This window comes from Gopherus evgoodei, chromosome 8 (genome assembly GCF_007399415.2).
Source record: "Gopherus evgoodei ecotype Sinaloan lineage chromosome 8, rGopEvg1_v1.p, whole genome shotgun sequence".
Classification (NCBI taxonomy): Eukaryota; Metazoa; Chordata; order Testudines; family Testudinidae; genus Gopherus; species Gopherus evgoodei.
In genome coordinates, this window is record NC_044329.1 from 22,568,506 (window position 1) to 22,694,386 (window position 125,881).

General features: G+C 44.3%; 2 protein-coding genes across 12 annotated transcripts; both read left to right on the forward strand.

Annotated features, from left to right (window-relative positions):
• The first annotated feature begins 17,093 nt into the window (after nucleotides 1-17,093).
• On the forward strand, nucleotides 17,094-28,772 carry LOC115656244 (tripartite motif-containing 13-like). Of its 3 annotated transcripts, XM_030572695.1 has the most exons (12): nucleotides 17,094-17,111; nucleotides 17,660-17,765; nucleotides 18,269-18,809; nucleotides 19,947-20,042; nucleotides 20,965-21,198; nucleotides 21,298-21,320; nucleotides 23,974-24,110; nucleotides 24,520-24,550; nucleotides 26,313-26,350; nucleotides 27,343-27,387; nucleotides 27,755-27,876; nucleotides 28,330-28,772. In XM_030572695.1, exons 3-11 carry the CDS (start codon nucleotides 18,369-18,371, stop codon nucleotides 27,847-27,849), a joined length of 1,140 nt encoding a protein of 379 aa, XP_030428555.1. In that variant the 5' UTR covers nucleotides 17,094-17,111; nucleotides 17,660-17,765; nucleotides 18,269-18,368; the 3' UTR covers nucleotides 27,850-27,876; nucleotides 28,330-28,772. The 3 variants fall into 3 exon arrangements, with proteins under 3 accessions (XP_030428555.1, XP_030428553.1, XP_030428554.1); XM_030572693.1 differs by lacking the exons at nucleotides 17,094-17,111; nucleotides 17,660-17,765 and having other exon boundaries at nucleotides 17,803-18,809; XM_030572694.1 differs by lacking the exons at nucleotides 17,094-17,111; nucleotides 17,660-17,765; nucleotides 27,343-27,387 and having other exon boundaries at nucleotides 17,806-18,809.
• An 8,024-nt stretch (nucleotides 28,773-36,796) lies between these two features.
• Nucleotides 36,797-87,002, forward strand: SLC26A2 (solute carrier family 26 member 2). 9 transcript variants are annotated; one of them, XM_030573662.1, is made up of 5 exons: nucleotides 36,797-36,885; nucleotides 39,034-39,088; nucleotides 44,794-44,885; nucleotides 66,580-67,236; nucleotides 70,597-73,120. In XM_030573662.1, the coding sequence occupies exons 4-5, from the start codon at nucleotides 66,592-66,594 to the stop codon at nucleotides 72,106-72,108; spliced, it is 2,157 nt and encodes a 718-aa protein (XP_030429522.1). In that variant the 5' UTR covers nucleotides 36,797-36,885; nucleotides 39,034-39,088; nucleotides 44,794-44,885; nucleotides 66,580-66,591; the 3' UTR covers nucleotides 72,109-73,120. The 9 variants fall into 9 exon arrangements, 7 of the variants coding, with proteins under 7 accessions (XP_030429522.1, XP_030429518.1, XP_030429519.1 ...); XR_004001711.1 differs by lacking the exons at nucleotides 36,797-36,885; nucleotides 39,034-39,088; nucleotides 44,794-44,885 and adding exons at nucleotides 50,557-50,752; nucleotides 52,081-52,214; nucleotides 86,220-87,002 and having other exon boundaries at nucleotides 70,597-72,676; XR_004001712.1 differs by lacking the exons at nucleotides 36,797-36,885; nucleotides 39,034-39,088; nucleotides 44,794-44,885 and adding exons at nucleotides 50,557-50,752; nucleotides 52,081-52,214 and having other exon boundaries at nucleotides 70,597-72,160; nucleotides 72,496-73,120.
• Nucleotides 87,003-125,881: the final 38,879 nt, after the last annotated feature.

Genomic DNA, 125,881 nt, shown 5'->3' on the forward strand with positions numbered 1-125,881 from the left:
CCCGCCTTCCAAAGAGGCCTGCTGGCCAGAGGAGAAGCCAGCAGCAACCAAGTCAGGAGGAAAGTATCCCCTGTGATTTCTGCCTGGGGCAGCCTCAGCAAGCAGTAAGGAACTGCCTGAACTGCGATGCATCATTCTGCCAGGCCCACTTGAGGAAACAGAGCATCAAGACTGCCCAGTAAGGCCATGTCCTAGTGCAGTGGTTTTCAAACTATGGGTCGCGACCCAGTGCTGGGTCACAGAATGTAAGGGACTGGATCGCGGCGGCTCTGGTCAGCACTGCCGACAGGGCCGTTTAAAGTCCATTCGGCTGTGCTGCCTGGCTAAGGCAGGCTGGTCCCTACCTGTTCCGACACCGCACTGCGACCCAGAAGTGGCCAGCAGCAGGTCCGGCTCCTAGGCAAGGGGGGCCACTGGGGTCCGCACTCTGCCCCCGCCCCAAGCACTGACTCCACACTCCCATTGGCCAGTTTTTTATGTGCAGCAGTGTTACTTGATTTGGGAGTAACAGCACAGTCATTACATGTGCAGATGATATTGCATCAGGAGACGTCGCAGATACCAGTGAGGACAAGGGAGTGTATGCAAGAGGACACAGAATAGGCATAAGAAAAGGAAATAAAATATTCAACCTGGAAATACTTTAAATCTTTTTTGAGTGGGGGAGGAGGAAGAGATCAGAGGATGAATCATACTACACTGGATTGATGGCTTGTTACCATCTGTAAGAAAATGGATTTGTCTGCTGGATAAAAAAAATTAACTCCATATTCAGGGAGACCCAGAGTCGTTGTCTGGACATAGACTCAGGGCTCTTTATTGACAGAGCCAGTCTCAATTTGCTAAACTCTCAGGACTAGACAAAGGAGTAATCAACTCTCTTCTTCGCAAGTGGATCTCAGACAGCAACACCTTCCATTCTAAGGGTATTGTGGTCTCAACAGGAAACCTCTTTGTGCTGCAATAATACCTAGCTCTTATGACAATATTATTAGGAAACCTTTATATGTAGCACCATAGGTGTGCTGGGCACTTCAAAGAAAGTGTTTACAATCTAACTTCTGTGCTGCATGGAACTATGGAGGAGAAATGATCTCAGGCAAAGGGGAAGGGAAAGAGGGAGTAACACAATTGCAGACAAAGTCAGGGATGATGTTGAGACTTGTAATTAAAACCAAAACAAAACAGTGTAACAAGAAAAGCCAATGGAGTTGTCAGCTCGATAATAGAGCTGGGTGGAAAATTAAAACAAAAAATGTTGGGGGTTGATTTTTTTTGCCAAAAAGCCCAACACTTCCATGAGAAGCAGAAACTTCTCATGAAAAATACAATTTAATGGAAAAAACTCAATCAGCTCTATTCCCTAAGCCAAGGCATCACATCTCTGGCCAGAGCAGTTTTGGTCCCCCTCTCTGCATGGTTCTGGTAAGAACATGACTACAACACTGCTTTCAGTCTGGGGAGCCAGAAACAAACGGACATACTGGATGTTATTCAGAGAGGAGTAACTTCAGTGATGAAGGGGCTGCAGTGCCTGACTTATGACACTAGCGCTGGGTCAGACCTAGCTGGTCACCTAGTGCTCCTTCCTGCCTATATAAGAGTGTTAGTGCAGGGATTCTCAAACTCCATCGCACTGTGACCCCCTCTGACAACAAAAATTACTACATGACCCCAGGAGGGGGGACTGAAGTCTGAACCCACCCAAGCCCCACTGCCCTGCGTGGGGGTTGGGGAGCAAGGCCCAAGCCCCACCGCTGCAGCCAGGGAGGCCGAAGTTGAAGCTCAAAAGGCTTTAGCCCAGGCCAGGAGCCTGCAATCTGAGTCTTGCTGCCCAGAGCTGAAGCCGTCAGGCTTAGGCTTAGGCTTTGGCCCCAGGTACTGGGGCTCAGGCTTCAGCCCCAGGCCCCAGCAAGTGTAAGCCAGCGCTGGCAACCCCATTCAGAGGGGGTCACAACCCACTTTGGGGACCTAACCCACAGTTTGAGAACCAGTACCTTTTTGTATGATTTCTAATTCTTCACCTGACCTATCTTTAAATGTCTCACACACTGGGGCTCCCACCACTTCCCAAGGGAGACTGTTCTAAAGCCTATATCCTGACATTCATCTACATTTTTTGTCTCTTTTTAAATGTAATGCTATTTCTCCTAGTCTTCTGCTCCTGTGTTGCCCTAAATCAATCATCTCCCTGCAGGAGCTTTCCACCTTTCAAATGTTCAGCTGCCATTATGTTTCCTTCCACACACATACACTAATTGCTCAGCCAAGCTACACGTGTTTGGATCATCTCATAGACCTTCCAGTTTATGTTGCTTTTCTCTAGACTCCCTTCACTTGGTTTATGTCTTTCAAGTACTGAGTGCTCAGGACGGCAAGCAAAAGACTCTGACTATACCCCCTTGCTCCATGATGTGGCACCTCTGTACAAGTATCCCAAAACTGCATTGACCCTGTGTTTGTTGATTGCCATCAGCCCTACATCTCCTTTGGCATCACTGCTTGTTTTTTCCCCCCATTTCACAATTGTGGTTTGGATTATGTTCCTCCAGATAAGTTAGGTCACAATTTTTCAAAAATGCATCCTGTTCTCGTCTGGCTGTGTTCCTAATCTCTCTAGATCCCTCTAGTTTTTCTTGTCTTCACTGGTGTTTGCAAATCCCTGCAGTTGAACATCTGCTCATTTCTTTAACATGTCAGTAGAGAAAAAAACAACACTGAGTATACATAAGCTTAGGGAGACTAGTCAGGGAGCCCCAGAAAGAAGGGAATCGCTACAATTTGGGCTTCCTGAACTCCACCTGAGAGCAAAGGCCAAAGACAAAGTACGGATATAAAAATAAAACTCAGCAGAGCCTGTCCCTGAAACAGTTTTTAAAAAAGTCAAACCAAGGAAAAGGGGAACCACTGTTTCCTGTAGTCCCAGTAGAATCTAACAGCTAAACCTGGCAAAAGCTTAGTGGCCTGTAGCACACACCTCTTATAGTTCCCTAGAGGAAGTACCTCATGACCCCCAGCTGGGCTGGTTCACCAGCAATCCCTGCGCTGAGGGCAGGCAGCTGTGGCATCTTGTCCTGCTCAGGAGGAGAATGTTGTTAACCCTTTCCCTGCTTCCATCAGAGCCCCATACAGAGGCCCATTATATCTGTCCAAAGGGTAACTGAAGGGGAGTATCTATTATTGCATGCAATTATTTTGAATTATGTCTGTGTGAAGGAGCCCTAGAAACTTGGACACAATTTCTAAAAACAGCGACAATAACTAGTATTTAGCCTCACAACAGGCAACAAAATTGAGTCATCTGCAGAACTCCTACAAAACTTCGAATTCTCCTGCAGGCCCTCAGAGGCCTCCCTCTGCAGCAGCCTGAGCAAGGAGCTGGACCTTCCAGTTAACCTATGTTCTTTTGGACCAAGATGGCCGGCATTATAGGCACCGAACTATGTGAGTGCTCTGGGACTCAAGCACCCACGGAAAAAAAACTAGGAGTTACTCAGCCCCGAGGGCTAGCTGCCAATCAGCTGTTCGGTGCAGCCCTCGGGCTGGCCCCCGATCAGTACTAAAAACAAAGCTTTTCCATCTCTGGGTGGTTTCTCAGATCTTTTCCGGGTTTTTTCTTAAAGGTGGGTGAAACGGCTTCACTCAGATGTTTAGATACATTTTCAGTTTCCAAAGATCCCCTGCACTTTAGAGCTCATGTTGCATTGACCGTCTGTCACGGAGTCACCGGGCGATGCTCTGGAACTGCTCCCCACCAAGCCAGTCAGGACTTTGGGGGGCCTCCTCTCCCTTGGAGCAGACTTGTTCAGGGCAAGAAGCTCACACGTCTTCACCTCCTGGGCCTCTCCTTGAAGCATTCAGCATCCTCTGCCCCTCTGTGTGCTTCCCACAGTGAGCCTGCCCCAGCGGGGTCCTGGGGAAGCCACAGGGTCCTGCACCCCCACTTTGCAGTCATATGTGACTCAGCCAGCCAGTAAAACAGAGGTTTATTCGATGACAGGAACAGGGTCTAAAACAGAGCTTGTAGATACAGCGAACCGGACCCCTCAGCCGGGTCCATTCTGGGGGGGCAGTGAGCCAGACCCCCCACATCTGCCCTCCACTCCTCAACCCCAGCCAGCTCCAGACTAACAACCCCCCCAGCCCCTCCTCTCTGCTCAGCTCCTTTCCCGGGCCAGGAGGTCACCTGATCTCTTTGTCTCCAACACCTTCAGCTGGCACCTTTGCAGAGAAGAGGCCCAGGCCATCAGTTGCTAGGAGACAGAGTGCCAGGCATTTAGGTGCACTGTCCCTTTGCTCTTCACCAATCACATGCCCTTATCCCACCACCTAGATACTTAAGAACTGCATAGGGGCACTGAGGCACCAACACAGTATTCAGAGGAAACATCAAGAACATTCCCAGTTCGTCACACCATCCTATCGATCTAGTTATTTAAACAATTATCGTACCCCTGTGAGGTATGTAAGTATTGACTTCATTTAATAGTTGGGAAACTGAGGCACAGAAAAGTTAGGAGACTTGTCCCAGGCTGCACAGGAGTCAAATCCTGTAATCCTGAGTCCTGGTCCAGTGCTTTAATCATTAAACTAGTCCTCTAGACAGGGCCGGCTCCAGGCACCAGCTTAGCAAGCAGGTGCTTGGGGCAGCCATGCCAGAGCGAGGCGGCACGTTCAGGTATTCAGCAGCAATTCGGGGAGGGTCCCTCACTCCCGCTCGGAGCAAAGGACCTCCCGCTGAATTGCCGCAGATCGCGATCGTGGCTTTTTTTTTTTTTTTGGCTGCTTGGGGCGGCAAAACTCCTGGAGCCAGCCCTGCCTCTAGGCAAGGAAAGCTGCCTGTAACTTCCCCTGTTGTCCATCAGTGCCCCTCTTAAATTTGCCTTGGGGCTCACTGGAGAAGCAATCGGAGTCACACCCACCCTTCCCCAGGTGAAGAGGCAGAGTGTAGAATTTTTAATTTCCCAGCAGCCATATTTCATATGGAACTATCCAGCTACCATTCAGTATCATGCATCTGATGAACACATTCCTGGATATAATCTGTATCTAACTGCAGTGGGGATGCTGGTGATCATTAAATGTGCATTAGCAGGCCTGCCAGGGGAGATTATAGGGATCCTAGGTCCTAGTCCTTAAAATGTTTACCAAAGTATTAGCCCTATTGCCCCCTCCCTCACCAAGTGGCTCAGAACCAGGATTGCAACCAGCCCTAAATGGTCAAGGTGGAGCTGGACTGTGAAAGAAACTTGGTGTCATTTTATGACATGTCTGACCAGAAGTCCCCTGCAAAGAATCCTACACTTATAATAAATACTTCAAGCATTTGTTTGAAACACCCTGTCCATGCGTTAGTCTATCCAATGGCTCTCGGACACTCCTGTAATGATACTAGTGAGGCCATTACGTATGTTGTTTCATCTTAGTCAAATATGAGTAGGGCCCTACCAAATTCACAGCCATGTAAAATGCGTCACGGACCATGAAATCTGGTCTCCTGCCATGAAATATGGCCTTTTGTGTGCTTTTACTCTATACTATACAGATTTCATGAGGGAGACCAGTTTTTCTCAAACTGGGGTTCTGACCCAAAAGGGAGTTACAGGGGGCTGCAAGGTTATTTTATGGGGATCACAGTATTGCCACCCTTATTTCTGTGCTGCCTTCGGAGCTGAGTGGCTGTTGGCCAGGTGACCAGGTCTGAAGGCAGCGTCCCACCAGCAGCGGTGCAGAAGTAAAGGTGGCAATGTTAGGTAATAAAGCAAGTCCTCACTCACCTCTCCAACACCCAAGGTCGTGCGGAGTTGGAATTTGGGCCCACAATTCTGTCAGAGACCAGACACCAAATGCGTTGATCAACGGGCTCACACTACCCCAAAAGCTTTAGAATAAGTGTGGCGCCTTTATTAGGGGTGAGCATTAATATTTATACACAGAAGTAAACAAAGTGATTAATAAAAGATAATGGTCATGCATAATCAATCAAGATTTTACAGGAAGAGCAAGTTTAACAAGTAAATGCATAGAGATAAAGGCTAATGGCTACTTGAGGAAGGGGGTGTCATGAGTAGTTTGCAGGTCAGTGCTTTGTTCAAAAAAAGGTTCAGAAAGGATTATGCAGAGACGGCCAGTCTGGGTGTTTTTTGGCTCCAAAGTTCACCAAAAGTTTAGACCCAACATTCCTCCATTTGTAGCTTTGAGATAACTATTAATCAAAAAGCTACACCCTATTTCAAGATCTCAAGGGCCGCTTGGCAATTTTAGCCTGGGCCAATTCGAAGAGAGTAAGGCTTTTAGCTGAAGTGGGAAAAGAATAAACTGACTTACATGAGTTTATGAGGGAGGGGACACACTGAATACAGCAACACAGTATTATAAGGACTACCATGGCCCCAACAACACCCACCAAGAGGTTTTTAACCCACCCAAATCCGGGCAGCCAATTCCTTAAGGCTCCCCACCAATCATAAGGTGGCTGGCCAGAGGAGTAGTTTTTAGCCATTTCCCTTAGGTGTTTGGTACGTTGAAAAGTGTCAGAGTAGGTGTTATTTACAAAAACACAGCATTCTTCATTTATGAGGGCACAAGTTTCTCCCTGGGCTGCTAACATCATATCTAAAGCCATTCTGTTTTGCAAAGCCAACTGGCGCAGCTGGGACATTTCCCCGGCCTGGTTCTCAAATAGGGTTGCAGTTTCATTGGTCAAAGATTCTAATAGTCCCTGTAGACGGATGATAGCACCCTTCAAGCTAGTGTGACCAGCCCACCGCTGCCAGGACAAACCATCATGGAGATTAATATTTCTGTCAGTTTCACGGATGTTACGAACGTGGGGAAAATGAGGGGGAGTGAGGGAGATCCGAGAAGGCGGTGCTAGCCATGCCAAATAACATGACCCTGCCCAATCAGGGGAGAGAAAATAATAAGCCTTGGGCCCGCACACCCAGTATGTTCCATATAATGCGTTTTGGGTATTCCATTTCTCGAAGTAGGAGGTAACCCACCACCCGTTGTACCACTGTTCCCCTGGTAACGCAGAGGGGTCGTTGTGTGAACTGCAGAGGCACAATTTGGTAGTGTTGTCCTCAAAGGGCAGTGTAGTACTGCTTGAGCAGTTGTAGAAGGCAATTGTGTATCCTTTAACAATTAGTTGGACACCTTTGAGATCTGAGCAGGGCTTTTTAAAAACTGACTCTGAAAACCTGCCCCTCCATGAAAAAGTTGAAAAGGTTGGATCGGGGTGAGGGATCCACATATGGGATAAGTGGGATGCGCAAGGCTTGAAGCCAAGATTTTTACTAAAGGCGGTGCCATTAAAATATATGTTGCATTTACTTGTTCCCACAAAAGTTGACCCTTTTTCTTTAACAAAACACAGTGATCCTGTTTGATTGGTTACCCTGAGATATTTGTTAATTGGCACTTCTGTTTTGTCCCATGTAAGATTGGGTTGGACTGGATCTTTTATTCTAGTCGGTGGCATCCAAGTCATATTAGCAGTGGTTAGGGGAATGGGTGTGAAGGGGAGTCCCTGTGCTGCATTTACTGGAAATTGAGTACATACCCAGCAATCACTTCTATTTTCTAAAATACGAGTTTTAACCTCGTGGGAATATCTAATAAAAGCATTATCTTCATAAGCAGAAAATAAATTGAAAAAGCATAAAAAACATACAGTTGTCAGAATAAAGGGTCCTCTCATTTTTTTCGAGTTAATTTAAGTCTAATGTCTGAGAGAGGTAAGCTGGTCCACTGGTCGAAGGCAGTGTCCTCAGTGGTGACAAGAGCTGCTGGTCCGTCACTGTGGTCCACTACGGCTGGCTTGACGTGGGAGTGGTGGATCCAAGATTTGCGTCCTTCCAGGAACACTGCAGTCTGGGTTGTCAAAAGAACCTGGTGGGGTCCAGTAAACCTTGGCTGGAGGGTGTCGTCACGAACGAACTTTTTGGCCCAGACGAAGTCCCCTGGTTGGAACGGGTGGATTTGTTCCTCCAGCGGCACGGTCTGGGAAAACTGCGAGGCTTTCCAAAGGGTACGGAGGCGAGCCTGTAGGGAGAGAAACTGACACGCAGTCATATGATCCCCTCCCAATAGTGAAACATCAGCACGTGGTAGCGCCCCGCCTTTGAAAGGGGGGTGTCCATAGAGCAGTTCAAAGGGGGATAATCCCAATGCGCGGGTTGGGCGAGTACGAAGGTGAAACAGGACCAAGGGAAGTACCTGAGGCCACTTTAATCCTGTTTCCTGACAGTATTTAGCCAATGTAAACTTAAGTTCCCTATTTATACGCTCAACTTTCCCGCTAGACTGGGGGTGGTAGGGTGTATGAAAGGAGTGTGAAATGCCCAGTCCTTGTTCTAAATGGCCAAGGACATGACCAGTAAAGTGAGGTCCGCGATCTGAGTCGAGCACAAGAGGGATGCCAAAACGGGGTACAATATCTCTAAGGAGAATCTTCGCCACTGTGGCAGCAGTACAATTAGCAGTAGGAAAAGCTTCGACCCAGGAAGTCAGAGGGCAAACCAAAACAAGGAGGTGCTTTTTCCCAAAAGCCTTTGGCATATCTACAAAATCAATTTGAAGATGTTGAAATGGAGCAGCAGGCGGAGGTCTTCCACCCTTAATTTTGTTAAGAGGTGGAGCAGGTCCATTACGCTGACATGTGCTGCATGCTTTCACTATTGATAGGCAATAGGGTTGAATGCCTGGAGCATACCAAAAGCGAGCGATAGTGTCCACGAGGGCGTGCGTGCCGTAGTGACCCCCTTTATCATGGTGCCAGCGAACTGCCACAGGGTATGTGGAGCGAGGGAGGCAGGCTCGGCCATCTGGCATAAGCCAGGTCCCTTTGACCAGAGTGGCCCCGAGGCTTTTCCATGATTTTAGTTTAGCAGCGGGTACTGGTACGGGGTGCGGTGGAGTAAAGGAGGAGGTTGCAATAGCCAATGTGGGCATGGCTAAAGGTAAGGTGGCAGCCTTCTTGGCGGAGGCGTCAGCCAGGGCATTCCCACGGGTAACGGGGCTGCTATCTTTAGTATGGGCCCGGCAGTGAACTACAGCCAGGACAGAGGGTTTTTGGAGGGCGTCCAAAAGCTTGTGGATGAGGGGGAGGTGCTGAATGGGTTTACCGGCAGCTGTCTGGAAACCTCGAAACTTCCAGAGGTGGATATGACAATGCACAACTGCAAAAGCATATTTGCTATCAGTAAAAATGGTAACGGTCTTACCAGCGGCCAACTGGCAAGCTCGGGCCAGGGCATAGAGTTCAGCGGCTTGGGCTCCCCAGTTGCCTGGCAGTGAGGCGGCCTCTTGAATGTCCCATTCAGAGGTGACAGCATAACCAGTGAAACGCTTGCCATCAACATAGAAGGAGCTTCCGTCCGAGAAGAGGATGCAATCGGGGTTGTCCAGTGGCACGTCAAACAGGTTGTCTCTTATCTGTAAGATGCTGTAAACTACTTCCACACAGTCGTGCTGGTCCTGGGGGACTGGCAGGTCAGGAAGCAAGGTAGCTGGATTAAGGGGTCCACACCTTTCAAAAATTAGGTTAGTGTCTTCTAAGAGTTCGGCCTCTAGCTGTTGCTGATGATGGGCCGAAAAGACTTGGGTTGTGCCCCTACGCAGAAGGGCTGACAAGGCATGAGAGGTCCAAACCGTGGTAAAATGACCCAGGGTTAGGCTCTTTGCCTTTGTGATCAGCAGGGCAGCTGCTGCCAGAGTCCGGGTGCAGGATGGGGTTCCCTGAGCGACAGGGTGGATTTGCTGAGAGTAAAAAGCAAGCGGGAAATGGTGGGGCCCGCTCAGCTGGGTAAGGACACCACTAGCAATTCCGCCCCTCTCGTGGACAAAAAGGTGAAAGGGTTTGCTGTAATTGGGGGGGCGGAGAGACATGGAGGAGGCCACACTGTCCTTGAGTAACTGAAAGGCTTGAATAGTGTCCGGGGACCACTGCAAAGGGTCAGGAGCAAGGTTAGCAGTGAGTCGGTGGAGCGGTTTGCTTAACTCCCCGCAGGACGGCAACCAGGGGCGACAGAAGCCAATTAATCCTAAGAAACCTCGAAGTTGTTTCTTGGTGTTCGGTAGAGGGCAGTTTTGAATAGTCTTTATGCGGGCTGGGTCCATCTGTCTTCCTTCTGGGGTTAACAGGAAGCCCAGATATCGGACCTTCTGTGAGACCCACTGAATCTTTTTAGGGTCTACCTTGTGGCCTCTGGTGTGTAGGTATAATAAAAGTGCCTTACCATCGATGCGGAGGGCAGCTTCTTTGCGATTACCTAATAGGATGTCATCTACGTATAGGACCAATGTGGATCCCTGCGGACTGGTGAAACCTTCCAAGTCGTGGCGGAGGCACTGGCTGAAAATTGTGGGGCTGTCTCTGTAGCCTTGAGGAAGTCGTTGCCAGACATAACTTTGTCCCTCCCAGGTGAAACCAAAGAGATACTGAGAGTCTGGGTGCACAGGAATGCTGAAAAAAGCTGATTTTAAGTCAATAACAGTGAACCACTCAGCATCCCAGGGGATTTGGCTGATGATAGTAGCTGGGTCAGGAACTACTGCATGAAGAGGGACCACATACTGATTAACAACTCGTAGATCCTGTACAAAGCGCCAACGAACAGGGTCTCCGTCCTTTTTAGGAGGCTTTTTGACAGGCAGTATAGGGGTGTTACAGGGAGTGCGCTGAGGGCGGACTAGCTTTTGTGCAATGAATCCCTCAATAATGGGGCGGATGCCCTCCCGGGCTTCCAGCGACAGGGGGTATTGAGGGACTGACGGGGGGGTTAAGGAAGGCTTTACCTGAATCCTTACGGGCTCTGCCGAAAGGAGCAGGCCAACATCAGTGTCAGAAATTCCCCAGAGGGTTGAAGGCAAGTCAGTGAGGTCAGGGGAGAGAGAGAGAGGTGTTTCCCAATTACCCTGAGTAGGGGCCGAATCTCCTAACACTGTCATCAATAATCCTACCCCTTCAGGAGTGCAGGTTAAAGTAGCCTCAAGCTTACAGAGTAAATTCCGGCCCATCAAAGGGATCGGACAAGCTGGGGAAAAAAGAAAACGGTGAGAAAAACATTTATCAGCATAAATAACATTCAAAGGCAAAGTGAGTCCCAGAGACTGTGGGTTGCCCTCCACCCCAGTCGCAGTTTTAACCTCAGAGGATAGCCAGGGAGAGGGGGCATGATTTAAAAGAGAGAAAGTAGCCCAGTATCAATGAGGAAAGAGACAGGCAGTCCCTGGACTGAAAGAGTTAAACGAGGCTCTTTGCTGGGAGGGCAGAAAGTGAGAAAGGAGCCGGCTAAAGACATTAAGGAAATAAGACCATCACATTGTTTGCCTTCGCCCCCGGGGTACCGTCATTGAGGAGGCTGAGTTTGCTGCGGCTGCTGCTGTTTCCCGTAGTTGATCCAGGCCTGGGGGATGGGCTGAGCTGGTGGTGCAGGGGTGTATTCCTCACTTGTATAAGCATCTGCGGATGCAACCAGACCCTCTGGGCGTCCCCAGGGGCATTCACGTTTAAAGTGACCAGGCTGTCCGCACTGAAAACAATTTCCTGATGGCTGGGGTCGCCAGGACCCTCTTCCCCGGGCACCCTGGAATCCCCTGCCACGGCCACGGCCTTTGCCTCGAACACCACCGTGAAAAGCTAAAGCCATCAGCTTATATTTTTCCTTTTTCTCTTTCTTTTTACTACTTTCCCTTTTTTTCTCCCAGGCAAAATCAGCTACTTCCAACACTGAAGTGACTGACTCACCTCCCCAACCAGGGCGAAACTTTAAGAAGTAATCCCTTACAGGGGGCACCGACTGATTCACAAAAAATGAAATAAGAGTAGGGTGGTCTGCTTCTCTCTCAGGATCCATTTGAGTGAGCATTCGGGCCCCCTCCAATAGCCTCGACCAGAACTTTCTGGGCGGCTCATCAGATTCCTGCCGAATCTGCATGAACTTAGCCTGATTAGGCGAGCGGCGAGCCATTTCCTTGAGTCTCTCTAACAATCGCTCTCTATCTGTTCGCAGCTGAGTCAGTCTTAGCTGAGTCCAGTCTAGGGGATTCCAGCCAGCGGCCAGATCCCGCCTATCCATCCAAGTAAAATTAGCTGCATTGCTATCTCCCCATGTCCTTTCTGCCATCCACAATCTACTACGTTCTTCTCCAGTCAAAACTCTACTTAACAACTGATCCACATCCGTATAAGTAGGATTATAACTTAAAAACAATCTTTCTAGAAGTTCTATGATCTTTCGGGGATTTTCCCCAAAAGATCCTGACAACTGTCCCCACTCTTTCAAATCCCATTCTAGCCATCCTTTATATTCCACAATACTAGCATGTTGCAATCGTCCATCATTGCCCATATAAGGTTGATCGTGCACCTGTAAAGGCATCTCTATAACCATACTTTTATTATTCGCAAGAGATTTGACGGAGACATTCTCTGGGCTATCCTCAGGGGGGGGGCATGCACCCTGCTGTACCTGCTTGGACCTAAGCCTAGTAACTACTCCTCCCGAGGTTTGCCCCTCCAATTCCTCCTCATCCTTCTGCACAAATTCCAATCTGGGATCCTGCAGATTCCCCTCTGCTACAAGGAGAGAGTTCCCCTGCGGAGGAATAGGGGCAGGTGCAGAGGGGACCAGCTGACGAGTCAAAACACGCCGTGGTCTACACCCTTCATCGAAATAACCTGGAGGGGGTTCACTCTCGGGAGAGTACCTGACTGCCATAATTTTTAAAGATTTCCACAGCTCTGCTGCTGTGTCCCAACAAAACCAGTAACATAACTGTCCCGGATGGTCTTTTTCGATCTGGCTCTTTACTCCTCTTAAGGCAGCCTGTTCGAAAGAGCCATACGAAGGCCACCTCATCTCCGAGTCGGCCAATACCGCGGTATACCCAGTCCAATTCCTTACACATAGTGTGTACAACTTCTTCCTAGACATTCCTATCTGTACTGGGAGTTTCCCTTCGTTCCATAACTTATTTACAATCCCCAACGGACTCTCAAGAGGCACGCTAGTCCCTTGACCCATGGTGTCTGACAGGAGCCCTCCAACTGGCGTTTACCCTGCTGTCCAATACACGACCCCTCAATATTGAATTGGCTAGGAGAAATCTCCTGTGGCGCCTTGCCAATTCATATATGAGTGGTCTGACCACTGGACAGAGGTACCGCACCAGAAGGAATCCCGGACGAGCCCCCAAATTGTTAGGTAATAAAGCAAGTCCTCACTCACCTCTCCAACACCCAAGGTCGTGCGGAGTTGGAATTTGGGCCCACAATTCTGTCAGAGACCAGACACCAAATGCGTTGATCAACGGGCTCACACTACCCCAAAAGCTTTAGAATAAGTGTGGCGCCTTTATTAGGGGTGAGCATTAATATTTATACACAGAAGTAAACAAAGTGATTAATAAAAGATAATGGTCATGCATAATCAATCAAGATTTTACAGGAAGAGCAAGTTTAACAAGTAAATGCATAGAGATAAAGGCTAATGGCTACTTGGGGAAGGGGGTGTCATGAGTAGTTTGCAGGTCAGTGCTTTGTTCAAAAAAAGGTTCAGAAAGGATTATGCAGAGACGGCCAGTCTGGGTGTTTTTTGGCTCCAAAGTTCACCAAAAGTTTAGACCCAACAGCAATACCATACCATGCCCCCTTACTTCTGCCCTGCTGCCTTCAGAGCTGGGCAGCTGGGGAGTGGCAGCAGCTGCTGGCTGAGGGCTCAGCTCTGCAGCAGCAGCGCAGAAGTAAGGATGGCAATACCATACCCTGCCATCCTTACTTCTGCACTGCTGCTGGTGATGGCTGTGCCTTAAGAGGTGGGATCCCGGCCAGCATCTGCTGCTCTCCATCTGCCCTGCTCTGAAGGCAGTGCTGCCACCAACAGCAGCAGTGCAGAAGTAAGGGTAGCTGTACCACAACCCCACCTACAGTAACCTTGCGACCCTCCCCCCCCGCTCCTTTTTGGGTCAGGACCCCTACACTTACAACACCATGAAATTTCCGATTTAAACAGCTGAAATCATGAAATTTATAATTTTTAAAAATCCTATGACCATGAAATTGACCAAAATGGCCCATGAATTTGGTAGGGCCCTATATATGAGCAAAAGCACTGCTGTGCAAAAGCTCTAAGCTGACCTGAAGTATTTGAAATAGGAGCTTGGGGTCAGAGTGGATTGCAGCCTTCTAAGGCCCTGATATAATACTGTGGCAGATATCTAGCCTGGAGCTATATGGAGGCAACTGATGTTGCAAATGTATCAGACTGAAATGGAGGACAAAAGTGTGTGTGAGGGAGAGAAGATGGGAAAAATGTATTGTGGAAATAGACCGCCAAACATTCTAATGTGCCTGTCTTTTGGTGCACAACTTTAACAGCAATATCATATACTACACAAACATTCACAGTTTTCTATTATTGTAGATCTATTGAAAGTTAAATGGTCGTGGAATATATTATAACACTACACAACTTGCTAAAACCATCCCCTGACACTTTACAGAATTAGGGAGAAGCAAAGATGATTTTAAACCTCCAGCCTCTGACTCCTTGACAGTGCCTCTTGTGAGCATCAGCACAGAGCCCTGGGGTCCAGCGAGTTAGTGACAAAAGCAGGAGCCAGACACTGAGCCAGGACACCTAGGTTTCTTTCCTCGCTCTGACATTAGTTGTCTGTGTGAACCTTTGGGCATGTCACTTCGCCTCCCTTTTTCCTCAGTTTTCATCTCAGGTGTAAAATCAAGGCCGATGATGATCTTATCCAGCCTTATCAAGTGCTCTGGGAGCCTCTGTTGTAGAAACAGGAAGTGTTACGGCTCTGTTTTGTACGCCTTATTGTTGGTGTCACTCTGGCATAACCCTAGGTAACTCGGAAAGGTGATAGACCACAAGTGTCAATGAAGCCCTTCTGCTGTAGGCCTTAATGAACCAATGTCCCTCCATGTTAAACACTTTGTGTAACCTAGTGTAACCTAATGTACTAATAGCTGCAAAAATGTAGTATTAGCAGTTAGCTTTTGATTGTAATAGCCAGTTCTCTGCTGTAACACATTGAAGCTAGGCTAGAGCACGCTCAAGGCCATTTTAAGATATTGTATACATGTCTCAGCAGCGGAGAGGGGGGAGGAGGGCGGAAGACAAAAGATTGAATGAGAAAAGATACTGCAGCTGGATGGGAAAGGAGGGGGATGTGAGAAATCAGCTAGTCAGCAAGAAAGTTTTGTAGTAAACAACTGGGATATAAAAGGAAGAAACTGCTTGTTTTAGGGGTGCAGGATCTGAGATTGTTATTTCTCCCTGGCACCTTATTTGAACTCAAATAAATTTGGTTGTTTGCTTCTCCACCCTGGTGTGTTTATTGGCGCTTAAGCACTCTAGGCAACGAACCACTGTTGCTTGCCTCTGGCACTGCTGTGTCTGCAACATTATGGCCCTTTTGTCTTCGGCCCCACCCTGCAATTTTCTACACAACAGCCAGATGAGGCATTTGTTTTAATTATTTAATTGCTTTTCCCGGTCAAAGCAAAGTTTACACAAAGCATTTAATGCACACTGCAAAAGTGAAGGAGTTCAGATGGTGCCAGGTTCCCAGACTGACTCAGTTTCACACAAGAACATATAGCAATACCCCCTGCAAAGGGAAGGAAAGGAATGCTGGTATCTAAGTACATGGGATGCTGAACCTTCCCTTTGGATTGCTCCCTTCTGCACTACACCTGTGGGGAAGGGCTTAGAAGGAAGAAATCTCGAGGATCCCCTTGCAGAGTTCCTCCTTGCTGATTATTCCATCTGGGGGGCAGGGTTCGCTGCACTGCAGATTGGTCACTGGGATCTATCCCCAATCCCTTTAGGTCCTGAGGGATCAGGAGGCAGGGGCGGCTGTATGTATTTTGCTGCCGCAAGCACGGCAGTCAGGCAGCGTTCGGCGGCATGCCTGCGGGAGGTCCGCTGGTATCGCGGATTCAGCAGCATGCCTGCAAGTGGTCCACAGGTCCCATGCCTTCAGTGTACCTGCCGCCGAAGTCGCAGGACTGGCGGACCTCCTGCCCTCACGGCGACCGGCAGGCTCCCCCCCGCAGCTTGCTGCCCCAGGCACGCGCTTGGAGCGCTGGTGCCTGGAGCTGCCCCTGTCAGGAGGCCAGGGTTATCATGCAGAGGCCCTGCAGCTTCACACCAGCTTTGTGCTGGTCAGGCTTGCTCCCTGCTGGCAGCTTCGAGGATGGCAGGCAGCTTGCCTTTGGCGGCATGCCTGTGGAGTATCCGCTGGTCCTGCAGCTTCGGCGGACCTCCCACAGGCGTGCCGCCAAATCCGCGGGATTGGGGACCTTTTGCAGGCAAGCCGCCGAAGGCAGCCTGCCTGCCGTGCTTGGGGCGGCAAAATGCCTAGAGCCGCCCCTGGGAGCAGCACACGCCTATAGACTTTCCTTGGCCCAGGATTCCTCTTAAAGGGAGATCTCCATGAAGCTGGAGATCTCCACCACAGTCTTCTTTCTTGGCTAAGCTACATGGTGCCAGGGAGGAGAAATTACCTATATGCCCCCATCCCTTATCTGTGAGGATACGTGCACTGTACCTTTAAAACGGAAGTGAGACAGGAGGCAGGAGGGGGCCCGAAAAGGATCTACGTAGAGGCTCCACAGTTAAGCCAAAGGGGAGAGAGAGGGCTGAATAATACCGTTTGCATAGTTCAATAAAGTTCCTTGTTCAGTGTTAGAAAATTGTGGCTGTATTGGGATTTTTGCTCTTTACACAACAAGATTATGAAGAAACCACCTGGGCATAGCTGGGTCCCAAATACCCTTGTTTTCTAACTGTACTGTACACAAACATACCAGACTTTGTCAAATAGGTGCGCAAGCGCACACACACACACACACAAACTGTTGTTGACTAGTTTCAGGCAACTTATACAACAGAACACAGCAAGCACCACTAGAGGGCTCACAAATTGCATAAAGGGATAGGACCCTATTTCTCTACACTCCAACCCTTTGCAGTGATGTTTTACCAATGACACATGACCCCCTCTAGAGCAGGCTGGGTGCAGAAGAAATGCCTTAAATGTCTCCTGTAAGCAGGGATGCAAGTAACTCACAGGACTTACCGGTACAGTCGGAGTCTGGGGGAGGGGAGTGGCCTCCTCCAGAAGAGGTGGGGCCTCAAGATTTAAAGGCCCTGGGCACCAGCTGTGGCTGGGAGTCCCAGGGCCTTTAAATCACCCAGGGGGCTTCCAGCTGCATAGGTGGCTGGTAGCCCCTGAGGCAAACTAAAGGGCCTGAGGCTCCAGCAGCCATGGAGCTCTGGGCCCTTTAAATCCTGGCCCCAGCCCAACCGCTGGAGCTGCAGCCCCGGGCCAGGGCTGGGATTTAAAGGGCTCCCCCGAGTTCCCTGCTGCCCAGCCTGGCTGCTGCGGCGGGCCAGGGCTGGAATTTAAAGGGCTCCTCTGGGCTTCCCACCACAGCGGGGAGCTTGGAGGAGCCCTTTAAATGCCAGCCCTAGTCCGGCTGCCAGAGCTGTGAGCCGGAGCTGGGCCAGGATTTAAAGGGCTCCTCTGAGTTCCCTGCTGCCCGGCCCGGCCGCTGGAGCTGCAGGCCGGGATTTAAAGGGCTTGGGTCTCTTCTTTATCTCCCTCAGCCCTCTCATTTTCCCTGCAGCCCTGCGTTGGGGAAGACGAGGACTTCAGGCCACATGAAGTAAAGGACATTGCTTGCTCAGACCAGCCAGGCCTCGCTCGGGAAAAGACAATTCCCTCAAGTGCAGGTTATTTTAAGCTTGCTTTTCTCTTCTCAGCAGGAAGGATTTTTCAGCACGTGCTTTTAAATGTCTGCTTTGAGTCCTCACATCCTGTCAGCCCTGATAGTCATTTTAAGGAAGTGTCAGCGGGAGAAAGAGGGAGCTGAAAAGTTCCAAAGCTGCAGATACCACCGAAGCAGCCAGCACAAAGAAAATAGCAAATATGTTTGTTTGTGGGAGGAGGATCCAGAGAACAGACAGCTCAGAGGGTGGATGTCTTTGGTTAGCCTATAAGGTGGAGAGAGGAGGTCCTTACAGACTTTGGTATGGTTTTGCTGTTGTCTTTCTGTCTGCCTGACTCTGCAGTTGGCACTAAACCCAGCAGCTTCCTGTTTAGTTTAGTTTCATTTCTCACAGACTGGCTAGGAGGGTGTTGTTTCTGAAGCCATGGCAGAGGCAGAGGAAGAATTCAGAGCAGCTGCTGACCTGGAAGATGAGCTCAGCTGCCCTATCTGTCTGTGCTTCTACAGGAACCCTGTCTCCCTGAGCTGCCATCACAGCTTCTGCAAGGAGTGCATCCAGAAAGCACTGGCTGCCCAGCAGCAAGCCAAGGCCACCTACTCCTGTCCTATGTGCAAGATCCAGCTGGGGCCCTTTCTGGAGCTGCATAAGAACTTCCAGCTCTGCAGCATCGTGGAGAAGTTCCAGACGGCTTCTTCAAAGGGAAAGCAGGGCAAAGAGAAGGCCTCTCCACAAGGGAAGGAGATAATCCCCTGTGATTTCTGCTTGGAGCAGCCTCACACAGCAGTGAAAACCTGTCTGACCTGTGAGGTATCTCTGTGTCAGGCCCACCTGAGCAAACACAATGCCAAGGCTGCACAGAAGGATCATGTCCTGGTGGAACCCAGTGACAACAGCTCCCTGCAGGAGAGGAAGTGTGGCGAGCATGGCAAGCTGCTAGAGTGTTACTGTGAAGATGACCTGATCTTCGTCTGTGTGATGTGCTCTATCGCAGGCTCCCACAAGGGCCACAGGATCATCACCCTGAAGGCGGAGTATGACAAGGAGCTGGTAAGGGGCTTTCTGCATCTCTGCTTGACAGGCACAAACTCCAAAGGGGATCTTTATGTACAGCTCCTTATAGAGCTACGCTCAGTATGATAGTTCAGTTCAGGGTGGAAGTGCTAGGCGGGTAAGGGAAGGATTCCCCAGGTAATTCGGTACAGGGGGTAAAGGGAGGTGACTCATGAGCTGGTCTTAGTGTTCACCCCCAAAGTGAGAAAACTGTAGAAATCAGGAGGAAATTGACCTTGATTGCCCCTTTTTTATGCTGGGTCACACTCAGTTAAAGGCAGGAGGCAGATTTCAGTTCAAGCAATGATGTATGAGGGTCAAAAGTATAAAAGTCCTTTGTGGGCCCACGTGGACACTGCTAGAGTACAGTGATAGTCCCAGATAGCATACGGGGAAAGCCCTGCAGTTCAGCATACTGAGCTTTGAAGCAGTAGTACGGTTAGCCGCACTCCAGGACTTTCAGTGCAGTGTAGCAGTGTCCACCTGGGACGTGCCAAGCTGGTGTGCTGGAGATTCACACCTTGGTTTGCTGTGCCGTAACTTGCCACACAGATAAGTCCTGAGATAGGTTTGGGGTAAATATCCATGATCGCTACCTTATGTTCATGGTATAGTGGTATAATAGGATTATTCACCTGGGTAAAGTTATGTACGTGTGTAAGTGTTTGCAGGATCGCGTATTAAGTGATAAGCTAAACGTATACAACTTCTCTTTTTAACCTACACAGTCAGTGTGTGTCTGGGACTCTCTTTTTGTTCTGTGTTTGCACAGCACCTAGCACAATAGGGTCCTTATCCATCACTGGGGCTCCTGGGTGCTATGATAATGCAAACAGTCAATTTCTATATATAGGAGGTAAAACTAAAATCAGTTCTGACTACAATTCCAAGAATGTTTCCGTTTTCCAACTCATCCATGGTCTTATGTCTTTCGAGGAGGGTTGGGGGAGACGAGAAGCACACAACTTATTATGTGGCTCACTTGAAACAAATGGGTGCACATATTCGATGAGAAGGGATCAATAAAAGGGTCGCTTGTTCATTTCATCAGCTCCATAAAAGTGCCATTTTCTTATGAAACCATCACTGTTACTTTCCCGTTATAATGTTTAATGCTGTTTTTCCTTTAACTAGGTTGTTTTCTCTGACACTATGGAACTGATGCAGAAAAACAAAAGTGCTATGAATAAAACCTTGGGGGAGCTTCAGAAGAGTGAGAATCAGCTCCAGGTTTGTCCCTGGATTATTCAAAGTATCCTTCTTTAATGACTTGCAAGAAAAAAAAAGATAGCATCTCTGATCAGTGTTCTCCAGCAACCCCTTCTGACTGTGAAGATGACATAATAATAAATCTGTATTAATAATACCCCACTATGGGGATCTTCAGGTCATGGGACTGCAACTTGTTTTTAAAAAACAACAACCATAAATGTGAAGAAAAATGACAGAGGCAAAGAATATTTATTTGCATTCTGTGGTGTCTTTCTTCCACGGACCTCAAAGTACTTTGGGGCTAAATGTGAAACCCTAATTCACATTTGTGAGCAGTTACTCACGTAATTAGTCCCACTGAAGAAGTCTAGCCTTTTGCAATCAATAATTAATTTTCACAATGTTCCCAGTGTAAGTTAGCGGATCATTATTATTCTTATCCCCGTTTTTGCTTTATCCCCATTATTCTTATCTCTCATTTACAAATGAGTAAACTGAAGAGCAGAGAGGTTAAGTGTCTTAGGCAAAATCACACAACCACGTCAGAAATAGAACCCAGGATTCTGACTCCCAGCTCCCTTGTCAAATCACTACACACACTTAATCCCATTGCATTGTTCTTAAAGCTCTCTTCCTCTATTAAAAGAGGAGCTGTACGTGAGTATGGGATTTTCAGAGTAAACCAATGCAATTCTCAGACTATAATGACCTAGCTGAACTTTCTCTGCTTTATTCCCTTTCATCACACCCAGATAATTTTCGGATTACACTGATTACTTGGTTGTGCCAAGGAAAACTGAAACGTACTTATTGTCCACTTCATTCTTAACTCTGGTATTGCAAAACATTGGGTATAATAATGATAATTAATAAATAAACACACAAAGCTGTGGTACTGAATTCCTGAGCCAGCACCTTATTTGCTTACCTGTTCTTTTAGCTCAATAAGAAAACTTTGGATGCTCAGCTATCAAACCTCTTCAAAGAGATCAAGGCAGAGGTGGATCAGAAGGAGAAGCAGATCCTGGCTGACATACAATCCAGTGCGAAAAAGCAGCTGTCAGACATTGCCACACTGAAGAAGGAAACAGAAAAGAAGAGAGATGAGGCTGCGAAGGATCTTCAGGACCTGCAGATGCTGAGGGCGCAAACAGACCCTTTCCAGTTCCTCAGAGTAAGCAGCAACATTTAGCTCTGATTTAATAAATGAACATTCAAGCAGTTGCCCTTGCCCGGCATTGCACTAAAACTATTTTTTTTAATATTTTTATAGGAATTTAAACTGGCACAAGACAGGTAAGTTCTCCCCAAAAAGTTTTGTCTTATTCCTTGACACAATAGGGAGCTGGCAACTCTAAAAGCTCAGAAGACCTTCTCTGTATCCCTAGTCTTCGTTCTGTGTCCCAGTGCCCCTCAAATCAGGCTGGTCTTGGGTCAGAATTCACCACTCCCAAAATATGGATGGATAACGATTCACCTGTAACTCCAATCGTGCCCCATTAGTTTTTGATGTCCTGAGCCACCACTTTGATTACTCACCTCTAAGGGAAGCCACTGGAGGTTATTAGCTCATAGTTGTATTTTCCAGAGGTGAGCACAGTGTAGGGTTCAATTGTATTGAGAGTGATGCTTTGTCATGTGTATGCAGCCTTGTATGATGTGCTTGGGCGAAACTACTGCACTTAGAACAAGGTGCAGGGCTCCATTTTTGGGTTAGGGGTTAACTGTCTCATTTGACTCAGTTTGGGGTGTCATCACTCTCCCAGCAGCTGGGCTGCCCTTTCTGCTTGAGGACAGTCATAGTAGTTTTAGTGGTGTTGATGCCTCCTGTTGCAAGTGGCACAGGTGGTTAGTAAGTTTCTTATTGGCACACCTATCTGCTATGGTTATCAGTACAAAAAAATAATAATCATCTGAGCGATATCACTGGCTTGTTGTGGTGCAGGGAGGTGATAAAAAGTCCCCTTGAGGGTCACGTAGCAATTTGACTTTAACATTGATTTGGATTTTAAAATGTCACCTTTGCACCTTGTAAGAATCAGGATTAAACTGTGACTTGGATTTTGTTTTCTGTTTTGTTTTTGGTTTATGCCACTTCCAAAGTGACTTAAGCTACACCAGAAAGGGCACTTTTATATCAGGTGTGACAAAGTTCCTCCTCTACTTTGGTGGGTCCTGCGCTTATTGGCAGATTTGCTCACCTCAGTGATTTTCCCCACAGTCTGGATCAACTCCTCCTGTGTCTGATCAGGAGTTGGGAGCTTTGGGGGGAACCCAGGCCCGCCCTCTACTCTGGGTTCCAGCCCAGTGCCCTGTGGATTGCAGCTGTCTATAGTGCCTCTTGTAACAGCTGCATGACAGCTACAACTCCCTGGGCTACTTCCTCATGGCCTCCTCCAAACACCTTCTTTATCCTCACCACAGGATCTTCTTCCTGGTGTCTGATAATGCTTGTACTCCTTAGTCCTCCAGCAGCACAGCCTCTCACTCTCAGCTCCTTGTGCCTCTTGCTCCCAGCTCCTCACACACACGTCCTCTCCTCTGGCTCCTCCTTCCCTTAATGGAGTGAGCTCCTTTTTAAACCCAGGTGCCCTGATTAGCCTGCCTTGATTGACTGCAGGTGTTCTAATCAGCTTGTCTGCCTGAATTGGTTCTAGCAAGTTCCTGATTACTCTAGTGCAGACCCTGCTCTGGTCACTCAGGGAACAGAAAACTACTCAGCCAGTGACCAGTATATTTGCCCTCTACCAGACTTCTGTACCCCACTGGCCTGGGTCTGTCACACAGGATAAGAGTATCCACATGGAGAATATAACTATAGTGGTACAATTCTACCAGTCTAGTAGTGTCAGTAAATTTCCCCATGTACACAAGCCTTGATAGGGTATGACTTGTAGCACTGAGTCACAATGCCCTCCAGGGCTACCTTTGGGATGGTGCCTCTTACACACCTCAGAACTCACAGCTGTATCTAAAATCAAAATCTAACCTTTAGGGAAATAAGTCATTTCCCGGAAGCTTGCCGCAGTTTAATATGTCTGGCATTTTCCTTACACCACACTGGTGATTACGCAGCAGTGATAATAATATTCAGTAATGTTTAGAAAAAAGGTGGCCCTATTTTTCATCAGACAGTTTCAAAATTTGAATGTTTCCACTCAGTGGTAATCAATAGCAATACTACCCAGCAGATCGAGGGACATGGTCATTCCCTTCTATTCAACATTGGTGAGGCCTCATCTGGAGTACTGTGTCCAGTTTTGGGCCCCCCACTACAAGAAGAATGTGGAAAAATTGGAAAGAATCCAGCGGAGGGCAACAAAAATGATTAGGGACCTGGAACACATGACTTATGAGGCGAGGCTGAGGGAGCTGAGATTGTTTAGTCTGCAGAAGAGAAGAATGAGGGGGAATTCGACAGCTGCTTTCAACTACCTGAAAGGGGGTTCCAAAGAGGATGGATCTAGACTGGTCTCAGCGGTACCAGATGACAGAATGAGAAGTAACGGTCTCAAGTTGCAGTGGGGGAGGTTTAGGTTGGATATTAGGAAAAACTCTCTCACTCGGAAGATGGTGAAGCCCTCGAATGGGTTACCTAGGGAGGTGGTGGAATCGCCTTCCTTAGAGGTTTTTAAGGTTAAGCTTGACAAAGCCCTGGCTGGGATGATTTAGTTGGGGATTGGTTCTGCTTTGAGCAGGGGGTTAGACTAGATGACCTCCTGAGGTCCCTTCCAGCCCTGATATTCTATGATTCTCTAATAATGTTATTAATAACAACTGTAAGAGTAGTTGTAATGCAGAACACTTCTTTAGTACTTTATGTTGCCAAAGTGCTCTCCTCTCTGTATATTTTCTGCTCATTACTAAGTACCTACCTAACTTTAATGATAGTCAACTTTATAATTGTTAATTGGTGATCATTGATTAAATGACTGTCTGGGTATTCTAGGATTAATAATCAGGATTTCAGCACTGACAGCATGGAAGTATTAGCACTGCAGCTGGATCAGGCAACAATTGCAGCTGCTAGAAGCTGGACACAGCAGTATATCTCAAACCTAGATTCACTGATGCAAGCAGTGCACAGTAAGTAAACTACCCAAACTAGTACAGAACATGACTGCTCTGTAGTGGAAAATGGCCACCTTTTATCAAGGACTGTGCAATAGCTCCCTGATTTATTCAACGGAGCATTGCTTGTGTGCTGCAAATTTTGATCCTTCTCCATAGGGGCCAGGGTATGGATGTCTGCCATCTGCCATGGCGCCCTGTCCCCTCAGCCCCTCCCCCCGACCAGTTTCCATCTGCCGCAGCATTCCAAACCTCACCCTCTGTTAGACCTTCAGGGACCACCCCATGTGTTTGCCCAGTGGACCCATATTTTCAAATCTGCCTCTGATAATGGGATCAAGACCCCACAGCAAGACATTCCAAATGACTGTTTATATTGCTAATATACTGCCAGCCTTCTAAGACTTTCTCTCAACCCTTGCAGGTCAATTCATTAACCAAACACGGAGGAACAGGTAAAAATCCCTTTCTTCTCTTCACTTTTGCAACATTCACTGCAAATGCCACTAACCAGCCTTTGTATTTTCCAAAAGTTCACAGCTCTTCATTGGGAGGCCATTATGTATTGGGCTAAAGGGACAGAGATTTCACTGCTTTTGTCCTCCTTCAGAACTGGACCTGCACTGGTGCTGCAAACATTCCTCACAAACATTTGTTCACATTGTTAAACAGATTTGCTTTGAGTGTTTCTGTGCCTCTTTGCTTTCCCTGAATATGCTAGAGAAGGGGTTCGCCAGCAGAAGCGTTCCCCCAAACAGCGCACTTAAATTCATACAGCAGAGTATTTGTGGAAAGTCGAGTGTGAATGCAGAAGGCGAGGATTCACCATGGCCACCTAATTCTAAGACTTACCGCCTGGAGTTGTTCACAGCCAGGAGTGTCAGCCTTAGAGCAGACTGTCATAAAGCAGGGCAGACACCCCAAGCTGGCTGTATGTGCTATAATTAGATTTCACCAACCCAGAAACAAGAGTGAACTCCTGAAGCACTAGAACAATCTTACCATGGAGTCACAGACAGCCCCCTGGGGCACTCCAGTCTATCTTGTCACACAGTCAAGCTGGACATAGTGATAAATGGTCACTTACACCAAAGATTACAAAAGACTTAGATTTCTCCCAGTCCCAAGAGACCAATCACTTACCCCAGGTCAATTTGTACCTCAGATCTCACACCAAAGACAACACTTGTAGCCAATCCTATAGTTAACTAACTAAGAATTTATTAACTAGGAAAAAGAAATAAGAGAGTTATTTACAGGATAAAGCAGGCAACATATACACACATATGAGGTGCAGTCTCCAAAAGGTGGCAGAGCTGTAGTAATCTGTCAGCACTGAAAGTCTTTTAGGGCTAACCCAGGTCTACCCTGGGGATCTCCGCTTTTATTTCTTAGCGCCAGCCCTGCGAGAGTCCAGACAGCAAAGAGATGAGGAATTTTCATGTCAGTTATCTTTATTTCCTGTCTTTGTATTGTGATGGTTCACAATGGCCTACTTCGTATTGATAGTCCTCCTTGATGGGCGGGGGAACCACTCCTCCTGCCTGAGTTCACAAGTTCAGAACAGGCATTTTTACAATTATAAAGCAAAACTTACATATGACCTTATTAGAGAGACCAGGTGGGTGAAGTAATATCTTTTCCTGGACCAACTTCTGTTGATGAGAGAGACAAGCTTTCAAGCTTACAAAGCTTGTCTCTCACCAATAGAAGTTGGTCAAATTAAAGATATTACTTGACCCACCTTGTCTCTCTAGTATCCTGGGACCAACATGGCTACAAGAACCCTGCATACACATTCCATTATAGCATGGGATACAGATATTACAAGTGAGATTAATGCATTCAGCAACTTACAAGCATTTTATAGAGTCTAAACCACATCCTGACAAGTCTAATACCTATCTTGAACAATACTAACATATAAATGAGCTGGTCTGGTTACCAGCAACGAATTTATCCATGCTCAGCTGGCAACCTACAGCCTTGGCAATAACTGTCACTTGGTCCACCAGTGTCACAGTTACATTCCTACAACCAGACTCATCCATTGGCATCCAGGGTAGGAACAGGCCCTAAGAGGTTATTCTTCTTTTCAAAACAATGAGCTTTGCATGTCTGTCTCTTAATGAATTTATTTCATACCCAACTCAATCCCCAAAGTGCAGCTTGTGTTTTAATGGACATTGATATTCAGTGTTGTCTCTTGACATACAGAGCAGCTCCAGACTTCAGAGATCATTTCCATTATCAAGGTGAGTGTTCAAAAATGTTGTTGTTGCTCTTAAAGCCTGTGATCCATATCTCCTCTCTGAAGGGAAGGTATCTCATGTGCATTTTGTATTGTGCAGCTCTGTCAGATCTTCCTGTCAGAGGCGAGGCCAGTGGGAATGCAAAGGACAGGTACAGGGCATGCACCAGGCTGACAACTGCTAGAAAACACACAGGAGACATCCTGGCATTTAGGCCTTAGGGAGGGATTCCTTCTGCGTCAATGCTCCTTAGGGGCCTGATCTAGCTCCCAGGAAAGACTATGCAGACTCCCTCTGACTTTAACAGAAGGTGGATGAAGTCTGTAAGGATCAGGCCTAGTTACTGGGTTGCCACTGTATAGTAATGTGGCATCTGTGCATTTGCATGCCTACTTTATGTGCAAAATTATTACTATAACTGCCTTTTCTCCTTCAGTGTTTTTACTGCAAAGTGAATGAGGCAGGGCTGCTATCTTCCCTCATTCAGTGAGCACCTTAACAGCTTCTCAGTGATTGAGGCATTTCTCCTCTCTCCGCATTACACAGCTAAGTTAGCCATCCACATGGATGTGTGATGCAGCCTTCTTTCCTTTAGCTACTCCCATGAGGTTCTGCTCACTAATGGAGTAAAAGCTTTTTACTATCTTGCCCTTTATGCTTCAGAAAATACAGGAGTAACTTCAGACTGACTCTTGTAAAGGAGATGAGTCTAATCCAATGTTTCATAAATAACAAAAGCTAAGTAGCAAAATGTTAACTCAAGCATATAAAGATCTAGGTGAAATGCTGGTCCCAGTGAAGCCAAGGGGAGTTTACCATTGACTTCAATGAGACCAAAATTTCACCCCCTGATCTTACATCCATGCCACTTTGGGCTGTTATTTTTGTCAGAATTTATAAGCTTACCAGGATTAAGCCGACTAGATAGGAGACGTCCAAGAAAAACCTAAGTGCTGCAGGACATCATGTCGGTGACTCATAGCATTCTCTTTCAGTTGCTACTAATCCAGTGCCCAAACAGTGCAGCTGGTTGGAAAATAGTGAGTTGTTTCTATGAAAATTTTTATGAAAAAAATTATTTTTACGGATGTTTTCCAGGTTTGGGGCAAAAAATAGAAAATGGAAGCCTTTTCAGTTTTCTAACAGTGTTTCATTGAAAACCCAGAATATCTAAAAAAGAAATGAAAAATTTCCTCAAAAATTTTGGTTTTAGGGGAAAAAGGTCATTTTCCATCCAAACCTATTTCTGATGGAAAAATGTCAGCCAGTTCTACTCAACAGGATGGTGGTAACATTTTATTTCAAAGGGGCTACCTGTGTGATAGCTGCTCACCTGTGGGAGGAAGAGTTCACAATCTAGTCCTAAGTATGATTACATTTCCCTGAAATGTTTGGTTGTTTTGCCAGGTAATCCATACCATATTTTCTTCAAACAACAACAACAACAACAACAACCACCACCGATGTTTGGTTTTGGAAATCTCCATTTTTCACGGAAATAGACTGGGAACACAAGGCAATGAATGCAGGTAAGATACTAAGAGAAATTTATTAAATTACAGAGTAATTAAACAGTATCTCTCTCATCTCTTTAGCACCCACCCAGTCCCAGATATGATAGTAAGTGTTTAAAACAGCTTGCTATATTTTTCTAAGGCACTAAATTGTCAAAACCCTAAGTATCAGCTGAGCATTTTAACACAATAGTGTTGTCTAATTAACTGTGTTTAAAGAAAGCTATAGCTCATTACTAGGGCTCTGTGTTTGCAATGTAGGTTTGGTTATGAGACAAGATTTCTGTTACGGTCAAACTAAATGTTCCACGCAGAGCAAGAACCTAACTGAAATGAGAAAGCAGGAGAAAGCACTGGACAAGATGAAATGCTAAATAGCCCTTAAGAAATGTTGCTAATGTGCTCATACAAATATAATTTGTTATTGAGGGTGACAAAGTTAATCTTCTCAATCTTTTATATTTCTAGAACATACAACGAAAGGAAAGGATGTGGTGTCTGAAATAGTGGTTCCCAGCAAGGCCCATGATTCCCAGAAGCAATAAAGAGACATGGAAAAAGATGGGGAAACTGAGACCAAAGAGATTAAGTTCAACATTTTCAAAATTATCTGTTAATTCTGGGTACTTTTCAAGTGTCCCTGCCAAAAAAACTTCCTGCAGCAAATAAAAAAATAGAATACGAATGCAAAGAATTAAACATGAATGCAGTAAAAAAGCCCATGTGGCTTGTCCTTTTCCCTTTCTCACCAACACGTGGAACTGCTTGTTTCAGAGTATTTACCAACCAAGCTATAGTCGTGTCACCAGTGATAAGTCTGACTAAATAGTGGCTGTATGTGTGTAAGCTTTTGACTTCTGTTCAATGTGTTTTGGTGTAATCAAATAAATGATTACAAACATGTAAAGTCAGTGCTATAGTAGTTCATGCCATTAAGCAGATTTCTAGTATTCAAGACATGTCTGCTTACAGTTGACTACAGTAAACAAGGCAGGACTTCGGGAGGCTATACAGTGAAATACCATATAGTAATCCTACAAAGAAAATTTTGTAAAAGGACTCCTCAGTTCACAAGCAGCACACTTCACTTACAGTCCTGCAGGCTGGGAATGTGCTCCTTTATTTAACTGTATACAAAAACAGGATTGTGGGGGGGACCACAGGAAATGAGGGGTGGAGCATGGCCCAACCCATAACACTCTACCCAGTTAACCCCTGGATGACCACTGTACTACATCCCTCTCTTCGTAATTTACACCCCAAATGTAGTTTTTTAAATAACCGGGGGCTCTTCTCTCTCTCATGGGATAGCACCTTTCTGGGGCAGCTCAGGCAGATTCGAAACCTGCTGCTTTATTCAACTATATATAAACAGGGTGCGGAGAAAATACACACTAATTAAACAGGAATTAAGGTAGCAGGGGAGCATGGCTCCAACCTATAATACTTTGAGTAACTCAATTAACCCCTAAATGCCCACTGTATTGGAGAAAATATTTTGAAAACTTGCCATAAAGAGTGATTATTAGCTCATGTTCACTTCAGAGCATCATAATTGTTTTTAAATCAAAGCCTACAGAATGGGAACACACTGGAGCTTAGGCAGCCTCCAAACGAATCTTTAACACGATTGCTACAGACAAGTCAAAGAGCCAGCAGCAAATAAGGGGAATGTATCAAAAAGACCTGCTCTACCAGAGGTTCTCTTCTGGTTTGACATGCTAAAATGCTGCTGGATTTCTTTCACAATCCTGCCCCACCTTGATTCCTGAGGAGCATTCCGCATTTCAGTACAAGTAACTGCTGCATTATTTGTAAGAATGTCTAGACAGAGCCCATTTAGTTCCAGGTAGGAGCCATATGAGTTTCTTATAGACATCAGAACAAAGCATAAAATTATTCCAAGACCCCTATTAAGTCCATGTTTAGTGTCCACATCCCAGTAATGCTGGCTGGAAGAGAAAATGTGAACTGAGAATCCCCTTCAATTTGCCCAAACTGTACCTCTTCCTAGTAACTGTTGTCCGGTGGTTTGAGATGGTGAGTCCTGGCTCTTGTTCCTTACTTCCAAAAGTCAGGTCAGCATCAGCTGTAGAAGGAAAAGTAAATCTATTTTTTACCACTAGCCCACTCAGCTTTATTTGTTTAATTTCAGATCTTACAATTATGAAAAAAGAAGGGAGAAAAATGAACAAACACAAATCTCCCAGCTCAGGTTTGTAAAATAGTCTTTAGGCCTGCTCCTCTGCTCGTATGGAGCAGCCAGCAGGGAAGGAATAGCAGCTGCTCAGAGCACTCCTGGCTCTCGCTGGAGCTGCTCCTGAAATAGGGGCACGGGAGAGGTGATGGGACAGCTAGAGAGGCAACAACCCTTTCCTCTTCCCTGTAGTTGTGGGGCTGATTCAGACTCACTGGTGTAAAAGCCGAACTGCACAGCTCAGGGACATGGTTTCAATTCATAACCAAATACACAATTTCTTCCCACATCATCACCTTTGAGGACCACAGTTCAGAGCCCCAAAGATTCCCCAGGCTACAGGTTGGACACTCTTGATCTTGTAGGAAATTCATCCCAGTGCAGAAGAAGACCTATGCCCCATCTAAATGCCAGTTAAGGCCTATTTTGATTAAATTGATTCCTAGCTTTATTAGTTACATTTGTGTTCATTTTGACTGAAATGGCTCAAGAGTTTATCTGAGTTCCAGAAATAGGCCACATATCGAGAGACATTACCAAATAATCATGTGACCAATCAGGACTCTTGAGCAGGGCTAATGAAGGAACAGATTAAGACGTGTGCTTGCCGGCGGAGATGCCTATAGAGTGCTGCAAGGTGAATCATTATCTTACAAAGCAGGTGGCACAAGCATGTTACAATACGATCAAACGAAGCCATAAGGTGCTTCATGGCCTCAGATCAGACCCTGGCCTCCATGGCTTCTTGACTAGGCTAGTGCCTGGCATGCTACCTGGGAGTACCTGTGAAGGTTGCACTGAAATGAACTAGCCCAGCATGTTGCTGTCTGCTGCCAAAGTGGAATGAGCCAGAGAAAGAACATCACGTGGGTTGCTGTACACTCTGTGCTCCCTATCCAGCCTGAAGCCAATTCAAAGTTTTGTTCTTGATTTTTCAAGGCCATTAATGGATAGGCTCAAGCGATTTTGGCTCACCACCTTTCACTGCATGACATACCATGGCTGCCACAATCAGTTGGGCTGTCCTCCATAGTGACGTTCACAGAGGCTGGGGGCATAATATTCTCAGTCATGTTCTTCTGGCCTGTGGCACTCCCTCCCCAATATGCAATAAAGACCCACCTCTTTGTGCAGTTCTAGTCTCAGTAATGCTATTACAGAATGACTGAGGTGTTGAGGAAGTCAGGTGGGAAAGTTTGCCTTTGGACACAGAATTGATGTGGTTCCTTTTTTTTTTATGGCACTTAATGCAGAGTTAGTGGTGCTAGAAATGAAATGAACACATAGGCGGAGAGACAGCTCATAATTAGTTTACCATTTGTTACATTTTAATTGTTTTAGGACACTAATTAATTATCTCAATCTTCTAATCATTTTTAAATGTAGATAATTATTTAACTATTTGGGACACCAAAGAACTGGCTTAATTCGGTCTACAACTTCCATGAGATATGACAGGCCCAACCACTCACGATCAAGAGACAAGACATTTTCTGCCTTGATATTTTGAACCCTGCTGTGCTCTTTCCTCATGCATCCCTGCCCTGCTTCCACAGGTGAATTCACAGACACTGTCAGCTCTGTTCACATTCTGGTCTGGACTGAATGGGCCATGTTCATTGGAAAGTTGAGAGTTCGCTACCCACTAATGGCGCAGAGTCAACAAGCAGGCTCACAACTGGGCATTGCTTCTTCTCAAAACCTGCCAAGTGAAATGTTGGAAAACAAAAGAAAATGATGAAAACAATATCTCCAAAACAAGACTGTGAAGAAATGTCCCCCAGGATTGTCAACGGAACGTTGTTCAGAATTGAGTTTCTAGGGTTGATGTTTGCAGCCTTTAGGTTAACCTGGTGCCATTCTCATTAAATTAGGGTTTAAAGACTAAACTACCATACAGAAAGCGTATTAACTGAATAATGCCTTACCGAACATGCTCAAAAAGGTAAAAAGCGAGCTATAAAGAGATATTCCAATCATTTTTCACACCCTCTTCATGAAGTCAACTTTGTTTTGTAACCGCTCTGACATGAAATGTATCGAGCAGTTGAGCTGAAAGCCACAGATTTTCCAGCCACCCTGCATCTCTGAATCACTAAAGCAATTTCCTTAATTAAACTGAGATTATAAAACTCAAAGTCTGGAAAGCCCCCACCGTTCATGCAGTAGTTTCCCCATCTATAAATGGAGGGCAGGGATACTGTCCTACCTCCCTCAGGGTTGTGACGATTAACTGGTCAATATTTGTACTGCCCCTTGCACCATGGAAAATGCAATCTCAGTGTTAAGTATGATCATTAGCAGTATTTTTACAAAAGACAAATAAACCTCATAACATCCCTGCGAGGCAAACATTATTCATTACTTGTACTATTGTAGTGTTTAGGGTCCCTAGTCAGAACAAGAACACAGTTTCTGCTACAAGGGGCTTACAGTTAAGTATTAGACGATAGATGGAGGCAGACAGACAGGCAGGCTGGGGATTAAAAGGAAACAATGAGACGATATTGGTCATCAGGATAGGCAATGATAGGGATTATCCCAACTTTACAGAGCAGGCAGGTTAAGCGTTTGCCTGTGGTCACAGAGGGAGTAGCTGATGAGAACTCTGTGGTTCCTGACTCCCTGTCCTATGCTCAGCCACACCTACTGCCTTTCTTCACATGCTTCTCTGTGTGTTTATTGCCCTCTCCTGCCCATTTGTAATAATCCTCCTTGTGCTTGTGTGGCAATAGGCAGGACCTAAATAAATTAAAACGATCACTGCAAATGCTAGAAAATGGACAAATGGCCTCAAATGCAGCCCTGGAAAGTGCAACGATTTCTTTCAGAGCATGTAGCTCAATCAGATTTTGCCAAGGTGCAAATTCATAAAACCTTAGCACACCCTTACTTCCTCTTATTTGTCTCTTGTTTTTTAATTTTTAAAAACAGATAATTTAATGCTGGGGAAAGGTGCAGAACTGGCATTCTTAGGAACAGGTACAGAGCAGCAGCTGCACAGCAAGCTCATACACTAGCCCAACAGGACTCAGACTTGACCTTGAAAAATCACCTCAAAGGGAGATGTATCTCCGGCCTATTCAGTCCTTAGCGTCTCTACTGAGAGGAAACAATTTGTATCAGTGTGATGGTGGATTCTGTGATGTGGAGGCTTGGCCACTGAGAGCAGAAGTGAGACCCCTGACTCATTCTCTGACTATAGGTCATGTCATCACACATTTTCTTTTAGTGGAAGGGAAAAGGGAGGTCCTATGGGATCTCTCTCTCTGCCTAAAAAAGGCTGGGTTTGTCCCTTCCAAAACTCTGCTCAGTCTCTGCAAAAATTGGCCAGAAGGGGTCACTCAAATGCAATTTAAGACCACCTCAGCCCACCTTCTCAGCGCCAGCCATTCCTGGGCCTCTCCCATCCCAGGGTCAATGCACTCTTCTCCACTGTGTGGTTGGGGGGAATAACTGTAGTGAGGTTTAATGTTCAGTTTGATGACCTAAATTAGTCTACTCCTAGCCTGATACCAAGGATCCAGCCTCAGCTGCACCCCCAAAGGTCCACAAAAGCCATCTTCAAACAAACAAAATAAGCAACAAAGAGAAAAACTGAGTGGCAAACTCCCAGCAGAACAGACATGATCTGCCCAGCAAGCTCATAGTGTATGAACTATGTATAATAAAATCCTTTAGGATAAAGAAAATGCAGTTGGGCACATTAGAAATAAAACTCACTCTGCATTGCAGAAGGCCCAGGGGAAAGAAACCAGTAAATGCAGCTGGTCTACTTGGTGAGCTGCTATAACAGACATAGCATTACTGTCTGTGCAAAGCCAAGAGCTTTTCTTTTCATTGGTCCCATTGCTTTGATTTCCTTCCTCCCGGGGATGATCAGTTGGAGAATTGTAACCAGAAAGGAAGCACATCCCTGTCACAATATCAGGGTCCATGTCACACAGCATAGGGAGCCTACAACAGATGCACTTTCATTTTCTAATGTTACCTGTGAAGGTCTGGAGTTCTGGTTCTCTTTTAGTGGGAGTTTTAAACACTCTATATTGGGAGTGTCTTTGGAATGGAGAGATGGTTCAATTCTCTTTTATCACCTGCAGTAATCAATATGCACCTAGAGCGAGGATTCTAACCAGTAACCTCAACAGAACAGTCTCAGATTTCTCCCTTCTCAGCATAAATGGACAAGCCAAAGTCTGATAGATCCCCAGCCTTTGCTCTGCTGCACATATCAGTCTTCAGTGTAACACAAAGTTTGTGGCCAGGCTTGGGAGTTCAGCAGTCGTTCAAGGTGATCTACCTGCTCTCCCTATCACCATGCTAACTTTGGGTCCAAGCCAGCAGGATATGCATAACAGCTGCTTTCAATCGCTCAAAAGACACGAAAGAAACCAGCCTGGCCTTGTTCACTTTTATTACCCAGCGTGTTTTCTGATTGTAAAATAGCTTGTTGTTTTCACCCAAAGCAAAGAAGCTATGGCCAGCAGATGCAACCTGGTGCTGCAGTTGCAGGCAGCAACTTATTGCAAACCAGTTCAGATGGGAAGGTGTTTTCTCAGAGCACTACTTTAAATGCCACCAGTGTTGTTCTAGGTGGAGTGAGGGCAAATCTTTACCATTAATCAGCATCTCTGCATACTCCACTGAAGAGCTAATTTGTCACTTTCTATGGGGACAGCACTTGGTAATTCACAACACATTTCCTTCACCTCCAGCGGCAGGAGGACATCGTAGGAAAATGAGGATCTATTTTCTTCTTTCTCCAGCAGTGGAACATCCCCAGCATCATAAATGGCTGTGCTAATTCTGGGCCCTGGGAAGGGGTGGGCAGCTATGTGGCCACTTGGGGAAGATGTATTGTTGCACCACAGAGCATTGCCCTGTGCTGTGAAAATGCTCAACCTGTCTGTTGCCTAAGGTTTGGTTTCACTGAAAGCTCCCTTGCAAGGGACTCTGAGCCCAAGACAGCAAGGTGCTGAGCTTTATTCTTCTGCATTCACAGGGATTTGGCCCTGATCTGCACGTTGCAGGGGTAGGCCCTGTGTTTGGCAGCTTCTTTTCTTAACATCTGTTGGTGCCACTGCCAGAGAAGTGGCACCAAACTTTTCTTCCTAAAATGAGAGGGTTTGGGATGAGAAATTTAGAGAATTTACCTCTCCCTTTATTGCCAACATGCAATGGCATTTGGCTCCTCCACAGTTCCCCACATCTCTGAACCACTGGTAGAAACTTCTGAAACAGGCTTAGAGAAGATTTCTTCTGACACCACTCAAATAGGTGGCAGTCTGATTCTTATGTGCCTCCTTTAGCCATTTGAAAGGAGTAGGTGGAAGCAATAGAAGGTATATTCACACTTTAAACAGGGGGGTATAGATGTCCCTGCTATGATGGAGACATCTATAGCCCTCACTTAACAGTTCTAAAGCCCTCTCTGCAGTATGACCAAAGACAATACAGCATCCCATTGCACAACTAAAACACTTGACAGCATTGCAAAGAACTGAAACCTGAAATTATTGGGCTATAATGAGCAAAATTGAGAGGATAATTACCTAGGTGGGACCTTCCCATCTTTGCTAGACTATAATTTAGAAGAAAAGCTGAACATTTCTCCACATTGGTACAATCTTCCGTATTCTAGTAGAATTTTTGGGGATGCAATATGTTGCCAAACTCTGTGTGTGTGGGGAGGGGACAGGGGGAGGTGGGGTGCCCACATTGTTGGCTAAATTAGCTGTGATTGAGGGAGATAAGGATTTTGTCATTCCTGCTGTATAGCAAGTGAGCTAGATACATAGATGTCCCAATACTGCCTAAGGTGAAAGAGGCATGTAGGTGAAAATTAATATCTAGGAAGGCGGATTTCTCTGTGGATACTAAGCTGACACTGCAGTTTTATTTCCAGGTCACATTTTGTCTGTTATAGAATGAGAAAATATGAGTTTGATACTACTCCTATTTTTAATGCCCCCTGCTTATGCCTTGGGGGAGGAGGGAAAGGATGAAGACGATATGAGGAAATATACCTGAGCCCAGTGATTATTTAAGAAGAATTCAATCCTATGAGAATTTTAATACCCGAGTAGCTGTTGACTCTAGGATCCCATAGTGCACCATCCTGTACACTCAGAATCTAACCATTTTGGATATAGATCTGTAGACTGAGCTGTCTGTCTGTGAGGCCTGATAGGAACTGATGTGTGAGCGATGCATTCCTGCTGCATGCTCAGTGTTATTTAATGTTGATATTCCATGGCTTTGAGTTACTGGGGCAGTGTTCATTGTCATGCCCTCTTCCCTCCATCCACTTCCTTTCTGTTTGCTGTTTTTCACATCTTTGATTGACATCTCTAGTAGGGTGGAAGGAGGAGAAGACAATTTTGCTGTTTCCACCAGGGGTTGCATCAAGAGTGAGGTGTGGCTGCAGTTACACTTAAAGGCATAAATAAGATGCTTTTAAGAAGCCAGGGAACAGACCCTGTTTGCGTTTACATTCCTGGGCAGCGAAGTAACGGGGCGCAAAGTGACCCCTTTCCCCCGCGCACCTCACAGGTCACACCTGGGAGAGCAGCCTCCGCAGCGCTGCGGCCGCCATGCCTGTGCAGGTGGGCGGCTCCCCGGTTCCCGAGTTACCGCCGCACCCGCCAGACCAGCTGAGCCGGCGCTAAAGGGGAAGGACAGAGTGGAGCAGGAGCCGACTGCTTTCCCACGGAGCAAGGCGGAACTAGAGGAGGATCCCGGCTCCCTCCCTGACCTGCTCCAGGGGCAGCACAGCTACGTGCCTCTGGCTCCGTTTAAAGACCGTCTAAGCCCCCAAGGAGCAAACGGTGAGCAAAGGGGTCCGAATCTGGGCCGTGTGTGCAACTCTGAAGCTCCTGATACTGACAAACTGTCCCCAAGTCTCAATAAAAGCCTGCACGGCGATGGCAGCTGTAGCTTACAGGGGAAAGAAGGAGTGGTAGTGTTCCTGGGGATAGCATCTAACACGGAGGAGGGGCTCAGTCTGCCTGGTCCTGAACGGTGGCAGAGGATGCTCGTTTCAGAGTCAAACACTGGCCCCTCTGGCTTTGACTTCTCAGATCCCCTGACTCAGATCCAAAGAGCCATTTATCTAAAGCACAGACTGGAACCGCCGCTGTATGTTTCAGGATATGGCCACCGGATCCCTGGGTGGGTCCTCTTCTAGTCCAAAACCACAGAGGCATTTAGCAGCTAGATGTGATCAGAGACATCCCTGCTACAAGACAGACTCTTTGCAAAACTGAACTGCTCTTAGATGAGTTTTTCCTTTGCCTTAAATAGCCCAAACAGCACGGGAGCAGCTCAGAGTAACCCACACACCTCCTGGGTGTGGTGTTCTGTCCCATCTAGTGGCACCAAGACCACTTAGAGCAATGGTCCCCAACCTTTTTTGTCTGGTGGGCACCAGATGACAAACCACAGACCATGGCGGCGGAGGAGCATCCACCGAAATTCCGCCGACAAGCAGCAACATCATAGGCGTCACCGCCGAAATGCCAACAAGCATAGTCATCCAGAGGCATCGCCGCTGACATATCGCAAAAAATCGGCAGCATTTCGGCGACGACGCCTCTGGATGACACAGCTTTTCCGTGGCATTTCGGTGGATGCTCGTCCACCGGCCAGTACGGGGCTGCCACGGCGCCTGCGGGTGCCGTGTTGGGGACCCCTGACTTAGAGAGAATTAACTGAGTCTGCTCTACGGTCAGCTAACAGCCAGCTGGCTTTTAGCTCATGCGCTAAGCTCCAGAGGTCCCCAGTTCAATCCGACAACCAGGGTCTGTCAGCATTACATTAGCACAAAATTCTCTTCGACAATCCTATTAATGAACCATCATTTGTCACCTCCCACATCCTTCTTCCCCTCCCCTCTATTTTTTGAGTGAAAAAACCCAAACCAGTTAGCATAGATGAGCATGCTTGGTTGCACCTGCTATAAACACATCCTGTGTACCTGATTCAATGAACAGCAAGCCATGCTTGTGCATGCAATTCTAGCCTCCAGCCCTACATATCAACTGATGCCTGTAGCATTGGCTGATTTACTTCCTGAGATGGGTGACTGACACAAATTGGAACTTCAACCTTTTGAAATGTCTTCCCTCATTTTACTGGAAGGATATCATAGGATATAATTGTGCTCCACCCTCTTGGTATCTAGGGTGAGGAAGCTGCTTCTGATAAAACAAACTGAACCTTCACCCACAATTAAAACTGAATAGAGCTGAAGCCTGCAGTTTTCCTGTGGGTTCAAACAATATTTTCATTCTGTTTTAAAATGCATATGTACCTCTTCACTTTCTGCAGTTGCAGTTACTGCAAATGGAAATACCAAAATACTACAAGAAAGGCTATTCCCAAAGTATCTGGGCCCCAGCCAAAACCAGGAGCTCACATCAGAAAGAGCCAAGATCCAGAGCCAAGAAGTTCCGACACATTAGCTTTGAATAGGCATCCAAAATGAACCTCTGGACCACCTGAAACACCCACCATACCCAGGGTTGGCAAAACAGATGGGAAATAGGCATTTTGAATGCCACACAAAGGTGATCTTGTAAAAGGTGATGATTGTCATGGGGGTCACTGGATGAAACCAAGTACACTACTAATAGCCTTGAAGCTCTGTCCTTTAGGAATATTTTGGTATGGCCTAGCTCATATTTAAGAGGCAATTAATGCATGCTGTTAAATGGGGGTTTTCCTTTCCCACTTTTGCCTCCCCAAAATCCCACCATGGTGTAAATACAATAAGCTCCAATAACTTGGGCATGACGGGTGCTATTTAATATCAGTAACTGTTCCTAAAACAGGGCACAAACAATATTATAGGAGAAGAGCAGGGGGGAGAGAGAGAAAGGACCTGTGTGTTATTAGACACCACTGGTGTGGTGCTCTGTGCTGTTCAGTGTTGATAATAGTTGGCTGCGTGCATGTGTTCCCTCTGTGTGCTGCAGACAGATGACACAGCAGACCTCGAGAGAACTCCCAAAGACCACAGACTCCGATAAGGTACGAAGGCACCCATCCAGGTTTATTATCAAACGAAACACAGTCTTTAGCTCCCTGGATCAGATGTCTAAAGTTCTGTTAGTACATATGTGCTCCTGGAAAATGGACATAGCCCAGTCAGTGGTGGGACACTCCACTGCCCGCTAGGCTGAACAGAGATACCGCCCCAGGGATGTATTCCTATACACAGGTACCAACAAGTTACACATCACTCCTGACGTATTGAGGTGCAACCAGTAGCATAGCTGAGCGGGGACAGTTGGGGGAGCAGCCATTCCCCCACTGAGCACAAGTGGTGCCTTGTCAATTTCCTGGCGCCTTTGTACTCACCCGAAGGAGCGATAAAAAAAAAAAAGGTGCCACCCGCTGCGGGGCTTTTATTTTACTCAACTGGCGGTGCTCTGGGTCTTCAGTGGCGGCACCTTCACTTGCTCCGGGTCTTCGGCAGCATTATGGCAGCAGGACCCTCAGTGCCGCCAAAGACACCCGGAGCAAGTGAAGAGCCCGCCGCCGAAGACCTGGAGTGCTGCTGGGTGAGTAAAAGTGCTGCAATGGGTGACGCCTTTTTTTTTTTACTGCTCCCCCTGTTCCCTCCACCTGGCTATGCCACTGGGTGCAAGGTGCCGCCTCTCACCTTGTACATGTTGGTTCGAACAAAACAACTCTGTCCATCATATTACCCTTTTGCCCCTGTCTTTAGGATGGGTCAGCTTGTTCCTTGTTATGTGTGTGGAATGTGCAAGTATTGGAGTATTCTGATATCTCTAATGTCCAGTACCTTTTAGGTATGTATCTTTTTGCAACATCAGCCCTTTTCTTGCAGCTTCTGTGAGCAGGGCCTGCCTCTGGCTCACAGCTTAACTTTGCTTTATGTTAGCAAAGGCTTGACCTTTACTTTAGTTCAGGCCTTAGGCCTCATACCAGGCCTCTGATAAGGGTTTATGTTTCAGGGCCTCATCTTACTACACTGTGCATCTGTAACAACCACAGACCCTGGTCATTATCAGCAAGGGCGGCTCTAGACATTTCGCCGCCCCAAGCACGGCGGCATGCCACGGGGGGTGCTCTGCCGGTCGCTGGGAGGGCGGCAGGCAGCTCCAGTGGACCTCCCGCAGGCATGCCTGCGGAGGGTCCGCTGGTCCCACAGTCCGCAGGTCCCACGACTTTGGTGGACCTCCCGCAGGCACGCCTGTGGGAGGTCCATCGGAGCCACGGGACCAGCGGACCCTATGCAGGCACGCCTGTGGGAGGTCCATCGGAGCCGCCTGCCGCCCTCCCAGCGACCGGCAGAGCGCCCCCCCGCGGCATGCTGCCCCAAGCTCGCACTTGGCGGGCTGGGGACTGGAGCCACCCCTGATTATCAGGCAGGATTAAATCGGAGACCTCTGCAGCTTAATACATGATCCTCTACCGCATGAGCTAAAGGCCAGCTGGCTGCTAGCTAAGGCTGTAGAGCAGACTCATTTTATCTCTCTCTTTAAGTGGTCTCAATGCCTGGTCTGGATGGGACAGAACACTACACCGAGGAGGTGTGTGGGTTACACATCAACATACCCTAGACCAAATACTGAAGATTACAGCTACATAACACTAAAATGTAAGAAAAGTAACCAGATCTTCCCTGGGACAAAAGTCCTGTTAACACACACGTACATTAACTATAGAACCTGATACCATACGAAGCTGCTGAAGGAAAAACAGATGGAGGCTAATTGCCTAATCTTTAAATATTTACATTGTGATTTTTACCAAATATAAAAACACTGTACAGCAGGAAGAAAAAACAACCAGAATTAAAAACATTCAATCTTGAGAATTTTTTGTTTGTTCGTTTGCTTTGCAATTCCAGCAAGTATTATTTCTGTATTCCTCTTTAGCTGACACAATTCAGTTGATAGGCCAAATTCCTCTATGGGTAACCTCTCTAGGGAGAAGGTGAAAATGCTGTAGAAATTGTTTCTTTGCTTTGTTGTTTCTCATTTGTGTTTTGTAGAGTCACTCCATAAAGATCTGTCTCTTGGTGCTTTTATAATAGCTGCCACTCTTTACTGGAATTGACCAAACAGTATTGGACAGAGCTGGGCAAAATGTTTTGGTTGAAACTTTTTTTGATGAAAAATTTAGATTATGGGTCGACCAACACACCATTTTGTGAATTTAAGTTAGTTTTGCCAAACTGTTTCAGTTGAAAAAAAAAACCCTAACTAAAAAAAAACCCAAAAGTTCTGAAATAACTGAAATGTTTCATTTTTTCCTCTTAGAAATGAAATATTGTGATTTTTCAATTTCAAATGAATTGGTTTGAAATTTCCTTCAGTTTTATTTAAAAATTTAAAAATTCAAAGCAAAACAAAACATAACATTTCATGGAACTGAAAACATTTTTTAATATTTTGATTTGCTGAGTATTCAAAATAAATTGTTTGGCGTTGATCTAAAATGAACTTTTTTTCTAAATTTTCAGACCTGCTGCCAAATCAAAAAATCAGTTGTTCTCACAGCTCTAGTCTTGGAGTTCTCATACATTTCATGCTCAGTTAAAACCCATATGAAAAGCACCAGCAGGATTAGTCTCCAGGAGGAACCAGCAATAGGTGCTGCTGCTGCTGATGCCATTAAATGAGAATGAAAAAATGCAACATTACAGCTTTTAAATGCACTGAAGTCTGGAAATTCAAAGCTAGTTTTCCCCTATAGATCTGATGTAAGAGTTTGTATTACTATACGCAGGGTTGATTATTCATTCTTATTGCAACGTGGCCAAATGATAGTCATGGCAGGTGTTTTCCTGATTTTTGTGAATTTAAGGGCTCAGCCATAACATTGCATTAGTACGTGTACAAAACAGGTGTGTCCAACTCATTGTAGCAGGTCTTTCTGGCATCATTTCTAGTCTCTATAGCCACATCATTTCCCATAGCTGTATTTCCAATAGGTAGCATTTCCCCAAATCTATTTTAATCCCCTCATTTTCCAGTTCATTATCCCTTTTATTGGCTTTTTCAGCATTAAGGTCTAGTACAGTGCTTCATTTGTGCCAGGCTTTCCCAAGGCCGAGCCCGAGCCCCAGCACCTCTAGGCTTGGTAATTCATAGCCTTGGCACCTCTGGGCCTGCCGTGTCAGTTATGAAAGTAAAAAAATTGCTTGAGCCCCCAGCATCTAATTGCTTGAGCCCCAGCACCTCTTTCAACACAATTAAGCATTGGTTTAATGTAATGACAGCCACTAACTCAGTGCTTGGCTTTCCTCCATTGCAAGTGGACTTTGGCTCTCACCTTTTCATGTGAAAGCTGTGTTTAGAGGGCTCTTCAATGAACTGCCCTTTATTACCTAATCATAGAAGTGTAGGGCTGAAAGGAATCTCAATAGATCATCTAATCCAGTCTCCTTCACTCGAAGCAGGACTAAGTAATAACTAGTGCAGGAGTAGGCAACCTATGGCACGGGTGCCAAAAGCAGCACATGAGCTGATTTTCAGTACCACTCACACTGCTTGGGTCCTGGTCACCGGTCCAGGGGCTCTGAACTTTAATTTAATTTTACATGAAGCTTCTTAAACATTTAAAAACCCTTATTTATTTCACATACAACGATAGTTTAATTACATATTATAGACTTATAGAAAGAGACCTACTAAAAACGTCAAAATGTATGACTGGCACGTGAAACCTTAAATTAGAGTGAATAAATGAAGACTCGGCACACCATTTCTGAAAGGTTGCTGACCCCTGAACTAGTTCATTCCTGACACTATTTTCTAGCCTGGTCTTAAAAACTCTCAGTGACGGGGATTCCAAAACGTCCCCAGGCAATTTATTCCAATGCTTAACTACCCTGATAGGAAGTTTTCCCTAATGTCCAACCTAAACCGCCCTTTCTACATTTACTCCCTTGCTGCTTGTCCTATCTTCAGAGGTTAATGAGAACAATTTTTCACCCTCTTGCTTGTAACAACCTTTTATGTACTTGAAAACTCAGTCTTGTCTTCTTTTCTCCAGACTAAACAAACCCAATTTTTTCAATTTTTCCTCATAGGTCATGTTTTCTAGACCTTTAATCATTTTTGTTGCTCTTCTCTAGACTTTCTCCAAATTGTCCAAATCAGGGATTGGCAACCTTTGGCACGTGGCCTGTCAGGGAAACCCACCGGCAGGCCGGGACAGTTTGCTTACCTGCAGCATCTGCAGGTTTGGCCGATCGCAGCTCCCACTGGCAGCGGTTCACCATTCCAGGCCAATAGGGGCTGTGGGAAGTGGAGCAGGGCGAGGGATGTGCTGGCCACCGCTTCCCACAGCCCCTATTGGCCTGGAACGGCAAACAGTGGCCAGTGGGAGCTGCGATCAGCCGAACCTGCAGATGCTGCAGGTAAACAAACCATCCCAGCCCGCCAGTGGAATTCCTTGACAGGTCACGTGCCAAAGGTTTCCGAACCCTGGTCTACATCTTTCCTGAAATGTGGCACCCAGAACTGGACACAGTACTCCAGCTGAGACCTTATCAGCATGGTACCATAAACAATCAAGGCAGTACATTAAACATCTACCACTCAAAGAAATAATCAGCACATTTCATCTGTATTTATTTTTGGTCAAGAGTGAAAAAACTGGTCAGACACCTTTTTCTCTGCCACTGTGACACAACTATCAATTACCATTGTGCATGTTTAGAGCCTTAGGAAAGGATAATATTAAATGTGTCATTTTAAATTATACAGTTAAGCAAAAGTAGATCTTTCAGCCCTTGCATAATATCACAAGACAAGACATGGATGGGGAGTCAGTAGACCTAGAATTGTTGGCACCTTCCTTATTCTTGCACATTGAATGCAACTGATCTTTGGCAGTTCAAGGCTGCATCTGAAAAACAAATATTAGGCAACATTCAGTTTCAGGGACTGCATTCCTGCTTTTCCATGAAAACCCAGGTAAGTGGGGCTGGATTCAACCCAAACATTCCAAAGCAAGAAACACAGAATACTAGAATACTAGTGTTTTTGAATGTGTAAAATATCAAAGTTTCGCTGTGTTTTGGCTTGGAAGGATTTGATTTTTGTTGGTAAATGTCCATTTCACACAAACTGATGAAAAAATATTTCCATCTTATAATAATAGAAAATTTATAGACAGGCAAAGTAAGAAAAATGCTGCTTGAGAACTTATCAGTTTGATTTAAAAATATTTAGTTTTTATATGTGATGTTGATAGTTTGTGTTAGCAGTTATAAAATTTTAACTTTTTAATTTCAGTGTCTACCATTATTAAATAATTATTGTTGGACCCCACCCCCGTCTATAATTTTGTGCAACTGTGAACATTTAAAGTGTTAAAAATAAAAAGAATGCTTCAAAACTAACATCGATATTACCTATCAAAATTATAAAAAAAAAACATTGAATTATGCCATGCCTATCTCTGGTTCATGGTTATGAGGGACAAGGAGAAAACATACTTCAATGACACTGAGGCAAATAGCTTTGTAAGATTTCAAAAGGCATTTGACATTTCCGTGAATATTTGTGGTATCCTAGTGCAAGATTTTCTCTTTAAGGAATTACTGAAGTATCTTTAAATGTGAGAGATATGGGAAAATTTTAGATTCCTTTGTCTGTTTGTTAGCAACAAATGATTAATCTTGTAAATTAAAAGGATTAGGACGATTTAATTGGTTCTCAAACTTGAATTAATCAGTTGGTCTTTTTCTTCAGAAAGATTAGTGCCAATGCATCACTCTTTGTATGAGAATTCTTCAGCCCTCGTGGGAGTCCAGGACATGCTAGGAAGTAATCATATTTGAAAGGTAAAGCTGAAAGTATTATTATTACTTCTGCAGTGGGCCAAATCCTGAGCACTCTCATCTCTTTTTGATATCAGTGAGGGATGCAAGTGCTTTGCAGATACTCACTTGTTTTCAGGATTTGTCCCAGACTTATGAAATATTGTGATCAGCTCCATGTGCCAATTTTTCTTGAATACCATGGCTGGTTTATTGGAAGCTGAGAAGTTTTCTGTCTGCCTCATGTCTCACCTAAGAAGTAGTGTGTTACTCTGCAGCGTTGGTTTTCAGTTTTTTGCCTACTCCTTCTTCTGCAAACCTAGTAATTGTTTCCTTTTGTCGGGGACTTGAACCCAGACAGCAAAGTTTGTTGTTTGCGAGAGAGACAGGCAACACCAGCAAGGTTCGATTAAAAGCTCTTTATTGACAAGTGCACGCATCAATAGAGAGCAGCTCGTCTCCAGAGAGAACCAGCCTGCTTTTTACATTTTAGAATAAGCCTATATAGACAGTTCTGTTGCATTATAAATTATTTACTTGAGCAACCCACCCTCTTCTTCTAACAACTAGAAACTAGACACCTTTACTATACATACATGCCTAAAGTTAGAAATGTAGGGGAGTTAAAAACAAAGAACAAAACCAGGGAATGAAAAGAAGGAGGCTGGGAAGCTAGGGCTTTTATCAGTTCTTCGAAGGAGCTGCTCCTAACACAGCACATCTGGTACTATGCCAGGAATGCTGCCTCTTTCTTATCTCACTTTTTCCCAGCACTTTGTGAGACATGCTGCTTTTTTCAGCATTTTCCACTCGGGGATTACCCAAAAACCTCTGTTAGCCTGATTTTGGTCAGGTTGACATACCTGGTTTTGTCTGCTATATTTTTATTCAGGCCTAACAATCCCCCCTTTGTCCCTAGAGGACCATAATGGGACTCTTGGGACACATATTTATTTATATATATTAGGGGCTTACTACCTGCCGGGCCTTTTAACCCTGGGGGCTTCTTTACATAGTTGAGCTTTCACACAGCATTCACACCTTATGATTACATAAAGCAACAAAAATTTACAAATAATAACAGCAGCACTTTTAAGCAGATTATGTAGCCATCCACCTACATCAGGCAACCAGCTAAATAAATCACTCCACCAGGAGTTCCAGCTGGGTTGCTTTCCTTCATGATCCCTTGCAATTTTCTTAAGATGTTTTGCTTTTTTCCATATAATGTTATAAACATTAGGAATATATACACAACATTTTTGTCCTATTAAGGCACCTGTCCCTTATTGTGAGGCTAACAAAATGTTCAAAGCCATTTTATTTTGAAGAACCATTTGCGTAAGCTGTTTTTGCTTGGTGGCCAGATTAATGAGAGTTTCACCAGAGTTATTAGCCATTGTTTTTAACACTTTTTGTAATTTTATTATACCTTCCCCTGTACGGTAAGTAGCACCTTCACATGTAAAAAAAGGGCTGCACAGGTTTCTGTTCAATCATTAAGTGCTTTCCAGGTAAGGGGTTGAGACTTGTTAACATCTTCCCTGGCACCTCGCACATTTCTTAAACGTCCAGAAGGAAGGTGATTTTGATATAGGACAGGGGGTTTTAACCAGGCCAAATAGCATGACCCCTTCCAGGAGACAGGCAAGCTTAAATAAGCCTTTGCTTTACAAACCCAATAGACTCCAAACAAGGGATTAGATATAACAAATGCAGTATACTGAAATTTGTAATACCATTCAGTCCAGGTAGAGAGACCATGAAAACTATTAGTAGCATTACTAATACACTGACACACAAGAGTACTTAGTACCCAAAGAATTAAAAGAATGCCTTTTTATGCAGTGTATGCGAATTATTTTTGAATGCTTTAGCACTGCGGTGCAATCAGTGTGTGATAAATTTGGTGCTATAAAGCAACCTATTTTGGTAAACACATGAGGTTTATTCAATACCAACCAATTAAACAAGCTGCAAAAGTTAGCAGGGAAACTATACCAGGACTTTCCAGGCTGGGGTAACCCTTGTACAAGAGTACAATCAGGGCCACGGCTACCACCAAAATGGGTTCCATTAAAATAGGCTTCACAATTGCTAATTCCTACAGGCACATTTCCTGTGCCCAGGAAGCACCACTCACTAGGTCGCATTCACACCGTAAGGTATCTATTAATCTGGATTTCTAAATCTGCCCAGGTTAGGTTCTGCAAGCCTGAGGAGTCCTTCTGTGAAGGAGTTCATGTTATATTTATATAAGAGGTATGGGGTTCATGGGAAGAACATGAAATATTATTCAGTGCTGGCATACGGGCTTTCATTTCATGAGCAAAGTAAATAAAGACATTATATTTATATTCCCTAGTTAATTTAACCACCACAAATAAAAACAACAAACAACACACAAATGAGTTCACCAATTCCCCAAGCAACTATTCGTTGCCATTCCTTGGAGAATGGGCACCAGTATACTTCTTGTTGAACTTCAGCCTCAGGTTGCCCAAAAGGGTAGCAGTCCATGTGTCCTGGGCACGGTGGTCGTCTGCTTCTGGCTCACCCGGTTTGCTGTGGGGTGAACGTGCATGGCTCCCTCGAAGTTCGACGTTGTCTGCTTCTGGGGAACCCTTTACCAGGTTAGGTTTTCGAGCGCTGCTTCTTTTGATCCTGGTATGATGAATCTAAGTGGGAAGTTCCTTGACCCAAACAGCAGTAGAGCTCACCAGGATAGTCTTGAAAGGTTCTAGCCACTGGAGTTGAAGTGGAGTTTTTTAATAAGCTTTGCTTCACATTGGGTCACCTGGCGAAATAGAATAAATAGTTTCCCACAATGGTAAAGATTGAGACTGTGCTGAGTACTGTTGTAATGAAGTTGAATGCTGCTGCAAAGCGTTTACATAAGTTTTTGTTTTACAAGTCAAATCAGTGTCATTAGGTATTGAAACCAGAGAAGTAAAAGAAGGTGGTACATATCCAAAAAGTATTTTAAAGGGTGCTAGCTTTGTCCTAGTATTCGGAGAAGTCCGGACAATATACAAAGCCAAAGGAAAAACTTTCGTTCATTTTATCTTAAGTTTTTTATACAACTTGATTAGGGTGGTCTTTAGAGTTTTATTTATATGCTCCACGTGGCCTGAGCTCTGAGGATGCCAGGGAGCATGAAAAACCCATTTTGTCCCAACTGCTCCAGTAAGTTTCTTGCAAATTTTTGCTGTAAAATGCATTTCCTGGTCAGAATTAATTTTTCAGGAGGGCCAAATCTTGGCATGATCTCATTAAGAAGCACCTTGCAAACTGATTTGGAGTGGCTTTCTTCTGATGGGGGTAATTCAGTAAAATTAATTTGAATGTGCTGCCTGGGCCTATGAGCTCATCTGCACCCCCCAGGCGGTGCTTGTTTATTTACAGCCTTTGGATTACATTGCTGACACAAAGCACATTTTTCTACTGTTCTCCTAGCTACCGCATAAAGTCCTGGAGAAACAAACTGTTTTAGGATAATTTGGGCCATTTTGTTTGCCCCCAAGTGTGTATTATTGTGAATCTGTTGCACCACCTTACTCTGATAACTTTTAGGCAACACATAGCAACCATCGCATTTCCAAAGTCCTGTCGAGTTGGGCTTAGCTTCCCACTTTTACCAGACTGTTTTTTTTACCATCCGGGGCTTGGTGTTGCCAAGTCAAAAGAGGGGAACCAACAGTTAATTGTGTATTTTGTAGTGCAGCTGCCTTAGCAGCTTTATCTGCAAAACCATTTCCTACTGACACAGCATCAGTCTGTTTGGTATGAGCCCTGCAATGAATAACTGCAATTTTTTTAGGGGCTTGAATAGCTTGCAATAACTCAGCTATCTCTTTTCCATGAGTAATCTGAGATCCTGAGGAAGTAATGAATCCTCTCTCCTTTCAAATGGCTCCAGTAGCATGACACACCCCAAAAAACATATTTAGAGTCAGCATAAATATTAAACCTTTTCCCTTTAGCATGAAGGCAGGCTGTGGTTAGGGCTTTTAACTCTGCAGGTTGGGCACTCACCCCGGGAGAAAGAGCTTCCCCTATTAATACAGTCTGCCTATCAGTAACTGCATATCCAGAGTGTCTGATTTCTTCACGAACAAATGCAGATCCATTCACAAACAACTTTTTTTTCCAGTGTCCTTTTGCACCACAATAATGACACCCATTACTTTTAACTTCTTCTTTACATCCTCTGCCTTCCACTGCTTTTTCTTTTATTCATTTATTTCATCCACCTCTGTTCCATTTGTGACTTCTTTCCCTTCCCCCGGTCATTGCTGCTGCCAACAGTGATACTTGCTTCTTTATATCCTTTTGCCTTTCCTTTTTTTTGTCTTTTTCTTTTTTCTTCTCTTTCCCATTAAACATTCTAGTAGCAATGCTAACTACTTTAGACAAACTTTTGCATACCATCTGGATGCTCTTTAAATCTTTTTGCAATATCCTTTGCACATTGTGACATGAAAACCATTTTAACCATCTCCTTTCCATGATTAGTTTTAGGATTTAAATTACCATGCTTTCTAACTTTACAAATCAGTTGAGCACAAAAGTCAGAGAAGTGCTTGTGTGGACGCTGAACACAAGCAGTCACCTTGCTCAAATTTGGAGTAGCCTCCCCTGCATCTCTAATACCATTTAAAACAGCTTTCAAAAATCCATCCAACTTTGTCTTTTGAGCTGGATTATTGGGATTTTAATTAGGGTCAGTAATTAGCCAAGGTGCATTCAAATGACCTACCGATTTTTCTTTTACTTTTTGTCTTTTATCTTCTGTTATGAGAGTATCTAATAACTGATTTACATTTGCCCAAGTGGGCACATGAGTGAAAAAGATTGTGCAGAACATTTTTTCCACTGCCTCAGGATTGTCTCATAAGTGAGGCATAGTGCACTGCCAGTTAAACAAATCTGAAGTTGCAAACAGGGTATGGGTAAAAACCATCTCATGTCCCCAGCAACCAGTGGAACCGGATAAGTTCTCAACGAGGCTTGTAATATTAGGAGTGTCTCAGAAACATTCTCCCTCATGGAGTTAAGTTACCTAGTAGAGGTCTACAAGGGTGAGGATGAGGGCTGCTGTAATATTGGGAGTGTTTGAGAAGCAGTTCCTGGCCAAGTTTGCAAAAGGCTGGCTGGAGGCTGCACAGAGGGGGTGAGGCTGCCTGATTTCTCTGAAGATGAGGGAACATCACTCTGAGCTTCCCCTTGATATTTCTCTGTCCCTGAACTGTCCCTAGCCTGCTTTTGAATCCTCGCACTTCACCAGACAGGGAAGAACAGGAACAAAATTGTTCTCCTTCCGGTGCGGCTCTGGGCCATATGGTGGGGGATTTTTTTTTACAAGAGAACTCCATACAAACAGCTTTAGAAGCTACCCGTCCCCTCATGGGTTTATAATTATACCATACAAATAAATAATCTATTTGTCCTGGCCTAAGATCAACCAAATTATCCCTTAAGGAGTTCACCTATCTGTGGAAAAGGTTCCACCCTCCGGCCAGTCTCTAGTCGGGGACAAATGAAAGGTAAATGACAGCCATTGGATCCAACACAAATTTCTCATTTTAGAATTAACCAAACCGGTTGTCCTATCAATTTCATTCCAATCTCTAAGTATTAGAGACAACGGGGCGTCTCCCGGGCACTTACTGCCAACTTGTCTCATTTGGTGAAGGGACTTGAACCCCACCTCCCCGCGTCGAGCGCTCGCTTATCTCTCCAGGGACTTGAACATCTGGACTGGGACTCAAACCCAGACTGGAACTCAAACCCAGACAACCCGGATCCTGCACAAACTCTGGACTGGGACTTAAACCCAGACCTAAGTTGTCAGAGACTCGAACCCTGACAACCTGGACCCTACTCAACAGGTAGGTGGACGTTGCTGTATTTTTACGAGCTTCAGCTGGTTCACAGAACACGCCTTATCGCCGACGCAGGGATCAGATCACCAGGCAAAGCTCCTCTAAACTGGAGGATGCGCGCTGCATTGCCTTAGGGTCTGATCCCACGCCGGAGAGTCAGACAAGTCCCGGTGGAGTCGCCAAAGATGTTGGGGACTTGAACCCAGACGGCAAAGTTTGTTGTTTGACCGCGAGAGAGACAAGCAAGGTCCGATCAAAAGCTCTTTATTGACAAGGGCACGCGATAGAGAGCAGCTCGTCTCCAGAGAGAACCAGCCTGCTCTTTACATCTTAGTATAGGCTTATATAGACAGTTCCGTCGCATCATAAATTATTTACTTGAGCAACCCACCCCCTTCTTCTAACAACTAGAAACTAGACACCTTTACTATACATGCATGCCTAAAGTTAGAAATGTAGGGGAGTTAAAAACAAACAAAGAACAAAACCAGGGAGTGAAAACAAGGAGGCTGGGAAGCTAGGGCTTTTATCAGTTCTTTGAAGGAGCTGCTCCTAACACAGCGCATCTGGTACTATGCCAGGAATGCAGCCTCTCTCTTATATCCCAGCGCTTTGTGAGACATGCTGCTTTTTTCAGCATTTTCCACTCAGGGATTACCAAAAAACCTCTGTTAGCCTGATTTTGGTCAGGTTGACATACCTGGTTTTGTCTGCTATATTTTTATTCAGGTCTAACACTTTGTAATCCTCCATTCCCTTGTGTTCCTCTTTTATTCTGGTCCACTGGTCATTCTTCTGCAATATCTGTTGGCAGTTAAGAAACCATCTGCATGAGGCAGAATTTTGTCATAAATTCTGATACACTCGGCCCTGGTCCTATACCTAAAACTTATGTCAAACTAGCTATGTTGCTCACACCTCTAAGAAATGTAGTTAAACCAAGCGCTAGATTGATGGAAGAATTCTTCGGTTGACCCAGCTACTGCCTCTTAATGAGGCGGATTTATTATAGCAATGGAAAAAAACCCTTCTGTCCATGTAGCAAGTGTCTACACTACAGCAGTTGCATAGCTGCAGTAGTGCTTTGTAATATAGACACAGGCATGTGATCTCAGAGTCCCAACCATTCTGCAGAAGTTCTCTCATTTAACAAGATTTGGGGTCAGTTACCATTACAATCTGTATTTTTCTACTTTAGCATCCCATGAATTGTTACTTTTTCGAGGTGAACAAGGTTTCTTCCTGTCCATATTGCATTTGGGACAAGGGAGATAGTTAGAGTGATGTGATGTTGTTCACAAGACCTTGTGATGATGTAGTTTTTCTACACACAGGGCATAAAGCGTACCAGGAAGCAAGACAGCAATGGTCTAATCTAATACAACACATCTCTCATGTGCCAAAGGGTTTGTGTCTGCTGGGACTAAAGAATCAACGTTAGCCCAAACACTGAATTTGCTGGCAAGAGGTATTGGTTTGTATCTAACCCTTAGGCTTGGTCTACACTAGAAATTTTTGCCAGTTTAGGGGTGTGATTTTTTTAAACAACATTTCTATACTAACAGTTACAGTAGCATACAAGTTCTTTTGCTGGCACAGATTATTTGTGTGGGGAACAGGTTGCAGAAGCACTCTTTTGCCGGTATAAGATGTGTTTCCACTAGGAGGGTTTGCCGGTATGGCTATACCAGTATGGCTAAGCTGACAATATGTTTCTGCTGTAGCCCTGGCCTTAGTGTTATGTACAGGACAGAACTCCCTCGTGTAAAGACGGACAGGCCTATCTCTCCCCCTCCCCACCACTCCTTCTGTTATGAGCGACAAAGTGGCACAGGAGGAGTGTCACTCAGGTCAATCCAGGAGGTGAAAGCCAGGCCTGGGGCTGGGATTGTGACGGGGGCTCTCATCATGAGCACTCTTGGCACCCCTGCCTGTGGCACTGTGTGGTCCCATCCCTTCTCCCAAGCTGCCACTTCCTTGCCTGTTTGTCATGGGGGAGGAAGGGATGTGGGCTTTGGCTGTTCCCGGGAGAAATTGCTCTCCCAGCCCCCTCTGGCCAGGGAGGGATCCCTAAAGAGAATGATTCTTTCTCCTCCCTCTGCTCTGCTCTGCCCTGCCCCCCACCTTCTTCCTCCTGCCTTGCCCCGCCCTGGCTCCGCCCCTTCTCCTTCTCCTCTGCTCCCTCCCCTCCCTTCTCCCTCTCGCCCTGCCCCCCCCCCCCGGCCTTCTTCCTCCTGCCTTGCCCCGCCCTGGCTCCGCCCCCTTCTCTTTCTCCTCCTCCTCTGCTCCCTACCCTCCCTTCTCCCTCTCCCTCCTGCCCTGCCCCGCCCCCTCCTCCTCCGTCTCCCCCCCCGCCCTGGCTCCGCCCCCTTATCCTCCCCCCTGCTCCTCCCCGTCTTCCCCCCTCCCTCAGAGCGCTACGCCAGGCGGGCAGGAGGAGGCGGGTCTTGCGGCCGGGTCCGCCCCCCCCTCCCCTCCGGAGCTGTAGCTGAGCTCGGCGCGGGCGGGATCTGAGTTTATCCCCCGGCGCTGGGAGTGGGGCGGCCGCGTGAGTGACCCCTGCTGGGAGCGGGGTGCGCGGGCGCCTTAGCGAGGGGGCTCCGGTGGGGGGACGCCCCAGGGAGAGCGGAGAGTCCCGGTGCAGGGATCCTGGTGGGGTGCGTGAGCCCCAGGGAGAGCAGCGGGAGGGGGGTCTTGGGGAGTGGGAAGGGGCGACACCCCGGGGGGAATGCGGGGCCAGGTATCCCCCTGGTAATGAGGGAAACACCCCGAGAAGGGGGCTGCTAGGGAGGAGGGTGCGGTGTGCACCCCGAGAGGCGGCTGGGAGTCCTGTTGGGGATGTAGGTTAAGAGTTGGTCTCACTCTGAATTGGTTTTAAACTTCTCAATTAACTTTGTCAGGGCTTCTATAACTAAGCCTCCAAATCTGTTCTGTCCAAAAATCCTTGTTCTCCTTCAGCCCCGCAATGCCTTATACATAGAGCCTCCATTGCCAGAACTGCTTGCTGTCCCAGCTCGTCGCATCCCTGCTCTGTCTAACCCACTTATAAACTTCTGCCAGGTGTCTTACTCTGCCTATATCACATTAAATAACCGATGATAATCCCGAATGGTGGTTCCCCCTCAGCACCATTTTGATTGGTCCAGCCGGGGTGAAATTAGGAGGGGCAGTAGTATTTAAAGATTATCTATTACAGATTTAAACTCACATGAGTAAACCAAACAGACCAGTTTTTCACAGAGATATGAAATCTGGAGTTTAAGGTTGTTGAAATGTACGATATTGTTGCAAACTCATCACTGGTTTTGAATAGAACTTGACTCATCTGATTACTGCATCTTTATTAAAGACTTTATCCCAAAACACCTTCCAGGGCTAAATAAGAAGTAATAGCAGAAAGATCTCAGTTTGAGAGAGACAAAGGCAAAAGAGAATAAGTGTATAGGTGAGACTTGAAAATAGATGAGCGTATCACAGCGGCAGATCGAGTGCCTGGAGCTGTAGTGGGGCTGATAAGTGCTAGATTTGGAGAGAAGGGAAGATGGAGAAGGTTCTGGTCCCATTTTATTTTAGACCCTGGTTGGTTAAATTCTGATAGTTTAAGTGGGAAAAGATCAAAGTGATGATTTAAAAAGAAATAATTTCACTGATGGTAGGAACTGCAATGTCAAACCTGACAAGGGTAGGGCTGAGGGTCTTGATAAAATTGTCCAACCCTGTAAATAAACATGGAATTTCTGTTTTTTTTCTGCTGTACATGCATTATAAAAACATTCCTTTTTTAAAAAAGCAGCATTTAACTGAATCCTGCAGATATATTCTGTACGAGGCAATGTGGCCTGAGTCGTCTGAGACCTGGGTTTTATTCCCAGTTCTGCCACAGCTTGCTGGGCCTGGGTCACTTCCCTTTCTGCCAGAGTTTTCCCCATCTATAAAGTGGGGATAATGATACTGACTTCCTTGATAAAATGCTTTGAGAGAAAAGCGCTTTATAAGAGCTAAGTATTATTATAACCTCATTGTAATTTACTGTCATCTGGAAAAACTTAAATAATCTAGTAATAAATTTGTGTTGGCTTCTAAAATGAGAAAAATAGGCCTCCACAGCCCTAGTATATCAGGATGGGACACTGTTTCAAAGAGAGAGTGACTGTGACCGTGGGTAGAAGACTTTCAAGCTCAAGAAAAAAAAAGTGTTTGGATTTTTTGTTTGATCTATTTCACTTCTCACCTTGTTTATTCCCCCCTGCCCTCACTTATCCTTTATCCAAGGTAAATGTTGGCTTTCTGTGTGCTACTCTGTTCAGTTCAGTCTCTGGCAGGATTCATTTACAGATGTCTCCTGTTCATGTGAAAACCAAACAGTTTCTCTTCTTCTGGTGGAGCTGGGAAGTTCCCGTCATTCAGAAAGAGAGGGCCATGTGATGTGAGCTGGCCTTGAACATGCTAGGAAATTTCTTTGGGGAGAACTTCCCCTGCTGGTATTTTATGCAGAATTTGTACATGACTGTAGCACTGTGTATCTGTTTAACTTGCCTGACTAACAGTGGGCCAGAGAGAGATTGTATTTAATGCATGAATTGCTGCTTTTCCTTCCCTGGTCAACCCGAAAACTTTCGTTTTAATTGGAAATGTTTCTTTTAGATAATAGATTAAAATTCAAAATGATCTGGAGAAATGATCTGAAGTAAATAGGATGAAATTCAATAAGAACACATGTAAAGTACTTCACTTAGGAAGGAACAATCAGTTGCACACATACAAAATGGGAAATGATTGCCTAGGTAGGAGTATTGCGGAAAGGGATCTGGGGGTCATAGTGGATCACAAGCTAAATACGAGTCAACAGTGTAACACTGTTGCAAAAAAAGTAAACATTCTGGGGTGTATTATCAGGAGTGTTGTAAACTAGACATGAGAAGTAATTCATCTGCTCTACTCCGTGCTGATTGAGCCTAAACTGGAGTATTGTGTCAAATTCTAGGTGCCACGTTTCAGGAAGGATGTGGACACATTTGAAAAAGTTCAGAGAAGAGCAACAAAAATGCTTAAAGGTCGAGAAAACATGACCTGTGAGGGAAGATTTAAAAAAAAATGGGTTTGTTTAGGCTGGAAAAGAGAAGACTGAAAGTGGACATGATAACAGTTTTCAAATACATAAGAAGTTGTTACAAGGGAGGAAGGAGAAACATTGTTTTCCTTAACCTCTGAGGATAGGACAAGAAGCAATGGGCTAAAATTGAAGCCACACGGTCCAGCTCTGTGCCCATGTGGATACTTCACGCTGGGCTCGGGGGCCCATTGACTGTTCTGCCTTGGGGCCCAGAATTGCTGTTGGCGGGCCTGGATGGACTGCTTAGTACAGGGTAGTTTTTTGCCTCCAATAACCACAGGTGAAAAGGCATGTTTTCCAAAGTATTGCTTTTACATTTAGACATTTTGGCTGGATTTTCCAGGGAGCCTAAAATTGTTAGGCCACAACTCCTAATTAATTTCAGTAGGACTTGGGTGCCTTTGAAAATCCAAACGTCTCTTTAGGAAGTTTGCTTGTGCACTCTTATTTTGGAATAAGTGTGTCTACAAACTGAGCTATACAGTAATAGCTATTGAACTTTAAATTCACACCATGCATTAATCAGAAAGAACTTTCAAGTATAAATTAGCTTTTAGTGTTTAAAAGTGGCTATGTGAAACTGCACAACTGTTGGTGCACAAAACTGGGTATTTGCACATTTAAGTGGGTGTTTGTGTACATATAGTGTAGGTAGCCAATCTTGACATCTGGAGTCGGTATTTTGGAAAGCAAGCAGGATTTTCTTTCTGCTTGTAAGCACAAACTTGACTTGAGTTTAAGGTTGTAATGAATTGTTTGAGCATATAAGTGAGTTAAAATTCCCATTACTGTTCTCTCACTGTCAAAGTGAGAATGTTCTGGGGTGGTTACATGGAAATCCATGCCAGCAGAGACTGCTTGCTGCAGTTCCTGGTTCCAGGAGGCTAGACTACTAGCTAGATTGCAGCTAACTGTTTAGTAAAAGGGAGAAATGAATCCCTTGTCTTTTTATACTGACTTATATGTAATCTGGATATTGTATAAATTTTAAGCTTGCATAACTAGAAAACGTCCCCTTATCTGATTTTTAAGACCGGTACTTGTGGTAAGTCTCTCATGACAGAGGGATATCTGTGACCGTTTCTCCTACTTCACAGCATTTGTGATGGATCTGAAGCAATTAAGCACTCCTCAAAGACTGTATTCAAGCTGAAAGGAACTGGTAAGACTGAATTCTGTGCATGGAAATTGGTCATATAAAATAACATCATCTCAAAGTAAACAGACTTTGGAAACTCCTTTTCTGAAATGAAATGCTGTGCTCGCTGTACTTAACTGAGGTTGTCTTGTCCTCTAGCCCTGAATGGAAAGAATTCAAGTTTTGTGCTAGTTGGCTTGGGCTGTCTGGTTACAGAAATAATACAGAGCAGCATTTTTGGTCAGAAATGAGTGTAACTGGATGAAGATTCTGCCACTGCACAGTGTCCTTTCACTCTTATAGGCAATGCCTATCTTTCTGATGAAAGACCCTTTTCACACCACATAAGGAAGGCTGTTATACAGATACACAAAGTCTTTGTATGTAAGTCAGTCCACTAGTATGACCACAACTTACTAGCAAAATCATTTTCCCTTAGACCATGATTCTGCCGTCTAGACATTATATAGTGGTCAAAAGATGTACAAACAGATGTCACTTGGGATGTCTGAATCCAAGAATACCGAACAGGAATAAATAATATAGCTGGCTGTCATTTCAGAGTTTTCTGACAGAAATCAGGAATAACTCAAAGGTTGTTGCGAGCCCTCTGTGATTTTTTGGAGAAGAGGGGATCAGAGAGATTTAGATTACTGTAATGTAGGAAAATAGTGAGCCTGTTTAAGAAGTGTGTAACCGTTATAAGTAGCTTGGAGATTAAATTGAAAAACAAAATTTTAGCATTTTATTGTACTCATTCATAAAAGGGTTTTGGCAGAATGATTCTTGGTTCATAATTATGGACAGATAAATTGGGAATAAAAGGCTTCAGTCACAAATACAGTGTATGCTTAGAGTGCCTACTGTAGACTCATACATTGTTTATCCTTGCTGACTTGAAGTATTTGTTTTATATGCACATGCTATAAATAACAGTCAACCAGAATTTTGCAATACCTTGTAGGAGGGCATGTTATCAAGTGGGTGCTGGATGAGGCAAGGGTCATGAATTCTAAGGTCTCTTTTGGAACTGACTTGCTGTGTGACCTTGGGTAACTTACTCTGTGTAAATTTCCCTGTTGAAAAATAGGGATCAGAATACATTCTTCACAGAGCTGTTAGGAGGCTTAATTAATCAATGTTTATAAAGCATTTTAAAGATATGTGAATGGAAGGCGTTATCAAATAACAGTGTGCAGTTACAGTTCTATATGATGATCTTAGTGTTATCCTGCCAAATATGAGACTAGCATAAGGGAGAAGTTCAGAATCATTAGGGATTTATTATATCAGAACCATAGTGATACTATAGTTTAGATGGAGATTTAATAGACTCTGGTTTGTGGATTTACACTTCTAGAGCAATTAAGAGGGGACACCCTCATGTTAAATGTAAGATGGATGTATATGTGGGTCTAAAATGAAGCACACCCCAGCCAGTTAATGTGGGCAGGGCTGCTGGACCAATTTGTATAGTGGGGGTGCTGACAGCCATTGAACCAAAGTATAAACTCTCTATAAGATGGAAACCACTTCAAGCCACGGAGTGTGGCAGCACCACCAGCACCTCTAGTTCCAACACCTATGAATGTGGAACCTAAATTTGGATTCCCCGTGTTAGAGCATATAGTGCTGTCACTGGACACTGTGTGGGGCAGGTGTTTGTTTTTACAACAGCTAATTGAAAAGAAGGCTTTTGTAACAAACGTTAAAAGGTTGCACTGTAGTCTTCTTCAGAAATGGACTTGTATTGGGTTTCATTTAGTCATAAATAAGCTATTGTTTTCCTCTTTGTCTCATTACTTGGAACATTTTAAAACTAGACTGGGCAAAATGTTGATAAATAGAGAACAATCCTGAAATGTTAGAGATGTGACGTAGACAGGGCACTGTGTCTCAGTGGGTCACAGGACCTAATAGGTATTTCTTATTTCTGGATTCAATGATTGTTCACAGAAGATCAGGTTGTTTTGTAAACTGCACTTTCATGAATCAATTCATTTCTGATTGACCGAAATTAATCTACTAATTTAACTGGTTGACACAGATTTCATTGAATATAATACTACTACTATTTGTGGTGAATTGGCTGTGTCTTCCTAGGCATTTTTCTTAAAATTACCCACCATTGCTCTAGCACTGGTAAGCTCTGCTGGTGGTAGAATTATGGCTGGCTAGTATAAACTAGCTATTGGTGTTTTCACCATTATTTCTAACCTCCTCAGTGCTGCATCAGTGCTAAGTGGAAGATTTGAAGAAAAATATAATTGGAGACAGTTTCCCCCAATTCTGTTGCCAAAGAAAGGGTCGTGTGCTTTTGGATGCACAAAAACCTCTATTCTGTTTGATTTAGCGGTTAGCAAGCCAGCTTTGCAATTCATGTAATTTGCAAGAGGCCAAGAGTTATTTAATTTGTCATCTCATGTGACTAATGCTTAAATCTACAATAATAGTCACATGGTTACCATATTACATTAACTTCTAATTATCATGTTGATCTTCAGTGGTATTGTTCGGAGGATGTAAAAAAATATAGGTATTGTATATAGCTGTGAACATTATATTAAAGGCTGCTGTTCAGCTTCCACAGTGATCCTCTCTTCACTCTCAGCTTTCTCATATACCTTTTTGGGTTGAAACTTTCCATTCTTGGCTTCACTCCAAAGGTGAGAGTCTCTTGAAAGCTTGAATTAAAATCCATTCAGCCATTTGAGTATGTGTACAAATGAGAGAAAACATATTTCCACTATTGTCTTTTTGTGGCTGCCCAAAAAGCTAGTGATGTATCCCTCCTGCTGATAGGTGGAGATAGGAAAACAAGTCTCACAGCGTTGCCTTTGCTGCTACATAAAGGGTTTGTTGATTGACATGCTCCTGTGTGGGAGAAGCTCCAGCTAGTGGCTCTGAGGCTCACAACATAAGAATGGCCTTACTGGGTCAGACCAGTGGTCCAGCTATCCCAGTATCCTGTCTTCCGACAGTGGCTGGTGCCAGATGCTTTCAAAAGGAATGAACGGAACAGGGCAATTTATCGAGTGATCCATGACCTATCTTCCAGTCCCAGTTTCTGGCAGTCAGAGATTTAGAGACACCCAGAGCATGGGGTTGTGTTCCTGGCCATCTTGACTAATAGATATTTATGGACCTATCCTCCAGGAATTTATCTAATTCTGTTTTTGATGCAGTTAAATTTTGGCCTTCAGAACATCCCCTGGCAATGAGGTCCACAGGTTGATTGTGCATTGTGTGAAATATTTACTTATGTTTGTTTTAAACTTGCTGTCTACTAATTTCATTGGGTTCTTGTGTTATGTGAAGGGGTAAATAACACTTCCTTATTCACTTTCTCCACACTATTCATGATTTTATAAAGCTCTATCATATCCCCTGTTTAGTTGTCTCTCTTCTAAGCTGAACAGTCCCAGTCTTTTTAATCTGTCCTCATAGGGAAATTGTTCCATACTCTTAATCATTTTTATTGCCCTTGCCTGTACTTTTTCCAATTCTAATATATCTTTTTTGAAATGGGGTGACCAGAACTGCATGCCATTCAAGGTGCGGGTATAGCATGGATTTATATAGTGGTGTAATGGGGTTGGCACCCACCTCTTGCAAGTGCCCCCTTCTGGTTAGGCATGTCTCTGTTCTTTAGTTCTGGTGATCCCCTTTGGTGGTTCTCAGGTGGGTTTGTCGGTGACAGTGCTCTGACTCAGTCACACTGTCTGCCTGTTAACCAACACAACCCCCTTCCAGGATATATAGTCTACCGGGGCCTATCTCAGTGCCCCTCTGGTGGTGTCTCTCTCTAGCCCCCCCCAGGCTTTGACCTTTAAGTAGTCCAGCCTTGATATGGGGCTGTATTCCCAGGGATTCCTCCCTAGCGACGCTATCTTCCTGCAGCCTTCCCCAGACTCAGTCCCTACTCAGTCCTAGCAACCAGCCAGGAGCTCCCTCAATGCTCCCCCAGTCCCTGCTAGCAAACCATCCATGGCCCTGCTGCTCTTTCAGGCCTGCAGTCCTTTCTTCTCCTGCTCCTAGCAGCAACTAACTACTGCTCTGCACTGCAACTCCTTTTATATGGCCCTTCTGAGCCCTGACTGGCTGCTTCCCCTGCAGCCACTCTAGCCTACTTGGAGGACCTCTCTACTGCTTCTTCCCTGGGATGGAACCCTGAGGCCTCCAGCAGGGGGCCTTTGGGCCTTTGGGCCTAGTCCACCCCATCACAAGTGGCATTATGATATTTTCTGTTTTATTATCGGTCCCTCCCTAATAGTTCCTAACATCCTATTAGCTTTTTTGACTGCTGCTGCACATTGAACAGATATTTTCAAAGAACTATCCCCAATGACTCTAAGATCTTTTTCTTGGGTGGAAACAGCTAATTTAGACCCCTTTATTTTGTATATATAGTTGGGATTATGTTTTCCAGTATACCTTATTTCCCAATTATCAACATTCAGTTTCCTCTGATATTTTGTTGCCCAGTCACCCAGATCCCTGTGTAACTCTTTGCAGTCAGCTTTGGATTTACCTTGAGTAATTTTGTATCATCTGCAAACTTTGCCACCTCTCTGTTTACCTTTTTTCTAGATCATTATTGAAATACATTGAACAGCACTAGTCCCAGTACAGATCCTTGGGGGACCCCACTATTTACCTCTCCACTGTGAAAACTGACCATTTATTCCTACCCTTTGTTTCCTATCTTTTAACCAGTTACTGATCCATTAGAGGATCTTCCCTCTTATCCTATGACTGTCTATTTTGCTTAAGAGTCTTTGGTGAGGGACCTTGTCAAAAACTTTGACAAAGTCCAAGTATACTTTATCCCAGAGGTCAGCAACCTTTGGCACGTGGCTTGCCAGGGTAAGCACCCTGGCAGGTTGGGCCGGTTTGTTTACCTGCTGTGTCTGCAAGTTCGGCTGATCGTGGCTCCCACTGGCCGCGGTTCGCTGTCCCAGGCCAAGGAGGGCTCCGGGAAGCGGCGCGGGCTGAGGGATGTGCTGGCCGCTGCTTCCCGCCGCCCCCATTGGCCTGGGACAGCAAATTGCGGCCAGTGGGAGCTGCGATTGGCCGAACCTGCGGACACGGCAGGTAAACAAACCAGCCCGGCCCGCCAGGGTGCTTACCCTGGCAAGCCACGTGCCAAAGGTTGCTGACCTCTGCTCCATCCACTGGATCACCCATGTCCACATGTTTGATCCCTTCAAAGAATTTTAATATATTGATGAGGCATGATCTCCCTTTATAAAAACTGTGTTGACTCTTCCGCAACATATTGTGTTCACCTGTCTGTCTGATAATTGTGCTCTTTGCTCTTTCAGTCAATTTGCCTGTTACTGAAGTTAGGTTTACTGGCCTGTAATTGCCAGGATTGCCTCTGGAGCCTTTTTAAAAAATCAGCATTACATTAGCTATCTACCAGTCATCTGATACTTTCTATTTCTTGAAGTTGTTGTTCTCCCCTTTCCCTTTTTTAAAAAAAGAAAAAACAAAACTGAAACCAACTAAATCAATATTAATGAATCATTAAGAGTGCATGTTTAAACACAGTCAAGAAATGCAAAAATTAGCATTTTCACAGCAACATTAACACACCCACGTTGCACAGAAGCACTTTGGGATAATTACACCGTTCAGTGTGTACCTTAAAATACAGCATGTGCAATGCAGATAAATTAATGTTGCTCCCAGAACCATATTTTTTCATTTCTATACATTTTGGTGTTTGAAATTGCAAACTTAACATTGCTTTAGCTAAGGGTTGTTGGGTTTTTTTGTGTGGGTTCCCCCCACCCAGTTTTATTATAATAGATGTAAAATGAAATCACTAGTGATGGACATTATTTAGGCCTGTTTGACTTTTGCAGGCAGTTAGTTCCATGTAATAATGTCTTTGTTCACTGGGGTCAAGTATCAGAGGGGTAGCCGTGTTAGTTTGGATCTGTAAAAGCAGCAAAGAATCCTGTGGCACCTTATAGACTAACAGACGTTTTGGAGCATGAGCTTTCGTGGGTGAATACCCTCTTGGTCGGATGCACGTATTCACCCACGAAAGCTCGTACTCCAAAACGTCTGTTAGTCTATAAGGTGCCACAGGATTCTTTGCTGCTTGTTCACTGGGGTGTATCAGCAAGTACTAGACGTTCAGCTAGCTGACACAAGGAAGTGCTTGGATAGATGACTATGTAAAATGGTCATGAAATAATTTTTTTAACCAGTTGCAGTAATGACCACACTGATGTCTTTCTATTCCTAATATTTACGCTATTCTCACTATAATCTATTCTGTCCTTCTTGTCTGTCTGTTATATTTCTCATGCACCTAGCACTGCAGGAAACACCAGTTAAGTTTGTAGGCTTTTGACTGTGGAGTTTGTGAAATCTTTTCAGTTTAACTTTACAGTCGGACTAATTGGAGTAAGGAGCTCGCGATGGGCTGAGCTGCAGGCTGAATGAATACCTTGTGGTATTCACTGTCATAAACGTGTGTGAAATGTTCCCTTCAAAATGTGACTAGCCCAGTCTGTCAGTGACTTGGGTTTCTTCTTTCAACGAAATATTTGTGGTTTTTCTCTCTGTGTGTTTCTCCTTTGTCTCCCCACCCCCTCCACTCCTTCCTTCTGCCCAAACCACCATACAGACACTTTATGCAGAAACCCAACCAGTCCTCTTTATATGCAGAGAGAGGAAATTTACCAAATAACTAGTTCAGTTCCTCAATAATTCCAAATCTCTCTTTGAGGATTTAGCTGACTGAGGCTGAGGCCTTTCCCTCATGTCCTTTTTATTATGGCCATGGCTTTTATGCGTCCTTTTGTCTTTGTTTTTATTTACAGAAAAAAAAATCAGGTACTTTGAAAATATACCCCTGAAATTAGAATTGCATTGGATCTATGAGTGGATTAGTTCATTGGTTTCAATGGGCAGCTAAAATTTAAGAACTTGAATGTATACTTGAACTGACCCAGTTCAGTATAATCAAAATATTATAACCTTCCATTGCCATTGAACAATGGAATAGTTCAAGTTTGGTGCAATCGCTGGAGGTTAATACAAAACAGAGGTTCGAAAGTGAAATACATTGCAGTGTAATATGGAGTAACTGAACTAATAAGAATATATTGATTCCTAATTGGAACTTCATTATAGATGTGCATTGAATATTGCTAGTTGGAAATGGAGGCCACTTTGAAGATTAAATGCTATCACAGCTTCTAGTGTGATGGGCAGGTCTGAGTAGTTCAAGAAAGCAGATACTTCACCATTTAAATTTTTTTGCATTGTCAAAATTATCACCCAAATCCTGCTTGAAGGTCCTAGAGACAATTAGTCTGAGTTATATCTGCATTAACAGATTGTTAAACACAACTATGGGCATGGACCATGGCATTAGAGGCCAGTGGAGTGCACTTTGGCCACCCCTGCTTAAGAGCCTTCAAACACAGAATGAAGAAGTGTAGATAATGCATCCTGTAAACTGAAATTAGTTCCACAGCTGAACCATTTCCACAACTTCAAAGAGCAGTGTCTTGTAACAGATCGCAGGAGAAGCAATCTGTCTAAACTCCAAAGTCTGACTCCTGCTTCACCCATGTGTACACAGTTTCTAAGAGATTCGTCCTGAAGTAGTAGTAGTAATGAACATTTTATAGCTCTTTGCAAAGTGTTATTTAGGTGAAAGAATTCCCAGTGAGAATCCTGTAATATATTCTCAGCAAGCCTAGCTCAAATACGCTTCTGCTAATTAATTCAGAAGTTGACATTATGTAGAATATGAGTTCTGCATTCATTAATGTCTGAACTACACATTGAAGGTGCAAATTGCTATATAAATGATAAATATTTTTGTTAGTAGTAGAGCTGAACTGGTAAAGAGGTGTGATCTGGTTTTGAAGGTCGAGGACTGGGAGCTAGAAACTCTGGAGTTCTAATACCACCTCTGACTTTGACTCCTTTGTGGCATTGAGCAAGTCAGTCTCTGGCAGAGTTTCACCTTATGTAAAATATGAACGATAATGTTTAATTCATCCTTACTAGCCATCTGCAAAGGAAGTAATGTTTTAGAAGTCTCTGAAGTAGAAGAATGCTGGGTAAGCGCCCAATTGCATACATGTGTTAGAGATGTCTTTTTCAGGTTGTTTTTGATTTGCTTGTCTGCTCAGATATTTTGCTTTCACAAATTGAGGAAGTAAGTTCTTATTATAAGAATGTTCTTTATTACGATCACTTTGCTCATATATCATCTGCAGTTCAACCTACAGTAGGAGAAACCTGTTGTTGGGGGCATGTCATCTAGTACCCGTATTTCCAGTTAAGATGCTTGTTTCTGTTCCTTTGATTGGATATAATTTGCTTGAAATCCAAACTTTCTTTTTCTTAAAAAAAAAAAAAAATGGAGAAGTGCATGCAAAGTGTTCCTGTGCTATATCACAGGCTGAAACAAAACCATTTGGATGAAGATTGCTGCCTTTTAGATAACAAGTAAAGCTCCAGTATAACTGGCTGGCATCCTAACTGCACTGGAAAGAAAACACTAGTGAAAGACTTAGACCTCAACTGCTATACCAGAAATTGAGTTGCAAGGGGTGTGGTTCACAAACTGAATTGTAATGAATGTTCAGCTAGTGCAGCCTACTGTTTCTAATTTTGCTTAATAGAATAGACCAGAAACAGTGAGTGGACTCATCAGGGAAGCAAGGGCAGCTCCAGGCACCAGCACACCAAGCGCGTGCCTGGGGTGGCAAGCCACGGGGGGCGGCCTGCCGGTTGCTGTGAGGGTGGCAACCAGGTAGCCTTCGGTGGCATGCCTGTGGGAGGTCCGCCGGTCCCGCGGTTTCAGTGGCAATTCGGCGGCAGGTACACCGAAGGCATGGGACCGGCGGACCTCCCACAGGCATGCAGCTGAATCTGTGTTACCAGCAGACCTCCTGCAGGCAAGCTGCCAAAAGCCACCTGACTGCCGTGCTTGGGGCGGCAAAATACATAGAGCCACCCCTGCAGGGAAGGTGCTCCAAGAAAAAGTGCCTCTGTAGTGGTGTGCATATATCACAGTTGGGCTGATTACACAAAAAGAAGACTGTTCTTTTCTTGCAGTATGTGCATAGCTATGTTTTAGTCACAGTCATATTCATGGAGGGGCTCTGTCTGATCATAAAGTTTATTTTAGTGACAACAAAAGGAATCAGATTAGGTTTATGAAGCCACCTATGCTTGGCTGAGGAGGGAATAACAGCTGATGCTAGAGTGACCAGACAGCAAATGTGAAAAATCGGGACGGAGTGAGAGGTAATAGGAGTCTATATAAGAAAAAAAAAACCCCAAATTGGGACTGTCCCTCTAAAATTGGGACATCTGGTCACCCTAGCTGATGCTGCTGGGCAAGATTGAGTTGTATCACAACAGGTTGTGTGAAAAATTTGCAGAGACCTTGCTTGTGCAGTTGTTGGCTTAAGCTAGTACTATTAGTCCTTGTATTTCATGAGAATTAAATTCACTGCCATTTAAAAAGAAAAAAGTCTGGAATAATCTATAAATTAGTTTAAGGTTAACTGATTTACCGGATTATGTTTGTGTTGGTAGGGAGCTTTCAGGATGGCAGCAGAAGTGGAACTCAACCACTTCCAATCAGCATCTGAAATGGCAGAAGGAGAGGATGACGAACACGTTTTTCAACCCATGATGTTCCTGGAGCCTCAAGAGATGAACATTGCTATGAAGGCACTTCTGGTCAAGAAAGTGAAGAAAACTTGCAGCTGCACCCCAACCAAAGTTAAAGACCTGATTTTCAGTTTTCTCCCTGTCTTGCAGTGGCTCCCCAAATATAAACTGAGGGAGTACGTCCTGGGAGATATAATGTCTGGGGTGATAGTGGGCATCCTGCTGGTCCCCCAGTCCATTGCCTATTCCCTGTTGGCTGGCCAGGAACCTATATATGGTCTTTACACATCCTTTTTTGCCAGCATTATTTATTTCCTATTTGGTACCTCTCGTCATATATCAGTTGGTATTTTTGGTGTGCTTTGCCTGATGGTGGGACAGGTGGTGGATCGTGAGGTACAGAGAGCTGGGTATGACATAGAGCCCAGTGTTCATAGTGGCCTTCAGAGAGAGATGGTCATTTATGTAAATACCACCACTTTGGCTGTGAACCAGACATCACAATTGCTGTTATGTGATAGAAGTTGCTATGCAATTACTGTGGGAGCCACGGTGACCTTCATAGCTGGAGTTTATCAGGTAAGAAGGAGCAGGGTAAATGGGTATTCTGTGGAAATGCTTCTAATTCTCTTCCTCTCCTCTCTTAGGCCACGTCCAGACTAGGTATTAAAATCGATTTTAGATACGCAACTTCAGCTACGGGAATAACGTAGCTGAAGTCGAATTTCTAAAATTGAGGTACTCACCAGTCTGGACGGCGCGGCATCGATGTCCACGGCTCTCCGTGTCGATTCCGGAACTCCGTTCGGATTGATGGAGTTCCGGAATCGATGTAAGCGCGCTCGGGGATCGATACATCGCATCCAGACTAGACGCGATATATCGATCCCCGAGCAATCGATTTTAACCCGCCGATGCCGCGGGTTAGTCTGGACGAGGGCTTAGCTATAGTTCAGCTCTTTACTGAAGCCTTCTGAGACCAGCCTAGAGACAGTGGCAGTGTTGTTTATAGCAGTAGTCCCACATTGCTCTTCTGGTTAAGGTCCACCAACATTTCCCTTTATAAGGACCTGATTCTAAACATTGCCAAAGACTCAATTTCCATTGATTTCACATTATCAGGTACTCACCACTTCTTACAGTCTGGCCCTAAACACTTCTTTTCATTGATTTGTATTTGGGCTTTAATTTTCACTGGGCCAAAATTTGCAGCATAAGCTTTCAAATCAGACCACTTTTCATTTATTTTACACGTGATCAGCTGGCTTTTTTCTCCACTGAAAGTTAATACAAATTGTAAAATAAATTCCATGATATTGGATGCTTTTATTTGGTGCTTGTAAAACTTGACGACTCTTTGGTCAAAGCCAGAACCTTACCATTATTTTAAAGAGATGCTACAAAGATGAAAAATACTAGATTTTAAAATGTTTCCATTTTAATAAATTAAGGTATTAACAGATTTTTTTTCAGTTATGATTTTTAACAGTTATGCTTTGTTTACCACTTGTATTTCACTGTTTAGCTACTGAAATTAGATCAGCAAGCTTAATTTCTGGATTAGCAAAATGCCATTTTGTTTGGCTTTCATAGCATTGTAGAGGAAAATATACATCCAAAATCATGCACCGTCATTTCTGGAGTGCCCACAACTGTCTCGGCTCTATGAGCTAAGAGGTGAAAACGGTATCTAAAAGTTGTATCTAACACATTGTGGGGTAGAGAAAAAGAAAACATTTTTATGACATTCTAGATAATCCTCTTGATATAAAACCTGTGACGCTCTCTTAAGCAATCTGGAAGTGTTGAGTAATTGAGGTAGAGTGGTGGTAGTGGGTTGGGTTTCTGTGAGGCAGTGGAGATGTGAATTGCTGTTTGGTATTTGGCAGAGAACACTCTCTCTCTTTAGCCTCTTTACATAGACAGGTCAAATTACTTTGCCTGATTTAGATGTTATACATAGAACAGCAATTAGCTGTGTTTTGCCTGGGGTGTCTCTGCCTACCAGCCAACAGAACTAAAATATTACTTATGTTACATTAGCTCTTCAAAGCCCCAACCAAGAACAGGGTCCCTTTTTGCTAGGAACTACAGTAGAACCTCAGAGTTACAAATGCCTCGGGAATGGAGGTTGTTCGTAACTCTGAAATGTTCGTAACTCTGATCAAAACATTATAGTTGTTCTTTCAAAAGTTTATAACTGCACATTGACTTAATACAGCTTTGAAATTGTACTATGCAGAAGAAAATTCTGCATTTAACCATCTTAATGTAAATGAAACAAGCACAGAAACAGTTTCCTTCCTTTAAAGAAAAGATTTAACAAACTTTCCCTTTTTTTTTTAGTAGTTTGTTTAAACTCAGTACTGTACTGTATTTTCTTTTTGGGAGGGGTCTCTGCTGCTGGATTGTGTAATTCCAGTTCCAAATGAGGGGTGTGGTTGACTGATCAGTTTGTAACTCTGGGGTTCTATTGTATACAGACACATAGTAAAAGACAAGCTCTGCTCCAAGGTTGCTTGCAGTCTAAGTAGACAAGAGAGGGAAAGGGTAAGGGAGAGGAAGTATTATCCTCATTTTATAGACAAAAAACTATGGAAGAGAGAAGTCAAGTGAGTTTCCAAGGTTACACAGGGAGTCGGTGGTAGAGTCAGGAACTGAACTCAGCAGTGTCAAACCTCAAGACCATCCTTCTTCTCCGTAAATTTATGCAGTTCTTAGGCAGTTAGGCCAGTTTCCAGCCTATATTTTCTTTGTGTTGCCTCTTCTACCTGATGATACGTGTGACTTTGTTTGAGCCAAGTGGTGTAAAAGTACCATAGCTGGCAGCTTGTGGGATCCTGGCATGGCAGTTTCTAAGATAACAGCAGGGAAAAGCCCAGTTTGGCCAATGAAAAGCATTAAAGGGCTTTTAGTTGAGGGTTCAAAGGGAAAAATAACTGAACTTGGTTGTAAGGGAGGCCTGTATTTAACTTACAGAAAGTTAAATGGGGAAAGAGGGACACTTAGCCACCACCACTGTAGCTGTGTAAATACAGGGGACTGCAGGAATCTGTATATCTATACATCATGAGCTTACTATAGACAGCACCAAAGATTTAATTGGAACCAGAATTCATAAATATGAATAAAAAGATACCTTTGAAAATTTGCTTTTACTTGTGTAACCTGGGCATTGTGGGAGATTCTGTACTCTTTTGCTGAATTAGACATGCTACGGGTTAGTCGTTAGTGAAAAGGCAAGCTGGTATTTGATTGGGGTGATAACTTATTGCAGGCTACAAGGAGACATGCAAGAGAGACTCTAACATCAGTGTTGGGCTTCTGTAAGGCCTAAAGCCAAGGGGCTTTCAAAAATTTGAGGGAGAAGCAACATAAGTTACCGAAAATGTAAAAAAGCTTTTTCCCTGTGCTTCCCCTCTTATCCTTTAAGGATGCTGTATGATATTACTGAGAGTTGAAAGAAACCATGATATAAAAATGAGTTCAAAAAATGAAAACCATGTCTGAAAGCCAATGTCTGATTAGCAATTATGCATCTCATTTAAAGCTGATGCATAAATGAGTGTCTTGGGATTCTGGCTTGCATTTCATTTTGCTCATCAGGTAGTACAATATCCTGCAAAGTCACATATTGTGCCGTATTACCTACATCAGGGGTTCTAAGACTTTTGAACTGGTGACCCCTTTCACATAGCAAGCATACATTAAAAACACTTTTTTGTATATATTTAACACCATTATAAATGCTGGAGGCAAAGTGGGGTTTGGGGTGGAGGTTGACAGCTCAAGACCCCCCATGTAATAACCTTGCAACCCCCTGAGGGGTCCCAACCCCCAGTTTGAGAACCCCTGACCTACATTATCTAACTTTCCTGCTAATTTCCATAATGCTAAGATTTGTACTCTAATCTATTGTGTGTGGTTGATTCCTTTCAGGTTGCTATGGGCTTCTTTCAGGTGGGCTTTGTCTCAGTGTACCTCTCTGATTCCTTACTCAGCGGATTCGTCACAGGTGCCTCCTTTACTATCCTAACTTCCCAAGTGAAGTATCTCCTGGGCCTGGACATTCCACGCAGCAATGGCATTGGCTCCCTCATAACCACTTGGATAAACATCTTCAAAAACATCCACAAGACCAACATCTGCGACCTCATCACCAGCTTCTTGTGTCTTCTTGTCCTCATCCCAACCAAAGAGCTGAATGAGCATTTTAAATCCAGGCTCAAGGCCCCCATACCTATTGAACTGGTCGTGGTTGTGGCAGCTACGCTGGCATCTCACTTTGGGAAGCTGAAGGAGAATTATGGCTCCAGTGTTGCTGGACACATTCCAACTGGGTTCCTGCCACCCCAGCCACCCAAATGGGATCTGATTCCTAGTGTGGCGATGGATGCTCTTGCCATAGCCATTATTGGCTTCGCTATTACTGTGTCCCTCTCAGAGATGTTCGCCAAGAAGCATGGTTACACAGTTAAGGCCAATCAGGAAATGTACGCCATTGGCTTTTGCAACATTATTCCCTCTTTCTTCCACTGCTTCACAACTAGTGCAGCTCTTGCCAAGACTCTTGTCAAAGAGTCAACGGGCTGCAGAACTCAGATCTCTGGGGTGGTGACCGCGTTGGTCATCCTATTAGTTCTGCTTTTGATTGCACCTCTCTTCTACTCCCTTCAGAAATGTGTCCTGGGGGTCATAACCATTGTGAACCTCAGAGGAGCCCTGCGGAAGTTCAGGGATCTGCCCAAAATGTGGCACCTGAGCAAAGTGGACACAGTGATCTGGTTAGTTACAATGGCCGCTTCGGCACTGCTCAGTACTGAAATTGGTCTGCTGATTGGTGTCTGCTTCTCAATGCTGTGTGTCATTGTGAGGACTCAGAGACCAGAGGCACCATTGCTCGGCTGGATGGTAGAGACTGAAATATATGAATCCCTGTTTGCCTACAAAAACCTGAAGACTAAGCCAGGCATCGTGGTTTTCCGTTTCGAAGCGCCTCTCTACTATATCAACAAAGAATGCTTTAAATCCACTCTGTATAAGCGGACTGGAGTCAACCCAGCCTGGGTGAAGGCAGCCAAGAAAAAGGCATCAAAGCGAATGCTTAAAGAGACAATGGTGAATTCTGGTGGCAACCAGGCAGACGTCACAGTGCAGCTTGTCACCGAGCCACTGGTGTTTCACACCCTAGTGATTGACTGCTGCGCAATACAGTTCTTGGACACAGCTGGGATCCACACGCTTAAAGAGATCTGCAAAGATTATGGAGAGATAGGCATCCAGGTGCTGCTGGCCCAGTGCAATACCTCTGTGAGGAGTTCCCTGCACCGGGGAGAGTACTTTAAAAAAGAGGAACAGAACCTCCTCTTCCACAGTGTGCACCAGGCCGTGGACTTTGCATTGGGTGCACATACGCAAAGTGGGTGCCGGGAAGGCAACAATTGTGTGTAGGATCAGGGGAAAAAATTGTGAATGTGTACGTAATGTGCATGCACTCACACAGGTAAAATGCACCAAAGTACAGGATATTGTTAAAAACCTAGTGTAGAGCATACAGTGTGCTTTAATGCTTTAATCTTGTCCTACTGGATAGGGTGATTAGGTAAGGAGTGCTGAATATAGGCATCCTCAATGTGATCATGATTAACATATTTAACCAATGTTTTTCATGATCCTTCTATGTTGGGTTCTCCATATCCCAGTATTTACCCCACATTTAGATCTGCATTCCTGAGAACCTTATTACAGCTATCATCTTTCTGGGTCGGACTTCCTTTGACAGCTGTCAGTGTTCCCCCTTAGTGAATAGTTTGAGGCAACTACACTTTTCCTCCCCAGTTCCAGGACCGGGCATGCTGCCTCCATATCACTCAGCTGGCCAAAGAATGAGTGAGCGGGAACAGATACCCAGCTCTGTTGGGTTGTTCTCTGACATGACAATGGAGAGCGTTTTCTGCTGGATGAGGACCTGGGCCTGACTTTCGCAAAGAGTTACAATCACTCTGAGAAAAAGGAAGTGGTAAGTAGATTCCTTGAGGTGTGTGACCTGTGCATGTTACATATGCAGCAAGTCAGGCACTGAAAGAACTTCAGAACTCGGAGTGATTTGAAATCAAGGCAGCGAGTCTCAGAGCCCGGGTCTGCAGATTTGGGCTCACACTGCGATGCTAAAACCAGCAGTACAGATGTTCGAGTTTGGGCTGGAGCTCAGGCTCTGAATCCCCTTTGCCTCGGGTTTCAGAGCCCATGCTCCAGCCTGAGCTGGAATGTCTACACGGCTATTTTTAGCTTTTTATCACAAGCCCGAGTTTGGAGACTCAGACTCTGAGACTTGCTGCTTTGATTTGTTCGAGTTCAGGCTGAGTGCATGACTCTGAGGCCACGTCCTGACTAGGTATTAAAATCGATTTTAGATACGCAACTTCAGCTACGAGAATAACGTAGCTGAAGTCGAATTTCTAAAATCGAGGTACTCACCAGTCTGGACGGCGCTGCATCGATGTCCGCGACTCTCCGTGTCGATTCCGGAACTCCGTTCGGATTGATGGAGTTCCGGAATCGATGTAAGCGCGCTCGGGGATCGATACACCGCGTCCAGACTAGACACGATATATCGATCCCCGAGCAATCGATTTTAACCCGCCGATGCCGCGGGTTAGTCTGGACGAGGGCTGAGGGTGTGTTTTCATCCCTAATGGGAAAGCATTAGAGTTATCTCACTGTCGCATTCTATTGCTGTATCAGAGGGATCTGCAGAGTATGTACTCTGTATGTTCGTACGCCTTTGATTACACCTCTGATTGCACAGAGTTTAAGCATCTTTTCAGAAATACAACTTGATGCCTTTCTAGCTTGCACGAGTTGGGTATATATTATACAGGCAGATCAGAATGAAATGCTTTAATAAGTAACTCCTCATGGCCACTTCTAACCAAAGATGTCATGCCACCTACTCTCTGACCTTGTCATCTATTATTCTTATCTAGTAGATAAGGATTGGAGCAATGGTTTTCTTATTCACACACATGGCTGTATATTTGTCGGGAAAGTTTGTCTTTTTATGTTGAGTTCCATTGGACAGTCTTGACAGATTTTTATTTAATGTTTTTTAGAGCACAGTACCAGGAATGGGTTATAGATGGGATGGGAAGCTGTAAGACAGGCTCAGTGTAGCCTGACTCATGCTTGACAGTTTTCAGAGTGGTTGCCGTGTTAGTCTGTATCAGCAAAAACAACGAGGAGTCCTTGTGGCACCGTAGAGACTAATACATTTATTTGGGCATAAGCTTTTGTAGGCTAAAACCCACTTCATCTGATGAAGTAGGTTTTAGCCCATGAAAGCTTATGCCTGAATAAATGTGTTAGTCTCTAAGGTGCCAGAGGGACTCCTTGTTGTTTTGACGCATGCTTGTATTTAATTATTTGTTTGTATTCAGTTATTTGGCTTGCGCTTAAGAGCAATGGCATGCAATAGACAGAACCCTACAGAATCATAGGAATTAGACCTAATGTATTATTTTCAGTAAAGGGTTGTCCCCTGCAGTCAATATTGTGTGTCATGCAGATTGAGTCATATACATTAGAAACTGAAAAGGTGGGTGAGGTAATATATTGACCCAACTTCTGTTGGTGAGAGACAAGCCACCCCAGCTCTTCTTTAGCTTGGGACCAACATAGCTACCACAATATTGCAAGCGGAAATGAAGAAGGCCTTTTAGATTATCCATTCCATCCCTAATTTGCAACTTTAATACAAACTTCATGTGCTGTTCAGTAGAAACTAGTCACTTGTCCTTCACACATGGAAAGTAACTGTCTTTATATAACAGGGAAGAGGTAATACGAAAGAAATGGAAACCAGTAACAGATCTTCAGCTAATTCTATTTATACTCAGGATCGCCAACTTCAGACATTCAAAAATCAAGAGTCACTCCTAAAAAAAATCATGACATTGGCTTAAAAATTAGGAGGTTAAATAAAAATTCATTTTGTCTTCTGGTTTCTGAGCCTCTAGGGTATACTTGGACCATATTTTCAAACTTTTCTCTGCAACCGTGAGGGGTTGAAACTTTTTTTTTTTTAAACATGAAAGTGAGATGATTGTGTAATCACTTGACTCTAAGAGCAGGAGCTTTAAGAAAACACCAAATATCGCAAGACTTGTGATAGTATCACAAGACTTGGCAACACTGGAACTCAGAATCCTCAAATCTTCTGCAGTAGCATACAGGCAGTTAGACAAGGTGTGATCGGATGAGGATTTTTCAGGTTCCTGAGTTAAGAGCTTTAGAATTGTTTTAAAGTTTTTTAAAAAAAAAATATTTTTTCAGAGAAATGTACTTGATTGACCAGACCATAAAACACTATAGGTAAGTTCAGGAATACATGATACATAGATTAGAATTATTTTATAATGCAAAGAGTACAAAAATGTATTCTAAAATAAACTACACTAAACAAGTTCCTTTTTTTCGGAGTATTTAAGAATACAATTTATGATCTTCCCACAAAGTTTGCAATCCTGCACAGTTTTGAGAGAGGGAAATACAACCAAAATTCATCTGTTCTAAAGGCTTGAGCTTGGGCTGTTTAGATAAGAAATTGCAGCTGACCAGATCTTGCTGTCCTGCAGTAGTTTCCATGGCCATTCTCTCCTCAAGTCAGGTTTTCATGAAGCTCCAAGAAAAACTTCCTTGGCAGCGTAAAGTTTCAGTTTTGCAACAAGAAACAGTAGCTCTTGTCTAGACATCAGTAGGAAAATATTAAGTCTCCAGAGAGCTTAGAAACCTAAGCATACTTCTATAGCTCACAACATTTAGGCTAATGTCAAGAGACAACAATTTTATTGTATGCACAATGACACTTTCTTGGAGACTTGAGACTGACAGGACTATGTTAGTGTAAAACCCTGTATATTCCAGCAGGGGGCTCTGCCTGTTCACGTATTGTAGGAAGAATAAACCAGTATATATTGAGAAATGCAGAGGTTAAGCACTAGAGGAAGAACTAAGTATGAGAGTAAATTAAATGAATGAGCCCAATATCAGCCAACTCGGAGGCTTGACTGAATTGCTTTCAATATGATTGTTCACAGGACCATAAAGTGTGACTGGAACATTGATTTTATCCCAACCCCCCTGTTAAACGTTAAACTGTTTAGTTTTAAATACTGATTAGAACAAGCAACATATTTCAGGAGAACAGACCAATGTTGGAGAAACATTGTCTTGTGGTATACTTTCACTTTCCAATAAGTGTGAACGTTCCACAAAATTGCAGAACTCTTGTTCAAAACTGTTGCATATTAGCTTTCGTAAGAGAACCATAAAAACCTCAGGCAATACAGTTTGAAGCTGTTAATGCAGCGTGATTAAGACACATCTAGAACTAATTTATGTTCTGCTAAAATGCATGTTATTTGGATACAATAAATGCTATTCTTCTACATGGACAACAATGGGTTTTTTCCTCTTATACCCAAATACCATTATAGACAAAAAAAACCCAAAAAACAGCTAAGCAGAAATACACCCTTCTGAACAATTTTGTGTAATACAAAAGTGTCCTGAGTGCCATAGCTTATGTGCAGGTTGTGTATTAATACACACAACCCCACTCAGAAGTGTTCATAGATAAATGTCAACAAAGGTAGAGAACTGGAACTGGAAAACTACAAATAATACATTTAAGTGTACTTGAGCACTAAATAAAGATTAGAGTTTACCATTGTGCTTGTTATGTGAAACACAATTACCAGGGTATTTACTGTACTTGTTGTACTACTGATGAGGAAGAAGGTCTAATGCACTAAAGCCCAATTATGTGTGTGTATGTTGGACTTTCAGTATTTTAGTGATACATAAAAGAAAAGAGGAAATCATTTGTGTCAGCATGTGGGAATGCATTCTCCACTCCAGATTCTAGCAATAATTTTAGATAATACCTCGAAAACTCTGGGTCAGATCCTCGTTTGGTGTGAATCGGCCTAGATTCATTTGAACAGAGCAAGGCTGAGCTACACCAGCTGAGAATTTAGTACTGTGATACCAGAAATCCTTAATACAGCAATCACCAATCTGAATGATGGATTATGAAATCATTAGCACATTAATTCATTTTAATGACATGGCACTATGGAAATTAAAATTCACAGTCTCAGTTATATACCTGCCACGAGACTTAATCTCTGCTTTTACTTAGAGCTGCTATTTATAGCAATTTCAGTTGCTCCTAATGTAAGTATTGCACTAATAAATGCTTTAGTTGTTTAAATGTTTTGAAACCCAAACAGTTTTCAATCTACTTATTAATTAAAAAAACGACAAATGTACTTCAGTAAGTTACATGGCACTAATTTTAATCCTGGATTTATGACCACATCGTTATCCCTGGTCTTGTGCTTTGTAATGAGCCTCGGTGGAATAATTTCCTTGTAAATCACTGCTGCCTCATCCATTTTTTTTTCTAATTCATTGCAAGATGTGGGCCGTATGCCATTGTGGCATTTGTTTCCCATGTTTTATAGTAAAAAGACATAGCATGTGACTGACTGTGAATAGGAGACCCATTGTCTTTTGAGATACTGCTGTTACCTATGACCTTTACCCATTTTACCCTGTTTGCCAGAAGCTGGGAATGGGCGACTGGAGATGAATCACTTGATGATGACCTGTTCATTCCCTGTGGGGCACCTGGCATTGGCCCCTGTCAGAAGACAGGATACTGGGCTAGATGGACCTTTGGTCTGACCCAGTATGGCCATTCTTATGTTCTTATTTTCATAAAAGAAGAAATGAATCTGACATCTGAAGAAAAGAGAGGAAATTATTGGGTGTTAGGGAGTTCAAAGCTCTAGACATACCATTATTCATAATTTCTCCCTATCTTTAGATCAGAAGAAATGTTCGGTACCCTCACCCGGCAGTGAAGGATTTGAGAAATTTTGTAGAGTGTCAAAAATAATGTTACCCAGGAAGGTCAAATCAGAAGTGTCTTTATTATGGAGGCTAGTATGAAATTGGCTTCTCCATGTGTGCATAGGTCTGTGCATAGGTCAGTCTGTCTGACTTATTCCATAGTCAGTGTAGGAACAATGCACGGTCCTGAGTAGTTGCTGTTTAATGCTGCTGTGTGGGTCACAGTGTCTCATTACATACATGCTATGTACAGTAGGGTTTCTTTGTTTTCAGGCTTATGTATTTGTGTATAATTCTGTACCCTCAGCTCTACCAGCCTAGACTGCTGGACTTGCATTTCACCTGCACTCTGTCAGGTTGCAGCAACCAATGGAAAGTTATACACTGAGCCTGCCAAAGTATCCAGTGGTACCTCCATATCTGCTGTTGCTGCCGTCTGAGTTACTAACAAACCGTTTAAAACTCATCATATGACGTTGGTGAGCCTAATGGGTTCAATCAAGACATCACAGGTGGCAAGGTACCTGTAAAAGGATTTGGAACCCAGGGACTGTGATTCAGTAAAAATCCCATTTTGCCTTTCTCTCTTGCTGAACTCCACTGTGAATTCTGGCTACATTGGATCCTAGATCTCCATTGTTTTTAGTGCTAGAAAAAGACCATAGAAATTTAAAATAAGAAAAAATCCATTGAGTCGGGGTAGTCAATTATTTGTTGTCATTGTATAGTCAAGGTCCAGACTCCAGAGAAAATAATTTAAATAAAATAAATAAATAATACTAAATAAAAAGATTTTGGGGTCCGTTCAAAAGCACCTGGTGGTCTGGGTTTGGCCTGTGGTCCGCCTACTGACTACTCCTGCATTAGGTCATCGAGTGAATCCTCTCAGACAATGTAGAGTTGTTCTTTCAATGCATTTCCTAGAGCTTTTTTCTCTCTGCTTTTGGAGAGGCAATGATATGATGACTAAGGCCAAGTCTACGCTAAAAAGTTAGGTTGACTCAGCTGCATTGCTCAGAAGTTTGAAAAATCCACATCTCTGAGTGACATAGTTAAGCTGAGCGAATCCCCTGTGTTGACAGTTCTAGCTACTGCCTCTTGGGGAGGTGGATTAACTACTGTGGGAGAACCTGCACTTAAAAGGTTTCAATGGCATATCTATGTGAGGTATCATGGGGGGGGGTGTCATTTTCTTATACTGATCTAGTTATGCCACTAAAAGCCCTACAGTAGACAGAGATATTCTGATGTAAGGCCCTTTATATCCGTATAGCGTTTATCTTATTTTGCTTTGCTGAATCCGAATATGCTATACTGGTATAAGTGTTTTTTATAATGGTACACTTGCATCCACACTAGGGGAGTTTTGCCACCCTAAACTACGTTGGCATAGTTAAAGCAGCAAAACTTTTAAGTGTAGACAAGGTGTTATGCATGTGCTTTACTTTATACACTGTGAACAGTTCTCTGTTCCAATCAAGCTCCAACCTGAGCAGAAAACTAATTTTTGGACTCACTTTTACTTTTGATGCCATTAAATAATAGAAAACTGAGCCTGGAGTCAGGTAAAATAACTGCTCTTTAAAACAAAGAGAGACTGTTTAATGACATGATGTAGTTAGTACCTTTGCACTTCATAGTCTATAGGTAATGTCAGACAGATGCCTGCATCTCTAAACTGGGGGTATATAAAATGTTAGTGCATTTAAGAGGCTTGTATTAATTAGATTTACTGCCAAAATTATCTTTTTTTTTTAATTAGCTAACTTCTAGCTTTAGGAAGAAAAACTTTTTTGGGGGGTGGGGGAAGAATATGGGCTGGGAAATGGTCAAAGGTAGCTAAAGCTTTGTTGTGGAGACTGACAGGCTTTTACTGGCTTCTTGGTTCATTGGACTCATCTTTTGGAATTTTGTGTCACACAACAAATCAAAGCGACATTTTCCTAAGTGAAAACAACAAGTTTTATCATTACCCTTTTCAAATTTGGGGATAAATTTAAGTAAACGAAAGCTCAAATAGCCAAACATTTCACATTAGGAAGTAGATCTTCCCACTTTACAAAAATGTTTTATGTTTAATAAGAAGGTTTTGAACGGTACAGTACTACGAACCAAATAACTTTTTTTTTTTACCGTGAACTGTTTGCACAATGGATGTTTTGATACTGACCTGATGATCTACAACATTAACCAGAAATCAAGTTTAGAAGACTTTAGCTAGCTGGGGAGAGCCATTAAGTGATCTAATCTCACTACATTCTGCACATGTAACTTGTTAACATAAACTGTGCCTGTGCATGGAAAGAGAGAAGAGACCTGGTGTTTGAACATCTTACTTTTCACCAAGAAGCTGTACAAATTGCCCAAACATTTGTATATAATGGGTTATATTTCATCAGTCTCTGTATTTTGCCTTACTGTAGAAAAAATGTCTGTGTTTTGTAGATTGTCAAATTCTTCATATTATCTCCAGCTGTTAAACAGTTCTGATAATATTTTTAATACCAATGTGCCTTATGAAAGAGTGGCTGTGGAGAAACCATCAACACAAGAATTGTATCAGTTTTAATAAACATTTTTGTTCACATTTAAAAAGAGGATATTTATAATTTTTCTGTTCTTGATATTTAAGCTCTTTTCATTTAGGTATTAAGCAAGTACAGATACAAATGTTACATTCTTTAGACAACAATTTCTATCAAAACAAATTTGTGAGCGATGACATGTACAGCTAATTTTTTTTCCAAATTAGTTATAAATTTAGTAACAAAGTAACATTTTCATACTCCGAATGTAATAGCACAATCACCTATGTTTAATTTTATATATACACATAGTTCTATATGAACAGGAATCACAGTGTATTAGAAAGAGCTCATTGCATGTGACTGGCTAATGCTGCATAGGCAGAAGCACGCTTTCCCCTCAGTCCAGCCTTCAGTGCTCCATGTTGCTATGCCACTGTGCATTCCTTCTGCAGATATGGCCATTTATGACACATTGGGTAGTTGTTTTGCAATGTGCGTAAATGACCTCTGGTGACCCGGCTCAAATCCCCAAACTGGATCATAAGTCAGTGCAAGAGATGAGTGAGTCTTCTTCTTAGCGTATGTGCAAGGTGCCTCAGGTGCATTCATCACCCAGTTTGGTCCACTGATTGGATCATTAGCTTCTCCAGCCCAGGCTGGGTACTGTCAGGGAGTGTGACGTGAACTCTGATCCATGCCTCCCAAGGAGTGAGTGGAATAGTGTTATCCAAATTTCTAAATACAAATGTGTACTCACAGGGTATAGTGCTTTGTAACACTAAATATTTAATTCTCACAATGTTACTGTGATGTAGTTGGTATCCCTGGGTATGTCTACCCTGCAAAACCCACCTTGGCTGGCCCACTAAGAGGATTCCTTTCACAATTGGAGGGAAGACACAGTAGGAAGTAGAGAGAGATTCCTTTGGTACAATTCCTCTTGTTTACCAAATAAAATCTTTTGATACCGGCAATGCTGTCATCCGCTAGGAGTATTTGACTAAACCCTTCCAATCATCCCTAATGGGCAGAACAAGTTTTCACCAAAATATTCCTCTTGAATGTTGTTTGTTTTCAAAATACAACTGTTTGGCTGGCTTCACAGTTTCGATCAGGCAGAGCTAGATAAAAAGGACCAACAGCATGGGTGGATTATCTAGGTCTCTTCTCAGTGGGAGCAAGATACAATCCAGGAAGAGGACTAGGAAACAGGTTTGAAACTTTTTGCCTCATGCATTCTCTTCTCTTTGCTCCTGTTTTGAGGTAAGATGGTTGGTGAGAAGCAGCTTGGGAGATGCAGAGGATCTCCCTTCAGGTAGCTCATAGTCACAGAGATGTACGTACACTGTCATTGCTGTCGCAAAGGCATTCCCTGTTCCTCATGAGACCAGAGGTCAGTTGTCATGGGGTTTCACAGAAGGAAGCCAGAGCGCTGAAACAATGCAACAGGGAAGGGGGAAAGCGAGCCAGAGGGCAGTGTTATTTGGTTTCAGAATTGCAGCCCTGCAATGTCTGGATGACTTGAGGAGCCCTAGTTCTGAATTTCCCAGCTTTGAATGGGTCAGACCGGCTGAACGACTAGAAAATATGAACACCTGTGTTTTCATATAATGTAGCATTACTGCATGCAGCAGTGATAGATGCTGTAGGGAACCACAAAATGGTTGTATTTCTATTTGAGCAAGTGCAAGTGAGACAGCTGGCTAAATACATCTCCCCTCTAAAAACCTGCCATGGAATATTGTCCCCTGGTGAAGTTGTTCAAAAGGGCGTTTGCTATTCTTGTTGCCACAATTGTGAGGCAATATCTCTGATTGCTGGGAAAGTACCCAACAGGAATAACCACATCACCACAAAACAGCATTTAAGGCTTGAGTGCACATGGAAATTAATCCAGAAAAGAGTCAGATGTGACTAAAGCAAATTAACTATTCCTGATTAACTCCATGTGTGGCTGCTCTTATTCTGAAGTAAGGGAGTATTTACAAAGTGGATTGAAGTAGATCAAACTAATTCAGAATAAGGGATTTATATTCTGGAATAAGGGCTTCCACACATGGAGTTAATCAGCAATAATTGTTTGGAACTAATTCCCTGGGGGCTGGCGCACTGTTTTCCTAGCCCCAAAATAAACCAGGGAAACAGCATTCAGTCCCTTTTCTCCAGGGACATCTTTATGGGAATTTATAGAGTCCAAACAGAACAGATGTCACAAAACACACACAGCAGTTACAACCAACAGTTACACAGACCTGTGAGCAGGACTTCATCTCACACTCAGATGTTTTCCCTTGGGCTTCCTCTAGAGGTCAGGGCTAACTGGCTGCTGCATTAAGCCTCTGGGGTTTGGGCTAGGTTAGCCTGTCATATTCCCCATGTTATAATAGACAAACTCTGAGAATGGAAAAGGCATTTTAAAGGGTTCAGTCTTCAAGTTTACCCGTCAGGTGAGTATGCAGCTGTGCAACGAATACCCCTTATGCCCTTAGGATGTTGAATGAATGTACATGCTTTCTGAAACTGCTCAGAATTTTTTTTGTAGAAATGTACAGTAATTTCAATGAAATATGGCTTCTGTAAAAATGAAAATTTTCAGAGGAAAAAAATCATTTTTGATGGAATTTTCCTTTCTTTAAAAGCAGTGGTGGATTTAGAGTTAGTGGGGCCCTGTGTGCAGCTTCATTTTTGGGACCCAGCCAAGAAAAAGAACATTCTCGCTTATCTCCCCCTCCCCATTTTTCATTTTTTCTCCTTCATCCTCCTTCTATATTATAAGGAATGGGAAGTAAATGAAAATAAAGTGAGGTACCTGGATTGGGGCAGGGAGCTGGGGTGCAGGAAAGGGTGCAGGGGGTGGGCTGGGAGGAAGTTTGGGTGGAGGGTGTGGGCTCTGAGCTGGGGGAGGGTTGGGGTGCAGGAGGGGGGCAGGCGCTTACCTCCGGTGGTGTGGCTCCCAAAGCTACCAGCACACACACACAAACCTCTGGTAGCAGCTCCTGGGGGGCGGCTGGGGTCTCCGCACACTGCTGCCTGCAGGCACCGCCCCTGCAGCGCCTATTGGCCACAGTTCCTGGCCAATAGGAGCTGTGGATTTGGCGCGCGGGGAGGGGACAGTGTGCGGAGACACACACACAAACACACACTCCCCCCAGGGTGCACGGGGACATGCCTCAGCCTGCCTGCCTGAGCCCTGCTGCGCCATCAGCTGGGACTGGGGGGGCAGGTTGTTAGATATTTGTCCTGCATTTTGGGGATTCCCCTGTCATTGGGGGCCCTGTGCCACTGCACAGTTTGTTTCATGGTAAATCTGCTCCTGTTTAAAAGTGAAAAACCAAAATAATTTTTTTTTTAACCAAAAGGCTTGTTTTGAGCACTCGACATTTTGGGGGGTTTGGTCTTTTGTAGAAAAAAAAATGGAAGTTTTTTCATAAGAAAATTTGGTAAAAAGAAAAAAAAGTTTTCAGATTTTCCAGCAAAAATACTTGGCATGTTTTGATGAACTCTGATGCATTCATAATCAACCACCACAACCACTGAATTTCGTCTGCTTGGACAGAAGGGGTCTCTATTCCTCTGTTATAGAGGTTTGTTGGCTGCCATTGATTTTTCTGGTGCTTACCTACTCCCTGAATTCTCAGTTAGCAGCAGCCAGGAAAGTGGAGCTGGTTGCCTTGTTAACAAAAACCAATTTACATATATTTATACAAACAAAAACACCAGTGCCAACTCAGTACAATTCATGGGTTCATATTATGTATCACATATGGACATTCAGATACTACTGAGCATTCATGACAATGTTCACAAATCTCAAAAATTTCACTAATGTTATCACAATTCATAGTAAAACATCTTACTATTCATTATTCTCCTTTTTTAAAACTCACTTACTCCATCAGGGAAGAGAAGCACAATGGCCCATGATTTAGTTAACCAGTCATGCAGCACAAATACCAAATCGCATCTAACAGGCTGAAAGTTATTAGTTAAAACTAATTAGTTAACTTCTAACAGGCTGAAAGTTTTAATAGCCTGTTAAGCATCAACAGAAACCAAGTTTGGTTCACAAATGATTTGCTAACCAAGAAATGCATAGAGCCATGTGGGAACTGGAATTTTCCATTTTGCAGGGAATTCCAGGATTTCAAAATTTGTTCTGCTCCAAATCAAAACGAAAACAAAGAATTTCAAATATTTCCCATGAAATGAAATTTCTGACCAAAAAAATCATTTGGGAGAGTTGAAACATTTTGTTTGGATTTTGGCTTTTTTTTTTAAATTTTAATAGACTCATAGACTTTAAGATCAGAAGGGACCATCGTGATCATCTAGTCTGACATCATGCACATTGCAGGCCACAGAACCTCACCCACCCACGCCTATAATAGACCCCCTAACCTCTGGCTGAATTGCTGAAGTCCTCAAATCATGGTTTAAAGACTTCATGTTACAGAGAATCCACCATTTACACTAGTTTAAACCTGCAAATGACCTATGGCCCATGCCACAGAGGAAGGCAAAACGGCCTCCTGCATGGATAGCGGGTATCAAAGACCAGAGAAGGCTAAATCTCCCCTAACCCAAGCTGTGACCCTGCTCCCGCTCTGCCCCAAGGCCCATCCCTCTCACCCAAAGCCAGGGGAGGCTCAACTCTGGCCAGCAACCTGGAGCTGGGGTATGGCTAGTGACCAGTGGGCAGCCTGGGCCAGTAGGTGGCTCAGGGCCGGCCGGCAATCCAGGACAGCTTGGGGCTGCCTGGCATGGCTGGGGCAGCTCAGGCCAACCAGCATGTCTGGGGGTTGGTCCAGCGCTTGGGGCTGGCTAGTGTAGCCCAGGCATTGGGCCAGCTTAGCCAGGGCTCCTCTGGCCATGGTGGATGGGAGGGGAGGGATTCTGATGAATGAGGCGGTGGAAGGAGCAGGGCCTGGGGTGGAAGGAGTGGGGACGGGGGGCTAGCCTCCCTGAAGGTGTGGTTGATATGCCACCCATACCATCCAGGGTCTCTGCCAATCTTACCTGAGGGAAAATTCCTTCCCAATCCAAAATACAGTGATTAGTTAGACCACGAGCACGTGGGCAAGACCCACAAGCCAGATACCCGGGAAAAAATTCTCTGTAGTAATTCACAGCCTTCCCTCTCTAATGTCCCATCACTGGCCATTGATAAAAGAAAATTTTAGATGAAAAGTCTTTCAAAATGAAAAATTAAGATGCTCCATTCTGAAAATGTTGACCATTATGTTTGGGCCTTATTGAAATGCTTTTTTTCAACTTTTCTCCCCCACAACTAAATGTCCTCAGAATAAACACATTCCTGAGAGAAATTTCAGTATAAATGAAATGACCTTTTCTAATGGAAAAATAAAATGTACAAGCTCTGTTGCTACATTTGCAACAAGCATTGGCCTAATTCTCCATTGCCCTTCGCCTTGGATAGTAATTTACACCAGCATCTGTCCCTCCAACCTGGGCTTCCTCCCATACTGTGATGTTATTGTTAAGCCACAAACCTCTGTCAGGTAGGTACTGTACTTACACAGACATCCACAAGCAGAGACACACCCAGCTGAGTTACATGACTGCTTTTGCCAACCACTCATGAACCAACAATAGAGAGGCTCCAGCCAATTCTCTCAGCTCCCCAGACTAGGACCCCCAGGCTGTACTGTCTTGCCTTTGTTAGAATCCTGACCAGAGTAAGTTTATTACCCAGTCCACCACTTCTGCAAAGGAAAGTGGACGTGAACCAGCCCTGAGCAGATTTCCCAAGCATTTCAACCATAATGCACTGTTTTAGGTAAAATATAGAACAGATTTATTAACTACAGAAAGATAGATTTTAAGTGATTATAAGTAATGAGCGTGCAGATCAAAGTTGGCTACCTCAGAAATAAAAGTAAAATCACAATCTGAGTTCTATAAATTAGACAGGATTTGAATCAAGCAGTGTCTTACCCTGGTAGATGGTATAGTTCCTTAATACACATGCTCCTTTCTAGCCTGGGATCACCTCCCTAGTTCAGTCTTTTTCCTCCAGATGTGCTTCCAGGTGTTTATTTGTGTGTGTGTGTGGGGGGGGTGAGGCCAGGGGATGATGTCACTTTCTCTCTTTTATAGCTTCTTCCAGCTTGTTGGAAAGAGCCTTTGATATGACGTGGGTCAAGCATTCTCCATTGTCGGTGTGCTATCGCTGAGAAGTCTCGATTGTACATGGTTCCTGGGATAGTCCTTGGATGTGTGGATTCCTTTCATGGGTCGTCAGAACATCTGGCTCTTCCATTGTTGCACTTGAAAGGCTGGTTGTAGGTGTTCCCAACCTTACAACATATTTCAGTAACACACACATAGCAAAACTTCATAACTTCCCATACAATGATAGCATATACAATCCAAGAGGATATTAATGTTCAACAGGTCAAGACTTTTAAAATGATACCTCACAAGGCATACTTTGTACAAAAATATCATAATTATATGGCAGTGGTGAATATGGGGGTTCCAGGGTACTGTTTTGGGGCACAGTGGGCCACAATGAGAGAGTCAGATCTAGAATGAATGGTGGATCTGAATTAAACCTCATGCTTCAGGGGTACAGTGATCAGGATGAGACCTAATGTCAGACCCACATCTGCCTAATGCATCTTGTACTGGCCACTATCAGAGACAGGATACTGGATGGGATAGCCCTTGGGTCTGATCCAGTCTGGCAATTCTGATGCTCCTATCTCATAATGAGAAACATTTGGAAAGAGCTAGTAAAATGATCAGTGTAATGCACAATGACACAGAATCCTGTTATTGATAAGGGCCCTATTTATTTACAATGTCTCTGCTAAGTGCCTCCATTGTTCTTTCCCTCTTTGGTCATCTCCTTCAAAAAAATAAAAAAATAAATCCTCACCTCACTCTGCGTGGGTATTTTATTCTGTAGTCCTGGTGCACGATTGACATTAACAGCATGTTGGTCACCAGAGGGCATAAGCGCATTACATGTAGAGATCCATGAGAACTGTGTTTCTCTCTCATCTGTCATGCGGGATCTTGCTAAAGTGATATTTTCCCCATGCCCCAGTGCAGTATAAAATAATTGCATTCACTTTTTGAGTTAAATTTGCAAACAATTGATTTCCTTTTATTATCATGGGAGGAAATGAAGGATTTACGATTTGTTGGGGGTGTTTTGCTTTGCTAGAGTAAGACCCTTTAATGTATTGAAGACACAAATATGTAGTGAGTTTAAAGTACTGAAAAATAGGCATATTTCCCACTGGACAGTGCAGTAAAAAAAGGACTTGGTTCAGGCACCTTGAAATGTAGGGTGGGAGTCTCTTAAGGAATGAATTTTATGCTGGGATAAACTTGAAAAGAATTCTACAAACACTGTAACTTTTCTTGAGTTTAGAGCCCAGAGGCAGAATAGAAACATTACTGCTGTTTTATTAACAGGCTACATTCAGCAACAGGAGCAGGGGAGCAGGAATCTTCTCCAAGCAGCAAACATTTCAGCCAAGCTCCCCAGTTGGCTACTGATTGATACAACACTCAGTCAATGAAACACAAGACATAGGCATGATAGCATCAGAATAAGATGTCATTGGCTAATCAGGACATTGTTCCTTAGCAACGTCAGAGATGCGATTAGCCCTTTTGTTAGCTGATTTATATTTGTACAGATTTTTATATTGTGACTTCACTGCCAGGGTAAACAAAAGGGGGCAATGGGCCTTGACCAAAATCATAGATCCAACCACCACTATCTCATACACTTAATTAATGTTCAGATTTGCGTCAAAACTGGGCTCAATTCTAAATCATAATTAGCATGAATAGCATGGGAAATTATTACATTTCCAGATGGACAAGTTCAGCACAGCCCCTGCAAATGCTGCTTCCATACAGCCTGGATCCAACTCCCAGTGAAGTCAATGAAGGTGTTTTTTCACTGACATCAATGGCAATTGGATAGGGCCCAATGTGAGGAGGACTTGAAGGTGCAAATCCAGTTGGAGACCCTGTAAATGACCCACCATTAATTCAATAGAGTCCCTCCCCTGTGGCAGCATGCTATGGATACAAAACCTTCCCTAGGGATGGTTCTCAGAGAGCAATCACTTCACTTACCACCTCAGCGGGGAGGGCACAGAGCCAGGCACAGCAGTGTGGCACTAGGGGAATGGAATTTCTGGTCAGGGTCAAACGTCCATGCTTTTATGAGAAATGTCTGGAGATCCTCAGTGTCCCCATGGATCCACCCCCTAGCATCAGCAGGGTACTTGAGTACAACAGGGAATATTTTGTGTAATAGCTTATATAATGTTAAGAGGCTAAAAAGGAAAGATGGACTCTCTCATCTTAAACACTCCTCCCCCACCTCCTCTTGCTGGGTGTGCAGCCAGAGGGAGTGTGCCTGCATGCACTCAGTACTACGTTCCTCCAGAGCACCTCTGTGTTGAGGATGTTTGCTGTCAGTTACCGCCTTTGTTTCCCCTGCCCTTATCTAGGGTTACCTAGTTGTCAGAGGTCCGAGGAGACATTTCCTGGTAAAACCTGCCCAAGGAAAGCTGGCGGATCTGGAGAACAACAGAGGGGATGGGGTTAATGGTGCCTGCACAGATTCAACTCCCTCAAGTCCTGGGGCATCTGTTATTGGGTGATGATGATAGGAACGTGCATAGGATTGAATTTAAGAAGGATAGAGCTGTCTAAAATCAGAGGAATGGCCCCAGCTCCTGCCAGGGTCTGCAGAAAAGCCCTGCCTCCCACCCAGGTCCATGGAAAGGCCCCGTCTAGTTAGTGAATACTGGAGGATTCAGTACTGCTGTAATTCTGAGCTGATTGAGAGAAGAATTCCCCTCTGGGTTCTCAGATTGGACAACAAGACCAGCACGGATGTATTAGTCATGGTGAAGGCACAGGTAGGGGCAAACTCCCCTTCAAGGACTTTGCCATTCACTGAAGTTGCACAAAAAATGGGTCTTCAAGAGAAACACACACCCAAAATGTCCTTGGCTCACAGTCAATGGGCTCTAAATGTATCAGAGAAAATAACAAAATTCCAAAGGCACTAACCAGCCAAGAACTGCCTCCTGAAAACCAGATAAAAGGTAGGATTACGCACTGAGTGTACTAGTTCCCTTCACCACTTTAGAAAATCTGTCAAAATGAGAGATAAGAGGAGGTAGGATGTCAGGGGTTGGACCAGCTGCTGAGAGGGCTTTTCAGTGGACAAAGGTTGGTTTGTTCATTCATGGCACAAGTTGTGTTGTTTATTCCTTCTTTCACAGCATGGAGTGATGGGTCATGGTGCTAGCTGTTAAGTGCCACACACAGCCCGGGGTGGCTTTACTCACAGGATACCACACAGAGTAAACATGAGGAAGCAAATGACAGACTAAAATAAAAATAGAAGATAAGGACAGTGTGTGTGGATGGGTGGGTGGGTGTATTTAATAGAGTGGCCATCTCTCTTCCCAACACACTAATCTATCCCCTTTATCAATTCCTTGACAACAACCAAAGCCAAACAGCAAAACCTCAAACTGCCAGGTTGATTCCTTTGCTTTAAATAAACAAAAGCTATAGCTAGAAACCTGAGTTTGCTCAATCACTAGGTCTTGTTTACACTGTAAGTGTTGCTTAGGGATTTCCAGTTCTTGGGGAGACAAATGCCTTCAAGCTTCAGCTGTTGAGGTCTGCCATCATTCACATGAGGAGAGACAAAGCCCTTCAAGGATGGTGATACAAAGTGATTGGTGGGTACCCACCACAAAGAGCAGCAGGAAAAGAAGTCAGAGACTCCTGGGGAGCTGTGAACTTCCCTGCATGGTGAAGATCTTAATCAGGAGCACTTGTACCATAACTAAGGCTAAGATTTTGTCATGGTTATTTTTAACAAAAGTCATGGACAAGTCACAGGCAATAAACAAAAATTCATGGAAGCCGTGACCTGTCTGTGACTTTTGCTGCTGTTGCTCTGTGATTTCCTCTACCACTGTGGTGGCTGGGAGCTGTGTGGTTCCCCCTCTGCCCAGGGCAGTTCGAAGCTGTGGGGGTGGGGAGAGGGGGAAAGCTCTGCCCATGGCAGCTGGGAGCTGCAGGGTGACCATGTTTCCCAAAGAGAAAACGGGACATCCCCAGCTGCTCACCCAAGGAGCTCCCCCTCATCTCCGGGCACAAGGCTGTCACCTATCCCTGGAACCCTGAGGAGGGCCCCACCAGGAGTCTGTCACCTGTCACTGGAACCTTGCAGGGGACCACCTGTCTCTGCTGTTGCCTGTCACTGAAACCCTGTCTGGGCCCCACTGGCTGCCAGCTGGAATCCCACAGCCCACAGGAGCTGAAGCAGAGAATGTCATGGAGGTCTCTGGAAGTCACAGATTCTGTCATTTCCATGACCTACGTGACATAAAGGTAGCCTTAACCATAACCAGCACAAACCACAGCTTGTCTGGGTTCCTTGGGTGTGAATAGCATCATGCTGCCTTTCAAATATATGCCCTTTTCAGATAGCATGGGGGTGGATCTGGGCAATAGCACCAGAATCCTAGGTACCCGTCTTTCCTTAGAGCAAGGAAAGGATGTGGCACTTCAGTATGACACCACCACATGTTTTGGAGGATGGGTACGCTTTTAAGTAGAACAGAAGGATGGCCCAGCATCTTGCTCTCCTGGGCACAAAGAGAAGGGAGTGTTCTGTTTACACAGTGCCTGGGAGAAGTGAGGGTCAAAGAGCACAGAGGGCTAAGGTCATTCTAGAATAAGACAAAGGACAGCTGGGCAGGCTATAATGAAGCCCTCCTTCTTATCTGTACCTCCGCAGTAAGCAGCATCCTGGGTAAACTGCTTACCTGTCCTGGGAAAGGAGAGACAGGTCTAGCAGTTGATGCTTATTTTTGGGAGAGCTAAGCTGTCCCTGATGGTCTATAAAATCATGGCGTGGAGAGAGTAAATAACACTTCCTTGTTTACTTTCTCCTAACTCAAGAACTAGGGGTCACCAAATGAAATTATTAGGCAGCAGGTTTAAAATAAACAAAAGGAAGTATTTCTTCACACAATGCACAGTCAAACTGTGGAACTCCTTGCCAGAGGATGTTGTGAAGGCCCAGACTATAACAGGGTTCAAAAAAGAGCTAGATAAATTCATGGAGGATAGGTCCATCAATGGCTATTAACCAGGATGGGCAGGGATGGTGTCCCTAGCCTCTGTTTGCCAGAAGCTGGGAATGGGCGACAGGAGATGGATCACATGATGATTACCTGTTCTGTTTTTTCCCTCTGGAGCACCTAGCACTGGCCATTGTCAGAAGACAGGTTAGTGGGCTGGGGATGGACCTTTGGTCTGATCCAATATGGCCGTACTTATGTTCTGATGATACATGCTGTGAGGCCTGATGTTGTCGAATACCATGATAGTTTTCCTTTAGTGAGATGTCTATGAAAAATTTTCCAACACCTTCCATTCATTCAACATGCAATCATTTTCCTTGCCTGTTTTGAGTAGAGACAGGAGAATGAAAGTTGGGAAAGATCCAGCCCAGGAGAACTCAATGCTAGACAATCTCCCAGGTGCTAGGTTGGCAGGAAACTGTCTTGACTGAAAGGCATCAGAAAAGGAGACCAGTCAGCTGTTCTATCAGAATAATTTGTTTGTGTGGTCTATTGCCTCCCTTGAATTGGTTAAAGTCCCCCCTCAACACACACACATACACACACAGCTGTCATGTAGCCAGCGACTTGAAGTAATGCAGAGTCAGTATTCAATTAACTTGACTGAAAACTTCCACACCAGTGGGGGATCTGCAGGATCCTAACTGCCTCTCCCAGAATCCTGATCAGCGTGTCCTGGGTCCAACATAAAATCTGGGATGGATCATTGGCAAAGGGTGTTTTTTTCTCCATTTTTTTCCCAGCAGGAACACTGAGCAGTTCTTCCAAGGAGGTTACATCAGCTAATGAGGTAGCTCTTCCATGCGTCTGGGGGGTGGCGGGTAGGAGTCAGCACGTCTTTAGACTAGTGGCATCTTGTCTCTTGTAACAAGAACACAGCCTTTTCCCCTTTGGAACAGCACTGCCATTACTTCCTTACATGACCACATTATGGGGGAAATTAAATTGTCCTAGTTAGACTTTAAATGCATTTATGACCCATTGGGATCATAAAACCACAGCAGGAAACAAACAGCCCTAATAACTCATGGGCACAAGCTTGATGCAGTATAGTACAGATGAATTTGTTGTCAGCCTAGGGGTCCACATAGGGGTTTGCTTTAGGAAATGGATGTTTACCTAAGCAGAGAGTCCAATATACTTGTCTGAATGCTGAATGGGTATTTCACAGCTATGCATCAACAACTGCCCTTAGAAAGAAGAAGTCGTCTGTCCACAGTCAGGGAAATGGGAGATGAGCTGGCTATGAGATTTCACTGGGTGAAGTTTGGGAAACTGAACTTGGCACTAGCCCAGTCCCTCACTGGTTTTAAGCCATAGGTCCCTAAACTGTGGGGCACACACCCTGGGGGGCATGGAGGAACGTTTGAGGAGGGCGTGGCTAGGGCCCACACCAGTCCCCATGGAGGATTGGGAGGGAGCGCCACTCAGCTCTGCTCCAGGCCCCGACCCCAGCTGCTGGCCCTGGCTACCGGCCTCAGCCCCCACGCGATGCTCCACTCCTGTTTTCGCCCCCAGCTATGGCCCAAGTCTCAGCACCCTTATCCCTGTCCATGCTTCCCCACCCCAGGGGCTCTGTTTCCACTCCTGGCCCTGGCTGGGGGCAGGCATGAACAGCAGGAAAGGGGGGCACGAGGTAAAAAGTTTGGGGATCACTGCTTTAAGCCTGTCTGCTGGGAATGCCCTTATTGTTAATCCTCCATTTCCACATGTCCCTGATGATGCGATGAGAAAGAGAGCCCCAACTTACTCATAATACTGATTTGTATGTTTCTAGTAGCTCAGATAACGTGAGCTCTGCAAATAGAACAGGTGATCTGAGCCTTGCCCTGAAGAGATCGATCTAAAAGAGGCTGGATGTAGGCAGCTGAAGGGCAGCTGAAGGGGTAAAGTAGTGAAGGCCGTGAGCGCCCACATTTTGGTATCTCGATGGTGTATTGTTTTGTTAAGATTAAACCCAGCCTAGCTACTATTAATTGGCTAGCTTGCTGTAGGGATCACGGCAAAGGTGGGTCTTCAGCAGGGATTTGAAGGCAGAGGGGGGACCGATCTTGCAGACCCCTCTCGAGAAGGGTGTGCTACGTACTGGGGGGTGGCATGAAAGAAGGCACCCAGGTAACTTTGGGGAAGCAGACAACCAGGAGGCTGAGGCTGGTAACATTGGCGGGGTTGGGGACAGACTGAACGAAAGAACCCCTCTGGACACAAGAGGAAGCCAGGTTAAAGCAGGGTCATCCTAGTTTGGAACTGCAGCCCTATTGACACCGAAAAAGACTAAATATCTCATGACTGTATGGTAGCTTCAGCTCCATTTAGAAAATCTCCATGATAGGGCACAGGCCTTACAAAGGATAGGGCATAGGTCTTACGTGTTGGTGAGTGACAGATTCACCTTGCTTGGGTGTCTGAGAGGAACAGCCCCCTTCCTTCTGGCCCGTGGGGCTGCCTACTGCTTCCTAAGGGAACAGTCTGCTGCTGGCACTCTAGCACATTAATAACTGAACCATTAATCACCTCTGCATGCAGAGACAGACCATTCAGAAACAAATCTCATTCTGCAGAGAGGGCCGGCCTCAGGAATTATCAGGCGAGCAGGCCTCTCTCAGCCGGGGAGTGATTTATTCCATCTCTGAGAGAGGAGCCTGGAAATTATCTCCATTCACAGCAAATGTGTGTAAGAGTCACATAGCGCCCTTTCCCCAGTGACCAATTACTGGAGTTCCTGGACTCTCTCTGACACTTGGCCTATGATCCCAAATTGTGTGGCCTATTAGTTGTAAGGCATCCCAGGGAAAATTCTGTGGGTACTGAACACTGTGGTAGTTTGGCTCTGACATTACTCGCTGTCGCTCAGGATCTCTGAGTTGTGCATTTAAAGTAGCTCTAGGGCATTGGCCATTTCGACATCAGCTCCTATGCAAGTCCCTTCCCTGTCTTCATGCTTCTGTGCTGGAAACATCCCAGAGGAGAGGTTGCACACACTGGGAGGATGGATGAACTGCAATGATCAAGAAGGATTAGCTTATTATCAGTGCCCTAGGAAATCAGTTAGGCTTCCCTTGCTTCCTGCATTTCTTGGCAGATACAATGGAGCGTGTAAAGGTTACTTAGCACTCATCCTGCTGCTGGAACATTAGTCCTGACTGAACCTGTGTGGCAGTCAGCTGAAGGCAGCCTCTCTCACTGCTAGGACTGATGGAGCATCTGGGTAAAGTGTTAGGCAGGACCCCTTCACAGAGAACTTTCTATTAAAGTCTTAGCTACTGCGTCAAACATAACAGGGACATGGTATAGTCAGCAGACCTTTCCACAATTGGACAGCCAAGACCAGAATTTAGGAAAACCCTATGTGGTGCTAGTCAGCTATGTTACTAACTTGGCAGCTAGAGATCCAGGGCCTATGTGTGTCAAAAAGGAATGTGTTTTATTTCCATTATCACAGAGCCCTACCTTGATCTACTATGAAGAACACCAAAAGGACTGTAGGAGCATTTCATCAGGGCCCTTTCTCTGAAGCTTTACATAGGACTTGCCATATTGGATCAGGCCTGTAGTCCCTCTGAACTGTCATGCAGATCAGACCCCTGGGATTTGGATCAGAACAAAGCTTTACTCTTTCTGGTGCTGCTCAGCCTGTCGCTAGTCTCTCTGTCCCCTGACTTACCCTAAAAAAAAATTACAGGAACACACCAGGGCTCTGTTAAACAGGGAGGCTGATCCTTTAAAGCTTTCTGAGCTACAACAGGTTGATAACAGTGCAACTGCTAATTATGCCCAGGCAGCACCTGGGTTGGTTTAAATCCCTTAGCCACTTAAAGTTCACTCTTGTAGGGAGTTTAAGGAACAAAGGTCATAGTGGATTATATGTTTTTGCTTCCCCTCAGTAAAACAGATGAGAAACCAATTGCAGAAGGAAGTGGCTGCTCTGCTTAGGGCTTTTTGCTCAGAGCCTCTCCCTGCAGCATTTACACTTGGGCTTGGTTTTGTAACACAGTGAGAAGTTGGATCTATTGCCCCATGTCTAATTTCAATTAAAAAGTCATTGTTTCCCTCCTAGCAACCTAGGATTTACTCTCCCCCCCATACATAGAAGCTTTTCCTAGGAACTGACATCAGTAACAACTGGGAGAGCATGAGCTGCAATGTGATAGTTTTATAAGGGGGGGGAAGGAGGCGGGGAAGATGTGGGGACCAATCCTAGTGCTTGATTAGCGAATCATTGGACCCTGGTTTGGGATGATGAAGGCTAGTTTCAGGTGGAAAGCTAAATGGGTGTGTTTCAAACCAGGTCTAGTGAATGCCTTATGCAGCTTAACCAAGCTAAGGGAGAGCTGGGTGTTAGTGTCTTCATTAAGGAGTTTTATTCTGCAATTTTTTAACATTGCTCTTTATAAGAATAAACTCTTTCTCTCTCATATATTTATTTCAGTTTAAAAAGAGATCCCATTCGACGCATGAGGTGCGTATGCCATTCAGTTTAAAAATCCATTCACAAAAAAGATCAAATTGATGCAGTGGCCACATTAAAAATGTTTCCTAATCAACCAAGACAAAGCCCTTCCCTAGTTTCTACTCCAGAATATTGAACAGAGCTTGAAGACATAAACAGAGCTGCCTTTATGACGTACATAAGATGCCATGGCTGTACTGTGTTAAAGAAAAAGCTGAAGCACTACTTTCATAGTTGGGATGATTAAAATACAAGCTTCCCCAAACTTCAGAAGCATTTGGGTTCTGGTTTTGGCCTATCAGCTAGGCCTGAGCCATCAAGTCTGGATCCAAATGAAAGAATACATTGCTTGTGTGCATGCTCCTAGGAAACAAATTGAAACAGAACCCTGTACCTGTGGCTTTTGTTTGCCATGGATGTTGCTATGTGTACAAAGGGTTTATTATGTAGAGCAATTTCTCCACTTGGTTGTTTGAACTCCAATGCCCCCTCCTGAAGAAGTATTGTCTCTGGGCTAGGACATGAATAATGTCCATTCTCTTCTAAGAGACATGTTCCTGGGCCCTTTAACGCATGTAATGTCTTTATCATAGACAGTGCTCAGAGTGAAGGCTTCCTTTCATGAATGGTGCCCCCTGGATGTAGTCTACTTACAATCATAATTACAAGCACAATTCATGCGCTGCACCATATGGCCATAACGCACGCTGCTAGCAGAAATTGCTGCCTTCATTGTGTCGTTAGTGGTACACACACAGACACACAAAAACACATACTACACACACAGTTTTCACCCTGCAGGCGTTTGCCTGAGTCTGGTAACTAGTTCATTAGTTGTACCATTTCCAAGCTGGTGCCTCAACACTTGTTGACTGAGAGGTTTTCCTAATATCCAACCTGTTATAATTAGCCAGTGAAACATAGACACTTTTTCCTCTTGGATCAGAGTGGAAAGGAAATACCTCTTGGTGTCTATGAACATCCCTGTAGCAACGCCTGCCAATGTGTGTTCATTTAACTCAGTAAAGCGGTGCTCTAGAGCCAGTGTTTCAAGTGGATAGAGCACAAGCCTGGGAGACAAGACTCTTGGGCTCTGTTCCCAGCTCTGCCACTGACTGTGGCTTTGGACGAGTGCCCAAACCTCTGTGCCTCAGTTTCCCCACCTGCAAAATAACGGTAATGATACTTACCTATCTGAGGGGAGTGTGTGACACTCAGTTCATATTTGCACCATGCTTTGAAACTTTTGGATACGAGACAGCTCAGTACAGTTGTGTCTGCGGCAAGCTGGTGGTCAGTTAGAAAAGTAACAGTGGACATTCATTGAACTGTATGATTTGGGATTTCTCCTGGAATCCCATCCCCAGAACAGCAGGGGTCAGTGGCAGCACATCAATCAATCACTGAAATACTAAGTTGGAAGCATTCCAGCTTCAGAACATAGGGCAGTACACACAAAGAGACTGTCCTTTGAGGGCAAGGTCTCTGAAAGCTGCTTTTTTTGTCCAAACTCCCCATTTCATGGGAGGCCCATGCACCACATGTATAAGCATGAAGCCATTATCATGCCTTTTTCATATTTGCTGGGCCATTCCCTTTTAATTCCAGCTACAGCTGGCTGGGAGTTTTCTGCTAAATTGTTTTTTGATGGAAAATATAATATCTGCAAAACTGAAATTTTCCATGGGAAAATTTTGATTTTTGCTGACATTTTTCAATTTTCTGTCAGGAAAATCTGAATGAAATATTTTGGTTGGGGCCAGCCTGGGTCTAGTCAATCAGAATTGAAACAATTTTGATTTGTCTAATCAAATCAAAATGTTTTGGTTTGGGTCAGTTCAACATTAATCTGTATCTGTCTGAGCTGCTGTGGTGCTTCATGGGAGCTGTGGTTTGTATGCTTCAAGTCTCCATTTTTCTCTATTGGCCAGGGGCCATAGCTGAACTACATTTCCCATGCTGCATTATAGTCTCCTCTTGGGTTGAACAGCATCATGGAAGGTCTTTGGCCCTGGTGCATCAGGGGAGATGTTGTTCAGCTGGGTAGCCTGGCCCACAGAGAGGAATGAGGGCGTCACATGCTCTATGCACAACTCCCATGAAGCACTGTGACAGCTGTGGGAAACACAGACTAATGTCAAAAGGAAACAAAATGAAACATTCTGATTTGGTTCATCAAAACCTAAATGAAATATTCTGACATTTCTAAATTAAAATTTTCTGAACTTTCCATTCCAGGAACATTGTTGATATTTTGACATTTTGTCTCAATTTGGGACAAACTAAAAAATCTCAGAAAAGACCAGAATTTCCTGTGGGATGGAAATTCCAACTTTTGACTAGTTCTAGTTCTAGTTCATCAATGCGGACCATGGTGACAAGTTAGCTCCAGCAAGGCTGGGACAGGGAGCTCTCTGTTGAGCAGCCACTTACATTGCAGCTGACAACCGCCCATTTCTTATTAAGAGTGTCTATCCCTGCACAGATACCTTTATGATTGGAACATGATAAGCCGAGTCTTATCTCCCAAGCACCTTGGCAGCAGACCACAATGGCAGAGTCACATCAGCATTAGTCAGTGATTGATCTTAAACATAAAAGGAAAGCAGCAGTGACGAGTGAGGAGAGAGAAATGTTTTTTTCCTGTTTCCTAAAGGAGTGTTAATGGGTATGCAGATTTCAGTTTTGTGGTAGCAACAGCACCAACTGTAGCAATGCCATTAGTTACACAGTATTGTGATAATCTGTGGTCTCCAATAGCATACATGAGGCCTGGCAGGACTGATGGTAAATCAAGATTAATGTGCATGTGGTGTGAAACAGAACAGTAGAAGGTCCATGATAAAGCAATGGGCTTGTTAGGTACACATCCTCTAAACCAAGTCATACTGAAAGGACATAAAATAATTGTATCTGAGTTGGTTTTCCTGGAATGGCCCGTGCTTTTTAAACCTTGGTTTAATTTTCCCCTCGAGCTACATTGAGATGGCATCACAGCATTCCATGAAGCAAAGGAATAGACACATCCAGACACATTTTCAGAAGTGGCCTTTAAATTATACACCTGTAGTCTTGCAGGCACAAAGTTGTACATACAGAAAAAAAAAAAAAGTCTCTGCATGCAGGTTAGATTGAATTGCTGCCTACTGCAGCTGCTCCTACTACTTAGCTTGGTTCCTTTGCTCACAGGGCAAGCCCCAGGCTGCGGTGACTGTAGAGGACTGTAACGTGTTGTCACAAACTAAAAGGTACCTCGAGCACTTTAACATAGTCCTATTTGAAATGGCACTACAGCAATGCAAGCGAGGTACGTTTTAAAATGTGCCAGCAGGGTCTCCACAGGGCAATTAGAGTGCAGCATGTTAGAGTGCTCTATGGTCACCACAGCCTGGGGCTTGGGTGGTGAATCCAGTGCCCCAAGCCCCACTGTCATCTAACTCAGACTTTGTATATAATTATAATACATGTGCATCGGGGGTGATGGAAAAGAATGGCCTGTGGCATTCCTTAGATTTGTGAGTCTCACACACATACAAAATATGTAGGTGCTATTTTGGTGTGAGTGCTATTTTGGTGGGGCTGTGCCCCCAATGCCCTTTATATGAGAGCCAGCACTGCACAGCGTGTTTTTACACACAGACTCCTGCATCCCCCAACCAAACGACTACATTTCAGACTCTTCTGTTGCTGGACTTTTATGTTAGGCTTATAGATGCCGCAAAGCTCCACCCATTAAGAATCACATTGTGGTTCCCATAGTAACTAACATCACTTCAAAGAGGAAAAAAGATGTAGGTTACTGGAAAAACAAAATGGACTAAAACAAAACAAAGTATGAATTTCGGGAGGACAAATTTTTGGGGGCTGAACCCCTGATGCGTCCAAGATATACAACCAAGGTCATGAATACCTATGGTCTGAATTCTGTGAGCCCCATATTAGCAGCAGAGTGAAATCAGCCAGTTTGTGAATCTATCAGCAAGACCATTATTTTGTTAGTTGACTAGTTCTACAGTTTGCCACCCTTTGCATTCCTGCCTGGCCATGAGTCAGGCCAAGTCAAATCATTCCACTTTGTTGTTGTTCTTTTCCCATCATTCAATCACAGAAAGGAGCAGGAGATTGAACAAAATGTCCCTGTTTTATTCACCACTGCAACTCCGGGGCCCTGTGCTACCCCGCACAGGCTTTGCAATCAAAGATAATGCTGGACTTCTCCATTGAGCGATTAATGAAAATGGACCCTGTGCACTTGATTCGGTTCCCATCTATTTGTAAGTCATTGCCTTACTCCTTAAAGTGCCATCAGTCAGTTTAGATTTTCACAGCCTGATGGCACTCAAGGGACCCACTGGGTAAAGCTATTCTGTAGTTCCCTTTTTCCTTATCATAGGAACAGTATTTCTAGCTAAAGATGGTCAAACAATTCCATTTTAAGGAGGTCAGTCATTGGTACAGGTTCGCTGCAAAAGCTTGGCAGAGGCAAGCACACATGCTCCTTGCTGCCCTGCTGGGAGGGCATCTAAGAGCTGCTGGCCCTTCCTGAAATGTTCTATCACTTGGAGAAGTGGCAAGAAAATGCAAAGCTTTGTCTAGACTGGGATTTCAAGGGATGGCATTAGTATACATGAACACATTCTAAAGTCCAGTGTAGACTTTAACACAGGCTAAGCTAGTGAAGTTGAAGCCCAGGCTCCAATATGGTCATCAGTTAACACACACGGACAACACATCTTCAAATCCTAGTCAATACAAGGCCTTTCCCAAGGCTGCAGCGCTCAGGTGCTGCTGGCTTCCAGTACTGTGCTCAGACCAATAGACCAGTCCTGTGGCAACGTGTACTCTGCGAAGCACTGTTCAAATGCACTATGTCCCGACGAGCTTTGTGACTCCTGGCTTGAACCATGAAACTTTCCAGTGTTGCTTGGGATCGTTTAGTAAAGAGGAAAGCAAGTTTCCAGGTTCTGGTGTTTGAGTGCTACTGCAGCCATCCCCATAAAGGCTGGTCACAGTGAGAAAGCCACAGGCAAGACATAAAGAGAAAGCTTGTCAGGGGGAAGGTAAATGGAGCAGAAGAGCGGAATCAGTTCACATCAGCTGAAGAAGCTGAGGGGCATAAGAAGAGCTTTTACAAAATGATCTCTAGCAGGAAAAAACAAAGAAAGGACATATAGAGATTTAAGGAGCAACAGAGCTCAGGTCAGTATAGTGCAACCAAGGAAGAGCCGGCCAAAGGAGAATATATACCAGTCAGAGGATCGGAATGAGACGTATCCCTGAGGTTTGCTAATGAACCACCTCACCCTCATCTGCTGGCAATTATGTTTTGAACAGTCAGGGAGAACTGGGCTGGTGCTGTCATAAACAGATAGTTAAGGGTTAATGTCTCTTCTACCTGTAAAGAGTTACAAGCAGTGAACCTGGACCACCTGACCAGAGGACCAATCAGAAGACAAGATACTTTCAAATCTCGGTGGAGGTAAGTCTTTGTTTTCTGTTGTTTGTTTGTCTGTTGTTCTCTCTGGGTTCTGAGAGTAACCAGACGTACCTACAGGCTCTTTAATTTTCTGTTCAAATAGTAAGTACCTGTAGAAGGCAGTTTAGTCTTTTTGATTGTTTTCTTTATTTGCAAATGTGTATTTTGCTGGAAGGATTTTAATTTGTATTTGTGCTGGGGGGAAGGCTTCTCTCTAGTGTCTATAAACTGAAAGACCCTGTAACCTTTACCATCTTAATTACAGAGACAACTTTTACTTTTTTCTTTCATTTATTAAAAACTTTTCTTTTTAAAGACCTGATTGATTTTTTCCCCTTGTTGAGGCTCAAGGGAATTGAGTCTGTACTCACCAGGGAATTGGTGGGAGACAGGGAGAGAAAAGAGGAGGGGGGAAGGTGCATTTCCCTTTGTTTTAAGATTCAAGGAATTTGAATCACAGTGATCTTCCAGGGTAACCCAGGGAGGGAAAGCCTGGGAGAGGCAATGGTGGGGGAAAGGGTTTACTCTCCTTGTGTAAGATCCAGGGGGTCTGGGTCTTGGGGTCTCCTGGGAAGGTTTTGGGGGATCAGAGTGTACCAGGCACTGCAAGTCCTGGTTGGTGGCAGCACTACAAGATCTAAGCTGGTAATTAAGCTTAGGGGGATTCATGCTGGTACCCCATCTTTTGGACGCTAAGGTTCAGAGTGGGGGTTATACCATGACAGGTGCCTCCATCAGAGATCGCCCAGGAGACTGAGGAAAAGCAAAGGGCTAAGAAGGGAAAGGGGAATCAGGAGGGCCCACATCATGAGCAGAGGGCTCAGCTCCGACACAGCACTGAGAAAGGAAGTTGCTAGAACCCCTAGTAGTGGTGGGAGCACGACATTCTGTATACTCATGACGGTGGCAGTCATCTGGCTGGATAATTCAGGTTTATGATGTCCTTGGAGGATGTGAATCACTGAATAATAATAATAAATACATAAACCAATAAAGACAGTTAAAAAAAACGTTTAGGGAAGAAAAAGGCACTTGCAGGATCCATAATGACATGCAAACTTGGGTAATTCCCCCCAGTCTCACACCACAGCCCTCCGGGGGCCAAAGTAGCCAAGAGCAAGCAGCACCAATACCACCTGAAGGTGGCCAAGGAACTTCTAAGAAGCACAGGGATTTGGAGAGAGTTTTGCAGCCTCATCACTTTTTGCCTCAGTCCCTGCTGTAGTGCTTCTCTCTCCATCCCTGCAGACTGGTTGTCCCATTAGAGCCTAGTTCCGGTTGAACAGAGCTGCAGGGAAGGGAGCTAGCTACCCATCAGACTGCCAGCTTAGGAGAAATTGGTCATCTGAGCTGGACAGTCTAGGGAGCTGTTTGGTTCCTTGTAGCTCTGTTCAGTAAGAAAGTAGCTATTACGAGGGAACAGTCTTCCATGGTCCACTGAGGGGCTGCAATATGTGCCCTGTCAACTCAGGTGTTGGCCTAATGTTTCCCAATAACATTCACAGCAGCAGTAAAATCATGCTCTTGAGCCATCTCAGGAGCCAAATGAAATTAGCCAGGTTGTAGCTCATGCCACAGGTTGATTTTGAAGCTGGGAAGTGAGACAGATCGTGGTGCTTCTTAAGATATTGAGCAAATGATAATGCAGACTACATGTGTAAGGAAGGGAAAAGTCATAACCTGGCTCTGCAGTCGGTGGACACTTGAGACTGAGTCATAGATCTCAAGGCCAGAAGGGACCATTGTAATAATCTAGTCTGACTTCCTGTATCAGGCAAACTTCTCGGAGTTAATTCCTGCTTCAAGTCTAATAGCTGTGATTGAACTAGAACTGTTTTTTAGAAAAACATCCAATCCCAATTTTAAAATTGCCAGTGATGGCAAATCCACCACAGCCACTGGTAAAGTTTTGCAGTGATTAATTATTCTCAGTGTTAAAAATGGGGGATGAGAGAACTTAGAGAAGGGATTTCCTTGGACTCACTCTACAAATACATCAACCAGCTTCTAGACTATGGAAGTCCTCCAAAGAAAGTACTTAAAGCAGGAACTTGTTCTGACTAAAGGAATTTGTTTGGGGGTGAGGGGGTGGGGAGCAGGAAAGGAAAGAGCAGTCCAGGCATTGTCAGTGAGAGTGAGATGAAAGAAAGGGGGAAGACAGAGAAAAGAGGAAAAAGGGTAAAGTGCAAAACAGTATTCAAAAAATGAAAAGAAAAAGCCCACTGCTGTTATTTACTCTCTGATGAGGAACTGGAAGGGTGTTTTCCTGCACATAGGTGCATGAGTGTGTGTGCTTGGAAGAGGGGTTTGTGTGCATGTGTATACATGCTTGAATGTGTGTGCGTATCTATCTGCATGCATGTGTGTGTGCACGTCTGTAGGTATTTTCATGTATATTCTTGTACGGATGTGCCCATGTACTTATGGGTGCAAGAACATATAACTGTGGGGGTACATGGCACCTAGGTAGGTTGTAGGGATTTTAGAAACTCGAGCAGGTATTTCTCTGTTTAGCGACACCTCTGGCATGACTGGGGAGGTTTCCCATTCCTGAATGATTCAGGGCTCATGTAGCTGGTGATATAAGTAACTTATGTGAGCAAATCTCCCTGGCAATAACCCTGCAGGTGAAAAAGAACACAGGAGAACAGAGCTACTTAAGATGTAAAGAGGAGAGAAACTGAGATGAGCTAGGAATCCGAGAGCATTCACGAGGGAAGAGCGGTGTGTGGCTGGTAGCAGAATGCTGTGTGTGCAGATTGGATTCCTGGGTGCTAACTGCCTTCAGACACACAGTACCGGACAGTAATGAGACCATGAAGCAGCAGTCACTGGGCTGTAGTTCAGCCAGCCAGGGAATGTCTAGCAAGGTCATTATTCTAACAAGCAAAACAGGACATGAAACAGCTTGGCTACAATTGATCTGTCATAAAATGAACCTCCCTTGCCCCTCGTCCAGGCAGGGGACTGTTGTAGCTTGTTGAAAGTGAAATAAAAAGGGGTCCATCTCTCCCTTCGTTGGTCTCTGGAAAAGTGAGAAACGGTTCAAAAAAGGACAATTAAAATGAGACCGGTACTAGGAAATACAGCCAAGGACAGCTGCTCAGGGGAGCTTTATTTGTCTAGCACTGAAAACCAGTGACTAAGTTCAGGTGTGTTTGGGGCATGTGAGCTTCTGTGCGGCAGGGTGCAATGGACAGCTTTGATTAGCAGCACTAGAAGTGTCACAGCTCTGTCTGGCTTTGTCCCTCCAGTCAAACCATGCAGTTTCACCACATCTTGATACTTTCATCATGAGTCTCATAATATTTGGTGTTTTTCTTAAAGCCCCAGCTCATGGAGTCATGTGATTATGTGAAAATTGTTGGTTTTTTTTTTAAGTAAGTGTTTAGCCCTCATGGCTGTGGGAAAAAGCAGGAAAATCTGACCACTAATGGCTCCAAAACTGAAAGGCAAATTAGAAGAACCCTATATTTATTATTGTAAACAATCTTGTTGTTTTTAAGTTGGTCTTATGATTTTTTGGGTGACCTGACTCGTGATTTTTGAATGCTTGGGTTTGGTGATACTGACCGTGTTACTCAGTAATGTGTTTTAACAGGTACTTAGGTGGTTTCCTTGGGCTGGTATAGACAGGGCTAAAATATGTTATAAACTGTTGTGTCACACTGGGTGAGGATCTAGATTTTGACATATAGCTATGTAACGATGCTGGCTTTTGCAGGACACAACTAGGAGTATCAATTCAGGACAAATTGCTTAGAGCAGGGCAGTCACAGCCAGCAGTGTAGCTAGTGAGGGAGCAGGGGGAGGGGCTGCTCTCACAGAGCACATTCTCCAAAAGTGGCACCTTTTTAATTTTTTAAAGGGTGGAGTGACAAAATAATGCATGACAAAAATGCGCTGACAAAAGAACATCCGCTCAGCCAGCACTGGGCTCTGGAGCTGGTTTTTGCGTGCGGCCACCGGCTGGCTCTTGGCTCCGCACCACCCTCCCGCATGCCCAGCCCGGCTCGCTCCCTCACTCCAGGGCTGCAGGCGGCGGCTGGTTGCCTGGCTCCCTGGTGATGATGATGATGATGAGGAGGATTCCACCCGCCTGCAGCTGCCTGGCTTGCTAAGCCAAGTCTTGCTTGGCGCACGCCACCCAGGCAGGGGTGGGCTCTGCTGGTGCAGGGGAAGGGGTGGCAGGCACAGCCCCCCTCATGGCGGGTGGGGGTGAGGGCTGAGGAGTAGCAGGCTCATGGCAGTAGCTTGCCATTGCTGCTGCTCCAGGTTGTTGAGGAACTGTTGCGGACTGAGCGCTCAGGACTGGGCAAGGACTGAAGGTAACTGCTCTAATGGCCCCCGTCCTTCGCCTTCTCCTGCCTTAGCCAGGTCCCCCTGCGGAGCACAGGAGTCCCAAGCCACCCCCCGGGGCACTGAATGGTGTTATTTCTCCAGGATCGCGTGTTGTTCTGGAAATAGCACTGTGCGCATGCATCTCAGGGCATGGGCGGGCTGTGCTTTGCCTCGGGTAGTGCCTGGGTGCCAGGATGGCTGGGAGCTGTCCAGGTGATGGCTCTGGGCTACAGGGAGGGGTGGCTCAGATTGGGGAGGGTGGGGACAAAGGAGACCCGATCGGTTTTTATTTTATTTTTTCTTCCACCCCCTCTTCTGGCTTCCTAGCCAAGGCACCGCGTCTGGCTGCTGAGTTTGTGGATGTTCTCCTGCTAAATTCTAGCTGTGCAAACCCTTCCGTGGCTGGATCATTCTTGTATTTTTATTTTAAGTACAAAGTAAATAGGTATAACAAATTTAAAAGTATGTAATTAGATATGTTGGGTGGCGCCTTTTTCTATGGGTTCACTCCCCCTGTTAGAACCTGGCTACGCCACTGGTCACAACCCCAGGCTGGTGGTTCTCCACCTCTAAGGCACACCAAACCAGCCAAACAGAGAGGACTTTGGTCTCACTCCACTGGCTAACCACAAGTCACACAAGCTTCCCTTTGACACTCCAGTTTCCCAGTATCACCACCAGTGCCACTCATTATGGGGAGGAATGGTTATGAAAACCAAAGCCCAAATAAAAGAAAAAAGGTTCTCTTGATCCTAAAGGACCAAGCCCTAGACCCAGGTCAATATACAAGTTACATCTTACCCACAAATCACGCTGTTGCTAATCCTTTAGAATCTAATATCTAAAGGTTTATTTATAAAAAGAAAAATATATAGATGAGAGCTAGAATTGGTTAAATGGAATCAATTACATACAGTAATGGCAAAGTTCTTGGTTCAGGCTTGTCGCTGTGATGGAATAAACTGCAGGTTCAAATCAAGTCTCTTGAGTACATCCACAGCTTGGATGGGTCATTCAGTGTTTTGTTCAGAGTTTCAGTTTTTAGCAAGGTTCCTCCAGAAGTAAGAAACATGACTGAAGACAAAATGGAGGAGTTTCCAGGGCCTTTTATATTCTCTGCCCTGTGGAAGGACACCCCTTTGTTCTTACTGTGGAAAAACACAGTAGCAAGATGGAGTTTGGAGTCATATGGGCAAATCACATGTCCATGCATGACTCAGTTCTTTAGAGGCCGATGCCATTGTTTACATGTTAGTTGGAACATTCCCAGGAAAGCTCAGATGCTGTTTGGTGTCTCCCAAAGTTCATTGTTAATTAAGTGTTTCTTGACTGGGCACTTACTGAGAGTAGTCCTTTCTCAGGAAGCTGACTAAATACTTCACTGAGGGCTGGTCTACACTTGGGGTGGGTAATGATCTAAGATATGCAACTTCAGCAATGTGAATAGCGTAGCTGAAGTCAAAGTATCTTAGATCGATTTATCTCAGATCCTCACAGCGCTGGATCGACATCTGTGGCTCCCCGTGTCGACTCCGCTACCGCCGCTCGCTCCGGTGGAGTTCTGGAGTCGACGGGAGCATCTAGATGAGACGCGATATATCGATCCCCAAAAAATCGATCGCTACCCGCCGATACGGCTGGTAGTCTGGACATACCCTGAGGCTACTTAGAATCAAAACACATTGAGATACAAGTTGCTAGCCATTATTCATAATTTCAACTACAAAATGATACACATGTACAAACAGGATAATCATAACCAGCAAATCATAACCTTTTTATAGCCATCTCACACGACAACCTCACAGTTTATCTCAATAACGTCACAAGCCATTAGTGCTGTTTGAAGAAGCGCAAAGCTATTTTTCTGAACATTTTTTAAATGTCCAAGCTGTTTTCATTGCAAAGTGTTTGAAATGGATCCGGTTCTTGTTTTGTTTTCTTTAAATGTGTGAAATTAATTTTTTTAAAATTATTTTTACTTTAAATTGTTACGGAAAGTTTTCTTTACCAAAACTCCAATTGTTTGGTATATGTGAAAAGTCAATTACCATTTTGAAGATGTTTTTGGTGATATTTTCAACAATTAAAAAAAAGGCATCAAATTTTTCATGAAAAATTAACCATTTCAACAACATTGATCATTTTTGTGGTGAGAAATTTAGTTTTAATGAAGCTGCCATTTTCTTATGGAGAAAACCTCTTTGTTTGAAAATTTTCATCCTGTAATACACATCTATTTCTTTTCTCTCTGTCCTAAAATATCATTGACAGCTGCTAGTCACACCAAGCATTTGCATCACTGCCAGACAAAGGGCATTGCAATTAACTTTTCTTCTGTAACTATCAGAGAGTTACGGATGACTGGCCACATATTGGGAAGTGTTGTTGGTAACCACATGCGCCAGATCTTCCCTAAGCTTTCAGCTAGCTCTTACAAGGCTCATTCCATCTATTCTATCTTGTTCAGGCAATGAGAGTGAAGTTCACCCCCATGCAGTGGTGGTCAGACCTGTTCTGGGACTTAAGACACATGCTAGCCCTCTGCAATGGGGTGAATTTCACCCTAAATGTATTCATTATTGAAATGAAACATCATTAGAGTCTCTTGTCTTGTCTTGAGGACTACATGGCACAGGACAGTTATGGGAATAGAACTTTCTTTTGCATAGAAGGTTCAGAAGAAATGTGTGTGTGTGTGTGTGTGTGTGTGTGTGTATGTACACAAGAGGTGGGAAGGTGTTGAGTGTGTTGGGATGTGTGTGTGTGTGTGTGTGTGCATTTGTTTTGTGAGTGGGTATGTTTGTGTGAGAGTGTGTGGGCATGAGAGAAAGTTTACTGTGTGCACATATGTCTGAGAATGTTTTTTTTCTTTTGAGAGGCAGTGATATTTAAATAAAGACAAGTATGAATAATTCTGGGAGATTTAATGTTTGGAGTTTAGAGAACAAGACTTTGAGGTCAGGATTCCTCTGGGATTTTCCAATGCTGTATTCGTCCTGTGAGCATTATTTTCTCTGTCAGAGACGGTGGGAGACAGAGACAGAACTAGTCCAACCCCTTCGTTGTGTATGATGGTATACTGGACGTAAGCCAACCAATCACATTACATTCCTTCTCTCACCAGAGTCCAGGCTGCTGTTTTGACATGAAGAGAGCAAAAGGATAAGGTGGCTTTTGGCAAGATCCTCCCTCCTTCCAGCTCTCACTGAGGGAAAAACACAACACAAGTGTAATCCTCAACACAAACTGTGTCAGTGTTTGTCCACACTGAGCCATAAGAGCACACAAATTGCCATACTGGGTCAGACCAATGGTCTGTCTCCCAGTATCCTGTCTGCAGGCAGTGGCTGGTGCCAGTAGCTTCAGAGGGCATAAACAGAATAGGGCAAATATTTAATGACCCATCTCCTGTTGTCCAGTCCCAACTTCTGTCAGTCAAAGGTTTAGGGACACCTAGAGCATGAGGATTGTCTCTGACATGGCCATTGATGGACCTGTCCTCTATTAACTTATCTAATTCTTTTATGAACCCAATTATACTTTTAGCCTTCACAACGTCCCTTGGCAATGAGTTCCACAGGTTACCCATGTGTTTTGTGAAGAAGTACTTCCTTTTGTTTGTTTTAAACCTGCTACCTATTAATTTCATTGGGTGATCCCTGGTTTGTGCATCATATGAAGGGGTAAATAATACTGCTTTATTCACTTTCTCCACACCAGTCATGATTGTATAGATCTCTATCATCTCTCCCCCCACTTAGTTGTCTCTTTTCCAAGCTGAAGTGACCCAGTTTTTTAATTCTCTCCTCTCATGGAAGCTGTGCCATACCCCTAATCATTTTTGTTGTCCTTCTCTGTACTTTTCCCAATTTTAATACATCTTTTTTTGAGATGGGACGACCAGAACTGATCCCACGTGATCACCTGACAGTGTAAGGAGATACAACAAAAAGTCCTTTGGAAAAGGTGTGCAGGGGTTGTTCAGAAGAGTCACAAAAAATACCATCAGAACACACTATGATATTGTTCCTCTGACCCTGGTGATCAACTCTTGGCAACAGAAAGATAGTGGTTGACTTGACCACCGCCCGGGAAGGGAATAACAGGCTGAGATTGCAAAGTGCAAGACATTCATGAATTTGGCGAACCAAAGGGTGGCATTGCTGCTTTACCTCGTCAAACGCAGAAAAGTGTTGACTTCTTAGGCTAAAAGTTATCGCTGAGATATTGAAGGAGGCAACACATGAACTTTCAGAAGAACTGTGGCTCCTTTAAGAATAATACAAAGAAAGGGTCATGAGCTTCATGAATCCTGAGGCCTTGAGAGCTATTATCTGATGTAAATGAAGACTGTATTGGCAATAGCCTTTTAATGCTAGGAAACCAGACTCTGGGATCGTAGTCCTCTCCAGTTCTGCTTAGGGCCCCACAGTTTTTCCACAAAGAAAAGCGAAATTGTGACTACAACTTCATTAGACATATTCTGTTCTTTTATAGCTGCCTTTTATCCATGGGTCTCAAAGCACCTTACAAATGTTAAATAACCAAAGCCACAGCTCCCCTCTGTGAGTATCAAGACTACTATAAACCTTTGACATATGAGGAAACTGAGGTAATGAGGGGTTACATGACTTGCCCACATGAGCTTCACAGACCTCTCCGTGAGGTCTGGAGAAGGTAACCAGAGACAGTGAGTCAGTGGAAGAACTGGGAATAGTGGCCATTCTGCTGCCCTAACCACTAAACATACCTCCTGACCTACTGAGGAATCCTGGGGGCGCTGCTCGTCCAGTGCTAGCCTGGGGCTGTAAAGTTCAGCATCCAGCCCATATTGCAAGTGTCCTGAGGTGTGACACAGCCAGTGCTACTGTCTGGGAGCACCATTAAACCTGATTAGGCATTGAGGGGACACTGAATACACCTCCTCCACGGTGATAGTGGATATCTAGCCTGACAATGCCCTCCTGGTGCTACTGCCTGTTGAGTCAGGATATGTGCACTGAAGGAAGGAACAAACTACCTACCACAGGCTTATGTCTGCCACCATTTTCACCACTGCCCTGGCAGAGGCTTGCAGTATAATCAAAGCAGCTCAGAGGCTCCTTTCAGCTGAGGCACTCTAAGGAGAGAGATACCTTTTGCCAGGTGTGAGGAGGAAGGAGAACAAGACTGAAGCTAAGAATTCAATGTGTGGAAGCTCCCTGCAGTGGGGGCTGCTATTGGAGAGGCTAAGCAGATGACATTTGAAGGAAGGGATCTGTTCAGGCATTATGCAGTAATGCTGGCATACCACTCTTTTATTCACACCCCTGTTGGGAGAAATGAATCTTCAAAGAGGAAATGTTTGCACACGGGGGCTTGATGTTCTGCTGCTGGTGTGAGCTCCTGTGAGCTCTTTCTCGGTGTGAAGGCAGCTCCACTAGCGCCTTTTCTTTGACTTTGCTTTATACAGACATCCACTCTCTCTAGCTAAAAGACTCACTTGTTCAGAGTCTCCTAGAGCTATTGAGTTCCTTGAGGAATGCTAACAATACAGCTAGAGAGTAAGGCACACTGGGGCCACAGCTTCAGTGGGAACACTCAATTACTTGGAGAGATCTCAGCTAGGCAGGGTATGTATTGCTATGTCCCATAGAGCTGGAGCAAATGGGTATAGGTTACAGAGAGGGCATGAGATCTGGCATGGGGCAACAGTAGCTAGACAGCTGGATGCAGATCTTTCCAAAGCTACTTACAAATTTACATCCATCTGCCAGCCATCAACAGTGCAATTTTCGAAGTGTCTATTTTTGTCATGGTGTGGAAAGCTGAGTGTTAGAGAAACAAGGATGGGGTGGGCCACAAGGGCCTATTCCCAAAAGCCCTTTATACACAGAATTCCCACTGGACTCATTCTGCATGGAGATGGCTTGCAAGATCAGGCCCTAAATTTGCTGGTGGTAGAACTTGTGATTTCCTCTCCTGCGGTACCTCTTCCTCCAGCCCAGCCTGTTGGAGTGGCCCAGTGATTTAGTCTGAAACTGGGAAAACCACATCAAGGGCAGACTGAGGTCACTCAAGCACTGCCTTTTATTTTGCAAATAATCATGCAGGGCACAGAAAGGATAAGTGAAAAATAATGCAGAAGTTATTTAATTTTTAAATCCAAATAGCAGAGAGTTTAAAACAAGGAGTGAAGGAATTCTATCACTGAGGCTAGTGCCTCTGATCTGATGAAATTTAATTCTTTGTAGAGGGCACTGATTGTGGGGCCTGCTCCTCACTTAGATCACTAGTTGTCTAGGGCTGCCTACATGAGTAAGGGTCTACAGGATCAGGCCCTAGAGATAGCAAAGGATGCCAGACGTCTGAAGGGAGTGCCTTAATTTAGTACCCCTAGTGCACTGAGCTGTTGCACAGAATTTAGAATAATCTTTGATAGGATTATAAAAATTTTAATTTTTATTAAAGACGTATACTTTGAATCATCAACCATAACCATGTTTGTGCATTTAAAAAGCCCATTACACATATACTGTAATTTACCATACATGCATGCAGTTGCTGCACTTGGGTGCACATTTGCTGAAACTGCACATGCAAATTAGCATGCAATCATCAGAGATGGTTTCAAACAACCGGTAGGCTGAAATGTGTTTCCATAAAGGCAGGGCCGGCTCCAGGCACCTTCCAGCAAGCAGGTGCTTGGGGCGGCAAAGGGGAAGGAGCAGCACGTTGGGCTGTTTGGCGGCAATTCGGCGGCGGATCCCTCTTGGATGGAAGCACCTACCGCTGAATTCCCGCCAAAGAAGAAAGCGGCGCGGTGGAGCTGCTGCTGGAGTGCCACCGATTGCAATTGTGATCGCAGCTTCCCTCCCCACCCCCCTGCCCTGCCTCTTGGGGCGGCAAAAACCCTGGAGCCTGTCCTGCATAAAGGGTTTAAACAATTCTGAATGAAGAACTTTTATTTTGTTAGACTGCTGGTGGGTCAGAAACAGAACAAAAGGGCTACACTAGTCAGATAAATGACTATGAATAGTTCTCCCAGCTCTAGGCTCTCCATTGACTCTCATCCAAAAGGCAGAAACTCTAGGAACACAGACTTCTTCATGCCATACTGAGCTGTCTGTTCAAAAACTCCTCCTCCTACTCAATAACCACCACCATTTCCTGGCACAATTGGCATTTCGAAGGTGATCTCCCATTCAAGTACTAACTGAGCTCATGCACGGCAAGGTGGCACAGCTGCCTCTGGAAAACAAGTTGGTGCAGTCCTTTAGCTAGTAGTTTCAGTGGTTAGGTATTAGGGTGACCAGACAGCAAGTATGAAAAATCAGGATGGGGGTAGGGGGTAATAGGTGCCTATATAACATTAGGCCCCAAATATCGGGATTGTCACTACAAAATTGGGACATCTGGTCACCCTATTAGGCATAGCTTAAACAACAAGAAAATCAGCTGGAGTAGCTACACTGGAAGTCTGAAACTCCAGGTTTAGCTCAGAAAATTAAAGTTTCCACAAGGAGGTCACAGAGTGGGAAGAATTAAGTCACTATTCTAGTTTATTTTTGTTTGCATGTTAATCATAGGGGAGCGTACAAGTAGAATCTTCTTACTGCTGCCATGGAAACAAAGGACCATGTTCAGTCCATAACACAATTTACAGCCATCTGCAACAGAAATAGTTGCTGGCCTGTTAGTGCAAAATAATCTGGGGCTGTGGAAGAAGAAACTTTTAGGGCGAAGGGATGTTTGGAAAAGTTTACAAAATGTTAGCAGGTCCTTGGACACTGGGCAACATTTCTGCAGTGCTCATTGCAGGTTAGGTCATGTGCCATACATAAATATGTACATTATATCAAATATATGCTATAATCATATGTATATACGTGTGTTTGTGTGTGGTATGGATACATACAGTAGATTATATATAGAATAATTACAGCTATTTGAACTAATGTATGTTTACATAAGTATACCCGTTAGAGATTATCTATATTGCAAAACCAATGCATGAACGCTGACTTAAATTCCAAGTGCTTGTTTGATTTATACGTTCATCGTGCTTTTCAGTCACGATTCACAAACATTTGTGTGTTGGCAGTTTTGTTCACACTGACGTTCTGGAGTTGCATGCAAACAAGCGTATTTGTGCACAAATAAGAGTATTCACTAATTGCTATTTGTTCACCACTTGCCATTCATCATTCTTCTGTTTCAAAAGTTTCCAGCACCCAATCAGGGTCAGAAACAATATCAAGTTACTTAACTGACTGATCCCACCCCACAAATAACACATAGCAAATTATTAAAAGTGAACAGTATGCAAAGTAGGCTGTTTTTCCTTAAAACTATGAATGGAGCAGGTTTGAATAGCAAATAGGACCCTGCTTAACTGTATGCCTATGAGTAGTCCTGTTGAATTCAATGGAACCACCCACCCACTTCTTAAAGTTAAGCAGGTGCCTTAGTGTTTGCAGGACTGGGCATTAAGAGCACGAGCCAACATTTGCAGAAGTCAGCGGGAGACCTTCCATTGCCTTAACTGGTGCTATGGAAAGTGAGTTCCATTTCCCAACAACTGACAAAGAGCAATAAAGGGTTAAAAGTATAAACCAATTTAACTGCAGTGAATAACTTGATCAGCTCTAATCTCTCACTCTGTCTCTCTTTCCCACCTATCTGGTCCTGATAAGTATGTGATACATTTTGGGGCACATGATAAATTACATTTATCGTATATCTTGACTCACTAGTCTATCGCTCCTGGGACTCAGACTCTTAGTGACTCAAACTACCACCATTCTGAAAAGCAAAAAAGCATCTGCCAGAGAAATGTTTTTTTTTCCTCCCCAGAACAGCTATGGCTTGAAGCCCAGGATGGGCAACATTCAGTCCTGCACTAGTCTCTGTTAGGCACCAATATGGCTTCTATCTGTCTGAGTGCCACACAGTTTTTAAGGTATTTATTCTCACTAAGCCCCTACAAGGAAGGATGGTTCTTTCATAATCCATTTTACGGATAGGGAACTGAGGCTCAGAGACTTATCTATGGGCAGACTGAAAATCTGGGGCATGGGGGGAATAGAATTTAAGTCCTAGGCTAGTGCCCTAAACCACTGGACTATCCTGCCTCTCTGCCTTGCAGCTATAGTAACTGGAGTATGGAAGGGGAGATTCCCAGCTCTCCAATGGGATACACACCCCCATGTGCTTCTAACCTTGGAAGCTCCCAGGATTTTACAGTCATGATATTTGTATGTATAGAAAAGCAATTTAAAGGCATCCTTAGGGGTTTTCAAAATGTCGTTATATTTTTGTTTCTTTTACTTAGAGGTCTGGAGAGAGAGAGAGAGAGAGACACACACTTTCTACAGAAACTATTGTCAATACCTTAATTTGAGGATCTGAATGTGATGAGATCCCTCTAGGGATGCAGCCTGGGACTGGGATGCACCCTGAGACTGTGCTCCCTGAACTTTCCCCAGCCTGGGCTGTCTCTCACAATGCCCCTTGCCCGTCACCAGCAACAACCTGTCCAGGAGCTGTAATCACTCAGCACAACTGAATATGGATCCCCATACCCAGCTAGATTGCATGAATGCTCCCAGAACCCCTCATGAATCACACAGAGAAAGGCACCAGCCAAATCCCTCCAGTCCCCAGCACTGTACCCCAGGAATATACCATCTTGCACTGCTCAAGTTGGCCAGTGCAAATTTATTAATTGGCTCACCACTTCAACAAGGGAAAGTGGACATACATCAGCCTTTGCAAAACTGAGCAGATTTTCCCCACACTTCATACAAACTTAGTGATAAAGATACACAATTAAACAAATTTATTGACTATAAAAGGTAGATTTTAAGTTATATTAAGTGATAGGCAAAAAGTCAGAGTGGTTACCAAAAGAAAAGAAAATACAAGCATGCAGTCTAAACTCTCAACCCTATTAGTCTGGGCAACATCTAGATTAAGCAGTTTTTCTCACCCCGCTGGATATTGCAGTCCTTATATACAGGTTTGTTCCTTAAACGTGGGTCAATTTCCTCTGTTGGAGTCCTGTCTTCTTCTCAGTGTCTTAGTTGCTTACAGTGAAAGTGGGGGCAGGAGAAGGGTCCAGTATGTGTCCACTCTGTCTATTTTATATCCTCAGTTCATGTGCTTGGGGAGCACAAGTCCAGGCATGTCTGGGGGGGGGTATTGCTGAGTCTCTCCAAGCAAGGTTGAGCAATTCCTCTCATGTGGCCTAATGCAGGTGAGTCATTGCATTGTAGCTCCCTTGTTGGACGATGGGTTGTTTGACACCCCGCCTGGGCACTGGTTACTTTCCTTGCTGTTGCTTCTGGGGAGCTAATATCTGGTGATTCCTCAACTTACAGCATGTTTTTAGTGACCACGATACAGCACAATTCTCATAACTTCCTCTGCATTAAGGATACACATATATGGCTAGAGAAATGACTTTCAGCAGATCATAACCTTTCCCCTGATACCTTACAAGGCATGCTTTATATGTAAGATCAAGATTATATGAAAATGAGGAATATGGGGATTACAGTATGCTCCCCCAAGTCATAGAATGTCTCAATGAAATCTGGATGTAAGTATAGAAAGCAAACAAAGAAAAGAGATACCCCCTCAGAGAAAGAGAGAAGTGGAAGGCAGAGTGTTAAGTAGAGCCAGGAAAAGGAAAGTCACATCTTTTTCTCCTTATTTTGAACACATTTAAGACCAGGGATCAGTGCTTGAAGTTAGGCTCCTAAGTCCATATTAAGCCACCTAATTTTCGAAAGATTTTGTTATCCAGCACCTCCCATTATCACCAGGACTTCTGAAAATCAAGCAACTTGTTTAGTAACCTAAATAAAGGAGAGTAAGATTACGCACCTAACTTAGAAAATGTTGGCCTAAAATTTTAGTTATTTCAATTCACATTTGAACTTGCACACCCTTAGACACACACACACACACACACACACACACACACACACACACACACATTGTGAAGCACCTGCATTCTTATTCACATTCACAGACAAGGCCTCCACAATGTACACATTATTTACTATATACTGTAAGACATTTTCAGTACATATTTGTTTACATTTTTAAATTAATTCCTTTCATCTGTTCTCACCTCCACCCCCTCTTCTGTGTTCAAGTTCCTCTAATGTCTGCGTGATGGAGCTTTACCTTTGCAAATGCTCATAGGAAGAATTTTGTAAGCTTCCTCGCTCAATACCTGCAGAAAATATATTTGCTTTCTGTGAACATTTGTACTAGGAGCCTTGTCATAATTGTTGCATTCTTCCAGTCAGAGAAGAGAAATAATATTGTGTTCTATTAAACAATTTCAGAGAAGGAATGAAGTAGAAAAACACACATACAGCTTGTGGGCATTCTGAGACCAGAAAGAGAAGTAAAATTCATAAAAATAATCCTTGGTGAAGGCTGAAAAAGCAGCCTCATAAAGTTGCAGCTAGTAATGTTTTTCTTTTGTATAGGATTGCACAGTTCTAGTAAAATTAATAAAGGGATGGAAAAATCTTGCGAGGTTACTACGATTTCTTACAGTCTTTTTTTCTTAATTTTTAGATATTGTTTGGCATTTTTATTCAGGAAATCTGTTGCAGGAAGAAAAATTCTCTTCTTAAAATAATAACGTAGTTTGTTCAACTTTTCTGTGTGTGATGGAGTGCCTGCCCCACACTGGGCTCTAAGGGGTTAATAGAGCCCTAGGGAGGCTGTGCAGGAGGCAGCCAATCAGAGAAGGGCTGGGAGGAGCAGCCAATCAGGGCCTGGAAGGCCCATATAAGAAGAGCTGTGGGGCACAGCAGCTTGAGTAACTGACTGGAGCTCCAGGGGAGAAGACCAGGCTCCTAGAAGGAAGAAGGAGTGCCAGCACCTGGGACAGAGCAGTGCTGCAAGCAGGGACCGGGGGAGCTAGAGAAAGCTCCTGGCTGGCTGCTAGGGCCTGCACGCTGAGGCCCTGATGTAAGGGAAGAAGAGGGTGCTGAAGCCACATGGGGAGCAGCCCTGGGACAATGGACTGCAGTTGCCACTGAGGGAGTGGCTGGACAGAGATTGCAGGTCCCCCTGGAAGGGGAGAACATGAAGTGTGGCACAGTTGGAGAGTAGTGTCACTGAAGAGGACACCACATTTCTGGGAGTGGCTTGGGTCCAGGAACAAAAGTGACAGTGACATGGCCACCAGAGGAGGGAGTCCTGTTGAGCAGTGCTAATTCCCAAGACAGCCAGCAGGAGGTGCCAGAGTGGTAAGTCCGAGGCATCACACTGTTGTTTTGCACAAATTCATTATCCCCATTATCAACTCAAAATTGTATTTCATAGGCATTTCATGTTGCTCATTACCATTGCGTCTGAATGTCTACATACCTATGCTATAATACAAAACATTACCTATGTACGTTTCAAAAGGGATTGTTCTGGGAAAGTTCTCTGGCCTGTGTTATACAGGAGGTCAGAATAGGTGATCACAATGGCCTGGGAATGTGATTCACTTGCCTCTGTTATTCACACTTGCATATAGTTATACATGATGTGAACTGTGATCTGGGTTTGGCCACTTATATTTGGTTGCTTTCTTCACTTACAGTGTTTAAAGGGGTAGTGGTTGTGGATTTAGGTCAGTACCCCCATGCAAACCTCTCTCTACATACTGTGACAAAGTTCCTCCTCTACCTTGGTGGATCCTGCGCTTATTGGCAGATTTGCTCACCTTACAGATTCACCCCGTGGGTCAGGAAACAGCCCAGAGACCTTCCTCTCTAGTAGAAACCACAATCCAGGTCAATTCCTCCTATGTTTGATCAGGAGTTGGGAGGTTTGGGGGGAACCCAGACCCATCCTCTACTCCAGGTTCCAGCCCAGGGCCCTGTGGACTGCAGCTGTCTAGGGTGCCTCCTGGTACAGTTGCACGACAGCTACAATTCTCTGGGCTACTTCCCCATGGCCTCCTCCAAACACCTTCTTTTATCCTCACCACCGGACCTTCCTCCTGATGACACTTGTACTTCTCAGTCCTCCAGCTGTATGCCTTTTCACTCTCAGCTTCTTGCATGCCTCTTGCTCCCAGTTCCTCACACGCACTTCCTCTCCTCTGGCTCCCTCTGGCCTGACTGGAGTGAGACTTTTTATAGCATCAGAGGGGCCTTAATTAGAGTCAGGTGCTTAACTGCCTCACCTGACTCTTAGCAGGTTAATTGGAGTCAGGTGTTCTCATTACCCTGGAGCAGCCCCTGCTCTGGTCACTCAGGGAACAGAAAACTGCTTATCCAGTGGCCAGTATATCTCCCTTTGACTACTCTGCTGTTCACAACTGGTCTGGGTCTATCATAATATTTACAGAGGCTGAAATTCACTCCTGACCAGAGGCCTGGTGTAAATATTGGGCCTGATTCTCCTCTCACATATGCCACTTTTACATGGATGTCAGTCCATTGGCTTCAGTAGAGTTACTCCCAATTCCACCAGCATGAGCAAAGAATCTGGCCCTTTGTGCTGGCTCTTTTCACAGGGATGAATGTTACTCACAGATACCCAAATTAAATTATCCTGATTCTCTATCCTGCACAGTGGAAAGTCTTGAGAAGTTCTTCTAGACCGATGGAGAATCTCCATTGAAAAGAATGGGAGCTGGACACTGCAAGACCAGCATGGTGAGAGACTAGAACAAGCAAACTCGTTGAACATCTGGCAGGGAATGCAGGATGCTGGACAAGAGTTTGCCCCTTGCTACCCATCTATCACTTAGGGTATGTCTACACTATGGGATTATTCCGATTTTACATAATCCGGTTTTGTAAAACAGATTGTATAAAATCGAGTGCACGCGGCCACACTAAGCACATTAATTCAGCGGTGTGCGTCCATGTACCGAGGCTAGCATCAATTTCCAGAGTGTTGCACTATGGGTAGCTATCCCATAGCTCCCACAGTGTCCCCCACCCATTGGAATTCTGGGTTGAGATCCCAATGCAAAAACAGTGTCGCGGGTGATTCTGGGTAAATGTCATCACTCAATCCTTCCTCCGTGAAAGCAACGGCAGACAATCATTTCACGCCCTTTTTTTCTGGATTGCCCTGGCAGATGCCATAGCATGGCAATCATGGAGCCCGTTTTGCCTTTTGTCACTGTCACCGTATGTGTACTGGATGCTGCTGACAGATACGGTACTGCAGTGCTACGCAGCAGCATTCATTTGCCTTTGCAAGGTAGCACATACGGTTACCATCCCTATTGCACTATCTGCCATGCCATTGTAAATTGGCAATGAGATGACGGTTATCAGTCATTCTGTACCATTTGCTGCTGTCATGGGTGCTCCTGGCTAGCCTTGCTGAGGTTGGCTGGGGCGCATGGACAAAAATGGGAATGACTCCCCGGGTCATTCCCTTTATGTTTTGTCTAAAAATAGAGTCAGTCCTGCCTAGAATATGGGGCAAGTGTACTAGAGAACCAGAGAGCACAGTCGCTCTATGTCAGAGCCCCAGAGAGCCTGCAGAAATGATGAGCTGCATGCCATTCTAGGGGGTGCCCCTGTAACAACCCCATCTGTTGCTTGCCTCCTCCCCCAACCCTCTTGGGCTACCGTGGCAGTGTCCCCCCCATTTGTGTGATGAAGTAATAAAGAATGCAGGAATAAGAAACACTGACTTTTTAGTGAGATAAAATGAGGGGGAGGCAGCCTCCAGCTGCTATGATAGTCCAGGCAGTACAGAATCTTTTCTTTAGACATGAAAGGGTGAGGGGGCTGATTGAGCTCAACCTCCAGTTGCTATGATGAAGACGGTTACCAGCCGTTCTGTACCGTCTGCCAGGAATGACCCGAAGTCATTCCCATTTTTACCCAGGTGCCCCCAGCTGACTTCACCGAGGCCAGCCAGGAGCACTCACGGGCTGATGATGACGATGGATAGCAGTCATATTGTACCATCTGCCACCGGGAAGGGGATGCTGGTGTTCAGCGCTGCAGCACCCCGTCTACCAGCAGCATGCAGTAGACATAGGGTGACATTGAAAAAAGGCGAGAAACTTTTTTTCCCCTTTTCTTTCAGGGGGTGGGGGCGGAGGGTGTAAATTGATGACATATACCCTGAAACACCCGGGAAAATGTTTTTGACCCTTCAGGCATTGGGAGCTCAGCCAAGAATGCAAATGCTTTTCGGAGACTGCAGGGACTGAGATAGCTGGAGTCCTCAGTACCCCCTCCCACCCTCCATGAGCGTCCATTTGATTCTTTGGCTTTCCGTTATGCTTGTCACACAGCACTGTGCTGAGTCCCTGCTGTGGCCTCTGTCTATCATAGCCTGGAGATTTTTTCAAATGCTTTGTCATTTCATCTTCTATAATGGAGCTCTGATGGAACAGATTTATCTCCCCATATAGCGATCAGATCCAGTATCTCCCGTACGGTCCATGCTGGAGCTCTTTTTGGATTTGGGACTGCATTGACACCCGTGCTGATCAGAGCTCCACGCTGGGCAAACAGGAAATGAAATTCAAAAGTTCGTGGGGCTTTTCCTGTCTACCTGGCCAGTGCATCCGAGTTCAGATTGTTTTCCAGAGCGGTCACAATGGTGCACTGTGGGATACCGCCCAGAGCCCAATACTGTCGATTTGCGGCCATACTAACCCTGAACTGACATGGCAATACCGATTTCAGCGCTACTCCTCTCGTCGGGGAGGAGTATAGAAATCGGTTTAAAGAGCCCTTTATATCGATATAAAGGGCCTCGTTGTGTGGACGGGTGCAGGGTTAAATCGGTTTAACGCTGCTAAATTCGGTTTAAACGCATAGTGTAGACCAGGCCTTACACTCTCCAACCAAACCTCTTCCTAAATGAAAACTTTCCTGCAGGGGAACATAGACAAAACAAACTCAGCTAAAGTCTCTCTTGAAAATCAAAGCTCTTAGCAAACTTTCCTGGCTAAAGAGCGAATCCGAGTTGGCACTGTGGGGGCTCCTTTCATTTCACTGCGTGACTCACACAAGCCGGCTAACAGGGTGTTTAACAAGCTAGCAGCTGAAAGAGAACAATGTGTGTGGGATGCAGAAACCTTTTCTCCCTTTCTTCTTTCACTTTTTTAAGTGCCTATGATACTATTCTTCCCCCTACATCCCACCCCCCACTTTTTTTACTCCATGTGGAATTGAGAAAATCTAACCTGGGAGGGTTGATGGCTTGAGTGCACTAGATGCTCTTTGGAGAGATTGACCTCTTCTCACCAGTCACCATAAGGGTTACATTTTGCTGCCTTGAGAATGGAGAAGCTAGGGTAGCGGGTGCTTAATTGCCCTTGGATCTGTAGGATGGAATTCATCACTCTGAAGTACAGAGGGTAAGGTGGGTGCTGGGATACAATATGCATTCCCAGGGACGCCCAATGCATGCACACACAGGTCACATGGACACACTCTGAAAGCATGAGCGGCATGTGCACTCACAGAAACAGCCAGAGAGGCACCGTCTGCACATGCGCAGGATCAGACAGGAACCACATTGTGTGGGCATACACCCACACTCACACCCAGACACACACAGCAACTGTCTACCCATAAAACACACAGCCCTGCTGTCATTTCTAGATACATACCCTTGTTCAAACCCTTGTTTTGAAATGAAACACTTTGATTTTGTCTGGGGAAAATTCTTTTTTTTTTTTTCAGCTGAAACTAGTCACCAGATTTGACCGGATTTCACAAACAGGTTCAGTTACCTTGAAACTTCACGGCTGGGCAAATAAACTATTAGCTGAAATTTTTTTTTATCCAGCTGCACCCTTTTGCCCAACATTCTGGCAAAACTTGTAATTTTGGGAAACATCCCCCACCATACGGGGTGTCCCAGTGTAGAAATAGCACATTCAGTTGAGAATTTTTAACCTGGAGTAGCAATACCTATTTACCCCTGCAATGAATTGTGCCTTGATATAAAGGTAACGAGAAATTTGTAATACGACACCTCTAGCTACAGCTTGTTGAAAAAAGAGACAAATCTTTCACCAAAAAAGTGAAAAGATTGTCTGTTTTTCTTTGACAGATGTTGACATTTGATACCAGAGCTATCGCTGCAGTACAACTAATTGTACATCAGATTCTCCACCTATAAAATTGAGTGGGGAGGTATACGACTTCATTAATTCATGTTTGTAAGGCACTTTGAGGTCCTTGGCAGAAAGGGGTTCTAGTAAGTGCCAGGTATTGCTAAAGCACAAACCGTGAGGCATTTGGTTTTTTCTAACTTTGCAGCAGTTTGGAAGAATTCTCTCCTTATTGAACATATTTTCGGTCTAAGGAATGCAAAATAGCACAGAGACCTCCACATGTCATCTGGTCTCATGCCCTGCGGCATCTTCTCTCTTTAGTCTCACTGAGCTGTATATTTTTAAAAGGAACTGAATTGGCATGTTCAAAAAGACAAAAAGAAAATGTGTTTAAAGTCAGTACTGTCCCAAAACGGTGACTGACCACCTATTTGCATACATGCTGCCTAGCAACATTACCTAGCAATGCCATGCTATGAGGATGGAAAGCAGAAAATGAGCTGGAGGGACATATAAGCACAATGTTTGCCGGCTGGAAGATATGAGGGTCTCCTCAGATAGGAAGGATCTGTTTATCAGCCCTGACAACCCCCTATCCCAGTGCATACATTCCTAATGGGTTGTTTGACACATGGCTTGCTTTCTATTCACACATTGTAAATGGAGAACAAGGGAATCTTAAATTTATTTCCCACAAAGAATGAAAGAAAGAAAATGTTGTTACTATGTATTAGACATATTTAATACTCTGACTACAGGACTCTGGGAGACAGGAGTTCAGGGTTCTGTTCCCAGCGCTGCCAGTAACTCACTGCATGACCCTGGCACAGCTGCTTGATGCCTCAGTTTCCTCATTTATACTCTTGAGGTAATAAATACTTTTTGAAGCACCACTGTGAGGATTAGTTCTTTAATGCTTATAAAATAATTTGCGACCTTCAGATGGAAGCCACTAATGAAAAGCAAGGTATATATTATGAATAATTATTGATACACTATTAAAAACTAATACAAATTCTCACCTTTAAAGCAGAAAGGTAGGATTTAGCATTTTTAAATTTGGATTTTAGATTTGTATTTCCACATAGCATTACAAATACAGTATGATGAATTACCACAGCTAATTCTTCTCCTGGGTAAAATGTGACAAGTCATGCTAAGGTAGTGTGAGGAAAGTGACCTTTCTGATAATCTACCTTATATCACACAAACTGCACACACACACTGATCACACACACATATCAAACGCACACATGCAAGCTAACCTGACTCTGCCCTCCAAGTATACACATGTAAACTAAGCACACATCAAGCACCTGTGGTACAGCTGGTAAAAGGTCCAGGTCAAGAAAGAGTACTGACCAAGAGAGAAAACTGCATTGAACTAACTGAACTCTTGCCAGTGGAGACAAAGTAGCAACACAATTAAGAAAAAATAAAGGTATTTCCCCCCAGCACCCTCCCTCACCAGTATCAGGAATGTATTTGGGTCCAATCTAATTTGATCTAAGATATGCTGATGAGAACAAATGAGCTCGCTGCACCAGGAACAGAAAGGCTGCCATGAAGTTACATGTATCCGATGTAAAGGTGATACCTGGATAGAGGAGATAATGGGAGCTCTGTCATCCCTTGAAACCTCACATCCACCTAAGTTACTGCACATAAAAGTTATGGAGGGAGAGTTGTTTTTCCTCAGACTCTGATCACCTCACTAGAATCAACACGTCTTTTGAAAATGTTGCACCCAAACACTGAAAGCAAATTGGTTGGGCTGTTTCCCAAAGCGCCACTTCCCCAGAATAAAACCGCTTTGTGCTACTCTAACCGTCATCACCAACATGTGACCATTCACCACCTTGACCACTTGTGCTTTGGACCACTCCCCTGCCCTCTTTCTGCAGACTGTGAGCTGTTGGCTGGGAACTGTGCCCTATTTTCTGTTTGGAAAGCACCTAGCATATTGTGTGTGCTCCTGGAATGACAAAGAAATGCTGCTATTACTACTACTACCGCTAAAGTATAGAAAAGAAGATAGTGGTAGCACAGAGACTGTAATGCACCTGAAGGACTGAGCTGGTCCCAGACTAGAATGCTGGGTCTCAACACTCCTGAACTCTGATGGTGTTCAAAATCTGAACCCAGAACTAAATCCACATTTTGCAAATGGCTCATCTCTTTCTATTGGACTAATCCCAAACCCAGCTGAACTCTAACAGCCCTGAATGTTGGAGTATTCAAATTCCAGATCTGGACATTGCAGCTTGGGCCTGGACTCATATGATTGGTCCAAGAACAAACCCTATTCAGAGGTAACCTCCAAACAGTTGCTTTGGAGTGAGAGGGCAAGGAAGTAGCAAATCTTAAAATGGATTCAATATTTTAATCTTAGATTGGACTAAAAATGAGGGTGCAATTGTGTTCTAGTCAGGGGAATTGATCTAATAGGTCATATAATCCTATGAAACTTCATATATTCAGCTTTTTTGGGGAGGGAAAGCAACCCCAGTAACCAGACAAAAGAAACTGTGCTGCTTTCAAAGGGACTGTGCTGCACACATAAAACTGACTTGGCTGGCTTGGCTTTTTTATCTCCCTTTCTCATATCTATGATTGAGACCACAGCCAGCAGTCATGCAAAATGTCATCAGAATTACAACCCCAGCAGCAAAGACAGAATTCCATTGAGGACTGATTGTGACTCAGTGTCAATGAATCATATAAAGTTTCTTTAAAACGAGATCCTTGATTTATTATTACAGAGGAAAAAATGCCCCCCTCTACTTTCCCGCTCTGTATAACTCTGCCAAGTTTTTCTTTAAAAAAAACTTGAATTACTATTTTGGCCTCATGTCCATGCTGGACACATTTATAGTCTTGGAGGGAATTTGCATTAAAACAAGGAATGATGCAATACACGAAGAAGCATGACGTCTTAGCATGCAGCACTCCCCGTCCTTAGGATTTGTGAAGCTTCCAAGGTACAAGACTCCTGTGTTCTTTCTCCTATCTGCAGTGGTCTTTCCACCTCACTTTATAGAATGCACTTCAATATAGCTAACGGTGCTGGGCTCCAATGAACAGTTTTGTAGCAAGATAGTGCTCAACTTCCACTCTACTCCGATCAATCAGACATCAAGACGTCGATACCCATCGTGATAAGATAAGGTAGGTAAGATCTCATGGGAAACAAGTCTAAGGGAAAAAACAATTGAAGATAGTTGGCAGTTTTTCAGAGACATTATTAAGGGCACAAGAGCAAACTATTGTACTGTGTAGGAAAGATAGGAA

Excerpts from the sequence above, each read along its gene's own strand:
- LOC115656244 (XM_030572693.1), top strand. The coding sequence starts at position 18,186 with ATGGCAGAGGCAGAGGAAGAATTCAGAGCAGCTGCTGACCTGGAAGAT. Across the intron at positions 24,551-26,312 it reads AACCAAACACGGAGGAACAG|AGCAGCTCCAGACTTCAGAG; the intron begins GTAAAAATCCCT and ends CTTGACATACAG. Across the intron at positions 27,388-27,754 it reads GTGCAGCTGGTTGGAAAATA|GTAATCCATACCATATTTTC; the intron begins GTGAGTTGTTTC and ends TTGTTTTGCCAG.
- SLC26A2 (XM_030573662.1), top strand. The coding sequence starts at position 66,592 with ATGGCAGCAGAAGTGGAACTCAACCACTTCCAATCAGCATCTGAAATG. Across the intron at positions 67,237-70,596 it reads TCATAGCTGGAGTTTATCAG|GTTGCTATGGGCTTCTTTCA; the intron begins GTAAGAAGGAGC and ends GATTCCTTTCAG.